General features: G+C 44.9%; 2 protein-coding genes across 7 annotated transcripts in view; both read right to left on the reverse strand.

The window, feature by feature from the left end:
- Positions 1-17896, reverse strand: part of PDLIM2 (PDZ and LIM domain 2) — an 85467-nt gene extending 67571 nt beyond the window's left edge. The window contains exons 1-2 of the mRNA XM_060693585.2: positions 17663-17896; positions 969-1104 (exon numbers count right to left, since the gene is read on the reverse strand). Of these exons, the coding sequence (XP_060549568.2) occupies positions 969-1061 (93 nt within the window). The 5' untranslated portion in view covers positions 1062-1104; positions 17663-17896. The remainder of the gene's footprint in view (positions 1-968; positions 1105-17662) is intronic.
- Positions 17897-26250: 8354 nt separating this feature from the next.
- On the reverse strand, positions 26251-121527 carry SORBS3 (sorbin and SH3 domain containing 3). 6 transcript variants are annotated; one of them, XM_060693581.2, is made up of 21 exons: positions 120819-121527; positions 89649-89760; positions 88204-88452; positions 85667-85784; positions 84202-84434; positions 80781-80844; positions 77136-77171; positions 75041-75128; positions 73638-73734; positions 72148-72210; positions 67773-67859; positions 60231-60274; positions 54680-54801; positions 52275-52360; positions 51620-51666; positions 47049-47163; positions 44730-44855; positions 40625-41152; positions 35953-36047; positions 33187-33293; positions 26251-30639 (listed from the first exon to the last, which is right to left on the reverse strand). In XM_060693581.2, exons 2-21 carry the CDS (start codon positions 89694-89696, stop codon positions 30578-30580), a joined length of 2415 nt encoding a protein of 804 aa, XP_060549564.2. In that variant the 5' UTR covers positions 89697-89760; positions 120819-121527; the 3' UTR covers positions 26251-30577. The 6 variants fall into 6 exon arrangements, with proteins under 6 accessions (XP_060549564.2, XP_060549565.2, XP_034267494.3 ...); XM_060693582.2 differs by lacking the exon at positions 120819-121527 and adding an exon at positions 120577-120670; XM_034411603.3 differs by lacking the exon at positions 120819-121527 and adding an exon at positions 92030-92850.
- Positions 121528-121896: the final 369 nt, after the last annotated feature.

Consider the following 121896-nt stretch of genomic DNA (forward strand, 5'->3'; position numbering starts at 1 on the left):
TGAGGAAGAACAGGGGCCAGTCCTGGAGGTTGGGGAAGGCCTGGATGAGGGCTCTGCATCGGAGGCAGAGATGGGGCCAGGGCCACCGGGGAGTAAGGTGTGGACTCCAGAGCCTCCAGAGACTGACAGCAGAGAGGCAGAGGAACAGGAGGAGCCTGTTCCTAATGCATGCATGAGAAGAGCTGCCAGAAGGCAAGAGCAGCTCCAGCAAAGAGGACAACTCGGGAGTAGGGCCAAGAGATGATTGGCCCCTCCCATTAGGCTTAAAACAGACCAGCAATGGCTTCGCGGCTTTGCCAGAAAACAACGTTCGTAGTTTCGTCTTCTTATTCATCTAGTCTTGTATTTATTTTTGTATCTGTGACTTCTGAACGTTTGCCAAGAAAGGCCTTTGGCAGTTTGCCTAATTGGACCAAGGTTTGCGATAGGACTGAGGAATTTGTGTTGGGAGGAATTTGCTTTAATTTAGTTGAACGACGCTGGGAACGAAGTAATTCTCAGCTGTTCGAATAAAGTTTGTTTTTTCACTGACTGATTTTCCTACTACTTACTTGGGCCTGGGTCACAACAGGCGAACTCCCAAATGCCACTCCTGGCTGGCCATGCCCACCCCACCCATCCCCTCCCAGGAGTCTCCACGCGGCCCATTCATCATTCCAGGTAAGCGCAGGGGCTGTGCCGAGGGTCTGGGAGGGCAACAAATGGGCCTACCGGAGGTTCCAGAAGTCTGAAAACGGGCCTGTTCTGGCCTCCGGAGCCCAGGGAAGCAGTTTTCGCTTTCCCGGAGGCTCAAAGAAAGCCTCTGAAGCCTGGGGAGGGTGAAAAATGCCCCCCACTGTGGTGGAGGTGGCCGACTAGGCCACGCCCATCATGGCCACGCCCACCCAGCAACGGGGCAGTGACCCATTGCTAAAGGATCTGAAACCCACCCCTGGTTAGGATGTTGACCGTAGGGTTGGTCTGCTTACCTTGGATACGATGATGGGCTTTCTGAAGTCTCGTCCTCCCGTAATCCGGAACCCCCAGGGAGCTGGGCCGGTCAGATTCACGCTCACCGACATGGCAGCTCCGCTAGAGGCAAGGTGACCACAGCACCCTGCAGGCCTGAAGGAAGAAAGGAAAGACATAAGAATTGAAAGCTGGAAAATATTTCTATGAAAAGCATGCAATAAAACAGGGGTGTCCAAACTCAATTTCATTGAGGGCAACATAAGGCTGTGGGTTGACCTTGGGAGGGAGGGCTGGGGGGGCATGGCTGACCGGGTGGGTGTGGCCAACTGGGTGGGCACGGCCATCTTGACGCCAGTCACTGGGCATGGCCAACTGGATGGGTGTGGCCATTTTGACGCCACTCCCCAAACTGCTGGCCCAATGTTTCCTCTTCACACTGGGTAGACCAGGCCTAAGTTGCATTGGGTGAACCAGGTTGAAGCCGCATTGGGTGAACCAGGTTGAAGCCGCATTGGGTGGACCAGGTTGAAGCCGCATTGGGTGGACCAGGTTGAAGCTGCATTGGGTGGACCAGGTTGAAGCCGAATTGGGTGGACCAGGCCAAAACCGCACTGGGTAGACCAGGCTGAAGCCGCATTGGGTGGACCAGACCGAAGCGACGCGGGCCGGCCCCTTATGTTTTCCAGGACAGCCCCATGGGCTGCATCCGACCACATCACGGGCCGGATCCAGTCCACGGGCCTCAAGTTTGACACCCCTGCAATAAAAGAACCAGTCAATCAGGAGTGTTGCCTAGGGAAGATTCAGGCGTATTTATGCCAAAGGAGTTTCTTTTTTTTCCATATGTACAATATGGTACCGTCCATTGCAGGGGTCTCCAACCTTGGCAACTTTAAGGCTTGTGGACTTCAACTCCCAGAATTCCTCAGCCAGCTGGCTGAGGAATTCTGGGAGTTGAAGTCCACAAGCCTTAAAGTTGCCAAGGTTGGGGACCCCTGGTCTATTGGAGTTGGGAAACCATTGGCCCTCCACAATACGTTTTCTCCAAAATCAAAAGACAGCAGAAGCCAGGGGCAGAAGATAGTTTTATTGACAGACGTTACAGATTAATACAGCTAGATTCTAATTCAGTTATACTTCTCACGAGATCAAAGCCCCCACAAAGCGAACCAACTGAGCCAAGAATATCCACCAAAACTGGATCTAGTTTGCAAGTAGGATGAACAAGCTAACCAGAACAAAAAAAAAAAGTTCAAAATCAGATAAATTCTCGCTGCCAGTTCGTTGTATTAAATATTGGAAAAATGCTTTGCAAAAAAAAACAAAAAAAAAAAACCTCCATTCCACTTATAAATTCTTCATTTTTTTTTCCCTCCCCACCACATTTTTCTCTTCCGCGATACATTAACTCAATGAACAAAATAACTAGGTCTGGTTAAAAAAAAGAAGGAAGCAATGGGCCAAGAGAATTGGAAGAGTTACAGGCAAAGAGCTCTCTCCTTCCTTTAATAAAAAGCAGAAAATTGCTTTTTAATGTTTTTCAAAACGCGCCACAAAATCCTCCGTCCTCCGCAAGTATTAAAATTGTGGGATACAACATACTTTCTAGTTCTAACAATTCAAGAAGAATTCTCCCCCACTCTCCCAACAAAAAGAAAGAAAAAAGAAATCCTTCAGCTGTTTTTTTCCTTTCCTCCAAAAAAATGTTGAGGCAAACTTTTTCGAAAGCATTCTCTAGCCTTTTATACAATAAAACAAGTCCAATCTGTACCCATTTCGCCATCGTGAAATTCTGCATTTCCTCCCAAGGAACCGAACCCTTCAATCTCATTCCGTCACGTTCTGCAGACGGTCTGAGACACCCCAAATCCCAGTCTTACCTTTACAATTCCGCCCCCACCCCAAATACCAAGAACCACAGGTGTACCTCTTGAGTACGTAGCTACCGTCTTGCGTACCCTCCTTAGGGTGCCTTTAAAAGGGAACTAGGAAATGAGTTGTATCCTATTAAGCCACATGGTGTGTCAAACATTTGCCTTCCTGTCACAGTTTCGCAACTGTCAATCAATGAGGGCTGCAAGTTCCTTTTTGCTAGCCGCAATCACTCAACCAGGAAACAAGCACGGTGCAAAAAGCAACCCTAATCAGATTTTTTTAAAAAAAACACCCTCGGGACCACACCTTTGTGATGTGGCCTGTCTAGTATTTGCACCGTATCTCACTGGTTCCTGACATATACGGCAGGGGTCTCCAACCTTAAATACTCAAAGAGCCATTTGGACCCGTTTCCCACAGAAAAGAAAACACCGGGAGCCACAAAACCTGGGTGGGCGTGGCCAACTCGATGTCACTCACTTCCAACAGTCACATGACATCCCCCACCTAACCACGCCTACTCAGCTGGTCATTAGGGCAGAGAACCAGTTGTTAAAAAACACTGGGAACCATAAAACCCTTTTGACATATCTCTCACTCCACTCCCTACCTCTCTCTTTGTATCTCTCTATGTCTCTCTCTCTCTCCTCCTCTCTCTGTATCTGTCTCTGCCCTGGCTGCTTCTTTCTCCATCCACCGCTGTCACCCTTACCTTCTCAGGAGGAGGCGAGGAATGACTGTAAGGGGAGGGCGAGGGGGAGGGCCAGCAATGGTGGGATCAGGGAGCCCCAGCAGAGGGCCCAAAGAGCTACATGCGGCTCTGGAGCCGCAGGTTGCCGACCCCTGATATAGAGGCATGAAAGCAAAATCTAAAGCTATTTTGGAAAGGTAAGTCAAGACCCATCCTTGAATTGGAGAAGTGGCGGGTCCAGAATATCTCATTTGGGAACGCTGAAGCCTTATCCAGCCATGGACCAACCTCAGATTTCCTAAAATGGGATCATCTGGATATATTTGTGCTCCTAGAATTCTGGAAAGCAAAACTTTTGAGAGTTCCGGAAACTTTTCTTCCCAAAATTGGGGAAGGCTGACGTACATAACGTCTTTAGAGAAAGCAGTCCTAATTTTACAGATTGTGAAGCCATAGTTCATTTTAACTAGGTTTACCAAATAAGCCACTGGCTAGCTACCTTGACATGATGTGCTGAATCATCGTAGCCAACCACATTTTGGTTTCACTCCACCCATGAGCGAAGTTCAATATGTATTTTCTGGCAGAAGACACAGAACAATTAAAACTCGGACGACACGTTTTCTGAATAGTTTTTATCCCAGAGCTATCATTGCACTCAACAACGAAGTAAAGGGCCACCATCCGTGAGCTGTTGGACAGCATTACATGGTCTGTTGTGTGGATGTTTGGGTGGTTTAGGGGTGGGGAATTGTGGTGGGTGGGAGTGTGTTTGGGGATTGTTATGTGTGTTGGACCTGGTCTTTGAGTGTTAAGTGAATTTCGTTGTATGGGTATACTGTGTATACACATACAATGACAATAAAGTTATTATTATTATTATGTCATGCAAATACAGAAAACTGGATTGACGTAAACCACGATTGAGTTGTTGAGATAACATATCATGTCGACACAACCATTGAATTCACCCACTGTGCTAAGCCAGTTGGTTTTGACCACGATCTCAACAAACCACAGAAGTCTAGTCCATACATAATGTTTGACTATTATCCTGATTTACAAAACCACAGTGATTGGGTTCAGGCCACATGGTACATACTGAAGCTAAAAAAAAGAAAAGAAAGAAAAATACTTTTGTAGCTTAGTGTGATATGAGAGCGCTGTCAATATTTCAGCCTAAAAAGCTTTGTAGGGCAGTGTCATCGAATATAAGAGATTAAGAGAATTGGAAGGGATCTTGTGGCTCATCTAGTCCAACCCCGTCCAAGAAGACCCTACACCATTTTTGACAAATGGCAATCCAGTCTCTTCTTGAAAGCTTCCAGTGATGAAGCTCCTACAACTTCCGAAGGCAACTTCTGTTCCATGGGTTGATTGTTCTCACTCTCAGATAATTTTATTTCCAGGTTGAATCTCTCCTTGGTCTGTTTCCATCCATTATTCCTTGTCTGGCCTTCAGGTGCCTTGGAAAGTACCTTGACCCCCTTCCTCCTCTCTGTGGCAGCCTCTCAAATATTGGAAGACTGCCATCATGTCTCCCCTGGTCCTTCTCTTCACTAGACTAGCCATGCCCAGTTCCTGCAACCGTTCTTCATATGTTTTAGCCTCCAGTCCCCTAATCATCAATATAACAACAATGTACATTGCAGCCTTATGACAAGTTTTGGTATGAGCCAAGTTTCTCAATTTTGGCAACTTTAAGATGCATGGACTTCAATTCCCAGAATTCCCCAAGATTTGTGGACTTCAATTCCCAGCCATAACAACCATGCAGACTGGAACATTCTGGAAATTGAAGTCCACACATCTTAAGATGCGAAGATTGAGAAACGCTGGCTTGGAGGTACAGAAAACTACTCCAACGATGAGTGACAAAAATCTTAGCCAATATATTTTTTCAACATACCATGTGAAGGTTTCATTGACCACAGAAATAAGCAACAGAGCATGCTGTGATGGTTCACCCTGGAATTACGTTTTTGGGTGGATTAAGGAACGCCTACCAACAATTCTTCTGAAATATTATAATGTTTAGCAAATGTGGTAGCTGTTCTGGTCTGCTTCTTTCTCTATATATTATATAGCTATGCACACAAATGATACTTCGTTATTTCAAAAGGAAGTCTAAAAGCCAAAAACAGCAACCACTGACCACTGCCTATCCTTTCTGAACTACAAAACCAGTTAGGAGCATCTGCCTTCTGAAGAGTAAGGTTTAGATAAACCTGCAACTCTAGCCATCCCTTCCCTTCCTCTCCCGTTGTCTGAATCAGGGGTCTCCAATCTTGGCAACTTTGAGACTTGTGGACTTCAACTCCCAGAATTGGAGTTCTTCAAGTCTTAAAGTTGCCAAGGTTGGAGACCCCTGGCCTGAATGATGGTGGTTTATTATCTAAGCCAGTGATGGCTAACCTTTTTGCCATTGCGTGCCAAAATGGTGGGAGCGCGGGGGGTCGCGAGCCCACACCCATAATTCTATGTGCTCTGCCCCCCCTTGCACTCGTGACCTCCCCCCGCTCCCCCTGCTTTTGGTTTGCCCATTTTTTGCTTTCCCCAGGCTCCAGAGCCCTTCTAGGAGCCTGGGGAGGGCGAAAACAGCCTTCCCCACGTTCCCCGAAGGCCCTCCGGAGGCCAGAAACAGCCCATCTGCTGACTTCCAGTGGGACCGGAAGGTCCTTTTTTGCTCTCCCTAGGCTCCAGAGCCTTTCTAGGAGCCTGGGGAGGGCGAAAACGGCCTTCCCCACATTCCCCGAAGGCCCTCCGGAGGCTAGAAGCAGCGTGTTTCCTGACTTCTGGTGAGCCCAGAAGGCCCGAATATCAGCTGCCCGACACACACATGTGCGCCGGAGCTGAGCTCGTGTGCCCGATATGGCTCCGCCTGCCACCTGTAACACGCGTGCCATAGGTTCACCATCATGGATCTAAGCTCTGCCTTGGGCAGGATCATCTCCCTGATTCTGAGCTACCAGGAGGTGGTGAACAACAGAGGCATGAAATGTTTAGGAAGATGCCCGAGATAGGAAAACAGAGAAAGGAAAACTAGGAGCCCTTCCTTCATTCCAATAATGTCAATCCTAATGGCTCAACTGAAATAAATAGCGGGGCAATCAGAAACACAATGGCTGCATAAACAGACACACCCACCCAGCGAAAGCAATTGCGACATCATCTTGGCTTGGTTCAAAAGCCTTGGGCAATGCAAGAGGTTCATCCTTTGATTTTTATTTTATTTTTTTTCTACAGAACTCTCCGCAACTAAACGTGAACTCATCTCTCCAAAATGCTTTGCATCCGAAGTCATAGCACTGGTTCCTCCAATGCTATTATACAATGTAACTTGAATAAGTGACTTACAACCCATCCTCGCACCTACGACGGTCAACAGCATCCCCATGACCAAAGTTCAGGTGCTTGGCAACTGAGAGGTGATTGCAGCATCCCAGGGTCATGTGATAGCCTAAGAGGTCTTCAAACTTGGCAGCTTGAAGACTTGTGGACTTCAACTCCCAGAATTCTAAGGTTCAACTCCATGGTATAGGTAGAGCAGAAGTGTCCAATCCCGGCCACCATGAGACCTATGGACCTCAACACCTAGAATTCTGTGGAATTCTGGGAGTTGAAGTCCACAAGTCTTAAAGCTGCCAAGTTTGAAGACCTCTGTGATAGCCATTTGTGACTTTCCCAGCTGGCCTCCAACAACCAAAATCAATTTGGGTGTGTGTGTGTGTGTGTAGAGAAAGCTAGGTTGACTTACCAACCACATTTCGTTTAACAAGCGCAGTGATTCCCTTAACAAGCATAAAAGGGACATACTTCGCAACGGCCCTGATTAAACCACAGAAATTCTGTTCCCAATTGTCGTCCTAAATCGAGAACTATCTGTAAGCTTCACGTAGTTTTGAAATACAAAAGAAGCCCTCACCAACACCCTCCCTCCATTTTGCTCCTTGGTAACATTCAGCATTGGATTGCCAATATTATTACCACCAGTTCGCCCCTCGCGTGCACGCTCACTTCGTGCGCGCGCCTTCCGCGGATTTGCCTGGCCTCCCGCACATGCGCTTTGCTCGTTCGTGCGCCTTTCGCGCATGTGCCTGGCCTCGAAAATGTCATCCTAAATAGGACGGCATAGAGCCGGGGCAGGTGAGCAGGCCCACCTGCGATCTCCGCTACCAATTCGCCCGAACCGGTACGAACCAGCTGAATACCACCTCTGGTAACATTCTCTGGGATTCCCAATATCCCAACAGTCGGGCAGGGAGAACACCCACCCCAAAATAGGCTGAAAATTAGGGGTACAAAACAAGGGTGGGTTCTAAATTTTTTTACTACCGGTTCTGTGGGTGTGGCTTATTTTGTGGGCATGGTTTGATGGTCATGTGACAATTCCTTAGGATTTAGCAGAGATACTGGTCTACCAGACTTTTAACTGCTTGTAGAGCCGTACCAGTCTACCCATTTGTTTTTGGAGCGTTCCGGTCTACTCGTTTATTTTTGGAGCGTTACAGTCTACCCATTTGTTTTTGGAGCGAACTGGTCTACCACCACACTGCCTTTTACTGCTGATCAGCTGTAAGGCGGCCCTTTGAAGTGCCGCGGCAAGAGTTGAAACAGGTTTTTTCCTTCTAGCCGATCAGCTGGGTCTCGGGAGGCAGCGAATAGATTTGGGGGCGTGGCCAGGCAGAGGTGGTATTTACCGGTTCTCCGAACTACTCAAAATTTCCACTACCGGTTCGCAAGAACCGGGGAGAACTGGTAGCAACCTACCACTGGTGCAAAATCATGTCTAAGGATCCCCTCTCCCAAATCTCAGCTTCAAGCCTGAATCAAGGGGTTGTCCACTCCCGTAGAAAAAGATGCAGCAGGAATGTCATAGCAAAAAAATAAATAAATATGCATCTAAGAAGACCAGACATTTCCGAGAACCCAGAACATCAGCAAAGAGCAAGAATGGTTAAACAGAAAATCAAGATGCTTCTTTAATTAGAAGAGCGAAGAAGGGACTCATTGAAAGGCACAATAGTTACTGATTCAGGGAGGAGAAGCGAGGTCTCTAGAGACATGTCAGCACCAGACAGTTGGTGCCCCAGGCCATCTCCTATGACTTCCCGCTCATCAGGAAGATATTTTGGGGGTGGGGGAGTGAGGGGCAGGGATGGAAAAGGAAGACAAAAGTTTAAGACTAGCCCAGGGACTCCACAGCTACACGTTTGGTTTCTACATTTGTTTCACAGCTCAGTGTGAAAGATTCGCTCAGCTAACCTATTCTCCCAGGAGAACAGTCTACAGCAGGGGTCTCCAACCTTGGCAACTTTAAGACTTGTGGACTTCAACTCCCAGATTTCTAAGGGTCAACTCCAGGGTATAGAGTAGAAATGTCCAATCCTGGCCACCATAAGGCCTATGGACGTCGACTCCTAGAATTCTGGGGAATTCTGGGAGTTGAAGTCCACAAGTCTTAAAGTTGCCAAGGTTGGAGACCCCTGGTCTACAGGGCTGACATCTTGCAGATCAAGCTACGCCTAATCCATTTCATGGAAACAATGGAAAAATCTAGCAAAAGCGGGACCTTTGAAGTCAACCATCAATAGAGAGACTCTACACCAAGGGGTGTCCGACCATGGCAATTGTTAAGACTTGTGGACTTCAATTCCCAGAATTCCGCAGAATTCTATGAGTCGACGTCCACAGGCCTTATGGTGGTCAGGTTTGGACACTTCTGCTCTACACCCTGGAGTTGAACCTTAGCGTCATAAAAGCAAAGCGGAGATTGGCAATTTCACCTTTATTTCTGCATGTAGTCTCCAGTGAGTTGTAATGTTTTGACAACTAGGAACCACCTGCCGGAACGCCTCCTCTTACTCACAGGTGAGTTGATTAGATGGAAATTAAGGACACTAACAGGCAGCGTGGTCAAGAACCACAGAGGCTTTGAATAGAGAAAACCAGATGAATACGGTTGCAGGAACTGGGTATGTCTAGTCCGATGAAGAGAAGGACTAGGGGAGACATGATAGCAGTCTTCCAATATCTCAGGGGCTGCCCCAAAGAAGAGGGAGTCAAGCTATTCTCCAAAGCACCTGAGAGCAGGACAAGAAGCAATGGGTGGAAACTAATCAAGGAGAGAAGCAACTTAGAATTAAGAAGAAATTTCATGACAGTGAGAACAATTAACCAGTGGAACAACTTGCCTCCAGATGTTGTGAATGCTCCAACACTGGAAGTTTTTAAGATGATGGATAACCACTTGTCTGAAGTGGTGTAGGGTTTCCTGCCTAAGCAGAGGGTTGGACTAGAAGACCTCCAAGGTCCCTTCCAACTCTGTTATTCTATTCTAGACAAGAAAATATCTAGAGATGTGGGAGTTCCTGAATCTGATGAAGTGGACGACAACCCCTTTCTAAGAAGGTTGCTTAGGTTGCAAGTTGCTTAGTTGTGGGTTGTTGAGTTTTGTTTTGATTTTTTTCTTAGAAAAGAGCAACAGAGCAGCTTCCCCAAAACTGTTTCCAGCTGCAGGATCTCTCCCGTAACGGCCAACCAGAAATGAGCTTGACACAAAGACAGCCTTCAAGGGAGAATTTCCTGAAGTTATGTGTTTTCTGCCAGCAGGAAACTATCCCCCAGCCCGGCCAAGAATACAAATAACCTCTGTCTCTAATGGGGGTGGAAGGGAGGAGAGAGGAATATCTCCCCCCCTCCAAACCTGAGGGGGACAAAAATAGGAGGGCAAATGATGGACTTTAGTTGCAACACAAAGTACACCAGTGTTTTAAATCTCTGTGGCCATAAGCTCTTCCTCCAGGAGAAGACCAAGCGCTGAATTAAAGACCGCAAACTCAAGAGATGTACTTGATTGAAATGGTACGCACACATCTACAACAGCTTCATAATTAATAAATAATTAATAAAGAAGTGTTAATACCACTTTATAATGCCTTGGTAAGGCCACACTTGGAATATTGCATTCAGTTTTGGTCGCCACGATGTAAAAAAAAAAAGATGTGGAGACTCTAGAAAGAGTGCAGAGAAGAGCAATGAAGATGATTAGAGGACTGGAGGCTAAAATATATGGAGAACAACTGCAGGAATTGGGTATGTCTACTTTGATGAAAAGAAGGACTAGGGGAGACATGATAGCAGTCTTCCGATCTCTCAGGGGCTGCCCCAAAGAAGAGGGAGTCAAGCTATTTTCCAAAGCACCTGAGAGTAGGACAAGAAGCAATGGGTGGAAACTAATCAAGGAGAGAAGCAACCTAGAACTAAGGAGAAATTTCCTGACCGTTAGAACAATTAATCAGTGGAACAACTTGCCTCCAAAAGTTGCGAATGCTCCAACACTGGAAGTTTTTAAGAAGATGTTGGATAACCATTTGTCTGAAGTGGTGTAAGGTTTCCTGCCTAAGCAGGGGGTTGGACTAGAAGACCTCCAAGGTCCCTTTGCTATGCTAGGCTAGGCTAGGGTAGGCTATTCCTGTAGAAGTGTCCAGTGTTGTCATAAGCAAGTTTTTTTAAAAATTTTGTTTTAAGTTTTTTATTTTTTACAAACATATCAGGTGTGGCACCTGAGTGTCAATCATTTTAATACGAATAAAATAGTATTAATATTTATTTCATTTAACAAGCTTATATAGACCTTGTAATACACATATTTTTATTAAATTATAATCTTTCATTATTTAACCATTCATTATTTTAATGTGTCATTTCTATGCCAATCCCCCTCTTCTAAGTGTCATACCTTTTAATACAAATAGAATATTTATTATGTTTAACAAGCTTATATAATTCTAATAGTACAAACATTTATGCTCAATTAAAATTTTCCATTATTTGCTTGTTCAATTATACTCCTTCATTATTTAGTTATTCAATATTTCAGTATGTTATTTTCATGTCAATCGCCATATTCTGCATGTCATACATTTTAATACAAATAAAGTATTTTGATCACATTTCTTACGTTTAGTAAATGTACACCTATTCATATTGAATTATCATCTTTCATTATTTATTTAATCAATAGCTCGATATATTATTTTTATGCCAGTCACCATATTATTTAAGTATACTCAGTAATGCCATCATTCAAATTCTAATTTCCCCTCTTACTATCAGTTCTCATTATGTAAGCAAGGTTTATGAGTAGCGGTGAAGTCACGTAGATCCTTCAGAAAAACTCGGGCAAGGACAGGCAAGAACTGGTGGCTTCCATTTGGGCATTCGGGATCTGAGTGAGTAGCGTTGGTATGGTCACCTGGGGTGCAGGGAGATACCAAGAAAGAAAATAGAGGTAGTCCTTGGCTTACAACAGTTCATTTAGTGACCATTCCATGTTACGACAGCACTGAATGATCATTTTTCACACTCACTTTGGTCAATTATCTCGCCAATGGAAAACTGTCGATTAGAAAGGTCGGCAGTTTGGCAGTTCGAATCCCTAGTATAGATCTCTTGCGTGAGCACGGGGTTGGAATAGATGACCTCCAAGCTCCCTTCCAACTCTGTTACTGTTAACTTGCAATGGACACTGCAAGAAATGTACTCCCTTGTCTGGTAAGGTAGGAGGAGGACTGGATTTACAGCAGCTCAGCCACAAGTCTTAGTTTTATGCTAACAGAAGCATAAGCTTAATTTTATGCTAACAAAACGTAGACTTTGCGCTTCTCGTTACTTTGGGTCAAATACACGCCTGCCTACACACAGCTTGTGGCAGCCAGTCCAGAGTTTAATTTCTCCCTATTTTGGGGAGTACTTTCCAAAGCGTAGATAAGGGCAGACTGAAGAGACAAAGGAAGATGTGCATGGAGAGGATTTGGATAGACTCCGAATTGTATAATTCTTCAGACAGAGAGGAATTCTGAAAGTTGTTTAATGTCATGGGACTTTAGGACATTTTTTACTCATCTGCTTATTCTGCATAATTCAGACTGCTTTAACAGCAAGGCGAGACAAAGGATCTTGCAAGGACTTGAGCAGTCAACTTTTGATTAAAGCAGAGGTCTTCAAACTTGGCAGCTTTAAGACTTGTGGACTTCAAGTTGAAATCCACAAGTCTTAAAACTGCCAAGTTTGAAGACCTCTGGATTAAAGCAACGTAGACAATATTCTGATGGTTAAAGACAGTCTTAATGATTTTAGCTAGTTCTTTGTAACCCCTTGGCTTTGCAAAAAAGTTAAGCCGACGAAGTTAGGTTTAGGACTGCAGGAGGCAGGCCTGGAAGGTATGGTCAAAAAAGTCAAAATGGCAGCTGCAAGGTGTTTCGAACTCTTTATCGCTATCTTGATCTTTTCAACCATATAAAAAAACCATCTTTTCAATTATAAAAAAGCTGTTGAGAATCTAGAAAGAGTGCAAAGAAAAGCAACCAAGATGATTAGGGGACTGGAGGCTAAAACAGAACTGTATATACGGCTTTACAGTGCTTTTACAGCCCTCTAAGTGGTTTACAGAGTCAGCCTCTTGCCCCTCAACAATCTGGGTCCTCATTTTACCCACCTCGGAAGGATGGAAGGCTGGGTCAACCTTGAGCCGGTCAGGATCGAACTGCTGGCAGTGGGCAGAGTTAGCCTGCAATACTGCATTCTAACCACTGCACCACCAGGAAGAAACATGAGAAAGGGAATTAAGGGAGGGAGGGAGGAAAAGGAAGGGAGGGAGGAAAAGGAAGGAAGGAAGGAAAATAGCAATAGTACTTAGACTTATATACTGCTTTACAGTGCTTTACAGCCCTTTCTAAGCAGTTTACAGAGTCAGCCTCTTGCCCCCAACAATCTGGGTCCTCATTTTACCCATCTTCGGAAGGATGGAAGGCCGAGTCAATCTTGAGTCGGGTGAGATTCGAACTGCCAAATTGCAGGCAGCCGGTAGTCGACCGAAGTAGCCTGCAGTACTGCATTCTAACCACAGCACCACCGCGACTCCTAGAAAACTAATATAGAAAACTATCTTTCTATAGCATTTTATTAAAACAAATTTGATAAAAATAAAAAAAATCTGATTTAAATTTTTAAAAAATCAGCTTTACCCCCTCCTCTCTGTGGCAGCCCCTCAAACATTGGAAAACTGCTATCATGTCTCCCCCGGTCCTTCTCTTCACTAGACTAGCCATGCCCAGTTCCTGCAACCATTCATCATACGCTGTAGTCTCCGGGCCTTTGATCATGTTAGATAGATTCAGATTAACAGAGTTGGAAGGGACCTTGTAGGTCATCTAGTCCAACCCTCCTCCACCCAAGCAGGAGACCCTACACCATTTCTGACCGATGGCAGTCCAGTCTCTTCTTGAAAGCTTCCAATGATGAAGCTCCCACAACTTCTGAAGGCAACTTCTGTTCCATGGGTTGATGGTTCTCACTGTCAGAAAATTCCTCCTTATTTCCAGGTTGAATCTCTCCTTGTTCAGTTTCCATCTGGCCTTTGGTGGCTTTGGAAAATAGGTTGACCCCCTCTTCTCTGTGGCAGCCCCTCAAATATTGGAAGACTGATATCCTGTCTCCCCTGGTCCTTCTCTTCACTAGACTAGCCATGCCTGGTTCCTGCAACCATTCTTCATACTGTTAAGTCTAAGTGCTATTGCTATTTAAGATATATTAATAATTTAGTTTATTCAGCATGAAATGGAGTTTAGTTCTGTAGCATGAGGCTGTATATTCTGCAATATTGGGACTTTCGGTGAGTCAACAGCAGGTCAGAGGAAGAGCTGCTGCGGGACAGAGATGACAGCTGCTCTTTAAAAATTACGATTTAAATGGAGTTGATTTAAATCGAGCCTTTCCACTCGTGATTGAAATCATGATTGAAATCAACTTGATTTAAATCAAATCTGGAAGAGAAACCAGGATCACAAAGGTCAACTTTGGGTCTGAAGGAGGGGCCTTCATCTGAACATGACATAACATGAAGGCACTATACAAGCCAGTCTTTGCAACACGGTGGGGGAAAAAATCAACGTTTGTCAAAGCAGAGTTTCACCCTAAAGTGGAACCTTAGAGTACATACCCAGGACCTAAACAAGAAAAGCAACAAGAAAAAGTACGACCAGTATGCTCCCATAGAGAGGGGCTCCTCCGGGTGCCATCGGCCAAACAATGTCGACTGGCGGCCCCCAGGGGGAGAGCCTTCTCTGTGGGGGCACCTACGATCTGGAACGAGCTCCCCCCGGAGATACGGAGGATCCCGGATCTGCGTACCTTCCGTCGCGCGCTCAAGACTTTTTTATTTCATCAAGCTGGCCTGATCTAAGTCTTTCCCCTTTTTAAATGGAAAATTTAAATTTGGTTTTAAATTATTGGGGTTTTAAATTTGTTCAGCCAAATTATGTAATTCGTTTTAATTCTATTTTAAATTTTGTATTTATATGTTTTATTCTATGGCTGTTCACCGCCCTGAGTCCTTCGGGAGTAGGGCGGTATACAAATTCAATTAAAAAAAAAAAAGAGAGAGAGAGAATGTGTGTCCAAAAACGGGAGCTTCCTGGAGGCATCAGCCGGGCTGAATTTGTTTTTGCCCAATTGGCAAAGGAAAGTTTACACCCTTATCTTTAACCAGCCCTGAACTTCTGAAGCACGCAAGCAAACGTGCCTCATACTTTTTCTGACTGTGGAAAAAGCTGGCAAGCTCCGAAGGCTGCCAGGAACACTCCCTGGGCGCGTATGAAGCAAGGCACATGCAGGAGAATCACCAGCCTCCCCACCCCTCGAAGGGAGCTGGCAGCACCCCAAATGCTATCCTTCCCAACCGCTTTGTGGCTGTAGCCCTTTGCCGCGTGATGCCCATCCTGTCAAGCTCCAGACTCCTGTCATTACTCCGCAGCATAAAGATCAGCCTATGATGGTCAAACTGTGGGGGTCAGAGTCTGGAAATTAAAGGTAACTGGACCTTAATAGCCTGTTGTCTTCCACAAGAACCTGTACTTATTTCCAAAGTAAGGTTTTTGTTTGGTGAGGCAGGCTCTTGTTACATTATCATTAGGCCCAGAGTAGGTGCGCTCTGCCTATACTCCAAAGTAGACCTAGGCACAACAAAAACTCTCAAGGTAGAAGGAAACTTATCTTCCCTAGCTTTCTGGAGCCAGTTCTCGTCCAAAATGGCCACTTCTTATGGTCTAGCCTCTTGCTGAAGAAATCCAAGGGAGTCTTGCAAGACGATTGTTGTTCGTTGCGAAGTTGTGTCCGACCCATCGCAACCCCCACGGACCACGTTCCTCCAGGCCTTCCTGTCCTCTACCATCCTTGGTAGTACAGTGGTCTAAGGCACCCTGTTATTAAGCTGGTTATTAACACAGCTGCCTGCAATTACTGCAGGTTCGAATCTTACCAGGTTCAAGGTTGACTCAGCCTTCCATCCTTTCTAAGGTAGGTAAATTGAGGACCCAGTTTGTGGGGGCAATAAGCTGACTTTGTATAAATATATACAAAAGGATGAAGGCTATTGCTGAGCACATTGTAAGCTGCCCTGAGTCTCCGGAGAAGGGCGGCATATAAATCAAATTTTAAAAAAAATACAATATATGGAAATGATTTTAATGGGATGAAAATGCCATTGTTTTGTTTTGTTTTGTTTTTAATTTGATTTATATGCCGCCCTCCTCCGGAGACTCAGGGTGGCTTACAATGCATTAAGCAACAGCCTTCATACTTGTGTATATTTATACAAAGTCAGCTTATTGCCCCCACAATCTGGGTCCTCATTTCACCTACCTTAGAAAGGATGGAAGGCTGAGTCAACCTTGAGCCTGGTGAGATTTGAACTTACAGTAATTGCAGACAGCTGGTGTTAATCACAATGCTATCAGTCTGCTGAGCCACCAGGCCCAGCAGACCTTCCTTGTTAAAGGAATGACCAAATGAGAATAATGATATAAAGATATATATTAGATTGATCATATGAGAAATTAAGAGAATTAGTAAATGATGGATAGGAGATGAAGCACAAAAGATTTGTAACTGACCGACACACTACTTGCAATTGGAATAGATGATGGATGTTTTTATGTTTTGTTTAAAAAAAAATTCAAATTATTATTATTGTTATTAATTAATTAATTAATTAATTAATTAATTAATTTTGTATACCGCCCTTCTCCCGAAGGACTGGGGTGGTGAACAGCCAGCAGATAAAATACAGAAAACACAAAAATTAAAACAATATTAAAAACCAATTAAATTTATTTGGCCCACAGTTAAAACACCCCCATTATTAAAACCCCATAAATTAGCAATTTAAAATTAAAACAATTTAAAAATATGGTCAGCCCAGCTTGATGAAACAAACGTCTTTTAAGGATTTTTAAGAAAAATTGGCAACTTCAGTGGTTCGAATCCCTAGTAGAGGTCTTCTGTGTGAGCAGGGGGTTGGACTAGATTACCTCCGAGGTCCCTTCCAACTCCGTTACCGTTAAAAGTATCAATTGGCATTTGTTTGACATTTCAAGAACACTTTTGTTTGTCTAACCGTCATTCCCAAACAGATTCGCAAGCAGTTCCCTAGAACGATGGATACACAATGTCTTTTAAAAGAAAGGGGGAAAAAACTCCCTAGTAAAATGCGAGTCTAAATATAAGCCTTAGAAGCGGTCAAGAAACAAGACAAGATTGACAGACAACCTTCTTCCCTACCCAAAAAAAAAACCAAAAAAAAAAAAAACCTGGCAATTAAAACCAGGTGCAAAAATATCAGAAACCAGGTGCAAAAAAATACAAATTTCAGGTGCTTCTGAAAGCAAAGACGGAAAAGCGAAGTTTCCCCCCCAAACTTTTGAACCAACTTCAAAAGTTTGTTCCCATCGTGTTCCGACGACCAAGACTTACTATCGGGCGAGAAGAACGAGCGCAGAGCCCAAAATTTCGTCCCTTCGGACAGGCAAAAAAGAGAAGACCCCCCCCCCGACCCCTTGTAACATACATCGCCGTTACTCTTTCCTTATCCAAAGTCAAAAAAAAGACAAAACGCGGAGAGCGGAGAAGAAAGGAGAACGTTTCTCTCGCTTTCTTTAAAAAAAGAAAGTTGGAAATGCAATCCCTAAAGTGGTCCCCACCTTACTCCAAGGAGTAAAAAAAAAAAAAGCCGCTCTGGACGCCGAGCCCGGACCCCAAAGTTCCTTCCAACCCTCCCGGCAAAGACAGCGAGAGAGTAGCACTTACTCCGCCGAAATCTCGAAGCTGCCTCTGGACTACTCCGAAGTTACTCGCGGGAGGAGAGGAGGGGGGTGTCGTGGAGATGCCGCCGGCAACGCGGAGGACAGAGCTTCTCCGCTGCTTCTCGCCCAGCGCAACGCTAGTCCTAAACCTATAGTCTTAGCCACCCCCCTCCCTACTCCTCCTCCTCCTCCTCCTCCTAAGGGGCCGGCGGTTCCCTCGTAGGGTTCTTATAGGATCAGCTTGGGACAGCCAGGTGTCGCCCGAGCGCCCTCTACAGGCTCACCGGCGCCCCTGCAGGCTCCAGCGCTTCACCTCCACCGAGGGAGGGGAAGGGTCCGCTGGGGAATTTTCCTCCTCCTTCTCTTCCCTCCTTGCACTTTGCGGGGTTTTCAGCTGCTGGTGAGCAAAGCAGGCGCAAGCCGGGGTCGGGAGTTCTAGCACGTGCCTCGCTCCAGCCTGCCAGCCTGGAGGGTTGGGGGGCAGTGGTGAAATCCAATTTTTTTTTTTTTTACTACTGGCTTGGTGGACATGGCAGGGGAAGGTTACTGCAAAATCTCCATTCCCACCTTACTCCAGGGGAAGGATACTGCAAAATCTCCATTCCCACCTTACTCCAGGGGAAGGATACTGCAAAATCTCCATTCCCACCCTACTCCAGGGGAAGGATACTGCAAAATCTCCATTCCCACCCGACTCCAGGGGAAGGTTACTGCAAAATCTCCATTCCCACCCTACTCCAGGGGAAGGGTACTGCAAAATCTCCATTCCCACCCTACTCCAGGGGAAGGATGCTGCAAAATCTCCATTCCCACCCTACTCCAGGGGAAGGATATTACAAAATCTGCATTCCCACCCAACTCTGGGACCAGCCAGAGATGGTATTTGCTGGTTCTCCAAAGTACTCAAAATTTCCACTACCGTTCTCCGAATTGCTCAAAATTTCCGCTACCGGTTCTCCAGAACCTGTGTCAGAACTGCTGGATTTCACCCCTGGTTTGGGGGTGATTTCAGGGTGTTAGGTGCATCCGGAGCAGGGCCGTCTTAACAGCATTATGGGCAAAGCAGTGTACTGGGGTCCCTACGACAACTACTCACAGGAATAACAATGTAAATGGTTGATAAAATTAAACGTATATTTATCAGTGTTATCGGTGCTGATTTCTATTAATGCATGTTAGTTTTAATTTAAAAAATGCAGTCAAATGTAATAAATATGTTACCGTATTTATATGACAACAGGGTGCATCGAAGGGTTAACATACACAGATAAGTATGGGGCCCCTATGCTCGTTAGGTTAGTTGCCGAGGTGGTAAGACGCTACTGGAAGGATGCAGGTTTATTGCAGTGTAAATCCTCAAAAGAGTTTAACCAGGTTAGTTGCCGAGGTTGCAAGACACTGCTGGAAGGATGCAGGTTTATTGCAGTGTAAGTCCTCAAAAGAGTTTAACCAGGTTAGTTGCCGAGGTTGCAAGAGTTGCTGGAACGATGCAGAGTTATTGCAGTGTAAGTCCTCAAAAGAATTTAACCAGGTTAGTTGCCAATGTGGAAAGACTCTGCTGGAAGGATGCAGGTTTATTGCAGTGTAAGTCCTCAAAAACGTTTAACCAGGTTTCTTATTTATCCTAATACAAGCAGTCCTCCAGTTACATCGACGATTAAGCCCAAAATCATATGTGCGAGGGGAACCTTTACCTTTAAGAGTGGGAGAGCTCATCTGATGGGAGCCTTGCACTTAAATTATTACCCTAAGCGTTATAGTTTTTGACAAGCAGAACCTACAAACTGCACGCTTTCCAGGTGTATTAAGACTTCAGGTAGTCCTCAAATTACAACCACAATTGAGAACCATTTTTTTGTTGTTGTTGTGAAGCAAGACGGGTTCTTCACTGAGGCGTGCCGAAATGTAGGACTTCGTTTGCCAGTTAAGTGAATCCCTGCACTTAAAATAAATCATGTGGTCATTACACAAACCGGACTTCCCCTTTTGGTTTTGCTCATTGGAAGCTGCCTGGGGAGGTTGCAAATGTGACTCTGAGACATTGCAACACTCATAAACACACACCAATTGTCAAGCAGCTGAATTCTAATCATGCGGGGTTTCTGTGAAGGTCATCAGTGACCATAAGTGCTGTAACTTTGGTCGCTAAATGAACGATAGTGCTCAAAATTCTCGGTATGGATAATTTAGAACTACGTCGCTTGCGATCAGACCTAGGTATTGCATACAAAATTATACGTAGTAATGTTTTACCTGTAAATGACTTTTTTTGTTTCAATCGCCATAATACACGTGATAACAACCGCTTTAAACTCAATGTAAATCGTTCTAAACTTTTATTTATTTTATTATTAGACATATTTCTATGCCGCCCACTCTCCGAGGACTCTGGGCGGCTTACACCAAAGACAGTATACTAAATAGCATATTGCCCCCTAACAATCTGGGTCCTCATTTTACCCACCTCGGAAGGATGGAAGGCTGAGTCAACCTTGAGCCGGTGAGATTTGATCCACTGATCTGCTGAACTAGCAGTCAGCTGAAGTAGCTGCAGTACTGCACCCTAACCACTGCGCCATCTTGGCTCTTGACTGTAAAAAATAGGATTCTGGAATGCCCTACCTGATCCAGTTGTTTCAGCTACACATTCTCACAGTTTCAGTCACAAATTGACTTCCGTGGACCTTACTTCACACTTAAGTGGTCAGTAGAGCGGGGGGCATGCATAAGTGCACTAATATGCCTATCGTCCCTGCCATTGTATTTTTATTCTCCTATTCTTGTTCTGGTTTTTGTTTGACAAATTCTGATAAATAGTAAATCAAGGACTACCTCAGTGGTGGGTTCCAACCGGTGTTATCACCGGTTCTCTTTGCGCACGCGCTTTGCGTGCGATCGCCGTGCGCATGCTCGGTTCGCTCACACGTGCGCCGAACTTGCACTCTGCACAAGCACGTTAGGCTTCTGCCCAGCTGAGGTGCAACAATCCACTCTGCCGCGCCTATCAGCTGGGCTAAAAAACAAGAAATAAAGGTAGGAATAAAGTGGGGGCGGACGGGAAGGCCAAGCTCCCAATCAAAGAGAACCGGTTCAGTGATGTCACATCGTCACCACTACCGGCTCGGCCGAACCGGGAGCAACCCACCACCGGACTACCTGTACTATTTCTGTTGGTCATAGAATAACAGGAACTGGAGCCCAACACATGTAAAGGACTGGTTGTTGTGAAAGTTGGACATGATTAACAAACTTAAGAAGGGGCAATGAAGGTTGGGTAATCCAGGAATTGGAAGAGGGCTCCCATGTAGTAAAGGTAAAGGTTCCTCTCGCACATATGTGCTAGTCATTCCTGACTCTAGGGGGCGGTGCTCATCTCCATATCTAAGCTGAAGAGCCAACGCTGTCCAAAGACGTCTCTGTGGTCATGTGGCCAGCATGACTCAATGCCAAAGGCACACGGAACGCTGTTACCTTCCCACCAAAGGTGGTCCCTATTTTTCTACTTGCATTTTTACGTGCTTTTGAACTGCTAGGTTGGCAGAAGCTGGGACAAGTAATGGGAGCTCACCCTGTTACGCGGCACTAGGGATTCAAACCGCTGAACTGCCGACCTCCTGATCGACAAGCTCAGCGTCTTAGCCACTGAGCCACCGCGACCCTTGTAGAACAGGTGCCAATTCTGGATACAAGCTCTTTTCCATTATATACAGGTAGTTCTCTGACTTAGGAGCACAATTCATCCCAAAATTTAAGTTGCTAAGTGAGACATTTCTTAAGTGAGTTTTGCCCCATTTTACGATCTTTCTTACCACAGTTGTTAAGTGAATCACTGCAGCTGTTAAGTTAGTAACGCAGTTGTTCAGTGAATGTGGCTTCCCCGTTGATTTTGCTTGACAAGGTCGCAAAAGGAGATCATATGATCCCAGGACACTGCAACCGTCATAAATATGAGTCAATTGCCAAGTGTCTGAATTTTAATCACATGACCATGGGGATATCGCAACGGTTGTAAGTGTGAAAATGACCATAAGTCACTTTTTTCACTGCCGTTGTAACTTTGAATGGTCACTAAAAGAACTGTTGCAAGTCGATTCGTCAGCCGGGATTTTCGCGGGGCTCGTCGGAGCCCGCTAATTCCCCGACTGTCTCGCCGAGACGCCAAACCGGAAGTTTAAAACTCATATTTGGCTTGCAAAATTCATCCTTCATCGAACGTGTCCTCCGTTCATTTTGTCTTACAAGACTTCTAACATTGTGTAAAGCAACCACGAGAAATTAGATTGCCCGATTTTGTGCATCTTCCCAAAAATTGCTGAAGAGGCTTCTTGGATGAGAAATGAAACATCTTCAAAGAAAGCCCAGTTGCCTCTTGAAAAAGCATCTTTGGGACAAACATGACCTGGAGGACTGAGAATCTCCCTAGAGTTCCCAAAAGATGTCTCTTTTCTGAGTCAGTAGGTAGCACTAACCTCAAAGGACCTTACAGCATCTTAAAGACTAATGTATTCTAGCAGGTTATTAATGGCCCTTACTTCCTTGTAAATTTTCAGCAATACACCTTTAGAAACTACCTGAAAGATTGAAGTAGATAAAGGACAGAGAAGGTATTCTGTCTCCTACTAAATTTAATCACTTACTGCAATGCTAAAATGCTCGCGTGTTACAAATTAAGGTGTAAATCTCGTTATAGCTGTTTCATTTCCTCACTCTGAAATCCATTAAGCTTCAGACTTAGAATTGTCAACAAGTTTCAGAGGGTAAAAGGATTTGTTTTAAAAAATCCTTTTAAAAGAGTGTAGGTATTCACTACTAAGCATAACAAGTTTTTTTTTTTTTTTAGTGCCAGCTGATGTCTCCCATTTTCCTATTGCAAATGGAGGACCTGAAGTGACATTAACCGTGTCCTTTGCAAAACTGATTTTTATCTGCTGACAATAAATCACATTGCAGCATTTTAAGTGTAGGAAAACAAATGTGTATGGACTTTAACATTTGCAGTTTGTTTATATATGTTTGGAAATTAACCTGGAACCAACTTTCAACCAGGAGAGGTCAGTCGGAACTGATGACGGCGAAAGAGCTAAATTAAAAATTTCAATGGGATTAAAATGCTTTGAAATTTTCAAATGGAAAAAATGAATCAAAGTATATGCTGATCATATTAACATTTTTTAAAAAGATCTGCTGTTTTTAATGAGATTTTTTTCTCCCCCCAAGGAAGAATGCTTAAAGTTGGAGCTTTCCATTTGAAAGAAGCAAGGATCCGATTCCAAAGGTTGAACTCTTGATAAAACTTTATCCATTGCGTATATGTCAACACAATCACAGCCGCAAACATGGAGTATCTACACATCAAAGCAAAGATGTCTCCATTTAAAGAGAGCAAGAGAACTCAACTGCTTTCACTTTTACAGTAATCTGTTCTGTTCTATTCTATTCTATTCTATTCCTCTACTCTACTCTACTCTACTCTATTCTACTATTTTTTTTTTTTAATTTAAAATTTTGATTTATATGCCGCCGTTCTCCGGAGACTCAGGGCGGCTTACAGTGCGTTAAGCAATAGCCTTCATGCTTTTGTATATTTTATACAAAGTCAGCTTATTGCCCCCACAAACTGGGTCCTCAATTTATCTACCTTAGAAAGGATGGAAGGCTGAGTCAACCTTGAGCCTGGCAAGATTCGAACTTACTTTAATTGCAGACAGGTGGTGTTAAATTACAGTGCTTTTAGTCTGCAGAGCTATCCAGGCTCCTATCCTATCCTATCCTATCCTATCCTATCCTATCCTATCCTATCCTATCCTATCCTATCCTATCCTATCCTAACATAAATATAAATACTGATTTCCCCCTTTCCTCTTTCCACGTTTACCTGTCCCTGTTTAATTTCTTTCACAGCACAATTCGTTTTTCCATGATTGTGTTTCTCTGCAGTATTGTATGCTAGAAACAGGACAAAAGGGGGGGGGGCAGGAGTCCAAATAAATTACAGTGATCGTTCTAGGCTCTTGTTTTTAACTTCAATATTCATGTTACCTTGGGTGGCCGAATTTCTGCTTCCCTGGATCGAACAGCCCTGTTGACTGTGCAAAAGACATGTTTGGTCATCCTTGGGAGATAATGCGGCAGTTTGATCTGAAAAACCTGCAGACAGTGTTCAAGACTCGATAGAGCCTTCTCCTTGAACGGCTTTCAAAGATCCAAGGGCAGAGATTTGGGCTTGGCCCCTTGTTGATAAGGATATTTCAGCCCTCCTGTCTCAAACCCTTAATGCAGGGGTTTCAAACTCAAGGCCCAGGGCGAGATCTGGCCCGTGGGGCACTTAGATATGGCCCGCGGAGCTGCCCTTGGAAACAGCGAAGACCAGCCCGTGATGCCTCTGCCAGGAAAAGCAGGCTCCCAATCTCCGTTTTCGGCTGGGATGGCCTCCTGCAACCCTCTGCCAGTGAAAACGGAGCTCGGGAGGGCCGCATACGGCCTCTTGAGTTTTCTTGATCCCTTCTCTGCGGATCCCACGGTCGCAGGTTTAATTCATGGCAATGGCGGACATTTCCTTGATACAGCATCACTTTAGACCAGGGGTATAAAAAACTCGATTTCAGCAGGGTTGTGTTTGACCTGGAGGGGGCGCGGGGGGGGGCATGGCCAGCTCGACGTCATTCCTGTCGGGGGCACCTGTGGTGGCCTGAGCACTCTTGCCAGCGAAAACGGGTTCCCGAGTTCCGTTTTTGGCTGCCAAGGCCTCCTGCAAACCTCTGCCAGTGAAAACGGAGCTCTGCCATTTTCACTGGCAGAGGGTTGCAGGAGGTCTTGGCAGCTGAAAATGGAGCTTGGGAGCCCATTTTAGCTGGCAGAAGCACCGCGGCCGATCCTTTACTGTTTACAGGGCGGCCAGTTCTAAGTACCCCCCCCCCCAGGCAAGGGTGAAATCCAGCAGGTTCTGACAGGTTCTGGAGAACCGGTAGCGGAAATTTTGAGTAGTTTGGAGAACCGGCAAATAAACCGGCCACTGGCAGAGGGTTGCAGGAGGCCGTCCCAGCCGAAAACGGAGTTCTGGAGCCCGCTTTCCCTGGCAGAGCACTCAGGTGCCCCTGACAGTGACATTGAGCTGGTCATGCCCCCCCCTGGCCACACCAGCCCCTCCCCAAGGTGAAACACAACCCTGATCAGCAGTGAAATGCACTTACCTTCACTACCAGTTCGAGAGTGTGAGCACGCGCACCTCTTCAGAGGGTCAAAAACGGGACGTAATGACGTCCCGGCGGGTGGGCGGAGCCCCCTACCACCGTCGCTATCGGTTTGCGCGAACCGGATAGATCCAGCTGGATTTCACCACTGACCCTGATGCAGCCCTCAATGAAATCGAATTTGACACCCCTGCCCTGGTGAAGAGAAATTTCATGCTGGCCCTTGACATAGGGAATCCAGTTTACAAGTAGCCCTCAACTTACAACTCAATCGTTTCGCAACGGGGTGAAGTTACAACAGCACAGGGGGAAAAAAGTGACTTACAACCGGTTCTTGCATTTAACGACTCTCAAAGTCGCATGATCAAAATTTGGGCTCTTGGCAACAGGCAAGCATTTATATTGGTTGCAAAATTCTGGGGTCCTGCGATCGTCATTTGCAACCTTCCCAGATGGCTTCCAACAGGCAAAGTCAATGGGGGAAACTGGATTTGTTTAACGATGGCATGATTCACTTAACAACTGCAGGGATTGGCTTAACCAATGCTGCAAAAAAAGGTCGTACAATCTGGTGCGACTCGCTTAACAACCTTGGTTAGCAATGGAAATTCTGATCCGAGTTAGGATCGTAAGCCGAGCGCTACCTGTGTTACAGTGGTGGGTTTCAAATTTTTTTACTACTGGTTCTGTGGATGTGGCTTGGTGGGCGTGGCTTGGTGGGCATGGCAGGGCAAGGATACTTTAAAATCTCCATTCCCTCCCCACTCCAGGGGAAGGATACTGCAAAATCCCCATTTCCTCCCAATCAGCTGGGACTCGGGAGGCAGATAATAGATGGAGCAGGGGCCAGTCAGAATTTTTACTACCAGTTCTATGAACTACTCAAAATTTCCGCTACTGGTTTTCCAGAACTGGTCAGAACCTGCTGAAACCCACCTCTGCTGTGTTGTCTTTCAAAAATCAACACGCACACCAGAGACGGTATTCAGCCAGTTTGCACCAGTTCGGGAAAAGCGGTAGCGCTGATTGTGGGTCCGCCCACCCGCCCCGGCTCCAAGTCGTCCTACTTAGGCACGTTTTCAAGGCGCGGAAGGCTGGGCGAATGCGCAGACAGTGCATGTGTGGTCAACCGGTGGTAATGGTAAGTAAAACCCACCCGTGACGCACACCCCCAATTCCGCAGAAGATTTCTAATGTGCCACTGCAATGGACAAGAGCGGCAATGTTGTGTAAGAGAATTGCCTGTGGCTTTGTACACCAGAGGTCAGCCTACCAAACTCCGACCCAGCACTGCCACATTAGACAATGGTTTCTTCAGGATCTGTGGCACAACCGCTCCTGTCTTTGTGGGCTCGTGAGACTCTGCATATTCAAAGGCAAGAAAAGAAAACGCCACACCGGATGGCAGTTTTAGCTCGGTGAGGATTTTATTGGCAGGACAAGCCATAGGGACAATTGTAGATACGGACCTCTTTTTTCCAGAATTAACAACTAAACGCCTTTTCAAACAACTCTAGTGAAGCTAGGCAGTTTCAGGAGAACAAACATCCTGCAAAATGGCCAGGCCGGGGACCCCCCAATTTTTATTTCAGAGGCTTAATCGGTAGCTTTTGAACCAGAAAAAAAACAACGGTTGCTTAGAAACCCGTTTGTGATTGTGGGCAAGATAAAACTTCTTGCCACTTCAGTCTCTCCCTCACAAATGAGCAGCCCTCCCAGGACTGATAGACCCACTCAGGCTTTCCCAGTGGTAAAATTCAAAAAATTTTACTACCGGTTCTGTGGGCGTGGCTTGGTGGGCGTGGTGTGGCTTGGTGGGCGTGGCAGGGGAAGGATATTGCAAAATCTCCATTCCCACCCCACTCTGGGGCCAGCCAGAGGTGGTATTTGCCAGTTCTCTGAACTACTCAAAATTTCCGCTACCGGTTCTCTGAACTACTCAAAATTTCCGCTACCGGTTCTCTGAACTACTCAAAATTTCCGCTACCGGTTCTCTGAACTACTCAAAATTTCCGCTACCCAGTTCTCCAGAACCTGTCAGAACCTTCTGGATTTCACTCCTGGGTTTTCCTCCACTGAGTAAGCTAGGCAGGATTCTGGGTGATTGGTGCACCAGCTGAGAATAGGGTTATATTATTACAGCACCATTCACACAGAGTCCAAAGCCAGCTTACCTTTTTATTACTTTGCGTCAGCTGAGCATAAAATTGTGATGAAAAGCAAGAGGTGCTTGAAGGAAGAGAGTCTACTGAGGCAGGATGCTGAGCCCAAATCTGCCAGATGCTGCTAGGTTGTTACTTACCCACAAAGGACAATTTCTATTGTTCACACTAGGAAGAGAAACTGGCTTATATTGGACTGGCTCCAATGTGCAAGTTTTGACATGAGTTTGTGTCTATCCACGCAACAGCACTGCGAAAGGACACTGAGGCTGCAGGAGGCATAAATGTCTCAGTATCCTGACATACAAACCATCTCCATCCCTTCCTTTTTATCACAACTTTGCATCCATCAGGATGTAATTTGAGCAAAAGGGGCTTGGAGAAATATCCATCTCTAGATGTTTCCTGGATCTTGGCTGCTGTCTCTAGAGGTGAAAGAAATCACTGGATTGGGAAGAGCCGGGAGACGAAGACCGAAAATAAGAAACATCTGGTATGGAGACCACAATTATTTATGACAAGGAGATGCCACCAACAATGTTTTTGGTCCTTTTCTTCTGCTTCTGGAGACGGAAACAAGATTTTGGAGGAGATTTTGGGAACAACATGGACCTTAATGAAAAATTGAGAAGAAGGAATTGCTGGTGCTCTTTTTAATATGAGGCGAGCATCATCGGGAACAATATTTTCATTCCTTATCGTGAATACAGGTAGTCTTCAACTTACAACAGTTCATTTAGTGACCCTCCGAAGTTACAATGGCACTGAAAAAAAGTGACTTATGACCGTTTTTCATTGCCACGTCCTCATGATCACATGATCAAAATCCAGACGCTTGGCAACTGACTCCTATATATATGATGGTGGCTGCATCGCGAGGTCATGTGACCAGTGGTGGGATCCTCCCGGGTTGACAACCGGTTCGGTGATCGCATGGCTGATGCTGTGAAGAAATCTTCACTTCCGGGTTTCTTCAGAGGAGTAACACAGCTGATTCGCAGGGCAATCGGATCTGCCGCGCGAATCAGCTAAGGAGATAAAGCGGTGGTGAAATGGAAAATTTGTTACTACCGGTTCTGTGGGCGTGGCTTGGTGGGGAGGGGTAATGTGACTGGGTGGGAGTGGCCAACTTTTTTTTTTCTTTTAAAAGCATTTTTTCCTACAACGTCCAGGTTGTAGAAAAAAATGCTTTTAAAAGGCTCTGACGATCCGAGCTGAGCCACGCGATCATCAGAGGCTTTTTTTTTTTACTTTTAAAAGCATTTTTTTCAGCCAAAGAGGTTGTTAAAAAATGCTTTTAAAAGGCTCTGATGATCAGGCAACTCACCTGGAATCCTCAGAGCCTTTTAAAAGCATTTTTTAGCTGAAGAGGTTGTAGAAAAAAATGCTTTTAAAAGGCTCTGACGATCCCAGCTGAGCCACGCGATCATCAGAGGCTTTTTTTTTTACTTTTAAAAGCATTTTTTGGGCCGAAGAAAAAATGCTTTTAAAAGTAAAAAAAAAAGGCTCTTATGATCATGCGGCTCAGCTTGGCATGGAGGAGGCGGGGGCAAGGATTTTTGCTAATGGTTCTTCGAACCACCCGCTGCCATCGCTACCGGATCGGGTGATCCGGTCCGAACCGGGAGCATTTCACCCCTGATATAAAGGTAAGAAAATAGCGCGGGTGGGTGGATCTGATTGTTGGGACGAACCAGTTTGTTCTTAGCTGTTCATCGGAGCTACCGGTTCACCAGAACCGGTCTGAACCAGTAGAATCCCACCTCTGCATGTGACCCCTTTGCGACCTTCCGACAAGCGAAGTCAACGGGGAAGCCAGATTTGCCGAACCACCGTGTTACTAACTGCAGTGGCAAGAAAGGTGTCGTGACATGGGGCAAAACTTTCACTTAACTTTCTCTCATTAACGATAAGAAATTTTGGGCTCGTAATTTTGCGGTCGTAAGTCAAGGAGTACCTGTACTCAAGTTTTGATTGAACTTTTCAAGCAGGAAGGGAAGGATAGCGCACTCAGGAACAGCCCCAAATATTCTGTTCACTCTTCAGCCAATTGCTCTTAGCTTGTGTCAACCCAAAACCACCGAAAGTGCATCCCGCCTGGAGGGTTGAACATGAAAGGGGACGGCTGTTAAGTTATTATTTAGATCAAAGTCCTACACGAGTCTTTGTATGGAAGAGTTCTTTAGATCAAAGATCAGCCACAAAGCTTGCTGAAGTTGCTGAGCGGTTTTGAGAGAGGTTAGGCAAGATACAAAAATGTTAACGCTGGTTAAACCCTCCATCTTATCTGCCTGTATTGAGTAAATTCAGTCAGAACTGAAGAAGCTTCATGGAGGAAAAAGCAAAACGTCTTCAAGGGGGAACAAAAAAACCCCCCAAGAAAGTCCATTTGTCTTTTGAAAGGGGACAACCCATGACTTGGGATGACTGAGAATCTCAGTCACGGACATTAAAATAAAGGGCACAATCTCCTGGTGGAAAGGCCCAGAGATTCCTATGAGGCACACACCCGAAGTTGTATATTCAGGTAACCTGGTCAGCTCATTCGTTGTGTGAGATTTTTGGTTATAGGGCAAGTCTTCCAACAATGGTACTTTCAAGAAAAAAATGGATTTTTCTGGAGGGAAGAACTAGTGTAGGCTCAACAGGACTGCTCATCTTCACCTTCCAATGCTGTTATAAGAACTGGCAAAAATATGGGATCCCAGATTAAGAGAAACAAGAGGCTGGTACAGTCCACTCTGTTCAACCCACATCTGGCATGGGGATGCTGAAATTAGTGATGCTGTTGTGGCCCGCCAGCGGCCTGAGCAGATCGTGGCTGATCCCGATGAAGAGGAGGCTGGTGTGGTGTCGCGTCAGCAGCCTGCACAGCCAGCGCTCGCGTCGGACAGCGAGGAGGCCGAAGAGGATGTGGTCCCAGAGGCAGAGACTCAGCCTGGGCCTTCAGAACCTCCAGAGGCTCCTTCCAGTGGAGAGAGTGAAGTGGAGGAGCCTCTCCTCAATGCTCGGGCACGCAGGGCTGCCAAAAGGCAGGAGTGGCTACTCAGGAGGAGGAGGTCTACTCGAGAGTAGGGCTTGAGGATAATTGGCCACTCCCTTAGTCTATTTAAGTCGCACACAGCTAGTGCGTTCTTGCTGGAAACAACTTGTATTATTATCAGCGTATTTTGGTTTATCATATCTTGTTTTCTGGGCTGGTTGCCAACCTTTGCCGGTCTTGTTTATTCTTGTTACTTAATAAATTTGATAAGGACCGTTGGTGTGTGTCAATATCCTCGGAAATCTGGAGCTGGGGCAGAACAGATACTTCATAAATCCTGGGAAAAGAAACTTAGGTTGTAATCGTCTTCTCCGAGGAAGCCAAGGTGCAGAAATGAAAGATAACAAGTCAAGGAATACAAACTCCAGCTGGCAAACAAGACGTATCTTGGGGGGGCCCATATTAGTTTTCAGACCATGTCTTTTACTCTTTCCTTTCGTGTCCATTGACCGTTGGGCACTTCTCCAAGAAGGCAAGATCCTAGGAGCAGAAGATTCTGATTCAGTTGTGGGGGAGGCTGCTGGTCACACGGGAGCAACGTAATTCCCAGGGAAAGTGCCAAATTTCTGTGTCCTTCTGGAGACCCCTAGTGCAGGGGGGAAAAAACGCAAAAGAGACCCATGAAGAGAGAATAGAAGTTCAAGGTTCAGAGGGGTTTTTTTTCCTTGGAAGATTCTGGACCGGCCACTTGAAATTAAAAAAAAAAAAGAAATCTCTAAAGAAGATAATATTTTACTCTGCTACCTCTTGTGCCCCAGCTTCAAAGTTTTTGGCAATACTCCTCTCTCCATCTATATAGCCCATATACTGGTACTATAGTATAGATCTATTTCAAGCTATTTAGCTCTCATCAGCTAGCCATACCCTTACTCGGATTCGAACTTGGGCTGCCTGCATATTGTATTAACTGCCTGCAGTTATATTAACCTCAGAGCCACAAGTTCTCCTCCCTTTATCAGCTTGAGCCAGGGGAGAGATTAAGTGTTTTTCTATCGAAACATCTGATCTACCCCAATATGGGAGGGAGCATACTGCTTTCCTTTCGCCTTTCAGCTCCAATCCAGGAGCCCTCAAGCAGTCGCATTTACGACAAACCATTTTATACCAAATTTATATTTTGCTGATAAAGAAATAAAATAATACTCGAATCCGAGTAAGGGTATGGCTAGCTGATGAGAGCTAAATAGCTTGAAATAGATATATGCTAGTCTCCCTTTATTTCTTTAACCCCTAAGCGGTGTTCTTTTTTATACAAAGTCAGTTTATTGCCCCCACAATCCAGGTCCTCATTTTACCTACCTCAAAAGGATGGAAGGCTGAGTCAACCTCAATATGAGTGATCGCATGGCCTCTGTAGATGCCATATGGTAAGTAAATAATAGAATCTGTTTGAGTGGTTTTCTGTCAGGGCATGATCCAGATGGCAGGAGATCTTCTCCATTCATTCAGATCCTGGATCAGGAATAGGCAGCCCAGTAATGAGGAGCACTAGTTTGTTTACAACTTTCTCTTTTGGAGACTGTCACTTAATACTACTTACCACGCCTATCTTTTAATGAGCCGAGGTGGCGCAGTGGTTAGAGTGCAGTACTGCAGCTACTTCAGCTGACTGCTAGTTCAGCAGATCAGCAGATCAAATCTCACCGGCTGAAGGTTGACTCAGCCTTCCATCCTTCCGAGGTGGGTAAAATGAGGACCCAGATTGTTGGGGGCAATATGCTATTTAGTATACTGTCTTTGGTATAAACCGCCCAGAGTCCTCGGAGAGTGGGCGGCATAGAAATATGAATAATAAAAAATAAGAATTAATACTATTCTTCAGATGCCTTCAATTAAAACTAAATGCAAAGTTGGCCAGTGGCATGCCTTCAAAGGTCTACCTTAGATCTTCTCCACCTCCAACACTGGAGGTTTTTAAGAAGAGATTGGTCAACCTTTTGTCTGAAATGGTATAGGGCCGTGAGGGTGAACCTATGGCACGCGTGCCACAGGTGGCACGTGGAGCCATATCTGTGGGCACATGACTGTTGCCCTAGCTCAGCTCCAGCGTGCATGTATGCACCAGCCAGCTGATTTTCGGGCCTTCCGGGCCAACCAGAAGTCAGGAAACGGGCCATTTCCGGCCTCCAGAGGGCCTCCGGGGGGTTGGGTGGGGAAGGCTGTTTTGGCCCCCCCCCAGGCTCCAAGAAAGCCTCTGGAGCCTGGGGAGGGTGAAAAACGGGCCTACCGGGCCCACCGGTAACTTTTTTGCTATCGCGTGTCAAAAGTGGGGGGAGCACGGGGGGGGGTCATGCACGCATGTGTGGCGGTGCGGGGTGGGCATTGAATTACGGGTGTGGGCATGCGCGCGCGCAACCCCCCCACATTCCCCCCCTTTTGGCACGCGACGGCAAAAAGGTTAGCCATCACTGATATAGGGTTTCCTCCTTGAGCAATAGGGTTGGACTAGAAGACCTCCAAGGTCCCTTCCAACTTCACTTTTCTGTTTATTTATTTATTTATTTATTGGATCGATTTATATGCCGCCCTTCTCCGGAGACTCAGGGTGGCTTACAATGCGTTAAGCAATAGCCTTCCTACTTTTTGTATATACCTGCTTAGTAGGGCTTTCGCCCCCCCCTAAGCGGTGGTTTTTTTTTTTATACAAAGTCAGCTTATTGCCCCCACAAACCGGGTCCTCATTTTACCTACCTCAAAAGGACGGAAGGCTGAGTCAACTTTGAGCCTGGTGGGATTCGAACTTGCAGTAATTGCAGGCAGCTGGTGCTAGTTAACAGCACTTTAGTCTGCTGCGCCACCAAGGCTCTTAAATAAGGCAGTGGTGCCTCACTTGAGGCTACAGGATCTGTGTAGACCTCAAAAGCCTTGGATGCAGCCCTTAGAAACCCTCAGATGTTACTCAAGTCTTACTATGACGAAAACACACCGCTGGAGGATAAACCATATGCATTATGCCTACGTTTAATCAAACTGGAATGTAAATCAAATGTAGATTTTATGCCAGTCCTGCCCACTCCTTCGGGAGGGCAGCCTCCGAGTCCAAAGGCAACTCAAGGTGTGGAAGAAATTGCAAGTTACTAAAACCTGCCACCGCCCTGCTTTGAAGTGCCCGTCAACACAAATCTTGACCTACCCACAAACCAGCCATCGTCACACTGTTGCATAACATCTACTCGGTCACCTTCCTGAAGTTCCAACTCATCTTCATTCTGAGGTCGGTACTGGTAGATGGCCTGGTACCTGGAACACACAAGCTATGGATGAGGACGTCTCCTCCTCATTTACTGAACAGCGTACGAGTAGTCCTTAACTGATGACGGGTTGCTCAGTGACCAGTCGAACTACAACAGAAACTCCCTTCCCCAAAAGTATAGCAATACTTTTGTATTATTTGGAATAAGACTTAAGGAAATGTATGGTATAAAATGTTTATTACCTTGATATGAAATGAATGATTGTAATATTAGGAATTATGTTAAATGAGATTTCAAATTTAAGGGGTTTAATACAGGGGTGAAATACTCCCGGTTTAGACCGGTTCGCCTGATCCGGTAGCGATGGTGGCGGGTGGTTCGGAGAACCGCTAGCAAAAATCCTTCCCCACCCCCATGCCCAGCTGAGCCGCACGATCATCAGAGGCTTTTTTTTTTATATTTTTAAAAGCATTTTTTCTACAACCTCTTCGGCCGAAAAAAAATGCTTTTAAAAGTAAAAATAAAGCCTCTGCCGATCAGGCAAGTCAGCTGGGATCGTCAGAGGCTTTTAAAAGCATTTTTTTACAACCTCTTCAGCCAAAGAGGTTGTAGAAAAAATGGTTTTAAAAGTTGGCCACGCCCACTCAGTCATATTACCACCACCACCAAGCCACACCCACAAAACCGGTAGTAACAAATTTTACATTTCACCACTGGTTTAATATAGAGATGAAGGGAAAAATGGAATTTAGTTAAGATTAGAATTAGGATGAATGGGTAATATTGATTTTAAAAAAGAGAGAGAGAGAAAGAAAAATAGAGAGAATAAATACTATGGCAAAAAGGGAATATATTGTATAAATTGTGTTGAAATGACTAAAAATTGTTTAAATTTGTGAACCGGCCAATACTTTGTTCAGAAAAAATACATTGTATGTGTGTCTGTCTGTGTGTGTGTCAAAAAATAAAAAAAACTTTTTTAAAAAAAGTAAAAAAAAAAAGTACAGCGATACCTCGGTACTCAACTGCTTCGAAACTCATCGAATTTGGTACTCAGCACGTTTTGATGTGAAAATATTGTCCCGGTACTCATCGTTTGTTTAGTACTCGACACAAGCTAGAACTTGTCGGTATCGACTGCCTTATGACTCACCACATTATTCCTTATGGGAAGTATTTGTTTCGTACTCTTCACTTCTGGTACTCATCATGCCTTCCGAATTAACAATGAGTACTAAGGTACCACTGTACTTACAACCCAATTCTGAAGTTCTGATAGCCATCCTTCCACCCCAACGGTCACGTGGCTGCATTTTGGTGATTGACAACTGCAGTGCTCATTTTAATGATTACCATGAAAAAAGAAAAGATCGTAAAATGGGGTCAGTCATGACCTGCTTTACGACCATCACGACTTACGAAATTATGGTCATAAGTCAAGAACTACCTGTGTAGTTTTTCCGTATACTCCAATTAAAACATATTTTTTTTCTCCTAAGGGAATCCCAAAGATGTCTTTTCAGGAGGCAACTGGACTTCCTTGTTTTTTCTTTGAAGGCATTTCGCTTCTCATCCAAGAAGCTTCTCCAGTTCTGACTGGATGGTGGGGAATGGAAGGAGTTATATTCCTTGCAGACAACTGGTCATCTGAGCACTACTCAGGTGACCCTGAGGACACAGATAAACCTCCAAGTGCTTCTAGTAAAGGTAAAGGTTCCCCTCGCACATATGTGCTAGTCGTTCCCACCTCTAGGGGGTGGTGCTCATCTCCGTTTCAAAGCCGAAGAGCCAGCGCTGTCCGAAGACGTCTCCGTGGTCATGTGGCCGGCATGACTAAACGCCAAAGGCGCACGGAACGCTGTTATCTTCCCACCAAAGGTGGTCCCTATTTTTCTACTTGCATTTTTTACGTGCTTTCGAACTGCTAGGTTGGCAGAAGCTGGGACAAGCAACAGGAGCTCACCCCATTACGCGGCACTAGGGATTCGAACTGCTAAACTGCCAACCTTTCGATCGACAAGCTCAGAGTCTTAGCCACCGAGCCACCACTCAGTGACCCTCTAAACGAACGCAAAGGACCAGCTGTCTGCAAGGAATATAAATCCTTCCATTCCCCACTATCGTGTCAGAGCTGAAGAAGCTACTTGGATGAGAAAAAAAACAGAAAATCCAGCTGAAAAAGGCACCTTTGGGACAACTACGACCTGGATGGCTGAGAATCTCTACAGACTTTTTCCTAAGGGAAATAAACTTTTAAGTCCCTTCTGCAGGCAGGACAGACGAGAGATGTTTCATGCGTGGAAAAGAAATGTGCAAAGGCAAGCAATCTGCCTGCTCCCCCCACTCCCCAAATATTTGGGGTGGGGGGTGGGGAAGAGGTGGAGAGACATACACCCTGCAGCTCGGAAACCTTGAGCTGTCCTCAGCCTTTCCAGCAGGCATTTGCAATGCTTGGCACCGGTGAAGCAGCCGGCGGCTTCTGTCCCCCTAGGCGGTGAGCAGGCCCCTCTGAAAAAGGCCCCTTGTTTTGAACAATCCAGACACTGTCCAAGCCTGGCACTCTGGGGGGGCGGGGTTGTCTACAGCCCCCCTCCTCCTTCCTCCCCTCTTTTATGGGTCACTTCACACAGGGATGGTGGGGCTGGCCAGCTGCCAGCAGGAGCCCAGCTCTCCCTTCCCCGCCACTGCGAATCTCCCTGACTTACGGAGTCCACTGGATGCCGGAGGGGGAGTCTCTGGCGGCGTGCGGGGGGCTCTGCGGCTTTGAAGTTGGGGAAAACACTGTCTCGAGGGCGGAATTCTGCAGTCACAAGAGCAAGAAAAAGGAAGGGCGATGAGAACACGGCATACTGGAAAGTAATAAACACAGGTGGGAGGAAAGGAAAATTTACCTAAATCCTGGCAGAAGTGCCCAGGAAAATTCAACGCAGAATACAGGTAGTCCTGGATTTACGACCACAATCAAACAGTGGTGGGTTTCTACCAGTTCGCCCCGGTTCGGGAAAACTGGTAGCGGCGGTGGCAGGAGTCTCCGCCCACCCACCTGGATGTCATCACGGACGCTCTGCGCAGAAGCGCCGCACGCTCACAGTTCCGAACCGGTAGCGAAGGTTAGTGAAACCCACTACTGCAATCGAGCCCAACCTTTCCGTTGCTAAGGAAGACCATTGTTAAGTGAGTTTTGCCCCATTGTACGACCTTCCTTGCTGCCTTTATTAAGTGAATCACTGCAGTTATTAAATTAGTAACACGATTGTCAAGTAAATCGAGCTTCCCCACTGAGTTTTGTTTGTCGGACAGTCGCAAAAGGGGATCACCTGACACTGCGATGGTCATAAATAAGAGTCAGCTGCCAATCGTCTGAATTTTGACCCCGTGACCGTGGGGATGCTACCGCGGTTGTAAGTGCTAAAAATGGTCGCAAGCCGCCACATTTTTCAGTGCCATTGTAACTTTGAATTTTTTTTTAATTTGATTTATGATCACTAAATGTTCTAAATTCACTATGTTTTTGGAGAAGCAACAGAGGACAAAACGGCCCTTATCAAAGGCCCAGAAAGAAAATAGATGAAAATGTTTGCTAATTCCTAGAAGGGTGAAAATCCTGCTAGAAATCACAATACATTTTGTTTATCACAAGTGCCACAAGCATGATAATCAGGAAAAACAGCATGAAATGAATAGCTCTGCATATACCAAATATTTGTGATCATAAATTATCTTTATTTCTGTGTCGTGTAAGATTTGCCTGCCAATGACCAGACCAAAATGCACTGAGAACTGCAGATGATGTTAGCGGAGGTAAAATTGGAACATTTTGTTCCTTTTTTTTTAAAACCACTATTTAATTCTTTTCATTTTACTCCAGTTACAAGTTCACGTTTGAAATATTTTGTTCACACAACATGGCTACCGCCTTATTACTATATTGTGTATATATCCTTCCAGGTTTAGTACAATTGGGATTCGGTGTCTTGGGCATTAAAGATTGTAATGGTGTGATGTTTATGTTTTTTTTCCTATTTATTTATTTATTTATTTATTTATTTATTTATTTATTTATTTATTTATTTATTTATTTTTTGCGATTTATATGCCGCCTTTCTCCCTAGGGACTCAAGGCGGCTTACAAAATGACAACTTCAATACAAATCACAATACAATACCAAATTAAAATCAGTAACCCAATTAAAAAACGATTTAAAATTATACCAGTGTACCCCCAAACGGATCAGTTTATTTCCCCCAAAATAAGACATCCCCTGATAATAAGCCCAATTGGGCTTTTGAGCACATGGCAATAAGGCCAAGCGCTTATTTCAGGAATCAAAAAAAAAATAAGACAGGGTCTTATTTTCGGGGAAACACGGTATAGACTTTGCCTTTAAATGTTACCAACTCTTCAGTTGTTTTTTTTTTTAATTTTTATTTTTAAACATGACAAAACATAAAACAACCATCATCCATTACAATCACAGAAAGTGTGTCGATCAGTTAAAATTCTTTTGTGCTTAATTCCATATCCAACATTTACAAGTTATTTAATTTCTCTTATTTAACAATTTTATATATCCCTTTATATCATTATTCTCATTTTTATTTTTATTTTTTCAGATTTCAATACTGCCTTTCTCCTTTCGGACTCAGGGCGGTGAACAGCCAAATATAAAACATTCATACCCAAAAGTTAAAATAGATTTAAAATAATTAAATAAAATTTGGCCCATAATTTAAAACATTTCAATTAAAATCAATATCAATTTTAAAACCAACCATAAAATCAGGACAGGCCATTAAATTATTGTTCAAATAATTTAACAATTATTTAACAAAGGCTTAACTCCCTTAAGAAATCCCTTCGTATATTTTATCGTCACATTAATTTCATATTTCATACTTCATTTCCATGCCTTATTATCTAGCCATTGATAAAACAGATCCCATATCAAATAATATTGTTTATCTTCCTGTTCTCGTATTTCAAATGTCAATTTACTCATTTCAGCACATTCCATAATTTTCTTAATAACTTCATCTTATTAATAACTTCAGCAACTCTTTATTTGTTAATTGTCTAACCAAGTTGGGCTTTTGTGGAAACTAAGGCACATCCATTATAGGTGCAAGGAAATGGAAGGGGGATCCGGTTTTCCTCATTTGATGTTCTGAAATCGTGTCTACACTTTCTGTGAGCAGTTCAGTTACTCAGACCCCCCCATATTTGTCATTTTTAATGTGTTCCTTTTTATACCCTTGCATTTGTTGTAAGCCGCACAGCGCCTTTGAAGGGGTGGGTTTTAAAAACTGGAAATACAGAAATATTCATTTTGAGTTGTCTCTAAACCAGAAGCAAAGGACTGAATCAGAAGAAACTCATCAGGGTTGGGGTACAAATGCTTGGCTTTGTTAAGCTACTGGAAGACCCCACAAAGGTCCCAAAAATGCTTTTTCAAAGTTTCAAGGTTTTCCTTGAAGACATTTCGCTTCTCATCCAAGAAGCTTCTTCAGTTCTGTAAAGGGCACTTCTTCAGAACTGAGGTCACGTGATCAAAATTCAGACACTTGTCCCATATTTATGACCGTCGCCGTATCCTGGGGTGGGTTCTAAATTTTTTTACTACTGGTTCTGTGGGCGTGGCTTATTTTGTGGGTGTGGCTTGGAGGTCATGTGACTAGGTGGGCGTGGCTAGCTGGTCAGAGTCATTTCTGGAAGGTCCTCACACTTACAACCAGTCCTCGCACTTACAACCCAACTCATTTGTTTCTTTTTAACACTGATCAGCTGTAGGGCGGCCCTTTGAAGCCCCGCGGCAAGAGTTTAAACAGTTTTTTTCCCTCTAGTCATCAGCTGGGACTCAGGAGGCAGCAATAGATTGGGGGTGGGACCAAATAAAAGGTAAGAATAACGTGGGGGGTGCGAGGGCGGGGGGGAGAACTGGTTCGGTGACGTCATATCATCACAGCTACCGGCTCGGCCGAACCGGACCGAACCGGGAGGAACCCACCACTGCTGGGGTCAGGAAATCACTTTCTGCAACCTTCTGACAAGCCAAGTCAATGAGGAAGCCAGATTTATTTAACAATCGTGTTACTAACTTAACAAGTGCAGTGATTCCCTTAAACAACTGCGGCAAGAAAAGTCGTAAAACGAGGCAAAGCTCACTGCACGACGGTCTCACTTCACCAGAGAAATTTTGCGCTCCATTGTGGTTGTACGTTGAGGACTATATTAAGCACGAGTATCCTTCTAGTTTCCATTAGTCATTTCAAAGCAGAACTAGAATCTTTTCCGGATTGGCTTAGCACAGGATATTAATTTCTCACAGGGTCGAAAGCAGAGGTGTCAAACTCAAGACCCGGGGCCCGGCCTATGGGGTACTTAGATCTGGCCCACGGGGCTGCTCTGGAAACAGCAAAGGACTGGCCCGTGATGCTTCTGCCGGCAAAAACGGGCTCCCGAGTTCCGTTTTTGGCTTCCAGGGCCTCCTGCAATCCTCTGCCAGTGAAAACGGAGCTCGGGAGGGCCGCAAGCGGTATTGTGGTATTTGCCGGTTCTCCAAACTACTCAAAATTTCCGCTACTGGTTCGCTGAACCGCTCAAAATTTCCGCTACCGGTTCTCCAGAACTTGTGAGAACCTGCTGGATTTCACCTTGGCCTGGGGGTTACTTAGAAGTGGCCGCCCTGGAAACAGTAAAGGATCGGTCGCGGTGCTTCTGCCAGCTAAAATGGGCTCCCAAGCTCCATTTTCAGCTGCCAGGGACTCCTGCAACCCTCTGCCAGTGAAAATGGCAGAGCTCCGTTTTCACTGGCAGAGGTTTACAGGAGGCCTTGGCAGCCAAAAACGGAACTCGGGAACCCGTTTTCGCTGGCAAGAGCGCTCAGGTCACCACAGGTGCCCCCGACAGGAATGATGTCGAGCTGGCCATGCCCCCCCTGCCCTCCCCCTCAGGTCAAACACAACCCTGCTGAAATCGAGTTTTTTATACCCCTGGTCTAAAGTGATGCTGTATCAAGGAAATGTCCACCATTGCCATGAATTAAACCTGCGACGGTGGGATCCGCAGAGAAGGGATCAAGAAAACTCAAGAGGGATGCCAGCCAGTGGCACCGTGGCACCGTGCCAGCCTCATCCCCTTTTTTAAAAAAAAATTTGCATCGTTATTTGGCATGCACGCCCCACGTTATGAAAGCAGCAAGACTGCTTTTGTAATTCAGAGGAGGATGCTAAGCGACTGCCCACAATTAAAAGGACAGACACAGGCCAGAAAGTAGCTCCTTATTATATTTAAGCCCCGGGGTAAGAAATTATGCTCGGTCTCTTACACCAGACATGAGAAATGTGAAGGTGGGGGGGGAGGAAAGAACAGCATCTCACCTGCGGCGGAATGGAAGTCCGTGGTTGGGAAGTCAATACAGGAGGAAGAGGTCGTGGTGGGTCCTTCATTTGGACAGACGTGAGAGGCTGCGGGCTACCACCGGACATTTTCCCTGGGCTTTGACTCTGGGGACTGAAAGAGCCAGCTCTGGGTGCATCCTGGATTCTGTGAGTCGGGGTCTCAGGGTTTTCAAATTTTGGAGACACGGGAAATGTGAATCCAGAGGGGGCAGAGGAGGAGAAGGAGGAAGAGGAGGAGAGCAGGTCTGGTGCCAGGGCGCTTGGCAGGCTTGAAGGGGAAGTCTCAGACTGCCACCTACTGCCCAGACTGGATGTATGTGCCTGGGGGGATGAGCTGGCATGGGTTGGGAGGCCTGGAGAGGAAGGATATTCATCCGAATTCTTCACTCTTGGCTCTTTCACCACCTGGACATAGTTGGCTGGGAAAATACCCTGGCGGTTTGTGCCAGAGATGCGACCTTCATACCAGTTCTCGTCTACCCTACGGACGAGGCAGATACGCTCACCCTGGCAACAAAGAAGAAGAAAAAAAAAGAACAATAGTTAGCATACCGTGGGAGTAAGTAAGGAGAGTCCCGAGGCTGAAATACACACCCAAGAAGAGATTGTCTGCCCTTCACAACAATCACTTTGAAGCTAAGGGCCACCCAGCTTGTTCCAGGCACAATAGGTCCATCTTGATATTTATTTGTTTGTTTGTTGTGTGGGTGGGTGCGTATGTGCATTTCTAGGGCCTCCATATCAGCAGTGGGATATGGAACGTAGGACGAGAACAGCATCTCGCAGCAATAACTCTGGGTGGTGTACAACATTAAAGCAACAGCGACACCTTAATTCACACAACATCCTGAATATATCTGAAAGATCTATGAAGCAGGCCACCTGTTACCCTACCATACTTGTCTCTAAGGCCTCTTGACTGGTTGAGTAACAGCAACCAGTTTATTTATTTACTCCCGTTTATTTATTTACTTTTTCACCACATTTTCTTTCGCCATGGTGGCGCAGTGGTTAGACTGCAGTACTGCAGGCTCCTTCTGCTGACTGCCGGCTGCCTGCAATTTGGCAGTTCAAATCTCACCAGGCTCAAGGTTGACTCAGCCTTCCATCCTTCCGAGGTGGGTAAAATGAGGATCCAGATTGTTGAGGGCAATAGGCTGATTCTGTAAACCGTTTAGAGAGGGCTGTAAAGCACTGTGAAGCGGTATATAAATCTAAGCGCTATTGTCCGTCCTTCCTTCCTTCCTTCCTTCCTTCCTTCCTTCCTTCCTTCCTTCCACCCACTGCCAGCAGTTCGATCCTGACTGGCTCAAGCTTGATTCAGCCTTCCTTCCGAGGTGGGTAAAATGAGGACCCAGCTTGCTGGGGGCCATATGCTGACTCTGTAAACCGCTTAGAGAGGGCTGTAAAGCACTGTAAAGCGGTATATAAGTCTAAGTGCTATTGCTATTTGCTCCATTTATTTATTTACTTTTTCACCACATTTCCTTTTCTCCAAAAGGTCAACCATGGCCCAGATCCCCAGCGGTGGGGGAAGAGAATGCCCCTCTCAAATATTATTGTTTATAAATGTTCTTAAGGTTTATAAAATCATAAATTCTGTGGAGTGGAACATTTGTTCAACAACAACCAAGCTGATGTTGCAAATACACGTCCTTCTGTTCTTTCTCCAGAAGCTACTAATTGCTATGTCGCTCTTTGAATTAAACATGAACTCAGAACAAAGTGTTTAAACTGAGCAAGGGCATCGCCCAATTGATCTCGGTCAAACAAAGCAACAAAAAGGAATTGTAATCTCCGGATGATTGGAGCGACCTTGTCTGATATCCCTGCCCACCAAAAACAGATTAATAAATGCACAGGAAAGCTGTACAGTAATCCAAACCATCTGCAAGGCTCATCTTTAGCAAAAAAAAATATATATATTTTTTCTGGTGGAGAGTTTTCCAAGAGTGACGAGATGGCACAGGATGATCAAAACTCAGGAAAGCCGGCTCTGCCGTTGGCTGGGTACAACCCAGCTTCTTTCAGGCAGTGGTGAAATCCTCCACAGATTGCCACCGGTTCGCTGCCTGTACATGCACGGGGTGCGCTAAATACACGCTGCACGCACGCCTTCATAGAGCATACAAAAAGGACACTGCGTGCCCATGCTTACTGCACACCAAACACATGCTTTGCGTGGAAAAAGAGGACTTGACAAGGTAAGTAGAACAGCGAGGGGTGGGGAACAGCTGTGCTGCACGATTTAGATGTCAGGTTCCAGAACGATAAAACAGGAAACAAACAAAACAAACCTGGTTTGATGCTGTTGCCTTTTATTCCTGGCACTCACTGACCACTTAAAAGAAATTATTGTTAGGGCGTCTGCCCTGGATTCTCATTACCTTTTATACAATACATCAGTGAACCCAGCTCTCATTTTCCAATCCCCAACGCAGGGGTGAAATGTTCCTGGTTCGGACCAGATTGCCTGATCCGGTAGCGATGGCAGCAGGTGGTTCAGAGAACCGGTAGCAAAAATCCCTGCCCCCCCCACTCCCACCATGCCCAGCTGAGCCGCAGGATCATCAGAGGCTTTTTAAAAAAAAAACTTTTAAAAGCATTTTTTCTACAACCTCTTCCTACGAAAAAATGCTTTTAAAAGTAAAAAAAAAAAAGCCTCTGATGATCGTGCGGCTCAGCTGGGATCGTCAGAGGCTTTTCAAAGCATTTTTTTCTGCAACCTCTTGGCCGAAGAGGTGGTAAAAAAAAATGCTTTGAAAAGTCTCTGACGATCCCAGCTGAGTTGCCTGATCGGCAGAGAGGCATTTTTTAAAAAGCCTCTCTGATGATCCCAGCTGAGTTGCCTGATCGGCAGAGGCTTTTCAAAGCATTAGAAAAAATGCTTTGAAAAGTTAAAAAAAAAAAAAAAGTTGGCCACGCCCACCGTCACATTCCCCCCCACCCTCCCAAGCCACGCCCACAGAACCAGTAGTAACAAATTTTACATTTCACCCCTGCCCCAATGCCTACCCTGCCCATGTGACTCAGAAGTATGGTTAATGTGTTTTACTCTAACTGTAATGATTAAAATCAGTCCCTTAAGGGGGAAGGGTTTATGTGGGTTTCCTTGGAACATGCTGCTCAATCTGAAAGTCCTGTCGCTCCCTTCCTGACGTCATCACCGTGCAGCCGCCTCACAGCTGTTTGGCGGCTGCCCGGCTTCCCGGCAATGCAGCGACCATCCCAGATGATGGAACGTCTCCTCGCCCTCTGTCCCAAGTCCTCAGCAGCTGGCAAGGTAGTGTGCAGGGCCCCTGTCCTCCACGGCTGTAGCGACGGCCGTTCTCCCCCAAATGGCAGCTCCAGGCCATTGGGCACACCGGAGCTGACGTTAGATTTGCTAGAAAGTAGTATTTCCTGCTTTCTAGGGAATATAAACCGTGCGGCACAGCTGATCATTGGAAATACCGGTTCAAAAGAACCGGTAGCTTTTTTAACTACTGGTTCGCCTGAATCGGTAGCTTCTTTTTTCCTACCTGTTTGCCTGAATTGGTAGTTTTTATCACTACCAGTTTACCCGAACCGGTAGCATTTCACCCCTGCTTTCAGGTGGCACTTTTCAGCACTGATGTTCAAAAGTGACAGGACATTATTTATGACATGGTTCCATCGCCACAGGAGGTGCCCCTTGCATATTTTCCTACAGGCACTAAAAATATTACTGGCTGCCTCAGAGCTCCATTATGAGAAGCGGAGACAGCTAACCAAACCCCACATCTGTTGGAGGGGAATGAACTGGCCTGGAGCCCAGACGCACCATGGAAAGGAGGCCCTGAAGCCATTTTGTTGCTGGCTCCACTCTGAGCAAGAATGTATGTTTCAGTAGTGGGTTTCAATTTCGATCGCTACCGGTTCGCTCACGGGTGCATGTGTACTTACAGGCGCACGGGTGCGCTCACACATGCGCAGAAGCTTCTGCACATATGCAGAGACGTCCGGGCGGGTGGGCAGAGCCTCCTCCGGGGACATTGCCCGATCCGGGGCGAACTGGTAGTAACCCACCACTGGTATGTTTCTGCTAATATGTGGACTTAGATACCTTTCGGAAGGACAGCTCTACTGCCAGGTCTCCTTTGAAGTTGTACTGGGCCACTGCTTCCCCATACTCCAAGACTTGGATGGAAGGCACTTTGATGGGCTTAGGAATTTCGGTTGGAGGCAGGACCTGTGTTGAAAAAAGGAAGCAGCAGCACAACAACAGGGTTATGGCTTTAATTTGGGATACAGGTTCCTAGAGAAAGAGCTCACCTGACCACCAAACATCTTTACTGGAACACATCATTGGCAGTGAAAGTATGAAGGAGGAAAATGCTTGCGTGTGCCACACTCTTGTTATTTGTGCAGGACATGGGCCTGCTCCAATTCTTTCCCTGAACATCAGAACAATGCCTCTTTTAAAGGGGCATTGTTACGGGACCGCCTTCTGCCACCAATTGCCTCCCACGGGCCGGTTCGCTCCCACAGAGAGGGCCTCCTCAGGGTGCCGTCAGCCAGACAATGTCGGCTGGCGACCCCCAGGGGGAGAGCCTTCTCTGTGGTAGCATCTACCCTCTGGAACGATCTACCTCCAGAGATACGAGTGATCTCAGACCTCCGGACTTTTCGTCGGGCCCTAAAAACTTACTTTTTTCATCTAGCCGGGCTGGCCTGATTCCATGTTGGTTTTAACGTTTGATATTGATTTTAATTGCTATGTTTTAAATTATGGGCCAAATTCTATTTAATTAGTTTTAAATAATTATTTTAACTTTTGTGTACAAATGTTTTTATTTTGGCTGTTCACCGCCCTGAGTCCGAAAGGAGAAGGGTGCTATACAAATTTTATAATTATATTATTATTATTATTATTATTATTATTATTATTATTATTATTATTAGTAATAATAATAATAATAATAATAATAATAATAATAATAATAATAATAAACAGGGAAATAAGATTAGGAGAGAGGGTTAGTAAGAGAGGAAGAGGGGAGGAGTGGGGGAAAGGAAGAGGAAGGAGAGAAGGGGAAGGAGAGGAGGAAACAAGAAAGTTGAAAAGAATAGAAGAAGGGAGAGAAGGGTAAGAGGGGAGAAGGAGAGGAATGGTTGTCGTGGAAGAAGGGAGGTATGGAATGGTAGAAGAACAGGGTTGTGCCTGACCTCAGGGGGCCAGAGTGGGTGTGGCCAGGGTGGGCGTGGCCAGCTCGACGTCACTCGTATTGGGGGCACCTGTGATGGCCCCAGCGCTCTGCCAGAGAAAACAGGCTCCCGAGCTCCGTTTTTGGCTGTGATGGCCTCCTGCAATCCTCTGCCAGTGAAAGCCGTGTGCAGCTCTCCCGTGCTCTGTTTTCGCTGGCAGAGGCATCACAGGCCAGTCCTTCGCTGTTTCCAGGGCAGCCCCATGGGCCAGAGCTAAGCACCCCGCAGGCCGGATCCAGCCCCCGAGCCTTAAGTTTGACACCCCTGGTCTGGAGGAATAATAGAATGGAAACATAAAAGTAGAAAGTATGTCTGTCAACATCCAGCATGGCACAATGAAACAAGATTTTTACTAAATTTGCCCTTTAGCAAGTGGGGAATCCTGAATTCTTAAAACGTGATCCCCTTCCCTCAATTTCTGCTACCTCCTCTCCAGGGGTGAGTTCTACTTACCGTATTTTTCGGACTATAAGATGCACCGGACTATAAGACGTACCTACCTTTTTTGGTGAGGAAAAGAAGAAAAAGAAATCTGCCTCTGCCTCCCACCAATTTTGCCTCGTTGCAGCAAACAGCAAACAGCCTGCTTTATTTTCATTTTCAGCATAGCTTGATTAGCACAAGAAAAAAAAAATCTGCTCCCAGCAATTTAGCTCCTTGCAGCAAGCAGCAGAGGCCCGCGTAAAACAGCTGAGAGCCAAACAGCTGAGAGTTGGGAGGCCGATCTAATCAACTTGTGCTAATTAGGCTGTGCTGAAGCTGAAAGGAGCTGTTTCTTCTTGCTGCTTGCTCCAAGGAGGTAAATTGCTGGGAGGCAGAGGCCAAATGGTGGTGGCCAGTCTGTGGGCGGGGCTACATTCAGTGTATAAGACGCGCCCAAATTTTCACCCCCTTTTAGGGGGGAAAAAGGTGCGTCTTATACTCCGAAAAATACGGTACCTTTACTACTGGTTTGCAACAGGACCACTTGCACGCGCTTCTGCACATGCGCAGATCACCCATGATGACGTCATGGCGGATGGGCGGAGCCTCCTGCCGGTTTTACTACCAGTTCTATAGAACCGCACAGAACCAGGGGCAACTCATCACCACTCCTCTCTCTTCTGCATAGGTATACAAAATCTATTTCAAGTTTAGTTGGGCAGCCAAAAAGTCCCCAATGGCCTCAGAAGCTTACCTCCACGTAATTAGCAGGGAAAATGCCCACCCTGCCGTGGTGTTCTCCTTCAAGCCAGTTTTTGTCTACTTCTTTGTGGATGTAGACAATGTCACCTTTCTGTAAGGTCAGTTCTCTGAAAGACAAGCAGGTAAAATAAGGACCACTTGATGGGCTGTAGGCTAAAATAAAGCCAGGTCATAAGACACACTTGAAAGTAAATCAGGAAGCTTGTAATTGGGGAGTGTGTCTGGCAAGGACATAGAATGCTTATCTACAGGAAATGTGTAAAACTTGTAGCAATTCTGGGCAGATAGAAAGCTGATAAAAGCAACAAGAGTTAGACAACTTGCAGGCCTCAGCTAAAAATTAGGAATACAGATGGCCTGCAGCCAATAAAATGTGCATTAGATAACTCCTGGGGCAGGGGTGGGTTCTAAATTTTTTTACTACTAGTTCTGTGGGCGTGGCTTATTTTGTGGGCATGGCTTGATGATCATGTGACAATTCTTTAGGATTTAGCAGAGGTACTGGTCTACCAGGCTTTTAACTGCTTGCAGAGCTGTACCGGTCTACTTATTTTGTTTTTGGAGGCACTGGTCTACCCATTTATTTTTGCAGGCACTGGTCTACCTATTTATTTTTGCAGGCACTGGTCTACTCATTTGTTTTCTTTCACCACTGATTAGCTGTAGGGCGGCCCTTAGAAGCCCCACGGCAAGAGTTTAAACAGTTTTTTTCCCTCTAGCCGATAGCTGGGACTCAGGAGGCAGCAATAGATTGGGGGTGGGGCCAAATAAAAGGTAAGAATAATGCAGGGGTGGGGCTGTGGGGGGGCAGAACCAGTTCGGTGACATCATATCGTCACCGCTACCAGCTCGGCTGAACCGGGCCGAACTGGGAGGAACCCACCACTGTCCTGGGGTATTCATTAGCCAAAGTTTAGAAATAGGGACAGCTAGAGACCAATAGAACGAATTGTAGAATGATTACCAAAATGTTTATTAGATGATATTTCTCTCCTTGTCCCGTCTTCTCCTTTAGTGAAAATATATAAAGCTTACTTAATCCTTTTTTTTTTTTTTAATTTGATTTATATGCCGCCCTTCTCCGGAGACTCAGGGCGGATTACAATGCGTTAAGCAATAGCCTTCATACTTTTGTATAGTTTATACAAAGTCAGCTTATTGCCCCCACAAACCGGGTCCTCATTTTACCCACCTTAGAAAGGATGGAAGGCTGAGTCCACCTTGAGCCTGGTGAGAATTGAACTCGCAGTAATTGCAGGCAGCTGGATGTTAAATGCTGCCTTAGTAGGAGGCATTAGCCTTCTACGCCACTCAGGCTCCTTTGTTCTTGGTTCTTGGCATTTTGGCTAGGAGGACCCCTTTTCCTTGCAGTACTCCAATAAAAAGCAAACAGAAAACCTCCACCTCGTGTCCGGCGTCCAACATTGGCTTCGGCATCAGGCTCAGACCCGAAATTGGGGACAACACACTGTTAAAAATTCTTTCAGAGCGAACCTCCTTCAAGGGCCTCTTCAAGTCACTTCTCTGGGTTTGTACAAGACGCGTCCTGTTCAGGTTAAATGGCTTAATGCCACGATTGAGATAAATTGAACCCTTTCGCGTCAATCCTTTCGTGGCGTCCAAAGAATGTAGCTGTGGTTTTTCTAAAGCTATGTTGCTCCAGGAAATATTTTGTGCAGGACAGTGGGGTGTATTCTAGGGTACATTCTCCACCCAAGCAGAAAAACAGTGAGAGTTGAAGAACTTGGGCAAAGCTTCACACAAGCAACTCATGTGATGTAGAAATGGGGGTGAGGAATCTTGTTGCACTTGGAAAGCACACTGGCTTTTTCCCCCCCATTTAGTTTATATTCGATTTCAATCCTGCCTTTCTCCTCTGAATCGCTAACGCTATTTATTTATTTATTTATTTTTTTTAAAAAACCTAAACTTTTCAATATTATTGCTTTTGTTTTTCAACTTGTGTTATCTGCTTTTGGTACTTTGTTAGAGTAGAAAGGCAGGATTCACACTGAAAGTCACACTAAACTCTTTTTCACAATTGAGAGCCTGTAAAAAGAGATGGTAGATTTTTTTGCTAAATGTTGAGACTACAAGGAAGAAAGTTTGTGGAGATTCTCAGTCATCCGGGCCTCGTGGTTGTCTCAAAGGTGTTTTTTTTAAAAAAGGCAACTGAAGTATTTTTTTTTCCTTGCGGAAGAAGAAGTTTTGCTTCTCATCCAAGAAGCTTCATCAATTCTGACTGATGATCTGACTGACAGTTCTGACTGAGTTCTGATCAGTGAGTGGAAGAAGTTTTGCTTCTCATCCAAGAAGCTTCATCCGTTCTGACTGATGATCTGACTGACAGTTCTGACTGAGTTCTGATCAGTGAGTGGAAGAAGTTTTGCTTCTCATCCAAGAAGCTTCATCCATTCTGACTGATGATATGACTGACAGTTCTGACTTAGTTCTGATCAGTAAGTGGAAGAACTTTTGCTTCTCATCCAAGAAGCTTCATCAGTTCTGACTGATGTTCTGACCGACAGCTCTGACTGAGTTCTGATCAGTGAGTGGAAGAAGTTTTGCTTCTCATCCAAGAAGCTTCATCCGTGCTGACTGATGTTCTGACTGACAGTTTTGACTGACAGTTCTGTCTAGTGAGTGGATGAAGCCATGGTTAGTCTCTGTCAAATCCAATGGATCAAGAACGTTGCAGCTGGGGAACCAAGTGTATCTGGGTTGAGGTTCTTTGGAGCAGGTCACTATGACACTACCTAAATTTTCAATCCATGATATAACAAGAGTTAAACATTCAACATGGTAAAACATTATGTATGTGGGTTAGAGCCATATGTTCCAACAGTACAGCATATGTTTTGCGTTGTAAACTGGCTAACTTCACATAAGGCACTTCTAATGAAATTGAGATGTCCTCCCAAAATTCTGGCACTCGTAAGCTGGTTGGGAAAGACTAGCAAAGATAATATGGGTGTAAATATATTATCGTAGCTGAACATTATCGACAGCACTGGAATTTCCTTTCGTGCATTATCCATAATACCTTCGTGTATACCAGATGACAGTCTAACATAGTCACTTTGCTGAAGCATAGTATTTTTGGGTGTAGTCAGTAGTTATTGGGGAAATTACTCAGGCTCTTGATTGCATTTCATCATGGGGGAAAAAAAGGATGAGGCAGACGTTTTGCAAAAACAGTATATTTGCATTTAACCTTCGCTCAACTGAGTTTTAATAGGTTTTACTCTCAAGAACATGGCTGTTGAATGGTAAAAAACAAACAAACAGACAGAGTATTTCAACTCCCATCATCACTCAAAAGACTGCCCTACTGGGATTTTGATCTCTTTGATATTGTTTCTGGCATATCCAGGTGTGGTCGCATTAAAGTGCATGGGAAAAGGAATTAACATTTCTGCTAGATTCCATATGCTGTATTTTTCGGACACTCCGGAGTATAAGATGCACCTACCTTTTTTGGTGAGGGAAACAAGAAAAAGAAGTCTGCCTCTGCCTCCCAGCAATTTGGCCTCATTGCAGCAAACAGCAAACAGCCTGCTTTACTTTCATTTTCAGCATAGCTTGATTAGCACAAGAAAAAAAAAATCTGCTCCCAGCAATTTACCTCCTTGCAGCAAGCAGCAGAGGCCCCCGCAAAACAGCTGAGAGCAAATCAGCTGAGAGTGGGAAGGCCGATCCAATCAACTTGTGCTAATTAGGCTGTGCTGAAGCTGAAATGAGCTGTTTCTTCTTGCTGCAAGGAGGTAACTGCTGTGAGGCAGAGGCCAAAGGGTGGGTGACAGTGGCAGGGCGGGGCTACATTCAGTGTATAAGATGCACCTACATTTTCACCCCCTTTTAGGGGGGAAAAGGGGTGTCTTATACTCTGAAAAATACGGTAGTAAGTAGGGTGGGCTACCCTGATGTACCACTAGCTGACTGTGAGGAGAGAACACAGTCAGACTTTGCAAGAGATGTGGTAAGGAGGAGGAGCAAGTGCAGTTGACAATAACAGAAGAACAAATTTGGAAGGGGTGGGGAAGGCTGTTTTCACCCTCCCCAGATGCATAGAGAGGATCTGGAGCCAGGGAGAAAGAAAAACGGGCCTTCCCCCCACCCCAGGCCCTCTTCTGGTGGGCCCAAAAGGGCCGAAAATCAGCTGACAGAGCTGAGCTGGCGTGCCAGGCAACATGACTCCGCGTGCCACCCATGGCACGCGTGCCATAGGTTCGCCATCATGGACCTATAAGATCCCTCCCAACTCTGTTAATCTGTTAAGTGGTTGCTGGAGCAGAACCAAAGAAATCAACTTCCTTTACAAAGTTTTTAAATGTCAATATAATTCATAGTGTTCGGTCCTATATTTGAAAGCGATATCTAATTATATCAAATGCTATAATTTAGTAACCACCTCTTGTGGCCATGCCAAAGGCTTTCAAGAGCTCAGAGAGACCTTGGGCCTCAATTCTGCGCTACAACAATCACAATTCACCCGCGTGGCAACAGCGCCAAGGCATTAAAATATTACATGGCTGCTAAAGGCTGCCAGATATTGCTACTTACTTTGGCGATTCTGCTTGGAAATCAAATTTGAGCCGGGCAGCTTTCATCTGGCAGGGGTGGGGGAAGAGAAATAAGTTAAAAGCAGACCCAGAGTCCAAAGCCGAATTAAAGGGCACTCAATTATTATTATTTATTATTTATTAGTCGCATTTCTATGCCGCCCAATTCCCTAGGGACTCTGGGCGGCTTACAGCAAAAAAGCAATGAGAATAATATCCCATAAAACAATATCCCATGAAAATTTTTTAAAAGAACATTAAAAACCCATACACTCCAATTATAAAAGAAAACCAGCCATGAACACAACTACAAGTAGTCCTCAACTTATAACCACAACTGGGCCCGACATTTCTGTCGCTAAGTGAAACAGTCGTGAAGTCAGTTTGCTCCATTTTACAACCTTCCTTGCCACAGTTGTTAAGTGAATTGCTGCGGTTAGTAATAAGCCGTCGTTAAGTGAATCTGGGTCTCCAAACTTGGCAACTTTAAGACTTGTGGACTTCATGCTGGCTGGGGAATTCTGGGAGTTGAAGTCCCCAAGTCTTAAAATTTGCCAAGGTTGGAGACGCCTGAGCTAGGAGAAGCCAAGTTGAGAAAGACTGACAGCCCACATAAATCCAATCTGCCTCCTTTTTGGTAGAAAATTGCACCTCACCTTCTTCTCATCTCTCTTGGGAGGGCTATCTAGAAGGATTTCTGAAGAGTCAAGGAAGGGACTTTGCCCAGGAAGTCTCAGAGGATCTGGATGAAGAAAAGAAGGGAAAGAGTGAATCTTTTGAACCGAAAGGAAAAAAAGGAGAGCTAACTTTCAACCGATCATATAAACCGAATTTCAATAATACACTTTGCAAGAAACGGCAAATCCACATATATGCTGAGTAGAGATATTCATCTCCAACCATCTACAATACTTCCCTTGGAGCAAACTGTTCCTTACCCCCATTTCTCTTACTTTACACATTCCTTTAATTTGAACATATATACACATAGACAACACAGCTACCCAGGTGAGCAAAATTAAGATTGGTGCATGGTTCAGTTCATTAGCCTAGAAAAGGGGGGGTGGAAACTGGAAGTAAAATGAAATGGAACAGAGCATGTTGGCATTCAGGACCTAAAAGGATTACTTTATTTTTCGGAGTATAAGACGCACCTTTTTCTCCCAAAAAAGAGAGTTATAATCTGGATGTGTCTTATACTCCGAATGTAGCCCGGCCCAGCTTCTCAAACGGAGGTTTCAGAGGCTGAAAAAAGCATCAGAAACGAAGCTTCAGAAAAAAAAAGCCTCCAAACAGAGCTTCAGAAAAAAAGCCTCCAAACAGAGCTTCAGAAAAAAGGCCTCCAAACAGAGCTTCAGAGGCTTTTTTTCTGAAGCTGTTTCAGAGGATTTCAGAGGCAGGAAAAAAAGCTTTTTCTGAAACAGAGTTTCAGAAGTTTCAGAGGCAGAAAAAAAAAAAGCAAAAAAAAAAAGCAAGGCACACAGCTCACAACCAAGGAATCTGTTACTAAAATTCTGGGAACAGCTGATTGGGGGTTTTCCGGGAGGCCGATCCACCTGCCAATCTGCTTTTTTCTTATTTTCCTCCCTAAAAACTAAGGTGCGTCTAATACTCCAAAAAATATGGTAATTGGGAGCAATTTTACTATTTGTCTTCTTCTGAGAGATGAGTGACTTGGGACTGGCTACAGCTCCCCAAACATCAACAGAAAGGGAGTACATATATATGATTGCTCTCCAAAATCCCACTTGGTTCCCCAGCATCAAAAAAAATTATTATCCATCTGGTCAAAATGCTTTTGTGTCACTACACTTCATCTATATTGATTAAGGAACAAAGGAAAACATTTTAGGAGACTGTTTTCATCTTTCTTAACAAGAATGATCCACAGCTCAACAAAATAGCTGACCACCCACTGAATTATGGCAAATTTCCAGAGTTAGATGCTTCAGCCCATGTATTTGCTGACTTGGCTGCAATTTGCATCGTATTAGCATTAATATGTGAGTCAAACTGTAATGAGGAGGGGGTGGAGGAAGGGACAATCTTCAGCCCAAAAGGAAAAAAGAAGGGGGGGATATTCTTAGTTTGACATATCCTTCAGGAAATAACGTTCCATGTCTGTATCTCTAAAGGGCTTGCAACTCATAGAAAAATATATATAGCGCATTATTTTAGAAGGGAGATGAAGAAAGAATATATATATACGATAAACGTTCTCAGAAGTGGTTTTTTTAAAAAAAAAACATACAGTAAGAAACCTAGCAAGAAAGATTCTAAAGTATTTTTCATTGTCCGCTTACAAGGATGGGATTTAACTGTCACCGAGTCTCTTTTCTGTCCAGAAGCTGGGAAACATGAACCACCAATCCTATATGAGATCTGAGAAGATCTACCGTGTTTCCCCAAAAATAAGACCCTGTCTTATGTTTTGTGAACCCCGAAATAAGCGCCTGGCCTTATTTTCAGGGAGGTCTTATTATTTTGGGGCGCATGGAGCAAGATGGGGCTCCTCTTGCCGCCTTACCTGATTTCCAGCTCTGCATTTAAATATTTTCAGGGAGGGCTTATTTTCGGGGAGGAGGCTTATTTTAGCACATGCGCTCAAAAGCCCGATGGGGCTTATTATCGGGGGATGTCTTATTTTCGGGGAAACAGGGTATTTTACCTCCTGCCTTTTCTAGGGCCTCTTTTCTTCCAAATTGGCACTTGATTACAGAAGGTGGCAAAGCATGCTGACTTTCCAGAGAATATACTGTTTTTCCAAAAATAAGACCCAACCCCAAAATAAGCCCTAGCACGATTTTTCAGAATGCTCGTAATAGAAACCTTACCCCAAAAATAAGCCCCAGTTAAGATCGTCAGCCAGACGGATGCATTTAGTGCCCTATTTCCCTGAAAATAAGCCCTAACTGGAAAATAAGCCCTAATGTGTCTTTTGGAGCAAAAATTAATATAAGACCTGGTCTTATTTTTCAGAGAAACACGGGTATATTTATCCCCTTGAATTGTTGAGTTGAATTACATGCCCACATTGTTCCATATTAACCCTGAGTCATACCGTTCCTGGGTAGAGAGTTGCTCCAGGTACTTCTGGTAACACCTGGGCTTCCTTTCTCCATTCTTGGGCTGGCTGGTATGTGGCCCGGGGCTACAGGATGGACACCAGAAGTGGGCAATGGGCTGCCAAGTAAGAGAAATTGGGGACACAGTGAAAGCAAGCTCAATCCAGCCAATGTAGGCAGTAAAATCAGATCTGCTTAATGACTAACTCACTGACACTTGACTTACAGATAGTATCTTGGACTCCATCATATCTCTGCGCATTTCATATCTACAATCTGACTAGGACCAACTCAATACAAGGAGCCATGGTGGCGCAGTGGTTAGAATGCAGTATTGCAAGCTAACTCTGCCCAGAGCTAGAAGTTCGATCCTGATGGGACTCCAGGTTGACTCAGCCTTCCATCCTTCTGAGGTCGGTAAAATGAGGACCCAGATTGTTGGGGGCAAATATACTGACACTGTAAATCACTTAGAAAGGGCTGAAAAGTGCAATTACTATTGCTAATTTTATCATGCCCCTTCAATAAAAGGAGAAGCATGCCACGTAGAAAAGAGGCCTTTGCATCTTGAAGATGGGAATACAGTCAATAATCCACGAACAAGCAACACCTCTCGGGGAGCCTTTCCAATAATGAAAGACTCTACCTTCCTCAGCTTCCAATCTCCTCTATTTCTAAGACTAGCCTTGATCCACCCAAACCTCCTTCCCTCGTCCTTGTGGAATCAAAGCTCAGAGGTTTATCTCCAGCTCTTCTTTCCACAAATAACTAGCAGGCCTCTCTGAAGTCCTCATCCAAGCCAGGGGCCCTTGGAGATGTCTTAGCAAGTCAAGGTCAAGTTGAACAGGAAGTGTGGAGGCAACAAGAAGAACCTGGCATACAGCAAATATTTTGCTGATGTACAACTTCAGTCCTTTTAAATTGTTTTAATGCAGGATTGTCCAAGCTTGGCAACTTTTAAGACTTGTGGACTTCAACTCCCAGAATTGCCCAGCCATCAATGTTGGCTGGAGAATTCTGGGAGTGAAGTCCACAAGTCATAAAATTGCCAAGGTTGGACAACCCTGTTTTAATATGTTTAAAGGGACAGCATCCCCTTTCCATGCAAACTAAGCTGTATTTTAGCTAGCATTAGACTAACCCAACCCAAAATATTTAAATAACCTTCCCCTAAATATATTGAGTTGCTGAAATTGGGAACTTCCTAGTTGCCTCAATTGTGAATCCCTTATTTGGTTTAGGATTTTTTTCTCGGTCATACTTTTAAGTATACTTTTACAGAATGCAGTATGTTTTTTTTTTTAAAAAAAACCATGATGGTTATATGAACATACTAGAAATTTGTATGTACTTGAATAACAATTGCATTAAACAAATACATAGATAGGATTGTAATTATTTATTGTTAAAATTATATCCTTCTTTTTCCTAATTGTATTTTTTTTTCGTTTTCTTTTAAAAGCACATTCTATGTGGGGTTTTCTTCTTTTGACAACGTATTTTTAACTTTTGTGTTTTTTCCATTTCTTTTTTTGACACTATCTTAAAAGCAATAGAAGGATGAATACATAAAAAAAAAAAAAGATCCTTGTTTTTCCATTTCAGGCATCAGAAATTTCCCCAGCCATTTCTCTGCTCACGGCAATGTTATGGATGACTTTCTAATGGGTAAACAGGTCGTGAAACCAGTTCTGTGTATCTCAGAGGTCTTCAAACTTGGCAGCTTTAAGACTTGTGGACATCAACTCCCAGAATTCTCCAGCCAGCACAGCTGGCTCCAGCAGCACAGCTGGCTGGAGAATTCTGGGAGTTGAAGTCCACAAGTCTTAAAGCTGCCAAGTTTGAAGACCTCTGGTGTATACCAATAGTATCTCTTGTTACTGCTCACTTTGTAAGTGAATGTATTTCAAAGCAGGCATCATACCTAGAAATGAAAACTTGAGAAACACACTTTCACTGAGTTTTACATCCCGTGATGAGGCATGCATCAAAATTGACAATTTTGTCAGTTACTAGTATTGAAAATTAGATACGTTTGCCTTTGTTTGTTTATATTTCTGTGTGTGTGTGTCTTGTTTTTTGCGTATTATGTTTCTTTTTGTACTGTGTATTTTAATCTTTGGAATGTAATAAACATTTTTTTTTAAAAAAATGTCAATTTTTGGAAGCCGACTTGCCTGTTTTGTGCAAAAGACAAATAAGAATGTAACCAGGCAGGAGGGCAAACATCTGAGCTTCAGTGCTTACTAATTTTATTTCTGAACCACTATAAAACGGTCCCTGGCCTCGTGCATCTAAAAAGTACCACAATCTGATGGTTACGTTTTGGCTCAGCAAGTTGCATGAATGTCTCACTGTGGGTTGTATGTTGTGATGTACATCTTAGCGTTGCTATGTAAGCCTGGCCACTAAATTAGTCAACAAGCCATTACTAAAACAATGTGTAATCCAGCCTACACACACACACACACACACACATACACACACACATACAATACACACACCCAGAGACTATACAGTTTCGACAAGGAACGTATCATCATTTCACCTTTCATAATCGTAAGATGTTATTAAGTTTTCGTGGAATGGATGCAGGAGGGGGGGCGGGGAGGGCCCGGAATCTAAAATCCACATTCTTGCTCAACTATGAAGCACTTAAAGTAATCTTTTGAGTTCAAGTGGCTTAGTGAAGGAGGCCAATTGCCTAGGTTTGCAAACACAAAAATTCCCAATTAGCTGTCCCAACTGGGCCAACGCTATAGAGGTAGTCCTCAATTTACGACCACAATTGAAGTGAATCCCCCTGCAGTTGTTAAGTTAGTAACATGGTTGTTAAGTGAATCTGGCTTCCCCATTGTTTGTCAGAAGATCGCAAAAGGGGATGACATGACTCTGGGCAGCAGTGGTGGGTTGCCCCCGGTTCGGACCGGTTCGTAAGAACCGGTGGGAGGCCCCGCCCTTCGTCTCAGATGTCGTCGTCATCGATCTGCACATGCACAGAAGCTTCTCCAATCTTGGCAACTTTAAGATTTATGGACCTCAAATCCCACAAAGTTGCCAAGGTACCGGCTGAGGAATTCTGGGAGTTGAAGTCCACAAGTCTTAAAGTTGCCAAGGTGCCGGCTGAGGAATTCTGGGAGTTGAAGTCCACAAGTCTTAAAGTTGCCAAGGTACCGGCTGAGGAATTCTGGGAATAGAAGTCCACAAGTCTTAAAGTTGCCAAGGTGACGGCTAAGGAATTCTGGGAGTTGAAGTCCACAAGTCTTAAAGTTGCCAAGGTGATGGCTGAGGAATTCTGGGAGTTGAAGCCCACAAGTCTTAAGACCCCTGCTATTTATGCAACCGTCATAAACATGAACCAGTTGCAAAGCAACTGAATTTTGATTGTGTGATTAAGGGGATGTTGCAGCAGTCGTAAGTGTGAAAAATGACCATAAGTCACTTTTTTCAGTGCCATCGTGACTTTGGTCACTAAACGAACTGTTGTAAGTCGAGAACTAACTGTAGTTACCAAACCACATTTGAACCTAGAGTATTCTGTGAACAGCCACTGTCTCTCAACTTGAATTATTTTACAGGATTATCAGACAGACAAAAAGGAGGGAACGAATCAGGCATTCCATCCTAAAGTCATCATATGACAGTTAATAACTCTATAATGAATCTGGAAAATATTCAAGATGAAGGAATTGCAGTGGCAAAAATACTAATTTCGGGATATGGTACAAATTGATATAGTGATATCTTTACACAGATATAGTCCTTGAGTTACAACCATTCATTTAGTGACCATTTGAAGTGAACCATTGATCGGCCACTGCAAAAAAGTGACTTATGACCGTTTTTCACACTTACAACCGTTGCAGCATCCCCCACAGTCATGTGATCAAAATTCAGATGCTTGACAACTGACTCATTTGTGACGGTTATAATGTGACCCCCCCCCCTTTTGTGACTTTCTGACGAGCAAAATCAATTGGGAAGGAGGAGCCTGGATAGCTCACAGACAGAGCACTGTATTTTAACACCAGCTGTCTGCAATTAAAGTAAGATCGAATCTCGCCAAGGCTCAAGGTTGACTCAGCCTTCCATCCTTTCTAAGGTGGGTAAATTGAGGACCCAGTTTGTGGGGGCAATAAGGTGACTTTGTATAAATATACAAAAGTATGAAGGCTATTGCTTAACGCACTGTAAGCTGCCCTGAGTCTCCGGAGAAGGGTGGCATATAAATCAAATTAACTTTAAGCCTGGAGAACTTCAACTCCCAGAATTCCCCAGCCAGCTTTGCTCCGAGATATGGTTTGGACCAGGGGTCTCCAACCTTGGCAACTTTAAACCTGAAGGACTTCAACTCCCAGAATTCCCCAGCCAGCTTTGCTCCGAGATATGGTCTGGACCAGGGGTCTCCAACCTTGGCAACTTTAAGCCTGGAGGACTTCAACTCCCGGAATTCCCCAGCCAGCTTTTCCAGAAGACAACATTCAGCCAGCAATCCAAGAAGGCCATCAAAAATTAGAATCTGACTCATGTTCCCCGACACATTTTCTCTTCCCCTCTGTCGCTATAGTCCCGATAGCCAGACTGTTTTCTCTTTCGATGACCCTAAACATATCTTGCTTGCTTCTTTTGTTTTTTTTGTCTGCGTGTATGAGACAGGATGTACAAAACAGGATGAGTCCTGATAAGCAGGGCCTTGCTACTTCAGACCGAAAAGTCCACAGAGTTCGCCATCCCATGGAATACCTCACTGCGTTTCTCAACTTTGGTGACTTTAAAAAGGGTGTGTGAACTTCAGAAGGGTGTGAAGTCCACGCTCCGTAAAGTCGCTAAAGTTGAGAAACGCCGGAATAGTTTTTTTTTTTTCAGGGCCAGATCTTCACTGCTCTGCTCAGCTAATGCAATTAGTCCTATGCCCTGCGGTTCGCTTCCTCTCTCTGCCAACCCAAACCTTCCCAGATACATTGCTTCCAGACATGGAAGCTCTTTTTGCCAGGAGTCTGGGCGGGATGCTTCAGTTCAGCAGGCAGAAAGTTCAGCTCATCTCTTCTCTTAACACATACACCCACAAACACACCACTCCCTGCAAGGGAAAAAGGAGCAGCGCTCCTGAATGAAGGAAAAACAAAAACTTTCTAACTCTCAAACTTTTCCTCTTTCAACCCTCCAGTTACAACAAACTTTCTCCAACGTGCTGCAGATCGGAAATGCAATCCAACGCATCTGGAGACTGTTTAGTGATGGGAAGCTACTCTCCTCCTCCTCCCTTCAGCATGCTGCACCCCTTTGCCTTGCCTTGCTTTCCATCCCACCTCCCTCTTGCAAATTTTTCTCCAGCCAGCCAGGCAGGCGGGCGGGCAGGCAGCAGATCCACCCCGAGATGCTTTCGGGATGACGCTACCCTTGCCAGCCAAGGTGTGGCCGGCTGGCAGCTAGAAGGAAGCAGCAAGTGGCAAGCTGGGCACTCTGCGTGCCAGCATCTAACAGTTGTGCCAGGCTCTCCCCCTCCCCGCATACCCTCCAACACCCTACCCAATTCCACATACTCACCAGCGGGCAGGGAAGGCCAGGGAAGAGGAACCAGCCGGGGAATTCTGCGTAGAGAAAGGGAAAAAAAGAGAGCTGACACAGAGAGCGGTGTGGGGAAGAGTCTGAATTCGTGTTGCGGGCGGAAACCAGCAGCCAGCAACAAAATAGTTAGCCAGCAGAGAGGGAGGGAGGGAGGGAGGGAGGAAGGGAGGGAGGGAAGCAAGTCCCAGGCAGGGTGCTGGGAAAACCAGAGGAGTGGTGGTGGGGAGGGGAGTGGGGGGGAAGAAGGCAGGCAAGCAGGACACAGCAGGGTCCTAAAGGCCAACTGGTCTAAAGGAGAACAGGCAGGATGGATGGATACCCAGCCAGGCAATTGGGAGAGGCACCGCTCAAATTCTGTTTTTTGACTAATCCCATCAAATGCCCAGTGGACAAACAAACATCCCCCTTCTTTCAAAAGAATCGAATTGGAGAAATTTCTAAAAATCTACGAAGGAATTTGTTTATGTTTATGTTTTATTAAATTTATATACCGCCCTACTCCCGAAGGACTCAGGGCCGTGAACAGGCGCAAAATAAAATACATCAATACAAAAGTTAGAAACGTAATGAAAACCAAATGAAATAATTTAGCCCGAGATAATTAAAAACCCCAATAATTTAAAACATATTAAAATTTCAATTTTTGGTCAATATTGGAAAAGGGATGTTTTGCCTACTATTGAAGAATGGACTTTGAAGGTGGCCAGTTTTGCAGAAATGGCGAAGATATCAGCATACTTAAAAGACCGGACTCAAGAGACTTATGCATGGGAGTGGAAGAAATGGATAGATTATGTGCAGAATAAATATCAAACTAGGAAGTACCAGATAGCTTTTAGTTGAATGTTGTGTAGAAAGGTATAGTATATAGGGGGTAGAATAGTTTAATGTTATGTAGAAATGTATAGTACACAGGGGGGAGAATAGAAGGGCGGTAAAGTATGATATGATATAAAATGATTTGGATTTGGATTTCACCTTGGGGAAGTCATGGGAGGAGGGGAGGGTTAGGGAGGGAAAGGAGGGGGGGAAATGGGGAAAAATTTGTATTTGTAAAACTTTTTCAATTAAAAATAAATAAATAATAAAAGAAAAAAGAAAAAAAATTCAATTTAAAAAATTTAAAAGAAAGGGGAGAAAATTAGGCCAGGCCGGATTGCTGGAATAGGAGGGTCTTAAGAGCACGGCGGAAAGTGCGCAACGATTTCCTGACGGCGAGAACAATTAATCAGCGGGAGGACGCTGACTTAAATCCAGAAGTTGAGGGATGTTCCATCAATGGAGGTTTTTAAGAAGAGAGCGGACCAGCATTTTTCTGAAACGGTACTATAGCAGTGTTTCTCAACCTTGGTAGCTTGAAGATGGGTGGACTTCAACTCCCAGAATCCCCCAGCCAGCAGCGCTGGCTGGGGGATTCTGGGAGTTGAAGTCCACCCATCTTCAAGCTTCCAAGGTTGAGAAACACTGTACTATAAGATCTCCTGTTTGAGCAGGGGGTTGGACTAGAAGACCTCCAAGGTCCCTTCCAACTGTATGGTCCTGTTACTGAATTCAATTTCATCTATTGTTGACGGTTCAGGTTTCTCATTTTGATGATTGATCTTTTTAATATTTCTAACGTTTCATTGCTTACATTTTATTTATTTCTATCCCACCTTTTTAATTATTTTTGCAAATAACGCAAGGCAACAAAGATACCCAACATGCACAATACTCCTTCCTCCTCCTCTTTTCCCCACAAAACAACCCTGTGAGGTAGGTTGAGCCAAAAGAGAAGGATTGGCTCAAAGTCACCTACCCATCTCTCATGACTATGGTAAGACTTATTTATTTGTTTGTTTGTTTGTTTATGTTTTATGTTTTTATGATAATACAAAATGCCCAGACTTCCTTGATAGTGAGATGGGCAGCATATAAATTTAATTAATAAATAAATAAAAATATTTATTTATTTATTGGTTCGATTTATATGCCGATTCGATTGATATGATTTATATTTATTAATAGCCATAAATAACAACTGTTTCCTATCTGCTTTAATTTGGGGGGGATTTTTAATTCTACTTCATTTGACATCATTTATAAAAGCCGCCTGAGATGGTGAGAAGGACAGCATAAAAATTTAACAATGAATAAATAATATTTTAATTTCAGGCATTACAGAATAATGGGGTTGCAACGCTAAAGAGGTGTGGTGACAAAGATAAGCCCCACTGAAGGCAAATTCACACAGTGTGTCAGCCTCTGATTAATTAACCTTACATTACTATACTATACTTGTGTTTTCCGTATAAATATACAGAGGTTTTATTTATTATTTACTCACTTATTAAATGTACAGGCTGCCCAATCCTATTATAAATCTGGGAGGTATAAAGTACAGCAGGAAACAATTGAAAACAATAGAATGCAAAGCAATATTAAAACAAACATCTGGGAAATGTACCAAGAGCCTTGGTAGTACAGTGGTCTAAAGCACCCTGTTATTAACACAGCTGCCTGCAATTACTGCAGGTTCGAATCTTACCAGGCTCAAGGTTGACTCAGCCTTCCATCCTTTCTAAGGTAGGTTAAATGAGGACCTAGTTTGTGGGGGCAATAAGCTGACTTTGTATAAAATATACAAAAGTGTCCAGTCCGGTGGTGGGTTTCAAATTTTTTTACTACCGGTTCTGTGGGTGTGGCTTGGTGGGCGTGGCATGGCTTGGTGGGTGTGGCTTGGTGGGCGTGGCAGGGGAAGGATACTGCAAAATCTCCATTTCCACCCAATCAGCTGGGACTCGGGAGGCAGAGAATAGATGGGGGCGGGGCCAGTCAGAATTTTTACTACTGGTTCTCCGAACTACTCAAAATTTCCGCTACCGGTTCTCCAGAACTGGTCAGAACTTGCTGAAACTCACCTCTCCCTCTCTCTCTCAGCCCAAACACCTCGCAGGGCTGTTGCTACAGGAAAAATAGGAAGGAGGAGGAAGAATTGTGTGTGTTCGCTGCCTTGAGTTATTGATAAAAATAATAAAGGCGGGATGTAAATAAATAAAATATATAAAAATATATTTACAGAGCAAACATTCCATCAGGAGTCCAACCCCACTCTATCCTAAGGCTGGGAGTACAGCCAGTTGTAAGTGTTTGTTTGAAAAGGGTTGTGAGAAGCATACAAATTTTTTGGGGGGGGGGGTTGATTGTTCCACCTGCTGAGATCTTGATTAATTGATGTTGATCTGATCTTATAAAATACAACAGATGATTCACAAATCAGCCGACCACATTTTATTATACCGGGCTGTGCAAACACCATCACTCAGAATTACTTCCCCGCAAACACTATTGCATCTTATTTTATTTTATTTATTCGTTCAGGGTCAATTATGGTGCTAGAAAAGACTATAGGAAGTCCTCAATCTATAATCATTCAATTAGTGACCTTTTGAAGTTATAACGGCACCGGAAAACGTGACCTAAGGTTGTTTTTCACACTTATGACCGTTGCATGATCAAAATTCAGATGCTTGGCAATTGGTTCATATTTATGACGGTTGCAGAATCCCAAGGTCATGTGATCTCCTTTTGCGACCTTCGGATAAGCCAAGTCAGTGGGGAAACCAGACTCACTTAACAACCAGGTTATTAACTTAAGCACTGCAGTGATTCATTTAACGCCTGGGGCAAGAAAAGTCGTAAAATGGGTCCAAACTCACTTAACAACTGTTTAACTTAGCAATGGAAATATTGTGATCGTACAGTGAGAAAAAATTAATTAGTGCGAATGGCTTACTTCCAAAAATTGTGGAGTATCTGTCCTAAAAATACCAGTGGATAACCAATAAAACATACAACATACAACATGCTGTCTGGCTGGGGAACTCTGGGAGTTGAAGTTCACCCAGTGGTGGGATTCAAATAATTTAACAACCGGTTCTCTGCCCTAATGATTTCTTCCAACAACCAGTTCATCAAACTGCTCAGAAACTTAACAACCGGTTCTCCCGAAGTGGTGCGAACCGGCTGAATCCCATCACGGAGTTCACTCATTTGGAAATTGACATTTTTGAAAAAATGCTGATATAGAAACCACTGTGTAAAATCCACTAACAAAAACAATATACAAGAAACCAGAATAACCTGCTTTCTGGTTTTTTTCCCCCCCTCCTTGAATGTTACAACGTCTACGAACTGATTGTGCCTGATCCTTCTCTGCTACAGCTGTGGAATATGGAATAAACACCAATATCTGACTGCATTATATAAATACAGGTGGAGGAGAGACACAAAGGGGAGACTAGACCAACCGAAGGCTATAAATAGCTACTGTTGTCAACCTTTTACTTAAGGGCTCCATTTATGTTTATGCATGTCCTAAAAAAAACCTTTCGTTTGTTTTCCTTTAGCCTTTTACATGCAGAGTTAAGCTGATCGTTTCAGGAACAGGCATGCCAGAATGAGAGTTTTTGGGTAGACTCCAGTTAAAGGCATGAAAGTACAGCCAACGAAATAGATGATGTGATTTTTCAACGTGATTACAGGTAGTCCTCGGCTTACGACAGTTTGGCCGTTCGAATCTCACCAGGCTCAAGGTGGGACTCAGCCTTCCGTCCTTCCGAGGTGGGTAAAATGAGGACCCAGATTGTTGGGGGCAAGAGGCTGACTTTGTAAACCGCTTAGAGAGAGGGCTGTTAAAAGCACTGTGAAGCAGTATATAAGTCTAAGTGCTATTGGTATTATCCCTTCCTTCCTTCCTTCCTTCCTTCCTTCCTTCCTTCCTTCCTCCCTCCCTCCCTCCCTCCCTCCCTCCTTCCTTCCTTCCTTCCTTCCTCCCTTCCCTCCCTCCCTCCCTCCCTCCCTTTCACTTGTTAGAAGGCAGTATTGCAGGCTAACTCTGCCCACTGCCAGCGGTTCGATCCTGACCGGCTCAAGGTTGACTCAGCCTTCCATCCTTCCGAGGTGGGTAAAATGAGGACCCAGACTATTGGGGGCAAGAGGCTGACTCTGTAAACCGCTTAGAGAGGGCTGTAAAGCACTGTGAAGCGGTATATAAATCTAAGTGCTATTGTCCTTCCTTCCTTCCTTCCTTCCTTCCTTCCTTCCTTCCTTCCTTCCTTCCTTCCTTCCTTCCTTCCTTCCTTCCTTCCTTTCTTCCTCCCTCCCTCCCTCCTTCCTTCCTTCCTTCCCAGTGATTAGAATGCAGCATTGAAGGCTAACTCTGCCCACAGCCAGGGCTTCAATCCTGACCGGCTCAAGGTTGACTCAGCCTTCCATCCTTCTGAGGTCGGTAAAATGAGGATACAGATTGTTGGGGGACAATATGCTGACTCTGTAGACCGCTTAAAGAGTGCTGTAAAACACTGTGAAGCGGTATATAAGTCTAAGGGCTATTGCTATTGCAACAGCATTGGGAAAAAATAACTTATGACCATTTTTCACACTTACAACCATTGCAGCATTCCCAGGATCATGTGATCAAAATTTGAATGCTTGGCTCATATAAATACGAATGCCTGGTTCATATTTATGACGGTTGCAGTGTCCCAGGGCCCATGTGATTCCCCTTTTTCCAACTTCTGACAAGCAAAGTCAACGGGGAAGCTAGATTCACTTAACGACTGTGTTACTAACTTGACAAATGCAGTCATTTGCTTAACAACGAGGGCAAGATAGTTCGTAAAATGAGGCAAAACTCCCTTAACCACCACCGTCTCACTTAGCAACAGAGATTTTGGGCTCCGTTGTGGTTGTAAGTCGAGGACTACCTATATATCTGAGTATCGCGAGTCCTCTAAAGCCAATAATAATCTGAGATGAAACAGATAAATTTAGAAAGCGCTGAGAGCCAAGGTCACAAGGGAGATGAAAGCATGGGTTCTAAAATAGAATAGAACAAAAACTTTATTGTCACTTTAAATGCACACTAATCAGCATAGATAGATAGATAGATAGATAGATAGATAGATAGATAGATAGATAGATAGATAGATAGATAGATAGATAGATAGATAAAATATGTGGGTATATGCATAATTTTGTATTTATTTGTTTGTCATGTTTATGAAGTCTATATTGTAGATGGAGACCCTTAAGAGAGCTGTATGCAACAAAATTTTACTGTAATGTATGTGGCTAAGATGCTGAGCTTGTCAATCGAAAGGTCGCCAGTTCAGCGGTTCGAATCCCGAGTGGCGTGTAACAGGGTGAGCTCCAGTGGTGGGTTGCCCCCGGTTCGGACCAGTTCACAAGAACTGGTAGTAAAACCGGCGGGAGGCTCTGCCCACCGCCCTGGATGTCGTCATCTGCAATCTGCGCGTGCGCAGAAGTTTCCCGTTGCAAACCGGTAGTAAAGGTAAGTAGAACCCACCCCTGGTGAGCTCCCGTGACTTGTCCCAGCTTCTGCCAACCTAGCAGTTCGAAAGCCCGTAAAAAAATAGGGACCACCTTTGGTGGGAAGGGAACAGCGTTCCGTGCGCCTTTGGCGTTGAGTCATGCCGGCCACATGACCACGGAGACGTCTTCGGACAGCGCTGGCTCTTCGGCTTTGAAACGGAGATGAGCACTGCCCCCTAGAGTCAGGAACGACTAGCACATATGTGCGAAGGGAACCTTTACCTTTACGCCGATTAGTGTACATTCAAAGTGACCATAAAGTTAGTCTAAGCCTAACACATTAAAATGAAATTTCGTTGCATTGCGCTCTCAAAAGGTAACTGTTATGCATACAAACGATACAGGGAAACATCACAATCTAGTTCGAATGTACACATATACATGGAAACTTCTAATCAAGGAGAGAAGCAACCTAGACTTAAGAAGAAATTTCCTGACCGTTAGAACAATTAATCAGTGGAACAACTTGCCTCCAGAAGTTGCGAATGCTCCAACACTGGAAGTTTTTAAGAAGATGTTGAGTAACCATTTGTCTGAAGTGGTGTAGGGTTTCCTGCCTAAGCAGGGGGTTGGACTAGAAGACCTCCAAGGTCCCTTCCAACTCTGATTCTATTCTATTCTATTCTATTCTATTCTATTCTATTCTATTCAATCCTCTCCTCTCCCCTCCCCTCCATTCCATTCCATTCTGAAAATAAGAATCCTGAGAGTTTATAAGACGGGTGGCATAAGGAACAAAGCTGTTACAAAATCTACTAGTCCTGCTAGAAATACTTCAAAACCTCCTCCCAGAGGGGAGCAACAGAAAACAGACTGTGGAGTGGGTATGCGGTGGCCTCTCACAACTCCATCATAACGCTGTGTTGGCATTACTAAGGCCTACAAAAACAACAACTGAGTTTTTCAAATTTCAATTTAATAAGATACATTGGAAAAATAGCATTCCCCCCCCTTGCATTTAATAATGCTCCTTCCCTCTCTTTTTTTTTTTAAATTAGATTTCAACAATATTTGGAAGGGCTCTTGAAGGCTACGCTGGAGGCTATTGGTTTTCAGTCCAAGCCACTTTAGGAATGTGTTGTCTGTGCTATGCCACTGGGGGAGGAAGCAAATTGGGGGGTGGGGGGGAGAGAGGGGAAGTTTTACCTTACGGATAAGTTGCTGTTGCTCCAGGTTTCTAATATCCTTGTCCAACTCTTCGCTGAGCTGCCGCAGTTCCTTCTCCAGTAACTCCTGGCAGAGGAGAAAGAAACACGCAGCTTTAGGAGTGTAGCGGACGGGTTGCGGAGACCACGGAAAGAAAGACGAGTAGCCCACGGCTGCCTGGTTGAGTCAAGAGGGAAGCGTGCCCAGGCTGAAGTGGTGCCCACCGCGGTGCCAGAGGGCCAAGCTCTGGTCCTGCCAACACGGGTGGAGTCAGTCTGTACTCCCTGCTACCCAAACCGCTCCTTAAATCGGAGTTGCACAATGTACCATCAACCTGACACCTTGCTTACAGAAGTCCCATTTTGTTTGAAAGGGCAACAGGTTGAAAGCGCTCAACGGGAATGCAGCCTCCAGGCTCAAAGGTCGGAAGAGAAGAAGGGGGTCAGTTCCCCAAGGAATGTAAAACTGCAAGTTATAGGTTGTGCGTTCACAAGGAAATGCTCTCTCTTACAATATGGTAAAAGATTCCAGTGTGTTAAAAAAAACAAAACAAAAACTCAGTGTGCTTCAGACAAATGTCGAAGAGTGCGTTTCCCCACCCACTCTCCCTTCCTGGAATGTTTTCTATATGCAGTGCGTTTTTCCACGGTGCAGCTGGAAGCCTTTAATGTTTGTTTGTTTATGGTTTGATTTTACTATTAACCGCAACACAAGGCTGTCGTTTCCACGAGGATATTTTAAAAAGGAAGGGCAAAAACTGATAAAAGGGTCACACGTGACCACATTTCGAGGAACATCCCGGGAAATTATGCTAACTGGATTTTATGAAAATAAACACTTGAGAATTGTTGGGCTTGGCCTAAGGGAGGGGGGGAGGGAGGGAGGGAGGGAGGGAGGGAGGAAGGAAGGAAGGAAGGAAGGAAGGAAGGAAGGAAAAAGGGAGGGGGAAGGGAGGGGGAAGGGAAGGAAAAGAAAGAAGGAAGGAAGGAAAAAGGGAGGGGGAGGGAGGGGAGGAAGGAAGGAAGGAAGAAGAGAGGGAAGGAAGGAAGGAAGGAAGGAAGGAAAGAAAAGGGGAGGGGGGAGGGAAGGGAAAGGAAGGAAGGAAGGAAGGAAAAAGGGAAGGGGAAGGGAAGGAAAAGAAAGAAGGAAGGAAGGAAAAAGGGAGGGGGAGGGAGGGGAGGAAGGAAGGAAGGAAGAAGAGAGGGAGGGAAGGAAGGAAGGAAGGAAGGAAGGAAGGAAGGAAGGAAAGAAAAGGGGAGGGGGGAGGGAAGGGAAGGAAGGAAGGAAAAAGGGAAGGGGAAGGGAAGGAAAAGAAAGAAGGAAGGAAAAAGGGAGGGGGAGGGAGGGGAGGAAGGAAGGAAGGAAGAAGAGAGGGAAGGAAGGAAGGAAGGAAGGAAGGAAAGAAAGAAAAGGGGAGGGGGAGGGAAGGGAAGGAAGGAAGGAAGGAAAAAGGGAAGTGGAAGGGAAGGAAGGAAGGAAGGAAGGAAGGAAGGAAGGAAGGAAGGAAGGAAAAAGGGAGGGGGAGGGAGGGGAGGAAGGAAGGAAGGAAGACGAGAGGGAGGGAAGGAAGGAAGAAGGGAGGGAGGGAGAGAGGGAAGGAAGGAAGGAAGGAAGGAAGGAAGGAAGGAAGGAAGGAAGGAAGGAAGGAAGGAAGGAAGGAAGGAAAAGGGAGGGAGGGAGGGAGGGCAAAGATGCCAGTTCCATTGTTTGGGACTGAGAGAGCAAAAGGGGAAAGTATCTTGAAATGTTCTTTGGTCCTCCCAAAACCTCCTGGAGGGCTTCTCTTCCTGGCAGCACCACGTATGGTAGGTTAACTCAGGACTTCACTGGAATGGCACTGATGCCCGAGTTTTGGAATTCGGAGGAAGAATCCTCAGAGAACCGGCGGTGGGGAGGGGGGGGATTTTTTTTAACGCCTGACATACATGCCTTTTCCTTCTGTGGTTTCGTTTTGAATTTAATCAGGTTAGGCTGCAGCTGTTCATTATATGGGTTACACAATCCTGCTCATTGGTTCATAGTGCAATACGGAGGGGGCCGGGAGCCAGTTGGTGCAGTGGTTACAAGAAGCGAGCCAGAAACTGGGAGACCTGACTTCTAGGCCTGCTTGCTAGTTGACCATGGGCCAGTTCTGCTCCATCACTGGAGGTTTTCAAGAAGTGATTGGACAGCCATTTGTCTGAAATGGTGTAGGGTTTCCTGCCTGAGCAGGGGGTTGGACTAGAAGACCTCCAAGGCCCCTCCCAACTCTGATATTTTGTTCTATATTCTCTCTCAGCCCTCTCGGGGGGGGGAAGCGAACCACATCCAAAAATCTTGCCAAGAAAATTGTAGGGATTCGTCCAGGCAGTTAAGGAATTAAGACTGATACAAAGGCAAAAAGGGAGGGAGGGAGAAAAGGAAGGAAGGAAGGAAGGAAGGAAGGAAGGAAGGAAGGAAGGAAGGAAGGAAGGAAGGAAGGAAGGAAGGAAGGAAGGAAGGAGAGAAGGAGAGATAAAAGGGAGGGAAGAAGGAAGGAAGGAGAGATAAGAGGGAGGGAGGGTGGGAGGAAGGAGAGATAAGAGGGAGGGAGGAAAGAAGGAAGGAAGGAGAGATAAGAGGGAGGGAGGAAGGAAGGAAGGAGTGATAAGAGGAAAGGAAGATGGGAGGGAGGAACGAAGGAAGGAAGGAGAGATAAGAGGGAGGGAGGGAAGGAAGGAAGGAAGGACGGGTGAGAGGGAGGGAGGGAGGGAGGGAGGGAGGAAGGAAGGAAGGAAGGAAGGAAGGAAGGAAGGAAGGAAGGAAGGAAGGAAGGAAGGAAGGGCATAACCCTAATATGGGAGGCATCAAATATTTTCAAACTAACCCTGGAAAGAATGGGATAATTTGATGCGTCTATAAAAATGTTCATTACTGTGGAATCTGTATCGTCTGGAACTTAAATCCTCTGGAAACATTTTAATTTATAACCATCCTTTTTAGTCTTTCATAGTCGTCTTCTTTTTTTTTCCCCCCTTCATCAGAACATGACTCCCCACTGGAACTCATTTATGGAGGCACCAAATATCACGTCCAGCATCTGCTATTCATTACATTGTAGGCAGGAGTTAGAAAAATGGAGCAGGCTGGAGTAAATAAGGGAACATTTTGTATTTACACTGAAATTAAGATTACAGTGGAGTCAGTCATTTCCGAAACAGAAATCACAATGCTTCAATGCCGCAGGATACTATCATGCATAGTTCAAGGATAGTGCAGCAGCATGATAACGAATACGGAATTCAACATTTTTCAAAATCTCCCTATTTTTTTTTAAAAAAATTCTACCCTAGTAGATTTGAAAGCGAATGTTCACAATTAAGAACAACGTTGGGTTTTATAGCAAAAATAAAATGAGGTGGGATAGTTAAAATGAGGAGTATGCTGAGAGTGATAGTTAAAATAAAATGAATAAGTTAGGTTTAATAATAGAAATAAAGATTATAAATTTTGAGTTTAATAGTAAAAATAAAATGAGTATGTTGGAATTAAACATTTCATGAATGTTTATAATAACTGTATGATTTATATTGTTAAAATATATCCATCTAAGCAAATGAAAGAAAAAAATGGAGTGATAATTGGTTAGGATTTAAGATTTAAGTAACGGGTTTTTGGGGATAACGTCATAGTTAAATAGACAGATTTGAGGGAAACACTTGCGTAAAATATTAAGTTGTGTTAATTGAAAAGTAAGATTTGTTAGTAAGATTTTCACAAATACAAATTGTGAAATTTGTATTTCACAGATACAAATTGTGAAATTTGTATTTCACAAATACAAATTGTGAAATTTGTATTTCACAAATACAAATTTGTATGAATTTGTGACCGTATCAAAAGCTTCGTTTTGAAAAGATGTGTTTTATGTTTTTGTTTTAAAAATAATAACTTTTTAAAAAAAAGAATGGAAACTGGCTTTTCCTGAACTGTACGGGCACAGACAATTTTTTCTTTTAAAAAAGACGGTGGCTATTTGTTCTTTAGCACACACAAAAAAGGGGCACCTGGTTTTTAGAATCGTAGACAGCGCTGTATCTCATTCGCTCTAAACTCTGACCTGGTGCATTCTTGTCTAAAGTTCTTGGCAGCCTATTTGCAGTGTGTAGCACAATCTTCAAGGCAGAGGAGGAGGCGGAGAGGAAATAACAAAGGATCCTGCTCCATGGAAGCCAGTAAACACAGCTGCACTCCAGGCGTCTTGGGAGTACCATCCCCTTTCGCTGGCTACGTTAGCCTCCCAAACCTCCGGGTTTTTTTTTATCCAAGGAAGTTGATAACATATGCTTGGCTGCGTCTGACTTAACGTTGCCAGAGGCTAAATGTGCATTTCCCTTGCTTTTCAGAAAGGACTCACCTCAATTGGCAGAGAGGGCGGTGATGGGCATCGTGCTGAAGATGGCGTGAAGGGTTTCTTGGCCTGTAACGGGCAAATTAAAACTTCAGTGAAAAGAAGGGCAAGTTAAGAGACGATTCAAAATTGGGACAATCAGAATAGAGCTGGAAGGGAGCTTGGAGGTCTTCTAGTCCTCAAGTGGGACTTGAGCTCAAGTCCCAAGCAGGAGACTCAAGCAGGAGACTCTATACCATTTCAGACAAGTGACTGTCCAGTCTCTTCTTAAAAAAACTCTAGTGATAGAGCGCCCATGATTTCTGGAGGCCAGTTGTTCCACTGATTCATTGTTCTCACTGTCGGGAAACTTCTCCTTAGTTCTAAGTTGCTTCTCCCCTTGATTAGTTTTCATCCATTGCTTCTTGTCCTGCCCTCTGGTGCTTTGGAGAATAAATTGACCTCCTTCTCTTTGTGGCAACCTCCCAAGTGCTGGAATACGGCTATCATGTCCCGTCCCCACTGGCCTTCTTTTCTCTAGACTAGCCAAACCCAATTCCTGAAGCCATTCTTCACGCGTTTTTGTCTCCAGGCCTTTCATCATCTCAGTTGCTCTTCTTTGCACTTTTCCCAAAGTCTCAACATCTTTTTTTCTAATATGGTGACAATTAATCCTGTGGGACAATGGTCCTTGGGCTTGAATTAGGAGGATGCAGAACAGGATGTGATTTCCCACTCCAGAGGCCAATTTTCCATACGGCGTTACAACTATTGTTCGACATCTGTTTTCCCTTATATTCCATTTGAGCTCAGAAACTTGTGAGCATGTGTGCCATCCTTTCATGCTTCTTGAGGTCAATGAGATTTACTTGCCAGAAGCAAGTAAAGATCCCTATTTCAATATTCCACTGTACTTCCATTGATTGGTGAGATACAAGACCTAGTTCAGATATTAGCTGGGCCTACTGATTGTTCAGTAAAAAAAGGAGAGACATCACCCTGCCACAAAAGTGCATATAGTCAAGGCTATGGTTTTCCCAGTTGCAATGGATGGCTGTGAAAGTTGGACCATAAGAAAGGCTGAGCACCAAAGAAATGAGGCCATTGAGCTCTGGTGCTGGAGAAGACTCCTGTGAGTCCCTTGGACTGCAAGACGATCCAACCGGTCAGTCCTAGAGGAGATCAACCCTGACTGCTCTTTAGAAGGCCAGATCCTGAAGAGGAAACTCAAATACTTTGGCCACCTAATGAGAAGGAAGGACTCCCTGGAGAAGAGCTGGGAAAGATTGAGGGCAAAAGGAGAAGGAGATGGCAGAGAAGGAGGTGGCTGGATGGAGCCACCGAAGCAGTCGGCGTGAGCTTCAATGGACTCCAGAGGATGGTAGAGGACAGGAAGGCATGGAGGAACCTTGTCCATGGGGTCGCGATGGGTCAGACACGACTTCGTAACTAACAACAACAACTGATTGTTGTATCAATGAACACTCTGCCACGAACTAAGCTAGGGATCTGCATACCAAAGTCGGATTATCAAGGATGGACGACTTCCCGGGTTCATAATCAAAAATGCTCCTGGGCTCGTTGCTGGAAGCATCTGCAGTTTCCCAATTTCTCCTGCAAAAGAAAGATGGGAGAACCTCTCAAGTGCTCTGCACGATGTGCCTTTGTCTCCCTTTTGGCCCCAGTGACTTCCTGCCTTATATTTTGCAAAGATCCACTTCAGCAGGGACTGTTCCCAGCATGAGAGGATTGTTGCAATAGTCTAGAAGGCCATTTTTGTGCCTTTGCCGCTACGTTCCCTCCCTACATATTCTCTGGGAGTATCAATACACCCACATTTCTTGATAAATGGTAGGTTGTGGTTGATATTGTGTGTTGTGAAACGGCAAAGCTGCAACCGCCACACAGGGATGATCTCTCATTGTCATCTGATAACACTTCAAACATAAGCAAAGTGGTGCACATACTCAGCTGAAAATGACTGAGAGATAAATCATCGAGATAATACATGTATATATTTATAGATGAATCCATTTCATGTTAAAATCTCAACAGCTCCCCCTAGTGTCACATTTGGGCACTGGCATAGGCATGGATTCAAACTGATGAATTATTCCAATCATGGACTGATTTTAGACTTGTGGGGGTCTAATTCGTTTTTCGGTCCATTCTCCAGAGCCAGATGCAAAACACTAATTCAGAAAAAAATGACACAGAATTTGGGAACAAGGATGCCTCCAATATTTTAGGGGGCACTTGGTTTATTTTTCTCAAATCCTGTTGATTTGTGGATTCCCAAATGCTCCATGCTTCCCTAAAATACTTAAGTCTCAAATTCACTTATATTAAAGCCCCACTGACTGAAATGGACCTCATTTCTGAATAAACGCACAGGGTAGAGTTGCAGATAAGCTTCTATTCATAAGGTAAAAAGGTAAAGGTTCCCCTCGCACATATGTGCTAGTCGTTCCTGACTCTAGGAGGCGGTGCTCATCTCCGTTTCAAAGCCGAAGAGCCAGTGATGTCCGAAGACGTATCCGTGGTCATGTGGCCGGCATGACTCAACGCCAAAGGCGCACGGAACGCTGTTCCCTTCCCACCAAAGGTGGTCCCTATTTTTCTACTTGCATTTTTTTACGTGCTTTCGAACTGCTAGGTTGGCAGAAGCTGGGACAAGTTACGGGAGCTCCCCCGCTTACACGGCACTAGGGATTCGAACCTTTCGAATGACAAGCTCAGCATCTTAGCCACTGAGCCACCGCATCCCTATGAAATATACCAAAGAAAGTGCGTAATCTTGTATCTTTACATTCAACCCTATATTTATTTCTGATGTTCATATGGCTTTGTCGCCTTTCTCAATGTTGGTGGGTTGCCGTCCTTCACAGGGGAGACTCACATCTTCCATGTTTCTACTCACCAATCCAAGCCATTCTTTTGGCGGGAGGGACTGCTTGAGGTCATCAGTGGAGGTTGGTTCTTCTTCATGAGCTCTGGAGGGTCATGATCTAGAGGAGACAAAATTGTCACTGTGTGCGATGGACAATCCTTTCCAAATGTAACCATGGCTGATCATTAAGAAGTCTCCATGAGGCCATGAGTCTGATGTCTTCAGGCCCTTCATTTGGTTGCTAAGGACCTTCTAAGCATTGTCCCATCTAAGCGAGTGTTATTCCCACATCACTCACTTCCACAGAGTCAGGAGAAAATATTAAATCAGAGGTGTCAAACTCAAGGCCCGTGGGACAAGAGCCGGGTCCACAGAGTGCTTAGATCTGGCCCATCTGGAAACAGAGAAGGACCAGCCTGCGGTGCCTCTGCCAGCAAAAATGGGGCTCGGAAGGGCCACGCACAGCCCTCCCAGGCTCCATTTTCGGCCACAACAGCCTCCTGCAGCCCTCTCATCCAGTTTTGGTCACCACACTCTAAAAAAGATGTGGAGACTCTAGAAAGAGTGCAGAGAAGAGCAACCAAGATGATTGGGGGACTGGAGGCTAAAATATACGATGAACGGTTGCAGGAACTGGGCATGGCTAGTCTAGTGAAGAGAAGGACATGAAAGCAGCATTCTAGTATTTGAGGGGCTGCCACAGAGAGGAGGAAGGGGGTCAAGCTATTCTCCAAAGCACCTGAAGGCCAGACAAGGAATAATGGATGGAAACTGATCAAGGAGAGTTTCAGTCTAGAAAGAAGGATAAATGTTCCAACAGTGAGAACAATCAACCAGTGGAACAGAAGTTGCCTTCAGAAATTGTGGGAGTTTCATCACTGGAAGCTTTCAAGAAGAGACTGGACTGGACACCATCTGTCAGAAATGGTGTAGGGTCTCCTGCTTGGGCAGGGGGTTGGACTAGATGACCTACAAGGTCCCTTCCAACTCTGCTAATTTGAATCTGAAAACGGAGCATGCGGCCCTCCGGGGCCCCGTTTTCACTGCCAGAGGGCTAGCAAAATAAAGTAAAAACAAAACGAAAGGAGAAATGTTTCCCCTTTTGCATTTGAGCACGCAAGAAGGGACAGGAAAGGAGAAAGGGAAAGAGGAAAGACAAAGAAGGGAAGATGGGAAGAGAGCGAGGGAGGAAAAAGAAGGAAAGTGGGGAAGGAAGAAGAAAGGAGAAATGAAGACGGAAGGAAAAAGAAGAAAAGGAAGGAAGGAAGGAGATTATAATGAGAGGGAGGGAGAGTCTTGAGGGAAGTTCTGCCTTAGCATTTGGCCACCACAGGTGCCCCCGACACGAGTTATGTCAAACTGACCATTCCCACCCTGGCCCCCTTAGGTCGAACGCAACCCTGATGCAGCCCTCAATGAAAACAAGTTTGACAATCCTGTATTAAAGGGTCAATAACAAAGCTGAGCTGTACTAGGGCGTTTACAGATGACAATTTGTATGCCAGAGGTGGGTTTCAGCAGTTATGACCAGTTCTGGAGAACCGGTAGCGGAAATTTTGAGTAGTTCAGAGAACCAGTAGTAAAAATTCTGACTTGCCCCGCCCCCATCTATTCTCTGCCTCCTGAGTCCCAGCTGTTCGGGAGGAAATGGGGATTTTGCAGTATCCTTACCCTGGAGTGGGGTGGGAATGGATATTTTACAGTATCCTTCCCCTGCCACACCCACCAAGCCATGCCCATCAAGCCATGCCATGCCATGCCACGCCCATCAAACCACACCCACAGAACCGGTAGTAAAAAAATTTGAAACCCACCACCGCCCCTACAGTTGTTTCTACAAACTAGATCTAAGACAAGAAGCTCTGAATATTTTATTGGTGTAGTAGAATGACCCCAAAATGCATTCCCGTAGGCTTTTGTGCTTCCTTCTTGGTACAAGTTCTTGTCCCATAAATGAAGCATCTTGAACCTCTTGTATTATGCTTTTCTCTCAACATGAGAACCCCACAATTTGCTCTCACGAATGACGCCATTCCTGGGAAATCCTTTGTTCCGCATACAACGACCAAACATTTCCCAACTGAGAGCTAGGGAGCGTGTTCAAAAACAGAAAAAAAGTATGTACCTCTTGGTTTGTAGGGATCCCAATCCAGATCCGATTCTGAAAGAGAAGAGAGAAGTCCATGGGAGGTGGGTCAGGGTTGAAATCCAGTAGGATTTCATTTTTTCTACAACCTCTTCGGCAGAAAAAATGCTTTTAAAAGTAAAAAAAAAAGCCTCTGATGATCGCGCGGTTCAACTGGGATCGTCAGAGGCATTTAAAAAAAAAACCCTTTTTTCTTTTAAAAGCCTCTGACGATCCCAGCTGAGTTGCCTGATCGGCAGAGGCTTTTTTTCTTTTAAAAGCCTCTGACGATCCCAGCTGAGTTGCCTGATCGGCAGAGGCATTTAAAAGAAAAAAAGCCTCTGCTGATCAGGCAACTCAGCTGGGATCGTCAGAGGCTTTTGAAAGCCTCTTTGCCGAAGAGGTTGTAGAAAAAATGGTTTTAAAAGTAAAAAAAAATAAATTGGCCACGGCCACCGTCACATTACCCCCACCAAGCCATGCCCACAAAATAAGCCACGCCCACAGAACCGGTAGTAACAAATTTTAAATTTCACCACTGATATGTTTCCTGCCACACACAATGCATCGGATTCATCATTGATGAGAAAATGAAGAGGAAAAGCAGTCAGAGATTACTACCTCGAGAGTGAGTTGCAGATCCTAAGAATAGCAGTGTGGCAGGAAACAAACCACGTTTCCAATGCGCAAATAGGGAGGTGAAAAGAATTGGCATCTCAGTTTGGGTCTAAGCTTCATTTGGCAGACGAAATAAGATTACGATGTGGGGAAAACTCCCAGAAAAACAATGATGGTAGAGAAGAGAAATTGTTATCCACTAGAGGACGCACAATAATGGTAGTGTTCGTTGAGAAATGTTGGAAGTGTCAACAGACTCCAGGATCTTATTACCATATGTGGTGGACATGCGCAGAAGCTAAGAGATATTGGACTAAGATACACATGTGGTTGGAAAAAATGATAAAGACTTTAAACCAGAGATATTTTTATTAGGGATCCTACCAGAGACATATAATAAAGAATGTATTATATGTCTATTTATTATATTTTTATTAGAGATCCTACCAGAGACAAATAATAAAGAATTGCAATACTTAATTGTGAATGTTTTAACAGTGGCTAGAATTGTATTTGCTAAAAACTGGAAAGGAGAAAAGTTACCTACTGCTGAAGAAGTTATTAAGAAAAGGTTGGACTGTGCTGAAATGAGTAAATTGACATTTGAAATAAGAGAACAGGAAGATAAACAATATTATTTGATATGGGATTTATTTTATCAGTGGATAGATAATAAAATATGGAGATAAATATGAAGTGGAAGTTGAGATAAAATAAGTGAAATATTTCTTTATGAAAATAAGCTTTGGTCATATATTGATATCCAGAAGATGGGATTGAGCACAAAAGGATGTTAATCGGTCGATACACTGTCTGTAATTGTTTGGAAAGATGATGGTTTTATGTTTTATTTTTGTTTTAAAATAAAAAATTGTTTTTGCAAAAAAAAAAATGGTAGTGTTCCTTGATGTTTTTCAATGCCCAGTCAATGCCTAGATTATGGTTTCTAAAGCCACTTTCTCAATGTTGAGTAAAAGTGTAATCCATATCTTCAGAAACAAAGACATAATCAAATTAGCGGTCCACATTGCAGATTCCTGCAACTTCTCTCCATCTGTGGTGATTCTCTGTCAAATCTTATTGGCCTGAAATAGATGAAAGAGTTGCAGAGAAGAGCAACAAGGAAGATAAGGGATCTGGAAGTTACGCAAATCATATAATGAATGATTGAGGGAATTAGGTATGTCTAGCATATCAAAGAGAAGGATTTTTGGTGGGGGGTACATGATAAAAAGGGATGCGGTGGCTCAGTGGCTAAGACACTGAGCTTGTCGATCGAAAGGTTGACGCAGTTCGGCGGTTCGAATCCCTAGCGCCACGTAAGGGGGTGAGCTCCCGTTACTTGTCCCAGCTTCTGCCAACCTAGCCGTTCGAAAGCACGTAAAAAATGCAAGTAGAAAAATAGGGACCACCTTTGGTGGGAAGGTAACAGCGTTCCATGCGTCTTCGGCATTGAGTCATGCCGGCCACATGACCACAGAGACGTCTTGGGACAGCGCTGGCTCTTCGGCTTTGAAACAGAGATGAGCACCGCCCTCTAGAGTCGGGAACGACTAGCACATATGTGCGAGGGAAATCTTTACCTTTACCTTTAACATATCAAAGAGAAGGATTTGGTGGGGGACACATGATAACTGTCTTCTAGTTTTGAAGGGCATGTCACAGAGAAGAGGGGTTGACCTACTCTCCGAAGTACCAGAGGGCAGGACAAGAAGTAATGAGTGGAAGCTTGTTAAAGAGAGATTCAACCTAGAATTAAGGAGAGATTTCCTGACAGTGAGAACAATGAATCGGTGGAACAGCTTGATTCCAGAGGTTGAGGGTGCTCCATCATTGGAGGACTTCAAGAAGATCCTTCCATTTGACAAAAATAGAAGGTCACCTGCCTTGAACTAGAAGATCTCCAAAAACAAGGTTCATGAGGGGAAAGACTATTTTTATCCTGGTATACAATGTGAAGAAATGGTTTAATGTGTGAACCAGGAATGAAATGAGGGGAACATTACGCAGGGGAGAGAAAATGGAAGTTGTCAGGGCATTGCTATGCTGCAAATGGAGAGAGAATCTAAAATGATTGAGATGGTTTTTGGGTCTAAATTATTGTTTCTCAACCTTTCAAATGTGTGGACTTCAACTCCCAGAATTCCCCAGCTGGCTATTCTGGGAGTTGGTACACTGATCTAAATTAGCTGTGGGGATGCAGTGGGTTAGACTGCGGTACTGCAGGCCAATTCTGCTGACTGCCGACTGCCGGCAGTTCGATTCTCACCAGGCTCAAGGTTGACTCAGCCTTCCATCCTTCCGAGGTGGGTAAAATGAGGACCCAGATTGTTGGGGGGCAAGAGGCTGACTCTGTAAACATCTTAGAGAGGGCTGTAAAGCACTGTGAAGCGGTATATAAATCTAAGTGCTATTTGCTATTTTCCTTCCTTCCTTCCTTCCTTCCTTCCTTCCTTCCTTCCTTCCTTCCTTCCTTCCTTCCTTCCTTCCTTCTTTCCTTCCCTTCCCTTCCCTTCCCTTCCCTTCCTTTCCCTTCCCTCTGCCCACTGCCAACAGTTTGATCCTGACTGGCTCAAGGTTGACTCAGCCTTCCATCCTTCCAAGATGGATAAAATGAGGACCCAGATTGTTGGGGGCAAAGAGGCTGACTCTGTAAACCACTTAGAGAGGGCTGGAAAGTACTGTGAAGCGGTATATAAGTCTAAGTGCTATTTGCTATTGTCCTTCCTTCCTTCCTTCCTTCCTTCCTTCCTTCCTTCCTTCCTTCCTTCCTTCCTTTCCCTTCCCTTCCCTTCCCTTCCCTTCCTTTCCCTTCCCTCTGCCCACTGCCAACAGTTCAATCCTGACTGGCTCAAGGTTGTCTCAGCCTTCCATCCTTCCGAGGTGGGTAAAATGAGGTACCAGATTGTTGGGGGGCAAGAGGCTGACTCTGTAAACTGCTTAGAGAGGGCTGGAAAGTACTGTGAAGCGGTATATAAGTGCTATTGCTATTGCTAAATTAAGAGGATGCTCTGAAAAAGCTCATACCTGGAAGTTTACTGTGGATTTGCTGGAACATGCTGCGATACCAGTCCTTAGGACTGTCTACACTCTGCAAAACAAAACATACATGTAAAATCAGTAACAGGAAAGGAAAGATGGAACGAAGGAACACATACCGTGAAGGACTAGGCAACATCTTTGCGTGGAATTCGACAATCCTGTAACATGACGGAAAAGTAAGATTCTCTCAGGAGTGCAAGAAGACTTTGGCGCAGTGGTTAGAATGCAGTATTGCAGGTTAATTCTGCTGACTGCCAGCAGTTCGATTCCGACCAGCTCAAGGTTGACTCCTCAGCCTTCCATCCTTCCGAGGTCGGTAAAATGAGGACCCAGATTGTTGGGGGGCAAGAGGCTGACTCTGTAAACCGCTTAGAGAGGATTGTAAAGCACGGTGAAGCGGTATACAAATCTATGTGCTATTGCAAATACGCAATGCACAGTCTACCAGGAATCTTGCACAGAGCAAACAGGCAAGTAAATGATGAATTCTGAGGCAGTGTAGAGGCTATAACTGACCTATGAAGTAAATGTTATATATGTAAAATGTCTTGCAAACTGGGACCCTTCGAGCTTCCTTCTTTGCTACAAAGTTAGTAAAGGAATAAGAGCTTTGATGCAAATACCAAATCTATGATCAAGGTTAAGAGACTTAGAAAGAGAGAATCTCCCCAGGGGAGTAATAGCTAATGGGCAAAAGAGCACTCGATCTTAAGATTGGCTTTCAATTTGTAAACTGCAATTTATATTAACTTAGCATTAGATTTTCACTCTATTAACCCAGTGTTAGATTTTTATGCCAACTCTTGCAAGGAAAATACCATATTTTTTGGAGTATAAGACGCACCTTTTTCCCCCCAAAAAGAGGGTGAAAATCTGGGTGCGTCTTATACTCCTTGGTAGTACAGTGGTCTAAGGCACCCTGTTATTAAGCTGGTTATTAAGACCAGATGCCTGCAATTACTGCAGGTTCGAATCTCGCCAAGGCTCAAGGTTGACTCAGCCTTCCATCCTTTCTAAGGTAGGTTAAATGAGGACCCAGTTGTGGGGGCAATAAGCTGACTGTATAAAATATACAAAAGGATGAAGGCTATTGCTGAGCACATTGTAAGCCGCCCTGAGTCTGCGGAGAAGGGCGGCATATAAATCAAATGAAAAATGAAAAAAAAAATGAAAATACTCCAAATGTAGCCCAGCCCAGCTTCTCAAACGGAGGTTTCAGAGGCTGAAAAAAGCATCAGAAAAGAAGCTTCAGAAAAGAAGCCCCCAAACAGAACTTCAGAAAAAAAGCCCCCAAACAGAGCTTCAGAAAAAAAGCCTCCAAACAGAGCTTTCAGAAAAAAAGCCCCCAAACAGAGCTTCAGAAAAAAAGCCTCCAAACAGAGCTTCAGAAAAAAAGCCCCCAAACAGAGCTTCAGAAAAAAAGCCTCCAAACAGAACTTCAGAAAAAAAGCCTCCAAACAGAGCTTCAGAAGCTTTTTTTCTGAAGCTCTGTTTCAGAGGCTTTCAAAGGCAGGGAAAAAAGTTTTTTTCTGAAATGGAGTTTCAGAAGTTTCAGAGGCAGGGAAAAAAAGCAAAAAAAAAAAAGCGAGGCACAGAGCTCACTACCAAGGAACCTATTGCTAAAATTCACCTCTGGGAACAGCTGATTGGGGGTATTCCAGGAGGCCAATCCACCTACCACCCACCTCCCCAAAAACTAAGGTGTGTCTTTTACTCTGAAAAATACGGTGTTTTTATGTCGATGAGACCACAGAATCCACTCGATGTCAGATCGACGTTTGGATAATTTTAAATCCTGGGTGTCAAACCTACAGTTTTCCAGACATCATTGAATTACAAATCTCAGCAGCTTCAAGCGTGAGCCAGTGGTAAAAGATGCTTAGAATGGTAATTTTATGGACATCTGGAAAGTCACATATATATATATATATATATATTTCATTTCTGCACACATGGCTCTCATTCATCTACCAAATCAGTCCCAGGTTTTCATGGCTTGGGAATCAATCCAAGAGGTCCCCAGCCTGTGACAGTTAGGCAGTGGGTTGTATTTTTAAAAATGAAGAGGGGTGGAATTCTTTGTCTAAGAAGGAAATAAAAAGGCCAGAATTTATCCTTTCCAGCAGCCAACACCTAGATAAGCAGGGATTAACACCAGACAAACAATCAAGCAGAAACAGTAGCTTAATCAAAGGAGACAAACAAATCAAGCAAACAATCAGACAGTAAACAATAGTTAAAGGACCACCAAGGAGTAAACCATACCCACACCAACGCTGGCAAGGCAAGCAACTATATATAAACAGGGAGCAAACCCCAAACTCAAGATAGCATTGATGATGTTACCTAGTGGGATAATGAAATATCTTGCAAGCAAACAACCTGGCTCAGAGAGCCCCAAGGGCTGCACTGCAAATATTCTCTTCTATTGGTACCCAAAAATATACGCATTGCACTATTTTGACCAATTAGATACAGATAACTTTATATATTTAGAACAATCTATACCAGTGATGGCGAACCTTTTACTTACCAATATCTCACCATATGCGCATAATTCGTGCACGCAAACACTGTCTGCGCACGCGTGCACAATCTTGCACACATGCACAGGAGAGCTCTGAAGACCAGCTGGGTCCCCTGAATTGCGCACATGTGCACCAGAGGTGCATACATGCGCAGTTTCAGATGAGCTTGGCGATGGCTCGCGTGCCTGGAAAAATGGCTCTGCGTGTCACTTCCGGCACGCGTGCCATAGGTTCGCCAACACGGATCTATACTCTTGATAGTATTGACTGCAGTATCAAATCAAAATGTTATCTGTCAAAAATGAAGGGAAAAGCATCACAATAGGAGTTATGAAGGCTAACTCACCACAGGACAGCTTGCCGCAGGACAATTCGAAAATTCAATTTTAAGTATTCAAAATAAATTTAAAAAAAATATTTTTAATTTTTGTCATTCACATTTCCTTTTGTCCCTCCTTTTGATCCTTTGTTTAATGATTCTGCTCCACCATTTCTTTGATATTAGTGTAACTTTTGCCCCACAGCAAGTTGGCCATTGCTGTTTTAAAATTCTTTTACATCGAAATTTTAATTTGTTTTAAATTATTGGGATTTTTTTAATTGTCTTGGGCTAAATTATTTAATCTGGTTTTAATTATATCTTTTAACTTCTGTATTTATGTATTTTATTTTGTGCCTGTTCACCGCCCCGAGTCCTTCGGGAGTAGGGCGGTATATAAATCTAATAAAAGAAAAGAAAAGAAAAAGAAAGAACTGTTGTAGACCCGACTCTGAATTAATTGACGTGATTAACGGTTCAACCCTGAGCTCCGTATACGGAAGAAAGATACTGAGAAGTAGACATTTTCATCCTGTTTACAATTGTTCCAAGGACTCACCGATCGAGAGGCAAGGGGCATCCCAGATTCATCCACTGGCCCGATCCCATCGTACTTCACCCAACGTTTCTCCTTCCTCTTGCCATCTTTTGTCCAAGTCGCTGACCAGCCTGGTTGTGCTACGCCGTTCACAGTCGGGTAATTGACTGAGCCAGCCAAGTAAGGAGAATGAGCAGGTTCAGTTTTCAGTGGTCTAATTTCTTTTGCAGGCCAGGTTGGGTACCAATTATTCGCTGCCAAGAGATACAGTCAGATCATAATGAGAAGGAAGGTCTAATTGAGCATTACGTCCATTCGGCCGAAGAGGTTGCAGAAAAAAATGCTTTTAAAAGACTCTGACGATCCCAGCTGAGCTGCGCGATCATTAGAGGCTTTTTTTTTTACTTTTAAAAGCATTTTTTTCAGCTGAAGAGGTTGTAGAAAAAATGCTTTTAAAAGCCTCTGACGATCCCAGCTGAGCTGCGCGATCATTAGAGGATTTTTTTTTTTTACTTTTAAAAGCATCTTTTCGGCTGAAGAGGTTGTAGAAAAAATTGCTTTTAAAAGTAAAAAAAAAAAGCCTCTGATGATTGTGTGGCTCAGCTGGAGATGGGAGGAGGGAACAGGGATTTTTGCTACCGGTTCTCTGAACCACCCGCCGCCATCGCTACCGGATCGGGCGATCTGGTCCAAACTGAGAGCATTTCACCCCTGTGATTATGTCACCTTTTTCAGTGCCGTTGTAACTTTGAGCAGTCCCTCTATGAACTGTTGTAAGTCGAGGGCTAACGGTACTGTATATTTTACATCCTTTCCATTAAAAAAAATCTCAAGACCAGCTTTAGCATTTTTTTTTTTTAAATTTGATTTATATGCCGCCCTTCTCCGGAGACTCAGGGCGGCTTACAATGCGTTAAGCAATAGCCTTCATACTTTTGTATATTTATACAAAGTCAGTTTATTGCCCCCACAAACTGGGTCCTCAATTTACCTACCTTAGAAAGGATGGAAGGCTGAGTAAACCTTGAGCCTGGTGAGATTCGAATTTACAGTAATTGCAGACAGTTGGTGTTAAATTACAGTGCCTTGTCTGCAGAGCTATCCAGGCATTTGCTCTGTTTCCACCTAACATCAAGAACGCATTAGAGATATCAAAATTTTATCCCATCTAATTACTCCCTAAAAGGGAGGCAAGAACGATAGAGAGAGAGTGGGAGGGTTGGCTTTTAGACCCGCTGCTGAATTTAAACACCGTCTTTTACTCAAAGCTCTGCTGTCAAAAAGGACCATCAAAGGCTCCTAACTCTTCCCCTGGCAGGAGGAACACAAAGCTAGCCGAGCTTTAGAAGTGGGTCTCGTTGTATTTAAACTTAAAAGATCAAGCACAAATGGATAACAGGAAGATAAGGCAGCAAGGACTACAAAGTGTTTTGCGCCGCTTGCCAAGGAAATCTATTATCGCTCCCATTCTTGGCTGGAGTATTACCTGAACTCTGCTGAGCTGTTTTCCATGGCTGGGATATCCCATTGTACACCCGGCGGGGAGTTGTATCGTGGAATTCAAAATTCAGGGTATTAGACCCACAATTGCGAATCACGGGAACCTAGAGAGAGAGAGAGAGAGAGAGAGAGAGAGAGAGAGAGAGAGAGAGAGAGAGAGAGAGAGAGAGAGAGAGAGAACAGATAAAAGAACATCATCCGTTAGTATGTAACTTTTGCTGTCTTTCAAAAATCTCTCCATTGTGAAAACGGGAACACATTTCTCATTGCTCAATTGTGCATCACAGGAGCTGATCACAAGCTGAGGCACGCCTTCTACTCACTGGTGGGTTTCAAAAATTTTTACTACCGGTTCTGTGGGCATGGCTTGGTGGGTATGCCTTGACGGGCGAGGCAGGGGAAGGATACTGTAAAATCTCCATTCCCTCCCCACTCCAGGGGAAGGATACTGCAAAATCTCCCTTCCCTCCCCACTCCAAGGGAAGGATACTGCAAAATCTCCATTCCCTCCCCACTCCAGGGGAAGGATACTGCAAAATCTCCATTCCTTCCCCACTCCAAGGGAAGGATACTGCAAAATCCCCATTTCCTCCAGAGCCTCTCTAGCAACTTGTGGAGGGCGAAAATGGCCTTTCCCACCTCCAAGGCCCTCCAGAGGCCAGAAATGGCCCCTTTGCTGACTTCTGGTAAGTTGGCAAACGGGCCGTTTCCGGCCTCCAGAGGACCTCCGGGGTGGGGTGGGGAAGGCTGTTTTTGCCCTCCCCAGGCTCCTAGAGAGGCTCTGGAGACCATGAGAAAGCAAAAAGCGGGCCTTCCCCACCCACCCCCAGGCCCTCCGGAGGCAGGAAATAGTTTGTTTCCCTACTTCAAGTGTGCCCAGAAGATCCGAAAATCAACTGGCCAGCGCGCCAGAGCTGAGTTCACGTGTATGTATATGATGACAATCACACCAATGAGGTGATTTTCATCCACTTGTATCAGGTTTCGTGACATTATTACATAAGCATGTCAATGGTAAGATGACATGCACTGTCGTTTTGACATTTTCACAGCTGGTTTGGAACACCTGAGCATGAACACTGGGCTGTTAAGCCCTGTTCAGGGCCTGACCTTCTTGGAGAACAAACAATCTCTACAGGGGTGGGCTTCAAAAATTATAGCAAGGGGTTCTCTACGTGGTTGCTGGGTGGGCGTAGCCATGGTGGACGTAGCCTAATCAGCCTCCTGCGCTACGCGGGGGGGCGGCCTTTTTGCCCTGCCTGACGGGTGAAATGCTCCCGGTTTGGTCCGGTTTGCCCGAACCGGTAGTAAAAAATGTAAATAAAAAAGTTCCAACAATCAGCTGAGCGACACGAAATCGTCGGAACTTTTTTTTTTTTTTTTTACTTTTTTAGCATTTTTTTACTACCAGTTCTCTGGAACGGCTGTGGTCCGCGATCGTCGGAGCCTCTTTTTTTTACTTTTAAAAGCATTTTTTTTTACAACCTATTCGCCCGAATTAAAAGTAAAAAAAAAAAAGGCTCCGAAGATCGCACGCCACAGCTGATCACACACACCCGTGCGCTGTTCTACTTACCCCATGCCTCCCTTTGGCGTGCACTGCGCGCGCACATAACACACCTCGCATTTGGTGCGGGTCGGGTACTGCGCATGCACGCACACAGCTGAGAGAACCGGTAGTAAACCGGTTCAGATTTCACCACTGCTCCTTGGGCTCTGGAGGCTTTCCTTGAGCCTCTGGGAGGGCGAAAACAGCCTCCCCAGGCTTCGGCAGACCTCTGGAGGCTGGAAACAGGCTCATTTCCTGCCTTCCCGAACTTCTGGTACAATGGTGGGTTCCTCCCGGTTCGGTCTGGTTCGGCCGAGCCGGTAGCGGTGACGATATGATGTCACCGAACCGGTTCTCCTCCCTCCCCACCCTCCCACTCCCCCCCACGTTATTCTTACCTTTTATTTGGTCCCCCCCCCCAATCTATTGCTGCCTCCTGAGTCCCAGCTGATGACTAGATGGAAAAAAACTGTTTAAACTCTTGCCGCGGGGCTTCAAAGGGCCGCCCTACAGCTGATCAGTGTTAAAAGCAAACAAATGAGTCGGGTCGTAAGTGCGAGGACTGGTCGTAAGTGCGAGGACCTTCCAGAAATGACTCTGACCAGCTAGCCACGCCCACCTAGTCACATGACCTCCAAGCCATACCCACAAAATAAGCCACACCCACAGAACCAGTAGTAAAAAAATTTAGAACCCACCCCTGTTCTGGTAGGCCCGTTTTTTGCCCTCCCTGAACCTCTGTGCACACCCTGCACTTACCTGCACCCAAAACGGACCGCGTGGGGACTCCTGGGTGGGGCGGGGTGGGTGGGCAGGGCTAGCCAGGAGTAGGATTTGGCGGTTCTCCGAACTGCACAGAATCTTAGCTAGAGGTTCTCCCCTGCGAACCCCCAGTTGCCCACCCATGAATCTCTACAAGTAACTCATGAGCCCCCAATCTTCCCATCGGCTTGGCTCAAGGAAGGCAGACTCACTCTGTAATACTTGGGGTTCCATTTACTCTGCGGGGTGGACGTGGCCCGCGGAGAGGTGAGGCTCCCACTACGGATAGTTGGGCTCTTCTGGAGGTGTGAAGGGATAAAGTCATCCAGCCTAAGACCCAGAGTTTCCACAGAGACCCCGGCTCTCGAGTGATGTGGAGGAGATGTGAAACTGGAGCCTCTCGAGGCAGGTGAAGGAGGTTCTCCGCCATCATGAAAATGCTGCTCAGCAGGTGGCAAACCCTGAAGGGAGTGGGGTGGGGGGAAAAAAAGAAAGAGGTTCAAGACTTTCAATCTGGAAAATTGGAAACTGTTGATGTCGAGGTGGTGTTTTGTTTTGTATCCCAGTATTGTCTCCGTGACTAAGACGCTGAGCTTGTCGATCAGAAGGTTCGAATCCCTAGTACCGCGTAATGGGGTGAGTTCCCGTTACTTGTCCCAGCTTCTGCCAACCTAGCAGTTAGAAAGCACATAAAAAATGCCAGTAGAAAAATAGGGACCACCTTTGGTGGGAAGGTCACAGCGTTCCGTGCGCCTTTGGCGTTGAGTCATGCCGGCCACATGACCACGGAGACGTCTTCGGACAGCGCTGGCTCTTCGGCTTTGAAACGGAGATGAGCACCGCCCCCTAGAGTCGGGAACGACTAGCACATATGTGCGAAGGGAACCTTTACCTTTATTGTCTCTGCTGTCATTCTAAATCTCCTGGTTACAACTAGAAGGACTTTCCCACCCTCTGCTCCTGACCTTTTGGCTGGGAATGCCCCAGATTCTAACGGGGATTTCCTGCAAGCAGAGAAATTGTTGTTTGTTGATCATTAGTTCCTATTTCATAGGCTCTTCCTGGACATCACGAGCAAGCCGTACGTGCCCACGCCTTTGTTTTGGAGACCGAATCATCCCAAACACATCATCATTCCTTCCATGGGAAGCTGAGAACAGGAATGCCTACTTTTGACTCTGGACATGCCTGCTGTCTAGAAGGGCCATTGCTGGATTATGCCTTTATTTATCAGACGCCTCAATGGCTCCTCTGGGATCTCAATCCAACATCCCTGACATCAGCTCAGAAAATATTTCCTGTTATTTTAAAGAATCGCTACGCGTTACGCAAAATGAGGAGCCTGAGTGGCGTAGGAGGCTAATGCCTCCTGCTAAGGCAGCATTTAACATCCAGCTGCCTGCAATTACTGCAAGTTCGAATCTCCCCAGGCTCAAGGTTGACTCAGCCTTCCATCCTTTCTAAGATGGGTAAATTGAGGACCCAGTTTGTGGGGGCAATAAGCTGACTTTGTATAAATATACAAAAGGATGAAGGCTATTGCTGAGCACATTGTAAGCCGCCCTGAGTCTTCGGAGAAGGGCGGCATATAAATCAAATTAAAAAAAAAAAAAACACTAATAATAATGCCATGGCAATTTGAAGCATAGACACTCACATTTGGCGGGGGACGAAGCATTCCGGATCCGGAGTTGTCAACCACCATCAAAACTTGTCCGATGCAAACACTTTCACCTTGAACAGGAGGATCAGCTGAAGGTTGTTTACTCCTGAGTAAACAGAGAACAAACCTGTTGTACGAAAAGGGCTTCGAACTGCATCAGGAGGTCATACTCTCTGCACTCCTGATTCAAAACATCCTCTTCCCTAACAATTAAGGACTTCCCATCCGAAAACCATAGCATGGAGTATTCTCATATTCAACAACATTTAGAAAGGAACAAATTGTCAGATATAGTGAAATATTGAATGAAAAGGGTGAACTTAAATCTATGCAAGAATTAGAAGTACAAGGTATAAAGATGAACTGGTTTTCTTATTTGCAAATACAGTCTAGACACGATAAAGAGTGTAAAACAGAAGGTTTTTTTTATAATAATTTGACTAGTTTAGATAAAATTTTAACAGGGACTGATGAAAACATAATTAAAAAACTGTATGGATATTTATTAGAGGTTAAACTGGAAGACGAACAAGTTAAAGAAACAATGATTGCTTGGGGCAAAAATTTTGGACGTGGAATTTATTTATTTTATTTTATTTTATTAAATTTCTATACCGCCCTTCTCCCGAAGGACTCAGGGCGGTGAACAGCCACAAGATAAAACACATAAATACGAAAATTTAAAATAAATTAAAAACGAATTAAATAATTTGGCTGAATTTAAAATACCCCATAATTTAAAACAAATGAAAATTTACATTTAAAAAGGGGAGAAGATTTAGGCCAGGCCAATTGACTTAGAGAAATGACAGAAAACCGTAGCATGTGAGGATGTTCGCTCAGCAAATATAGAATATAGTACATAGACTGATAAGAGTTGGAAGCAGGGGTGAAATCTACTTATCTTCCTTACCGGTTAAAACCAGGAAGTAACAACACCCAGGCGGGTGGGCGGAGCTTTGCTCCACCATCGCTACCGGATCGCCGAACCAGCCGCCAAGATCGCTACTGGATCGCCCGATGCGGTGCAAACTGGGAGGATTTCACTCTTGGTTGGAAGGGACCTTGAAGGTCTTCCAATATCCTCAAGCAGGAGATCCTATACTATGCAGGACAAATGCAGTCTCTTCTTGAAAACATCCAGTGATGGAAGCACCCACAACTTCTGGAGGCAACTTCTGTTCCATTGATTAATTGTTCTCATTGTCAGGAAATTTCTTCTTACTTTTAGGTTGGATCTCTCTTTAGGTTATTTCTTGTCCTGCTTTGGTGCTTCGGAGAATAAGTCGACTCCCCCTTCTCTGTGACAGCCCCTCAAGTCCTGGATGGCTGCTATGATATCACTCCTAGTCCTCAAGAGTATCAAAGGAAACCGAGAATCCTATCCCTGATCTGTTTTGTTTTTGGACAGTCAAGGACAGTCTTCGGAGCACAAAAGCTGGGCAGCCTCTCGCTTCCTCTGTTTCGTGTAATTACTCGTCAGTTGCTAGCCAACTTTCCGGCACATCACAATAATGAATCATTACTCTTAGCACTTAAAGGAACCTATGCGTTAGTCACCCTTGTCAAAATCTTCGCCGAACTGTGCTTTTAGCGGGGGAATGACATAATGAAACACAAATTAGCCAACCTCATTTAGCTTAATGCATTCGGGGAGCAGGGCCAGCTATTGGCTTACAGCTCAGCTTGCTATCCAAAGAGAGAGAAAAATTGGGTTAAATCCATACACCATGCTTAGCTTCAAAACAGGGGTGTCAAACTCAAGGCATGGGGGCCAGATCCAGGCCGTGGGGTACTTAGATCTGGTCCGCGGGGCCGCCGTAGAAATAGCAAAGGACTGGCTCGTGCTGCTTCTGCCAGCGAAAACGGGCTCCCGAGCTCTGTTTTCACTGGCAGAAGGTTGCAGGAGGCCCTGGAAGCTGAAAAGAGAGCTCGGGAGCCGATTTTCGCTGGCAGAGTGCTCGGGCCACCATAGGTACCCCCGATACAACTGACATTGAACTGGACAAACCCATTCTGGCTACGCCCCTCTTTCCCCTCCCAGGAGGTCAAACACAACCCTGATGCAGCCCTCAATGAAATAGAGTTTGACACCCCTGCTTCAAAACAAATACATGCGGCATGCATGAAGATGGAATCACACCAGTCCCCATAAGGTCCTTTCCTTGTCACCACCAGTTCGTGGGTTGCCCCCGGTTCGGACTGGTTCGCGAGAACCGGTAGTAAAACTGGCGGGAGGCTCCGCCTACTAACCTGGACGTCATCAGATTAGATCTGCACATGTGCAGAAGAGCGCGCGTGCACGCACGAGCAGGCACGATGCGAACCAGTAGTAAAGGTAAGTAGAACCCACCCCTAGTCACCACCCATCTCACCTCAGAGGGCAGAGGGCGAACGAAGATGTCCCAGATAAGGGTTGGTGTGAGCTGCAGGACGAATAGCCAGGATGCACCGTATATTCTTTGCAAAGCTTTGCTTCTCTCTGGACTTACTGGAGCAGGGCATCTCGGCTATTCTCGGTTTCTGACACTGCTGGGCACTGGGCAAACAAAGCTGTCTTTCTACTGTTGGTCCCGTGCCCAGAGCAAGGTCACTGCCTGGTTCAGTCTGCCAGCACATCCAGCATGGAAGTGGGGACTGACTTTTGTTGCAACGGTGACTATGCAAATCACTCGATATTAATAATTCAGCCCCAAACAAGGCGCTACAGTTTGCTGGAGTGCGTGCCCGGATTCTTGTGAGGGTGTCAAGAGAATTGGCACAGTGGGACAGGACAGGAGGAAGCCAAAGTTTATGAGTGGGAGAGACAAGCATCCCGGAGAGTTAACAACTTGACGTGGGCGGAAGCAGAGGGAGGGAATGGATGGGTTAGAGTAGAGTAGAGTAGAGTAGAGTAATGGAATAGAATATGAAATATAATAGAATAGAATAGAATAGAATAGAATAGAATAGAATAGAATAGAATAGAATAGAATAGAATAGAATAGAATAGAACAGAAGAATGGATTAGAATAGAATAATGGAAGGGAGGGGAAAGGGGAGGGAAGGGAAGGGAAGGGAAGGGAGGAGAGGAGAGGAGAGGAGAGGAGAGGAGAGGAGAGGAGAGGAGAGAAGAGAAGAGAAGAGAAGAGAAGAGAAGAGAAGAGAAGAGAAGAGAAGAGAAGAGAAGAGAAGAGAAGAGAAGAGAACCCAGAACAGAGCAGAGCAGAACAGAACAGGAGCTGGAAGGGCCCTTGGAGGTCTTCTAGTCCAGCCCCGTTCAAGCAGGAGAACCTATACCATTTCAGCTAAGTGACTGTCTAGTCTCTTCTTAAAATCCTCCAGTGATGGAGTGCCCAATGACTAATTTGGAGCTTCATAACAATTAAGCCTTTGCTGCAAACAAGTTCTTTGTTCCACATTTATTTATTTATTCATAAGTCCGCATCCAAAAGCTCCTAGACCCACATGTACTCTTTCCCCTCTCCCCTTCCCTTCAGCTGTGGATCAAAGACCCCCTTAAAATTGCTCAGATGCCAATTGGAAAAAACAAACAAACAAAGAATTAAAATTGCTCAGTATGTAAGATTCTGACCATTATAAATCAGAAAGCATTCTGGTTTTTGAGAATCTCTTGGAGGTTGTCCGTAAGAATTAATCACTTTATTCCTCTTTTAAATCACACCCATGTGCTGCAACTTTATATGAATTTTGCTAAAAACTACGGTCGCAAGTAAATGTTTCAAAATTAAAATAATCCAGTCAAGATTCCCCAAAAGCTGAAGAACACAACTAAATACCAGATTTGGTAGAAATGTAGCATGTACGCTGCCTAGGCCAGTGATGGCTAAACTTTCTGCCATCGTGTGCCAGGAGTGGGGAGGAGGGGTTCGCACACGCACATGCCTAAGGCCATAATTTTATGCGCCCTGCCCCTGCGCATGTGATCACCCCCGCTTCCTGCGCTCCTGGCATGCGATGTCCCGGTAGGCCCGTTTTTCTCTCTCCCCAGGCTCCAGAGCCTTTCTAGGAGTCTCGGAAGGGCCCTCCCCAGAATCCTAGAAAGGCTCTGGAGCCTGGGGAGAGAGAAAAACGGGCCTTCCCCACCACACCCCTGAGGCCCTCCAGAGGCAGGAAACAGCCTGTTTGCCTACTTCTAGTGGGCCCAGAAGACCCGAAAATCAGCTGATGGAGCTGAGCTTGCGTGCCCACCAATATGGCTATGTGTGCCATTTGTGGCATGATATTCTAGGGCCGTGATGGCGAACCTATGGCACAGGTGGCACACAGAGTTCTCTCAGCGGGCACGCCAGCCATCACCCCAGCCCAGTTCCACTGTGCATATGAGTACACCTCCTGCCAGCCAGCTGCTCTTCGCGTCTCTGCCACGCATGCATGGGGTGGGGCCTTCCCCAATCTCTGCAGTTTCCCCCCCAGCGCACCCTACCTTTCTCCTGCATTCCTGCCACCTGTGCCTTCCCCAATCTCTGCAGGTTCTACCCTCTGCAGGTGTTTTTCCGTGGCCGGAATGGAGGAGAAAGTCTGGGTGCGCGGTGAGAAACTGAGGAGATTGGGGAAGGCAGGAATGGAGGGGAAAGCCTGGGCACGTGATGGGAGGAGAGAAACTGCGAAAATCGCGACCCCCCCCCGTGCCCCTTTTTGGGCCTGAAAAGCCTCCTACATCAACCTAGAAGCCAAAACGGGGGCCGGGGCACATGCGCAGGGAACACACCAGGGGTGGGTTCTAAATTTTTTTACTACCGGTTCTGTGAGCGTGGCTTATTTTGTGGGCGTGGTTTGATGGTCATGTGACGATTCTTTAGGATTTAGCAGAGGTACTGGTCTATCAGGCTTTTAACTGCTTGCAGAGCTGTACCGGTCTACTCATTTGTTCTTGGAGCGTTCAGGTCTACCCATTTGTTTTCCGAGCACACTGGTCTATCACCACACTGCCTTTTAACACTGATCAGCTGTAAGGCGGCCCTTTGAAGTCCCACAGCAAGAGTTTAAACAGTTTTTTTCCTTCTAGCCAATCAGCTGGGACTCGGGAGGCAGCGAATAGATTGGGGGTGGGGCCAAATAAAAGGTAAGAATAACCCGGGGGGGCCAGCTCCCGAACAAAGAGAACCAGTTCGGTGACGTCATATCGTCACCGCTACCGGATCGGCCGAACCGGGAGGAACCCACCACTGGAACACATGCATGCGTGGGGTCCTTGCATTGCATCTTGGGGATTGGGGCACGTGTGTGTGCATTTGCGCACGCGCGAGTGCGCTTTGGGCACTCGGCACCAAAAAGGTTAACCGTCACTGTTCTAGGGCAAAACCAAACCAATCGCATTGTAGCTTAGAACAGGGGTCTCCAACCTTGGCAACTTTAAGCCTGGAGGACTTCAACTCCCAGAGTTCCCCAGACAGCTTTGCTTAAAGTTGCCAAGGTTGGAGACCCCTGGCTTAGAATAATGTGTGAACCCAGCTGAACAGTTTTGCAAAGAATATCCCCAAGCGCGACATGTATTTAAACAAAATTATCCTCCAAACCTAACATTTTTCTTATAACGTGACCCAAATTAGAAAATATTACTTTGCTCTTCCCAATTAGATTAGAGAGTACAGACATGTTGTCTGTAGGGTCCTAGAATTACTCAAAGACCAAATACAGACATTTTTTCTCCCTCTGATGCCAGCAAAGCTGTTATTAGAAGAAGAGGTCAACTGAAAGAAATAAGGGCACAATTTACATGAAATCCAGAGGAAAGAGGCCTGCCAATCAAGCTACAGCAAAAAGAAAGCTTTGAAATACTAGCCAAATATGTCACAAAACCGGCTTTTACAGCACTTAAAAGCTAAAAACACAGTATGATTTTTGATTTGATTTGATTTTATTAAATTTGTATACCGCCCTACTCCCGAAGGACTCAGGGCGGTGAACAGGCACAGGATAAAATACAGAAATACAAAAGTTAAAAACAATTTAAAACCAAATTAAATAATTTAGCCCACGAGAATTAAAATCCCAATAAATTTAAAACAAATTAAAATTTCAATTTAAAATTCAAAAAGGGGAGAAAAAATTAGGCCAGGCCGGCTTGTTGGAATAAGAGGGTCTTAAGAGCACGGCGGAAGGTGCGCAGCTCCGGGATCTTCCGTATCTCCGGGGGGAGCTCATTCCAGATAGTGGGTGCCCCCACAGAGAATGTCCTCCCCCTGGGGGCCACCAGTTGACACTGCTTGGCTGACGGCACCCGGAGGAGCCCCTCTCTATGAGAGCGTACTGGCTCTGTTGTTTGTTATTTTCTAAGATGCCACCAACCTGATTCTTTGGCAGAATGAAAAATGTTATTATTAGTAGTAAATGTATAAACGTTCATAAAAAATATAGAAGAAATGGGATACCTCTACAAGAAGAACATTAGAATTTAAGTTGTGAAAGTTGGACCATAAGGAAGGCGGAGCGTCAAAGAGTGGAGGCCTTTGAACTCTGGTGCTGGAGAAGACTCCTGAGAGTCCCTTGGACTGCAAGGCCATCAAACCGGTCAGTCCTAGAGGAGATCAACCCTGACTGCTCTTTAGAAGGCCAGATCCTGAAGAGGAAACTCAAATCCTTTGGCCACCTGATGAGAAGGAAGGACTCCCTGGAGAAGAGCCTCATGCTGGGAACGATGGAGGGCAAAAGAAGAAGGGATGGCAGAGAAGGAGGTGGCTGGATGGAGTCACTGAAGCAGTAGGCGTGAGCTTCAATGGACTCCAGAGGATGGTAGAGGACAGGAAGGCCTGGAGGAACGTTGTCCATGGGGTCGCAATGGGTCGGACATGACTTCGCAACTAACAACGATGAGTGAATTTGAAGGGAGAAAAAAAGAAGAAAGCCAGAAAAAGCCAGCTAGATTTCTGAGATGTTACTAGAAATAAAATATATGGAGCATCGTTAAATATTATTTTCATCCTTCCTCCTACCGCTGCCATTTCCCCATCTTAAAGTACCTTTTCACTTGCTAGATGGAGGGGAAAAGAACACAGAACACAGAATAATAGAATGGGAAGGGACCTTGGAGGTCCTCTAGCTCAACCCTCTGCTCCAGCAAGAGATCCTATATCGCCATCAGGAAATTTCTCCTTAGTTCCACATTGGATCACTAATTATCTTGCACCTATTCTTGTCCTTCCCTCAGGTGCTTTGGAGAGCAAGTCAATCCCCTTCTTCTCTGTGTCAGCCCCTCAAGTACTGGAAGACTATCACCCTTAGTCCTTCTCTTTGTTAGAGTAAACATACCTAGTTCCCTTAACTGTTCATCATATGATTTAGCCTCCAGATCACTTATCATCTTTGTCGCTCTTCTCTGCACTCTTTCTAGATTGAGTTTGGTATCCCCATTTTCTCCACAAGAGCCAATAATTTCTTCCTCTTCCTCTCCTTCTCCTCCTTCTCCTCCTCCTCCTTTCTTCTTCTCCTCCTCCTTCTTTTCCTTCTTCTTTTTCTCCTCCTTCTCCTCCTCCTCCTCCTTCTTCTCCCTTCTTCTCCTCCTTCTCCTCCTCCTCCTCCTTCTCCTTCTTCTCCTTTCTTCTCCTCCTCCTCCTCCTTCTCCTCCTTCTCCTCCTTCTCCTTCTCCTTCTTCTCCTTTTTCTTTTTAATAAATTTTTTATTTTTTTATTTTTTACAAACATATCAAATCAATGCGTGAACAGTGTGGCACCTGGGTGTCAAACATTTTAATACAAATAAAACTAGTAAAGTTAATCATAACTATTAGATTCAATCATCTTATATATTTGATGCATAATTATAATAGGTTGCAATCTGTCATTATTCAATTATTCCATATTTTCTCTTATTGTTACTTTTGTTTTATTATATAAAAGTATTTACACTAACATTCCCCCTTCTCATATTTCTATCACTTATTCTAACTTTTAATCATATCACCTTTTACTAAAAAAACATTTCTTTCTATCCTACCTAACTTCTAGTCATGTCACCTACCTAAAAAAAAAAAAAAAGAAAAGAAAGAGAGAGAAAAGTAAAAGTAAATCAAAACAACAACAGAGAAGAAAAATCATCTATCCGTCGTCTCTTGCTCGCTTCAATACTTTAATTGCTATGCTTTTTTTTTTTTTACTTGCCTCCCAAATTCCCCTCCTGGATTTCTATCTCTGTCAATAATATCTTCTGAAGAAGGAAATTTCATGCAGAAAAAGCTGCACATAAACCACACAGCTTAATCCCATTTCTAAATTCAATTTTTCTCTCTATAAAGCTACCACATTTTTTTTTTGTAAAAAAAAAGAGGAGAGCCCACATATCTTTGCCAAGGGTGTGTTTCTCACCCTTGGCAAAGATATGTGAACCACGTGTTCAGTTGAGAAACTTTACACTAAGTGATAAACATCAGTTGGTGGTGAAGCCTTTTTTTTTTTTCCCCGGTGCTTTCTTGCACCCATCTTTTTTCCAACTTTTCTGGCTTTGCTCTTTTTAAAATGCTATCTGGTCCATCTTTCCCTCCTGCTGAATCTAACTTCTTTCACAAAAATTCTTGGATGAAATCATGAACATCTGACACCCAAATGGGTGGAGATGTTTACAACTGTATGAGGCAGAAATGCCTCCGCTTTAGTTAAAACAGCATGAACACATTTCAAACCTCACAGGGCTCAAGGCTGTCTCAGCCTTCCATCCTTCCGAGGGGAGTAAAATGAGGACCCAGATTGTTGGGGGCAAGAGGCTGACATTGTAAACCGCTTAGAGAGGGCTGTAAAAGCACTGTGAAGCGGTATATAACTCTAAGTCCTATTGCTATTTTCCTTCCTTTCCTTTCCTTTCCTTTCCTTTCCTTTCCTTTCCTTTCCTTTCCCTTCCTTCCTTCCTTCCTTCCTTCCTTCCTTCCTTCCCTTCCTTCCTTCCTTCCTTCCTTCCTTCCTTCCTTCCTTCCTTCCTTCCCTCCCTTCCTTCCTTCCTTCCCTTCCTTCCTTCCCTTCCTTCCTTCCTTCCCTTCCTTTCCTCCTTCCTTCCTTCCTTCCTTCCTTTCCTTCCTTCCTTCCTTCCTTCCTTCCCTTCCTTCCCTTCCTTTCCTTCCTTCCTTCCCTTCCCACCCTCAGTGGTTAGAATGCAGTATTGCAGTATATTTCTGCCAACTGCCAGCAGTTCAATCCTGACCGGCTCAAGGTTGACTCAGCCTTCCATCCTTGTGAGGTGGGTAAAATGAGGACCCAAATTGTTAGGGGCAATAAGCTGACTCTGCAAACCGCTTAGAGAGGGTTGTAAAAGCACTGTGAAGCGGTATATAAGCCAAAATGCTATTGCTATTGTTATTTGTGAGTCTTTATTTTGAGAGAGCAAAACAACCTTCTCTCTTCCATGAGATCTGAAGTCTAACATGTATAAAGGTAAAGATTCCCCTCGCACATATGTGCTAGTCGTTCCCGACTCTAGGGGGCGGTGCTCATCTCCGTTTCAAAGCTGAAGAGCCAGCGCTGTCCGAAGACGTCTCCGTGGTCATGTGGCCGGCATGACTCAACGCCAAAGGCGCACGGAACAATGTTCCCTTCCCACCAAAGATGGTCCCTATTTTTCTACTTGCATTTTTTAAGTGCTTTCGAACTGCTAGGTTGGCAGAAGCTGGGACAAGCAACGGGAGCTCACCCCCTCACGCGGCACTAGGGATTTGAACTGCTGAACTGCCGACCTTTCAATCGACAAGCTCAGTGTCTTAGCCACTGAGCCACCGCATCCCTTCATGTATAGAAGGCACCTAATTGGGAAAGATTGTCCTAACCTATTTACTCTAATTGTAAAAAAGAGAGACCTGCTTAATAAACAGGCAAAGACTAAATCATGGTCAGATGGAAAGAAAGGAATGGATGGAAATTAATCAAGGAGGGATCCAACCTAAGAACTAAGAAGAAATTTCCTGACAGTGAAAGCAATTAACCAGTGGAACAGCTGGCCTCCAGAAGTTGTGGGTGCTCCATTACTAGAAGTTTTTAAAGTTTTTAAAGAAGAGGTTCAACAGCCATTTGTCTAAAATGGTCTTGGGCCATCTGCTTAAGCAGACCTCCAAGGTCCCTCCCAAGTCTATTATTTTGTATTCTGATAATACTTTGACCTGCGTGCATTTGTGTGTCCACGGTCGTGTACACGCATGTGCAAATAGCTGTTATACAATCTTCACCCCCTGAAATCAAATAATGTTTACTGACTAGAAGACAATGACTGCTACGAACAAAGGTAGCCCGTGTTTGCATTTCCATACAACTTTGCTCCGTTTCTTTATCAGAGAAATCTTAAAACGTTATGGAAACGAAGTGCCTACACTTGTCCTGTGCAATTCCTATGGCCATAGTCCAATAGAAAATGTTCAGTATAAGGGAAACCGTAAATTTGGGGGCCAAAATGTAATAGAATCCACGAACTCCGATTTCTTTCGTTGGCCTGTCTTCACATGTTTAGCATCATCTCCTAGACTGTTGGTTACCTGGTGAAGGTGAAATGGTCGCCCTTCGTGGAAAAGTTTGGGTTGAATTAAAAGCAGGCAAATTTTACATTGTTAGGTGCTATTTAAACAGAGTAACCACTGTACTGTAATAGCCATAGCACCAGTGGTGGGATTCAGTGGCTTCTCTCCGGATCACGTGATCACGTGAACCGGTAGCGGCAACTGCGGGAGGCGAACATAATGCATGACTAGTGCTCATGCGCCGAAGGCCGTGTGCATGTACAGTGGTGGTATGCGTGAGCGAAGCACGTGTTTGCGCGTGCTCATTTTTGCAAACCGGTAGGGAAGGTAAGTGAATCTCACCTCTGCATAGCACTTAGACTTATATACCGATTCACAGTGCTTCACAGCCCTCTCTAAGCGGTTTACAGAGTCAGCATATTGTCCCCCAACAATCTGGCTCTTCATTTTACCGACTTCAGAAGGATAGAAGGCTGAGTCAACTTTAAGAGGGTCAGAATCGAACTGCCAAACTGCGGGCAGCCGGAAGTCAGCAGAATTAGCCTGCAATACTGCATTCTAACCACTGTGCCACTCTTAATATTTTATTTTATTGTATATTAAGCACGGTAATGGTTAATATTTTCATTTTTAAAAAATTAAAGGTTTTTCCTGACTAGTCGTGTCCAACTCTAGGGCATAGAATCTGTCTGTCTTTCTGTCTATCATCTATATCTCTGTCTGTCTGTCTTTCTATCATCTATATCTCTGTCTGTCTGTCTATCATCTATATCTCTGTCTGTTTGTCTATCATCTATCATCTATATCTCTGTCTGTGTATCATCTATCATCTCTATCTCTGCTTGCCTGTCTGTTTATCATCTATATCTCTGTCTGTCTGTCTGTCTATCCATCTATCTTTATCTCTAGCATCTCTATCTCCTGTCTGTCTATCATCTATATCTCTGTCTATCTATCATCTATCATCTATCATCTATATCTCTGTCTGTCTATCCATCTATCTTTATCTATAGCACCGCTATCTCCTGTCTGTCTGTCTATCATCTATTATCTATATCTCTGTCTGTCTGTCTATCGTCTATCATCTATATCTCTGTCTGTCTATCATCTATCATCTATATCTCTGCTTGCCTACCTGCCTGCCTGTCTATCATCTATATCTCTGTCTGTCTGTCTATCCATCTATCTTTATCTCTAGCATCTCTATCTCCTGTCTGTCTGTCTATCATCTATATCTCTGTCTGTCTCTCCATCTATCCATCCATCTATCTTTATCTCTAGCATCTCTATCTCCTGTCTGTCTGTCTGTCTATCTATCATATGCCACACATTCCACTTCTAAGCAACTCTGATATATCAACTCTTTCAACCAAAAGAAGAGGTGGGAAACAGGTGATGTCACTATGTTTAGATATAAAGTAAATTTGGTTTAGTATGACAATTAAGTAGTCCTCATGTACTTAACGTTGTTGGTTTTTTTCCTGTTCCGTTAAAATTACAACTTGGTGACAGTTTCTGAAAGGATTTAGAAGCCTCAGAGCTGTACATCCTTGGTTTAGAATGGATTTCCTATGTAGCTTGGAAGACTAGGTAATTTAATTTAATTTAGCCAATTTAAGGTAGCCAATTAACTGACCTGTGTGGACACAGCATGCTTAATTCTGCCATCTGATCAGAGAACCAAAGGACCCCTCCTTATTCTATGGCAGTGGGAGGACCGCTGGATCCTACTTCCAAACTGGTGATCGTTCCCAAATAGATCTCTCTGCTGGTCTTCGAAAACAACGTGTGCATTGTTTGAACAGGTTAAACATTCATAGCCTTTCAAGTTTTGCAAACTGCAGTTCACCCTACCTGAAGTTAGGAAGCTCATTATGATTAATAAGTTTCCATCAGGGTTTCTCAGGAATTTTCTCAGGAAAGTACTTGGGGCATTGCTTCCACAGAATCTCAAGCACTAGACAATTGACGACGACTTCTTCTTCTTCTTCTTCTTCTTCTTCTTCTTCTTCTTCTTCTTCTTCTTCTTCTTCTTCTTCTTCTTCTTCTTCTTCTTCTCCTTCTCCTTCTCCTTCTCCTCCTCCTCCTCCTCCTCCTCCTCCTCCTCCTCCTCCTTCTCCTCCTCCTTCTTCTTCTTCTGCCTTGTCCATCATTGGATGTTGGCGATCATGTTGGCAATCCTATTTTTATCAACGGCCGCACAAAAAAGTGCTGTTGAGTTTTGTCCGAACCGCTTTCTTAGATTTTGAAGCCACGATGTTCTTCTTCTGCCTGGACCTCATTTGCCTTCAATTTTTCCCTGGAGGATTAAGTGAAGGATGCCGTATTTTTCTGGGTGTCACATCCCATGTCCAAAATAGTCTAACTTTCGCTTTTTAATGGTTTTGATGATTTCCCTTGGCTTTCCCAGGTGGCTTATCACCACCTCATTTCTGATTTTGTCAACCCGGCTTCTACGTTTAACAGCAGCCTGTAAATCCACATTTCAAATGCTTCTAGTCTCTTCAAGTGGCTTTCTGCCAGAGACCAACTCTCCACTCCGTAGAGCAGAATAGAAAAGATGTAACAACTGACAAGCCTGATTTTTAATCTTAGGCTTATGTCGTGACTGCAGAAGACCTATTTCATTTTGAAGAATGCTGCTCGAGCTTTCTCCATCCTTGTCTTTACTTTTTTTTTTTTTTTAATTTTATTTATATGCCGCCCTTCTCCGGAGACTCAGGGCGGCTTACAATGCGTTAAGCAATAGCCTCCATACTTTTGTATATTTTATACAAAGTCAGCTTATTGCCCCCACAAACTGGGTCCTCACTTCACCTACCTTAGAAAGGATGGAAGGCTGAGTCGACCTTGAGCCTGGTGAGAATTGAACTCGCAGTAATTGCAGGCAGCTGGATGTTAAATGCTGCCTTAGGAGGCATTAGCCTCCTACGCCACTCAAGCTTAGGTCCTGTCCCAGCTTTCATGTAAATTAGACAATTGACAGGGTTTCTAGAAAGGTCCACCCTCAGGAGTGGGATTCAGCCGGTTCGAACAGGTTCTAATGAACCAGCTGTTAATTTTAATCTGGTTCACCGAACCGGTAGTTTCAAGGACTGGCTGACTCCGCCCACCCTGCCCTGCCCCTTCCAGGAGTCTTCATGAGGCCTGTTTTGGATGCCAGATAAGTGCAGGGCCCACACGGAGGCTCTGGGAGGGCCTCCGGAGTCCAGGGGAGGCTGTTTTCGCCCTCCTGGAGGCTCGAGGAAAGCCTCCGGAGCCTGGGGAGGGCGAAAATGACACTCTCCCCACCGCCGTGGTGTAGGAAGCCGACTAGGCCATGTCCCCATGGCCATGCCCACCCAGCAACCTGTCGCCAATAAAGAGTTTTGTTCAGCAGGTAACAAAACCATTTATATACCATTTCATAGTGCTTTTACAGCCCTTTCTAAGCGGTTTGCAGAGTCAGCCTATTGCCTCCAATAATCTGGGTCCTCATTTTACCCACCTCGGAAGGATGGAAGTCAACCTTGAGCCGGTGAGATTTGAACTGGCAGCTAGAAGTCAGCTGAAGTAGCCTGCAGTACTGCACTCTAACCATTGCGCCATCTCGGCTCATTGATATATTCTCATTGTGCCCGGAGAGAGAAATATCTGCCTCTACCTAGGACCGAACTCACAGCCTCCTGATTGTGAGGCGAGAGCTCCATCTCTCTAGGCCACCGCACCACTCCAGATGCTGCAATGGTTATAAGTGCGAAAAACGGTCATGTCACTTTTTTCACTGCTGTTGCAATTTGAAAATCACTAAACAAATGGTAGTAAGCCAAGGATTTACCTGTAGAAGAAAAAAACTCAAGTGCCTTGTTATTTTTAATCCAGATTGTAAATTTTTTACCAATCCCAAGAAGAGCCGAGGTGGCGCAGTGGTTAGAGTGCAGTACTGCAGCTACTTCAGCTGACTGCTAGCTGCAGTTCAGCAGTTCAAATCTCACCGGCTCAAGGTTGACTCAGCCTTCCATCCTTCTGAAGTCAGTAAAATGAGGACCCAGATTGTTGGGGGCAAGAGGCTGACTCTCTAAAGTCTAAACCACTTAGAGAGGGCTTTAGAGCTTTCCTTCTTTCCTTTCCTTTCCTTCTTTCCTTTCCTTATTCCTTTCCTTTCCTTCTTTCCTTTCCTTCCCTTCCCTTCCTTTCCTCCTTTCCTTTCCTCCCTCCCTCCCTTCCTTCCTTCCTTCCTTCCTTCCATCCATCCATGGTGCACAGTGGTTAGAATGCAGCATTGCAGGCTGACTCTGCCCATTGTCAGGAGTTCGATCCTCACCGGCTCAAGGTTGACTCAGCCTTCCATCCTTCTAAAGTCAGTAAAATGAGGACCCAGATTGTTGGGGGCAATAGGCTGACTCTCTAAAGTCTAAACCACTTAGAGAGGGCTTTAGAGCTTTCCTTCTTTCCTTTCCTTTCCTTCTTTCCTTTCCTTTCCTTTCCTTTTCTTCTTTCCTTTCCTTTCCTTTCCTTTCCTTTCCTTTCCTTTCCTTTCCTTTCTCCTTCCCTTCCCTTCCCTTCCCTTCCCTTCCCTTCCCTTCCCTTCCTTTCCTCCTTTCCTTTCCTCCCCTTTCCTCCCTCCCTTCCTTCCTTCCATCCATCCATGGTGCACAGTGGTTAGAATGCAGCATTGCAGGCTGACTCTGCCCATTGCCAGGAGTTCGATCCTCACCGGCTGAAGGTTGACTCAGCCTTCCATCCTTCTGAGGTGAGTAAAGTGAGGACCCACAATTCTGATTCTGTAAACCGCTTAGAGAGGGCTATAAAAGCACTGCGAAGCAGTATATAAGTCTAAGTGCTATTGCTATTTAGCTTTGCCAGTTGAATTGGCATTAAGGCTGACCCAGTTTTTCCTGACAGCCAAAGTGCCACAGAAACAGAGTAGAGATTATCCAGTACTGGCAAACATCTCAAGTGGGCTTAGACATGGCTACAGAGACTAACATTTTTTGTCACCCATTCAACAACATCCAGAATGGCCAGAAGTGTGGTGAATGTGGCGATTTGCGCCATGTCTATAGTGAACAACGGGGAAGATTTTCAGCTCATCAAAGTTTGAGCTGTATTTCCTTTAGTCTCGGGAGAAAAGCGATTATGCAAAGTTAATTCATGATTCATAATTGCACATTTCCTTGGCAAGGTGGTTGCATTTTACTGCATCTAAGAACAAAGAATTATTTATTTATTTATTATTTATTTATTTATTGGTTCGATTTATATGCCACCCTTCTCCGGAGACTCAGGGCGGCTTACAATGCGTTAAGAATGACGATCTCGCAGCCCCCTCCTCCTTGTCCTGCCGCACTACAGCACCCAGCATCCCCAACCAGCATGGACCCTGGAGAGAAATACTGTGCATTGTAATTCAACAGCACGTAGACAGCGAGAGCTTTCCTGCAAATTCTGAATTAGGGTTGCAGAGGAGTGGGTGTCATCAGCTGGTAATTTCAAAAGCTAATTGTACAGGAAGGAATAGAGAACTCTAAATTTTAAGTAGGGTAGTTCTGTGCTGCTGTTGCAAGAGAAAGCTACGCGGCCTTGCTCAGGAGTGTTTTTTCCTGGCCTTAGGACTTCATGTTTCTTTTCGACAAGGCAGGTACTAAAAAGGGATGGTATTAATTAGCACAGGTAACTTGAGAGCTGGCCTTGGTATAATAACCCAAAGTAAAAAGAGGGAGCTAGGGTGCTTTTCCTCCTTTGGAAACTGACATAATAGCCGGGAACCCAATTTTTTAGATATGCTCCTGTTCTTTATTTAATGAATGGCATCTGAGGATCTTACGTGCCCACGTGTGCCAACATGCAAACATTTCCACTCCCTGAAGGGAACATGTTTAAGAGAAAGGCAGGTCAGCAAGGAGAAAGAAAAATGGGCTCAGGGTAAGTAAGCTGAAGGGAAGGGGGAAGGAGAAGGGGAAGGGGAAGGGGAAGGGAAAACAAGGCAAGGGGAGGGAGGGGAAAGGAAGGGGAGGGGAAGGGAAGGGAAGGGAAGGGGAAAGGGAAGAGGAAGAAAAAGGGGACGGGAAGAGGAAAGGAAAACGAAGGGAAGGGGAGAGAAGGGGGAGGGGAAGGGAAGGGGAAAACAAGGCGAGGGAAGGGAAGGGAAGAGAAAAGAAGGGGAGGGGAAGGGGAAAAGGGAAGAGGAAGGAGAAGGGGAAGGGAAGAGGAAGAGGAAGAGGAAGAGGAAGGGGAAGGGAAGAGGAAGGGGAAGGGGAAAGGAAAACAAGGGAAGGGAAGAGAAGGGGCAGGTAAAGGAAAACAAGGGGAGGGGAGGGGACGGAAGGGAAGGGAAGAGAAAAGAGGGGAAGGGGAAGGGGAAACAAGGGAAGGGAAGGGGAAGGGGAAAACACAAGGGGAGGGAAGGGGGAGGGGAAAGGGAAGGGGAAAACAAGGCGAGGGAAGGGAAGGGAAGAGAAAGGAAGGGGAGGGGAAGGGGAAAAGGGAAGAGGAAGGAGAAGGAGAAGGGGAAGCAAAGGGAAGGGAAGGGGAAGGGAAAGGAAAACAAGGCAAGGGAAGGGAAGGGAAGAGAAAAGAGGGGAAGGGGAAGGGGAAAGGAAAACAAGGGAAGGGAAGGGGAAGGGGAAGGGAAAACAAGGCAAGGGGAGGGAAGAGAAGAGAAGGGGAAGGGAAGGGGAAGGAGGGGGAAGGGAAAAGAAGGAAAGGGAAAGGAAAGGGGAAGAAGAAAGGGAAGGGAAGGGAAAAGAAGAGGAGAGGAGAGAAGGGTAGGAAAAAGAAGGGAAGGGAGGAGAAGGGAAGGGGCAAGGAGCAAGGGTACCCACCTGGTTGGAATCTGATCTGGAGATACGATTACAAGATGGTAGGGCCCAGCACCCAAAAGACTATATATTATTTATAAACCAAATAAAAAGCAACGTGTCCTAACAGAAACTTCACTTGCAAGTGTGATAGAGGATACCAGGCCAACGGATTGCTGCAACGTTTTTATTTATTTTACCTATTCACACAACTCTTCATTGCTGATTCAAATTTCACAGATGACTGTAAATTGGCTGTCATACCCAAAACTCCGAAGCTGAGAAAATCTAACTTTGCAGAAGTGCATGAAGACCTGAGAAAGGTCTTGCTTTTAAGCCAAGGAACAGCCTGGGAAAATAAGGAAAATGGTTTGATGCATTCGCTTTGTTTGTATTTTTTTTTTGCCATGGTTTAATGAATAAATCACAACTCACTGTATCCACACAAGACCCCAAGCTTTAAAGCAAAGTTTACAAGCCATAATCATTGGAATTGCCCAATGTACTAAGCCAAAAACTAGCCAACCGCAATATGGTTTGCAATAATGCTTGAATCAGGCTATTTGGGCCAATCCTACATCCAACTACCCTTTTTTAAAGGTCTGTTTTTAGGAACCATACATAGTTATGGACCCTAAACACATAACTAAAACTCCGTGTAAATATGGAAGGCATCTTCTGTATGCCACTTTCTGAATTCAAGTTGAGTGAGGAACTATTACATTCACACAGTTCAGTGATCTGGAGACTGAAGGCTGAAATGCCCCTTTTAAGAGACCGATGACTCCAAATAGATTAAACCATTCTACCCACTTCAGATTTTTGTTGGCATTTCAACTCTCGTGATCCTAGGGTGGGGAGAGACGGGACGGACGCCTCCTGCAGCACCCTGCCGACCAAAATGGCCCCCTTGTAATAAGTATTAATATCGTATCATATTACGTTTAAATAGTGAACAAAGCTTAAGAACTATATGTTTATAGGAGTACTAATATTATTGTAAAGTGACAGAAGATGTTTGGAACCAGTGATGTCATATCTATGTCCAATGTTTTTTTTAATTTTGTATTATTAATAAAAAAAACTTTTTAAATAAAAAATAAAGAAAACAAAACAAAATGGACCCCTTGCATCCTGTTTTCGGCTTGGACGGCCTCCTGCAGCACCCTGCAAGCCACAACGGCCCCCTTGCATCCCATTTTCGGCCTGGACGGCCTCCTGCAGCACCCTGCCAGCCACAACGGTCCCCTTGCATCCTGTTTTCGGCCTGGACGGCCTCCTGCAGCACCCTGCCGGCCACAACGGCCCCCTTGCATCCCGTTTTCGGCCTGGACGGCCTCCTGCAGCACCCTGCCGGCCACAATGGCCCCCTTGCATCCTGTTTTCGGCCTGGATGGCCTCCTGCAGCACCCTGCCGACCACAACGGCCCCCTTGCATCCCGTTTTTGGCCTGGACGGCCTCCTGCAGCACCCTGCCAGCCACAACGGCCCCCTTACATCCCGTTTTCAGCCTGGACGGCCTCCTGCAGCACCCTGCCGGCCACAACAGCCCTCTTGCATCCCGTTTTCAGCCTGGACGGCCTCCTGCAGCACCCTGCCGCCCACAATGGCCCCCTTGCATCCCGTTTTCGGCCTGGACGGCCTCCTGCAGCACCCTGCCGGCCACAACGGCCCCCTTGCATCCCGTTTTTGGCCTGGATGGCCTCCTGCAGCACCCTGCCAGCCACAACGGCCCCCTTGCATCCTGTTTTCGGCCTGGACGGCCTCCTGCAGCACCCTGCCGGCCACAACGGCCCCCTTGCATCCCGTTTTCGGCCTGGACCACCTCCTGCAGGACCCTGCCGGCCACAACGGCCCCCTTGCATCCAGTTTTCAGCCTGGACGGCCTCCTGCAGCACCCTGCTGGCCACAACGGCCCCCTTGCATCTCATTTTCGGCCTGGACGGCCTCCTGCAGCACCCTGCCGGCCACAACGGCCCCCTTGCATCCCGTTTTCGGCCTGGAGGGCCTCCTGCAGCACCCTGTCGGCCACAATGGCCCCCTTGCATCCTGTTTTCGGCCTGAACAACCTCCTGCAGCACTCTGCCGCCCCGCCCGGCAGAGTCCTGCAGGAGGCCATCCAGGCTGAAAATCGGGTGCGGGGGGGGCACACAGAGCCCTCCAGCAGGCCCCCGACGCCCTGTTTTGGCTGCCAGAAGCACCATAGCCCAGTCATTTGCTATTTCCAGGCCGGCCCCACAGGTCAGATTTAAGCACCCCATGGACTGCATTCAGTCCGCAGGCCTTGAGTTTGACACCCCTTCTCTAGATTATTCAAAACAATATAAAGATAGAATGAATATACTGCTACTCCCTTCCTTGCCCTTTGTACTTTTCCGATACTGATTATGTCCTATTGCAGACCAGCAACAATGCAGGGGCAGAATGAAAAGTTCCCGCTTAAGAGGAGATTGAAAGAATCTTGTCTATAAATGAATCTTTTCTCCTCCCGGCTTTTCAGCTGCTGCCACTGAAAAGGAAGCGATTCGAGGCAGTAAACGATAGAATGAGTGGTCAACTAAGATGCGAAGCTCTTCAAAATTCCCTCAGCGGTGGCTCTTTGAGTAGCGACCTATAGACCTACAGGATGCAATTAAGTTGGAATTTGCTTTCTAGTGGCATCGCTACCCATTCCGTCCTCCTCTGTCACTGTCACAAAACCTGGCCTCTACTTTTTGGGGGGGAACAAGTAAAAGTATAAGGATGGTTGGTGTGTGTGTGTGTGTGTGTGTGTGTGGTGTGTGTGTGTGTGTGTGTGTACGCGCCCGTGCACCTTCAAGTCAGCCTTGATTCCTGGCAACTACCTGGACAAGTCCTGCAGTTTTCTTAGCAACATTCTGGAAGCGGTTTGCCATTGCCTGCTTTCTAGGACTGAATATGAGTGACTGGCCCAAGGTCACGCAGCTGTTTTTTGTGCCTATGGTGAGACTAGAATTTGTGGCTACCTGGTTTGGAGGTACCTGGTACTTTAACCAGACTGGCCCTCATAAGGATGCTTAAAGTAAGGTTACTAACATCTAAATGTTTATCTGTCTGTCTGTCGCTCTGCCTGTAGCTCTTTATCTAACTCTATCCCTATCTATCTATCTATCTATCTATCTATCTATCTATCTACTATCTATCCATCCATCCATCTTTATCTATCCATCCATCTGTAGCTATCCATCCATCCATCCATCCATCCATCCAACTTTATCTATCCATCCATCCATCCATCCATCCATCCATCTGCATCTATCTGTCCATCCATCCATCCATCTGTATCTATCCATCCATCTGTATCTATCCGTCCATCCATCCATCCATCCATCTATCCATCCATCCATCTGTATCTATCCATCCATCCATCCATCTATCCATCCATCCATCTGTATCTATCTGTCCATCCATCCATCTGTATCTATCCATCCATCTGTATCTATCCGTCCATCTGTCCATCCATCCATCCATCCATCCATCTGTATCTATCCATCCATCTGTATCTATCTATCCATCCATCTGTATCTATCCGTCCATCCATCCATCCATCCATCTATCCATCCATCCATCCGTATCTATCCATCCATCTGTATCTATCCATCCATCCATCCATCTATCCATCCATCTATCTGTATCTATCTGTCCATCCATCCATCCATCTGTATCTATCCATCCATCTGTATCTATCCATCCATCCATCTATCCATCTGTATCTATCCATCCATCCATCCATCTATATCTATCCATCCATCTGTATCTATCTATCCATCCATCCATCTGTATCTATCCATCCATCTGTATCTATCTATCCATCCATCCATCTGTATCTATCCATCCATCTGTATCTATCTATCCATCCATCCATCTGTATCTATCCATCCATCTGTATCTATCCATCCATCCATCTATCCATCCATCCATCTATCCATCCATCTGCATCTATCCATCCATCTGCATCTATCCATCCATCTGCATCTATCCATCCATCCATCCGTCCATCCATCCATCCATCCATCCAATCAAAATGATAAGTGTTACAAAGATGGATAAAAGGCCTAGAAGGAATGTTCCATGACTACTTCCTTGATTCAACTAAACTGATGGCAAAAACTCAGACATACGAAGAGTTTTGCTTTTTGTGTCACTCTTACGATGGGCAGGTGGGATTGTCCATCTGGTTCATATCATCCAGCTTGGGCAGCTCTTCAGAATCAGGCAACTTTCCGACGCTGCGAGTTGCTTTTGTTTGGAAGAGAGATGAGGGTGAAAACTACCATCAATGCATCATTACCACCAAGCCTTCTACAATGGAGCTGCAGTCCTTTACTGTGTAAAAAAATAGGGATTATTTGGGTTGACCATAAATTACTCTCGCTCTCTGAAGGGACCTGAGGAAGCCATAGAACTATCGAAGATGTAAGACAATTATTTGCCAGCAGGGACATCACCAGAAAAGTTGCTGCATTTCCTCCATTCTGCCAAATCCATCAAACAATTCAAGAACATTTCACAACATAATTTTAGTCCTGACAATGTCAGAAGAGAAAGCACACAAGGATCTGTTGTTCATAATTATTTCTTAAGAGAAATTACATTCAAAGGATTTCCCCATCTACTATGTAAATTTAGTTCCTGGTGGTATAATTCACAAAACTATGGCTTAGCATGATTAGTGTGAATCCAAGTATGGTCATTTCTCCCCAGGCATCTAATAAGTCAAAGCAATGGTGAAATCCAATTTTTTTTAACTACCGGTTCTGTGGGCGTGGCTTGGTGGGCGTGGTGTGGCTTGGTGGGCGTGGCAGGGGAAGGATACTGCAAAATCCCCATTCCCACCCCACTCCAGGGGAAGGATACTACAAAATCCCCATTCCCTTCCCACTCCTGGAGGAAGGATATTGAAAAATCCCCATTTCCACCCGACCTCCAGGGGAAGGATACTACAAAATCCCTATTCCCTCCCCACTCCTGGAGGAAGGATACTGCAAAATCCCCATTCCCTCCCCATTCCTGGGGGATACGATACTGCAAAATCCGCATTCCCTCCCCACTCCTGGGGGAAGGATATTGCAAAATCCCCATTCCCACCACACCTCCAGGGGAAGGATACTACAAAATCCCCATTCCCTTCCCACTCCTGGGGGAAGGATATTGCAAAATCCCCTTTCCCACCCCACCTCCAGGGAAGGATACTGTAAAATCCCTATTCACTCCCCACTCCTGGGGGAAGGATACTGCAAAATCACCATTCCCTCCCCACTCCTGGGGGAAGGATACTGCAGAGTCCTCATTCCCTCCCTACTCCTGGGGGAAGGATACTGCAAAATCCCTATTCCCTCCCTACTCCTGCGGGAAGGATACTGCAAAATCCCCATTCCCTCCCCACACCGGGGAAGGATACTGCAAAATTCCCATTCCCACTCCAGGGGAAGGATATTGCAAAATCCCCATTCCCTCCGCACTCCTGGGGGAAGGATATTGCAAAATTCCCATTCCCTCCCCACACCGGGGAAGGATACCCGCAAAATCCCCATTCCCACTCCAGGGGAAGGATATTGCAAAATCCCCATTCCCTCCGCAGTCCTGGGGGAAGGATATTGCAAAATCTCCATTCCCAACCCACCGCCAGGGGAAGGATACTGCAAAATCCCCATTCCCACCCCATTCTCGGGCCAGCCAGAGGTGGCATTTGCCGGTTCTCCAAATGGCTCGAAGTTTCTGCTACCGGTTCTCCAGAACCTGTCAGAACCTGCTGGATTTCACCCCTGAGTCAAAGTCACGGCATGATCCCAGACCCCCAAGTCTTTTGTCCACAGAACCAACTTTTGCTCAGAAGGAGGGGAAAGGAGAAGAGGACCAGCACTCTTGACCCCCACCCCCACCCTTTTGGTAGTATTATGAAGATTTTTATTTGGAAGGACTTTGTCCAGATACGCTTTGCTTCACACTCCGTGCCAAATCCCAGTGCCAAATTCCATGCCGGACTGCCACGTTCCTCTCCCCCTCCGGCTGAGAACCAAAGCTCGTTCCCAGTCTCCCAGAATCGCTGAGTGTTGGGAGCTACAAAGAGAGGGAATTACTCAACAGCAAATATACCCACCACCCATTGTTTTTCTTGCTCCTAATCTAATAAAAGTTTCTTTCTGGGACAGGACATTTTTAAAGGGTGGAGGTTTTTCTGGATTTCATTACCTGGCACAACAGACTCATTGGTTCTTCCCTTGAACTTTCCATGTAAACATTTCCATTCCCCACCCAAAGGCTGCTCTCTCCCCCCTTGCCAATTTGTAGCACTCATGTGAATCTTTGGGCCCTGGGAACAATTGTCTACTGAGGCTTCAGGTGGGGTGGGAAGGAGAGGGAAGAAGCTTTTTCCTGGATGTTCCCAATTCAAAACAGCCCGAGAGAGATATTTGGGAGGGAGAGGCATCCAGACATTAACTACCGTATTTTTTGGAGTATGACACACCTTTCCCCCCCCCAAAAGGGGGTGAAACTCTGGATCAGTAGTGGGTTCCTCCTGGTTCAGCCCGGTTCTCCCGAGCTGGTAGCGGTGATGATATGATGTCACCGAACCGGTTCTGCCCCCCCCCCATATTATTATTACCTTTTATTTGGCCCCACCCCCAATCTATTGCTGCCTCCTGAGTCCCAGCTGATTGGCTAGAGGGAAAGAAACTGTTTAAACTCTTGCCGCAGGGCTTCAAAGGGCCGCCCTACAGCTGATCAGTGTTAAAAGAAAACAAATGAGTAGACCGGTGCCTGCAAAAATACATGAGTAGATCAGTGTCTGCAAAAATACATGAGTAGACCAATGCCTGCAAAAATAAATGGGTAGACCAGTGCCTGCAAAAATAAATGGGTAGACCAGTGCCTGCAAAAAATAAATGGGTAGATCAGTACAGCTCTGCAAGCAGTTAAAAGCCTGGTAAACCAGTACCTCTGCTAAATCCTAAAGAATTGTCACATGACCATCAAGCCATGCCCACAAAATAAGCCACGCCCACAGAACCGGTAGTAAAAAAATTTAGAACCCATCCCTGCTCTGGATGCGTCTTATACTCCAAATGTTGTCCTGACCAGCTTCTCAAACGGAGGTTTCAGAGGCTGAAAAAAGCATCAGAAACGAAGCTTCAGAAAAGAAGCCTCCAAACAGAGCTTCAGAGGCTTTTTTTTCTGAAGCTCTGTTTTGGATGCTTTCAGAGGCTCTATTTTTTCTGAAATAGAGTTTCAGAAGTTTCAGAGGCTGAAAAAAAAGCAAGTCACAGAGCTCACAACCAAGGAACCTGTTGCTAAAATTCACCTCTGGGAACAGCTGATTGGGGGTATTCCGGGACGCCAATCCACCCACCAATCAGTTTTTTTTCTTATTTTCCTCCCCAAAAACTAAGGTGCGTCTTATACTCCGAAAAATACAGCATATCAATGTGTTTAGCCTTGCTGAGTGCACAGGACAGATTTCCTTCCCCAACCTGGTGCTCACTTAGAATGTCCAGTAGCTCAGCAGTTCCAATCATGGCATGTTGGGAGGATGGACGTGTTGAAAAAGTTGATCTAAGATCGTATTTCCTTGGAGTGACAAGAAATTCCTTGGAGTGACAAGGAAGATCCAGATGGATCTTGACAGAATTGAACCCTGGGCCCTATTTTACAAAATAAAATTCAATGTAGAGAAAAGTAAAGTCCTACACTTAGGAAAGAAAAACCAAAAGTACACGTATAAACTGGGTGAAACCAGGCTGAATAGCAGTAACTGTAAAAGGGATCTAGGAGTCTTAGTGGACAACCAAATAAATATGAGCCAGCAGTGTGCAGCGGCAGCCAAAAAAGCCAATGCAATCCTAAATTGCATTAACAGAGGGATATAATCAAGATCAAATGAGGTACTAATACTGATCTATAAAGCCCTAGTAAGACCACACCTAGAGTACTGCATCCAGTTTTGCTGCCCTCACTATAAAAAAGATGTTGACATGGCACTGTCTTTTCAATAAAATAAAATAAATAAATAAACATAATCATGTTTATACTTATATCAGTTATCTTATACATGCTTGACAAAATAAATAAATGAATAAAATAAAAAGATAAAATGGAGGGAATCCCTTCTTTCTTTTTATATGTGGTACCTTGCTCAATAGTACTGACTGTGAGAGGGGTCTTGGAGTCCTAGTGGACAACCATTTAGATATGAGCCAGCTGTGTGCAGCAGCTGCCAAAAAAGCCAACACAGTTCTAGGCTGCATAAACAGAGGGAGAGAATCAAGATCACGTGAAGTGTTAATACCGCTTTATAAGGCCTTGGAAAGGCCACACTTGGAATCCTGCATCCAGTTTTGGTCGCCACGATGTAAAAGGGATGTGGAGACTCTAGAAAGAGTGCAGAGAAGAGCAACAAAGAGGATTAGGGGACTGGAGGCTAAAACATATGAAGAACGGTTGCAGGAACTGGGTATGTCTAGTTTAATGAAGAGAAGGACTACGGGAGACATGTTAGCAGACTTCCGATATCTCAGGGGCTGCCCCAAAGAAGAGGGAGTCAAGCTATTCTCCAAAGCCCCTGAGGGCAGGACAAGAAGCAATGGGTGGAAACTCATCAAGGAGAGAAGCAACTTAGAACTAAGGAGAAATTTCCTGACAGTGAGAACAATTAATAAATGGAACAACTTGCCTGCAGAAGTTGTCAATGCTCCAACACTGGAAGTTTTTAAGAAGAGGTTGGATAACCATTTGTCTGAAATGGTGTAGGGTTTCCTGCCTAAGCAGGGGGTTGGACTAGAAGACCTCCAAGGTCCCTTCCAACTCTGTTATTCTATTCTATTCTATTCTATTCTATTCTATTCTATTCTATTCTATTCTACTCTATTCTATTCTATTCTTATGGACTGGTCCTCTATCTTCAGAGCAGCCCCGAAAGTCAAGCAGCAAAGCACAACTCCCACCCACAGAGAAGAGTTTGGAAGAAAAAGCAGGACTTGTGACATCTAATCAAAACCAAACTCTGAAAAAAAAAAGCATGAAAATTGCTCCACTTTTAGACAAGTCCCATGACCTCTTCAGCAAACAAGCTGCACTGACAAATTGCAGAAAAATCTGGGAAGGGAGAAGCAGGAAAAAAAAAAAACTCCTTTAGGAAAGAAAATGGAGAAGAGAACATAGTTTTAAAAAAATAATAATAACAATTCACGGAGGGGGAAGGACCCAGCTTGAAACAGGCTGATAATTTCCAAATACTGAATAGATGTAGCAAGAAGGGAGAAAATAATGACTCAATGCAAATGCCTAGAGCCCTGATGGCAAACCTGTGGCACGCGTGCCAGAGGTGGCACCCAGAGCCCTCTCTAATGGGCATGTGCACCATCGCCAGCTACTCTCCTGGGTTCGGTTGCGTGCATGCTCGTCTGGCGTGCATGAGCCCCGGCCAACTGCCCTCTTCCAGTATGCGCGTGCTGGAACCTGGAAGAGAGCAGCTAACAGTGCGTATGTGTGCTGGACCAGCTGTCTGGCACGCATGTGCGTGATGGAATCCAGAAGAGTAGCTGGCCGCCACATGCATGTGCACTGATCAGCTGTTCTTTTCTGGGTTCCAGTGCTCTGGCACATGCACGCTCCAGTTTCGGCATTCGGTGCTGAAAAGGTTAACCATCACTGGCCTAGAGCAATATTTCTCAACTCAATAAATTCAAGATGCGTGGCCTTCAACTCCCAGAATTCCCCAGCCAGCGTGCTGGCTGGGGAATTCTGGGAATTGAAGTCCACCTATCTTGAAGTTGTTGAAATTATGAAACACTGGTGTAGAGAATGTTTTTTTGTTTTGTTTTTTTAAGTGTAAAGCAAGGGTGAAATCCAGCAGGTTCTGACAGGTTCTGGAGAACCGGTAGCGGAAATTTTGAGCAGTTCAGAGAACTGGTAGCGGAAATTTTCAGTAGTTCGGAGAACCGGCAAATACCACTTCTGGCTGGCCCCAGAGTGGAGTGGGAATGGAGATTTTCCAATATCCGTCCCCCAGGAGTGGGGAGGGAATGGGGATTTTGCAGTATCCTTCCCCTGGAGTAGAGTGGGAATGGAGATTTTGCAGTATCCTTCCCCTGCCATGCCCACCAAGCGACACCATGCCTACCAAGCCATGCCCACAGAACCGGTAGTTTAAAAAAAATTGGATTTCACCACTGGTGTAAAGTATTTCAAATGGTCTATTCTAGGTGCCAGGATACATACAGGAGGTGTGGCAGTGCTTAAATTGTAGAGAATAAGGAAGTGTCACCTCTACCTGTATAGACCCCCCCAAATCATCTAGAAATTCAGCACTTGAAGAACCAGAATTCTGCTGGAACTGATAGATTGAAAGGTTGGTGGTGCAGAACAACTTATCAGCATTGGGAAAAAGAAGTCGAGGTGACGTTTGCCCCAGGGAATTCACACTATTTTAGCATTGGACTAGTTTGCAAGGATTTTCCCAGTATGGTGTTCTCCAGATTCCCCCAGAAAACATGGCCATGATGTGTTATTTCAAGGGGGAATAGAAATCTCACCCATGTTAAGCACACACGGTTAAATCAAACTGCATTTCCATGCGGACTGACAAATTGTAAGAAGTGAAGTCCAACATATCTAGGGAAATAAAACAAATAGAAAATCCTCCAACTAGGTAACACTTTGAGCTGAGATATACTGATGTCTCTACTGCATGCTTGTATAATAATTAATAATGAGACAACAGAGAAAAATAGAACGTTGATGGCAGACATCTCCCCTATATATTATCAAGTAATAATCTACAATTCTTATGGGACATGTCTGGGATACAGTGGAGGGGAGGGGACAGGAAGGAAGAAAGGAAGAAGGAGAGGAAGAAAAAGAGGAAAAAGGAAAAAGGAGAGGAAAAAGGAAAAAGGAAAAAGGAGAAAGGAGAAAGGAAAAAGGAGAGGAGAGGAGAGGAGAGGAGAGGAGAGGAGAGGAGAGGAGAGGAAAGGAAAGGAAAGGAAAGGAAAGGAAAGGAAAGGAAAGGAAAGGAAAGGAAAGGAAAGGAAAGGAAAGGAAAGGAAAGGAAGACTATTGAGAATGGAAGGGAAAGGAAGGGAAGGAGGAAAGGAAAGGAAAGGAAAGGAAAGGAAAGGAAAGGAAAGGAAAGGAAAGGAAAGGAAAGGAAAGGAAGGAAAGGAAAGGAAAGGAAAGGAAAGGAAAGGAAAGGGAGCCATCTTCTTGAAGGCTCGATTCCATAGCTGAATTATCCTGATTGAATATTTTTCTCACATTTAACTGAAATCTGCCCTCCTGTAAACTGAATCTGTAATTCCATGTTCTGCACTCTAAAACAATGGATAATATACGGCATTGTGATTTTGTTCTTAGTTGAAACTATCTTCCAGCTATTTGGCAAGCGCTATCCTATCCTTTCTCATGCCTAAACATTTCCATTTCTTCGCTTTCTCTCCCCAGATCCAGTGGTGGGATTCAAGGAATTTAACAACCGGTTCTCTGCCCTAATGATTTCTTCCAACAACCAGTTTGCCAAACTGCTCAGAAAGTTAACAGCCGGTTCTCCCGAAGTGGTGCGAACTGGCTGAATCCCGCCACTGCCCAGATCTTCCCGGTTCATCTCAGATTCTCCTTCAGCCAATTCCTTCTTCAATGTACTGTCCAGAATTGGTTATTAATTAAGTGTGTGGGGGGGGGGGTCTAAGCAATACAGAGCAAAATGATATAACTCCTGTGGTTTATTAAGTATGTTTCAACAGCATAAACTTGCGTTGCCTTTTTGGTAGTTGACTCATATTAAAAAAAAAAAACAACTATTAAAATTTGCGTAAGTTACTTTTGTATAAGTATTTAAATACAGAAGGTTTTCCCAGCGCTGGCTGGGGGATTCTGGGAGTTGAAGTCCACCCATCTTCAAGCTTCCAAGGTTGAGAAACACTGTTCTAGGGTATTAATTAGCTAGCCCAATTTTCTGCCAACTATAAAAATTTCTCTCTACTTTTGTCACCCAAACCAAAGAGTTTGAAGAGTACAGTACAAGGCAGAGGAATTAATTTCATGAGCGAACGAATGAATTGAATTGAATTTCACCTAAGTGAGGATCCAAGGGTTGTAAAATAGTTGAAGGATTGAATCACAGCATTTCACCAGCTGTCTCCTCATGCCTTCTGCTGCCTTGCGAATAGGAAAACCTCTACAGACTCAAGAAATCTAGTTCCGGTCAGTAGAGTCTTAACAACTCCAGCTAAAACCCAACATTTCCTTCTAAGTTATTGGAAAAGGCATACTACAATTGTGGTTTTCAATTTATTCCAAGGGCAACCCCTCTTGGTTTGAGGGGTTTGAACCTAAGATTCATCCTCATTCGCTCCCACCTCTTAGGAAGTTGAAGAGCCTTGGTGGCGCAGCAGACTAAAGTGCTGTTAAGTAGCACCAGCTGCCTGCAATTCCGAATCTCACCAGGCTCAAGGATGACTCAGCCTTCCATCCTTTCGAGGTAGGTAAAATGAGGACCCGGATTGTGGGGGCAATAAGCTGACTTTGTATAAAAAAAGAACACCGCTTGGGAGGGGGGGGCGAAAGCCCTACTAAGCAGGTATATACAAAAGTATGAAGGCTATTGCTTAACGCATTGTAAGCCACCCTGAGTCTCCGGAGAAGGGCGGCATATAAATCGAACCAATAAATAAATAAATAAATAAATAAATAAATAAATAAATAAATAAATAAATAAATAAATAAATAAATAAATGAGCTCTGGTAGCGCAGCAGACTAAAGTGCTGTTAAGTAGCACCAGCTGCCTGCAATTGCTGCAATTCCGAATCTCACCAGGCTCAAGGTCGACTCAGCCTTCCATCCTTTCTAAGGTAGGTGAAATGAGGACCCAGATTGTGGGGGCAATAAGCTGACTTTGTATAAATATACAAAAGGATGAAGGCTATTGCTTAACGCATTGTAAGCCGCCCTGAGTCTTTGGAGAAGGGCGGCATATAAATCAAATGAAAAATAAAAAATAAAAAATAAAATAAAATAAAATAATAAAATAAAATAAAATAAAATAAAATAATAAAATAAAATAAAATAATAAAATAAAATAAAATAAAATAAAATAAAATAATAAAATAAAATAAAATAAAATAAAATAAAATAATAAAATAAAATAAAATAAAATAAAATAAATAAAATAAATAAAATAAAATAAAATAAAATAAAATAAGTTAGTTAGTAAGTAAGTAAGTAAGTAAGTAAGTAAGTAAGTAAGTAAGTAAGTAAGTAAGTAAGTAAGTAAATAAATAAATCCCTCCTGTCACAGAAATGTCCTTTTTTCAGCTGTCAAGTGTACAGACCGCGTCTTTCCAATATTCGTCCCGGGGCCCAGCCCTACTCCTCCCTTTCCTTGGCCGCATTTAAAGAATCGGTATGCCTGCCTGGTGGATGCCTTCGCCGTGCAAGAGAGCGCCGAATGCCCGCTCGCTGTTTACAGAGCTCAATGCCAGGCTTATACAAGCAAACAAAACTTTGCAACCGAGTCAACAGTAGCAGAAGCGTGGAGGCAAAACGGCAGAACGACACATGCCCCCCCTCTCCCCTCCCCTCCCCACGCACAGAATACACAGCACCGCTTGCAAAAACTGATTCGGACTAGACTTTTCATACCTCGCAGAACATAATTTTGTAACTGATCTTATCCACCCAGCCCTTTTCAACCCAACTTACTCTGGCACTTCTGTTTCTAGCGTCTGGAAGGAAGGAGGAAGGAAGGAGGGTGATTTTTAATTCCCTCCAAATGGCCTTGCAAAAAAAAAAAAAAGGTGGGGGGAGGACTTTCCCTTTTTTTTTTCTTTTTGCTGCAGGCAACAGGATCGTTCCCTTCTCAGGTCTTGCGCAACGCAAGGCGGGTTTAGGTGCCTTTCCCAGCGCCCGGGGGCCACTCCATTCAAGGCAGGGTAAGGGCTTACCTTTTCTCGGCTCCCGGACGCAGGAAGGCTGCTTGGCAAGAAGGACGCCGCTGAGCCAGGTCAGGAGGCACCTGACTCGGCCGACGCACCTTTCCCACTTCCCAACAGGTGGTTCCCCCCGCTCCCCACAAGCCCGGGTGCAAAGGAGCTCCGGAGCAATTGCCACCTCCCAGCGAAGGCAGCTCCAGGGAGGGAGGGAGGGAGGGAGGAAGAAAGAAGGGAGGAAGGAAGGAAGGAAAGAAGGGAGGAAGGAAGGAAAGAAGGGAGGAAGGAAGGAAGGAGGGAGGGAGGAAGAAAGAAGGGAAGAAGGGAGGGAGGAAGAAAGAAAGGAAGGGAGGAGGGAGGGAAGGAAGGAAGGAAGAAGGGAGGGAGGAAGGAGGGAGGGAGGGAGGAAGAAAGAAGGGAAGAAGGGAGGGAGGAAGAAAGGAAGGGAGGAGGGAGGGAAGGAAGGAAGGAAGGGAGGAAGGAAGAAGGGAGGGAGGGAGGAAGGAAGGAAGGAGGAAAGGAGGGAGGGAGGAAGAAAGAAGGGAGGGAGGGAGGAAGAAAAGAAGGGAGGGAGGAAAAAGGGAGGAAGAAAGGAAGGAAGGAGGGAGGGAAGGAAGGAAGGAAGGAAGGAAGAAAAAGAAAGAAAGAAGGAAGGAAGGAAGGAAGGAAGGAAGAGGAAGGAAGGAAGGAGGAAAGAAGGAAGGAAGAAATTTAAATATATATATAGAAATTCTATATATAGAAATTTAAATAAGAAGAAGAAGAAGAAGAAGAAGAAGGGAGAGAGGGAGAGAGGAAGAAAGAAAGAGGGGAGGGAGGGAGGAAGAAAAGGAAGGAAGGAAGAAAGAAGGGTGGGAGGAAGAAAGAAGGGAGGAAGAAAGAAAGAGGGGAGGGAGGGAGGAAGAAAAGAAGGAAGGAAGGAGGAAAGGAGGGAGGGAGGGAAGAAAGAAAGAAGGAAGGAAGGAAGGAAGGAGGAAAGGAGGGAGGGAGGGAAGAAAGAAGGGAGGAAGGAAGGAAGGAGGAAAGGAGGGAAGGAAGAAAGGAAGGAAGGATGGCAAGCAAGGAAGGAAAGCTGCGGGCACCGTTTGTGGTC

This window comes from Pantherophis guttatus, chromosome 9 (assembly GCF_059756535.1).
Source record: "Pantherophis guttatus breed Tessera chromosome 9, ASM5975653v1, whole genome shotgun sequence".
In the NCBI taxonomy this organism is placed as follows: Eukaryota; Metazoa; Chordata; class Lepidosauria; order Squamata; family Colubridae; genus Pantherophis; species Pantherophis guttatus.

Coding starts and splice junctions, on each gene's coding strand:
- SORBS3 (XM_060693581.2), bottom strand. CDS start 89,696: ATGGTGGTTGACAACTCCGGATCCGGAATGCTTCGTCCCCCGCCAAAT. Junction 72,211..73,637: donor TCCTTGATAATCCGACTTTG/GTATGCAGATCC, acceptor TGCCCGTTACAG/GCCAAGAAACCCTTCACGCC. Junction 52,361..54,679: donor CAACTCTCTACCCAGGAACG/GTATGACTCAGG, acceptor TTCTTCATCCAG/ATCCTCTGAGACTTCCTGGG.